Below are 144,179 nucleotides of genomic sequence, written 5' to 3' on the forward strand. Positions count from 1 at the left end.
AGCAAAGAAAGTGCAAAAATGCAAGCTAGCAGTAGCAACTGCTAGCCCTTCTTCCCTTCTGTAGTCACACAGGCTGAAGCGAACCGAGGCGAGCTCCCTACAGAATTGTATTTGGGAAGCACTAATGGCTAACAGTAAAATTCATCTCCAGAATGGCGGATTTAACCATCAGAGAATATTAACTCAGCGGGACTTGAGGGAAGTATGGGATGGCACAAGTGACAGTGCTTTTAAGATCACAGCCAAAAAGCAGCTGTAATGTCCGGATGTATGACGTTAGAACGCATACTTTTACCACGCATACCATTACAACGCGGTATTTACAACGAATACCGTTACAACGCATAGCGCTTAGAGGTGCTGGATAGTGGTAAGTATAATTTTCTATTCCAACTCCAGTCCCCGTGGACACTAGAGAAGGTGTTGGATAGAAAATTAAACGTATTCCCTATCCTAGAGCGCCCCCCAGCGCAATGCGTTGTAATGGCATGCGTGGTAATGCCTGTGTTGTAATGGTAGTGCGTTGTAAAAACTTCGTTCTAAACGTTGTATACCGTAATGTCCTCATATTCAATAAAGATAGAGTTTAGCATGCTCTCACGTGGGGATTTACATATACCATCCATCTCGCCACCTGGTCTCCAGAGGTATATGTCCATAAAGCTGAAACACACAATTCGAGCCAAGTATATGGGAGTGAGGTTTCTATTGGTCCCACTTACATCATTAAAGTTTGGGCAAAGTATGACAACTACCAGGAACTGCAAATGTTGGAGAGGCTGCTTCATTACAACGAGTCACTACAACACATAATATGTCTATGTCCCTATTTGCGTGACCTGCGCAGAAAATATTTACATATATGGGAAAGAGGATTTTTTTGGTCCAGCTTACATCATTGAAGCATGGCCAAAGTTTGATAAGTCCAAGTTATGATGGGTTGTTGGGCCCACCAAATCGGGCACTGTGCACTTAGCGCTCCGCGCCTTAATTATATTTTACACACTTTTTGAAATTAGTTACTTATTTTATTCTTGTTTTACTTTTTGGTTTGTTTCAATTTATCATGTATTATTACCCTTTTTCATAATACGATCATGTAATACAATTCATCAATTTTGCAAACGTTAACTCATATAAACATATTAAATACTTTGGCTTCAGTTATATTTCCACAATGAAACATATACAAAAATTAAACTCGTGAGCCCAATGCATTTCGGCGCCGTGATGGTGCCTTCATCAGGGGCGTGTCTGATATGTGAAATAATTATTATTCGCCTCACTTGCTGAGTTGAGTGTTCAATCACTGTATGAAATGTGTGTACTCGCTGAAAAGAGAAGATAATATTTGCTTGTCTTCACCAAGATTATAACTCAATCTGATACGCCAAAGGTTTTCTCCATGTAAAGGGTTCCGTTTCTCGATCGAGAATCGGAACCCTTTACATGGAGAAAACCTTTGGCGTATCAGATTGAGTTATAATCTTGGTGAAGACAAGCAAATATTATCTTCTCTTTTCAGCGAGTACACACATTTCATACAGTGATTGAACACTCAACTCAGCAAGTGAGGCGAATAATAATTATTTCACATATCAGACACGCCCCTGATGAAGGCACCATCACGGCGCCGAAATGCATTGGGCTCACGAGTTTAATTTTTGTATATGTTTCATTGTGGAAATATAACTGAAGCCAAAGTATTTAATATGTTTATATGAGTTAACGTTTGCAAAATTGATGAATTGTATTACATGATCGTATTATGACAAAGGGTAATAATACATGATAAATTGAAACAAACCAAAAAGTAAAACAAGAATAAAATAAGTAACTAATTTCAAAAAGAGTGTAAAATATAATTAAGGCGCGGAGCGCTAAGTGCACAGTGCCCGATTTGGTGGGCCCAACAACCCATCATAACTTGGACTGATAACACAGGACTGACTACCCTGACAAATCGGAGCACCATTAGAAAGGATACATAAAATATTTTGAACAAAAGGGAGTGCTCCTTACGCCCACCATTTATTCAAAGTTTGATAAGGCATAAGATTTTTACATCCCTTGTCTCTTAGACTAGGTGTTCGCGGAAATAAATCTCTACTCTTTGATTGGCGGCAGAGTTCAGATTGGCAATTGATTTGCCAGTGATCAAATAGCTAGATCTGGAACTTAGAATGCTGCATACAATTGAAAGATGGTTTCACGCTAAGAACTGCCAGGAAGAAATAATACAGATGCTGAAAGCAGTGGACATTGTGCTAATTGAGAGCTGCACTTGCTCTTTAATCCGTCTGTTCGGAATTCTGTGATTACATGTTTTAACCAAATCAATCGTTGTTAAGGAATATATGTCTTAACTATGGGTCAGATGTATCAAGGCTTTAGCGAATCGCAAAGGCCGAAATTCGCTGAATTTCGGCCGTTGCGACTCGCAAACAGCCTTTGGTATTTTTTCATATGTATGAAAAACATCACAATTTAAGGAATCGCAATAATTTGCGATTACTTATTTTGCCATAGCATTTAAGGAATCGCAAATTTTGCGATTCCTTAAATGATATGTATGTAACATTTTGAAATTGCGATTCTGTGTTAAGAAATCGCAAATTACCACCAACTTGTAGTTGGTGGTAATTTGCGATTTCTTTTAAAAATGCCCTATTTGGCATTTGTAAGGGTGGCATGTGAGGCACATACATGCCCATAGGGCATGGATGTGCGCCACATGCACACACATGTAAATTTCAGGGGTGCAGCAGGGTGTCTTTGAGACACCCCTGCACCCTTGAAATAATTCTCAAATTGCGATTAGCTAATTGCGAAATCGCAATTTGAGAATTATTGCACTATCATTCCTATGGGCCTCCTGGCCCATAGGAATGCATTGGAAATTATTCTTTATTTGCGAATTTGCAAAATGCGAATAAGCAAATAAAGAATAATAAGGAATCGCTAAAAAATAGCGATTTTGTACTTACACTCCATTTCGCGATTTCTAATTAGCGATTCGCAAAAAATCGCTATTTAGGAATCGCAAATCGGAATCTTGATACATCTGGCCCTATATGTTTTTTCGTAGGCATTAAGGAGCAGTAGGTGTTTTAATTCGCACATAGGTATGCATGCTTTAAGATAACATTGAAAAGTTTGTTTTTAAGGTTACTTTCATGCATTTGAAATGACCATTTTAGTTCCCCGCCTGCAAGTGCGTAGATGGATAGTTTTTTTAAACTGTAGAATCAATTGCTGTATTTTACACGGGCTAATAACTCGAGTGATTCATCCTATTCTAGTTTTGTGTATATTTATCAATTGAACGTAGTATGTTATTAGGATTGCCTAAAATGCTTGTGAGACTGTCATGATTGTGTATTGATTTTAATAATCTAACATAATAGAGTACAGATTGATTGAAAAGACATTCTTAGCCCGTCCTCTCTCTCCAATTTGACTATAAAACGGCTGGCATTGCTAGATCCCTGTATTAAGGTCCGCCCTCCAAGAGTTACCAATGCATGGGGTACCAGTAACTCCAGGCGTGGAGCATTCAATGGGGATTACCGGAGGACCCCTGAAGTTCCCCTGGGAAATGAGGAATTACTGGAGGATTCAGTAATTTCTGGTGTGATTCCTATGGTAAATCCTCATATTTCCCCAGACATTCACCTTAAGATTTCATCTGCGTTTAAAAACAGAAATATCAGAGTGACAGTAAACAGGTCGCTGGTGTTCCCCCTGATTTCATCATTCCTGCGACCTGGTAATTGATGTCAGGGGCAGCAAAGAAAGTGCATACGTGCAAGCTAGCCCTTCTTCCCTTCTGTAGTCACACAGTTATTTCTTCACTCTAGTCCGGTATGCCTACGATTCAGTTGTTCATCAAAGGGCAAGATGCACTTTGAAAACAAGGCCCGATGGCCTCCTGACTCTCATAAGGTAACTCTATGTAGTTCAAAGCCAAAAGATACTTTCAGATCATTTGGAAAGGAATTGTAATGATAGGTTTTTGAGAACACTTTAATAAAGCCAGGAGAACTATAATAACCTCTGTGAAGTTGCCATTGTACATTGATTCAGCCCCAGCTCCAGTAATTCTGTGCGACATACTTTAAAGCATTTTTTCTTGGTCGAAACCGAAACAGAAAACGAAACAAAAATAAAACAGGAATATTAGAACGAAAATGGAAAATCGTCTGTGAGGAAGGGAGCAAGGGACATCATGAAACTCTAATTTCATGAAGAGAATACAGATGCAAAGAACTTTTAATTGGAAAATAAGGAAGCATTCACGTTTTAGGGCAGGCAAAATTACGTTTAAGATTTTAACAAAGATATCTGAAGGTCATGCCTTGACCAGCACTCTTAACAAAGAACACCAAATATAAACACAGACTTGCAAACCTACTGATTGAAAGAGAGGTTGTGATGTGTTGGAGGAGGAGCGAGCTGCGAGCAAGTTGCAGGCTCAGGAAAGCTCCCGGGGCCTCATTTATGAGGCCCCTTGCGCCATCGGAACTTCACTTTTCATGAAGTTCCGTGGCGCAGAAGCCTGCGTGGTATTTATCAGGCAGCAGTACGCCAGTTTTTGTGGCGTACTGCTGCCTGATAAATATCAGTCCCTTTAACGCAGTGTTCTGCGTTAAAGGGGCGTGCAATGGGTGTTGCTGGTGGGCGTTCCCAGCAACATCCATGGACTTTTGACACTGCCCCAGATTTACGAGAAATCGTAACTCTGAAGCAGTGCCAAAAGCTTACGCCTCCCCAGGGGAGGCGTAAGGGAGGCGCAACAGGGAGAAATGTCTTTATTTCTCCTCGTATTTCCTTTTTCTATGTGTGCTGCATTCTTCAGCACACATAGAAAGAGGAAAAGCCTCTTGTCATTATTTTTGTACAGAAAGGTTTCCCTTCCTGTACAAAAATAATCTTCCCCGCAACGCAGGCAGCCCATTGTGCGCCGGCGGAGGGGAAAAGGAGAGGAATGCGCCGTATCTTATAGATACGGCGCATTTCTGCACTTTTCTTTTGCCGTAGGAAAGCGCAGCAGGAAGGCCTGCTGCGCTTCCCTACGGCAAAAAGTCATAAATGAGGCCCCGGGTTGCCACCAGGAGAGACCTCCATCGCCACAGGGGGAAACCATATTTCAGCGCTGGCATCACGAGTCCGCCCCCCCCCCCCCAGGAGGGAGCCAAAAGTGGGCACACGGTCATGGTGCACTGAGGTGTGACAGGGCAAGGAAGTCACCTAGCCCAGAATGCTTTGGTGTAGCTTGGTGTGGCGTTCGGGTGATCAGGTGACTGGACAGCCAGAGCAGCCTGCCTCTCGCTGCCCTCTGCTGCTCTTCGTTGATGCCTGGCTGCCATTGGCTGCTAATCCACTGCCAATGAATGAAGTTGTCAAAAGCGCCTCGAACCACAAGACTTACATAAACTTTTGTACTTTTATTGTCTAGTCTCTTTTGGCGTTTTCCTTTGGTAGATTGGATTTGAGCTCCCCTTGTGCTGGGGGAAGGAGTACCTTCTGTACAGGGAGTTAGGCCACGCCTCACTACCTTGTCCGGTTCTTGTTGTGCCCTGCCATCCGGCGGGGGCTGGGCTGCGAGTGCTTTCTCTGTTTCTGCTACCCTCCCTCCCCCTTCTTCGGTAAGCCGCCTCACCCAGCCATGAGGCTTCTGAAGGTGAGTGGTCTTACCATCTGCCCTTAGGCCAGCTCTCCCAGCCTTGAGGCATCCCAAGGTTAGTGGTCCTATCCTGGCACACTGCCCTCCAGTGTGCCTCGTTACCAAACATTCTCCGTGTAGTTCTCTGCCCTGCCCGCAGCTACCTCAGCCTGCGACATTGCTGTTTCCTTGGTGTGAGGGGGTGGGAAAATGATTCTGGTCAAGGTGCTGCTCCCCCGTTCCAGCCGTGAACAGGGCACTCACCTGGGGGAGCAGGCCTTATATCCCTCCCTTCCTATGTTTGCTCCCTGCCTACCTTTTTGAGCTGCCACTCATTGGGGGTTTGTAAATTGCGTAGCCCCCCTATTGGCCGTGCCGGGCAGCGCGGGGGGAGCAAGGCCGGGCTAATTTTGCACCCTTGGCTCCCTGCGTGCCAAAAACCGGTGCGGACTTGCTCATTGCAGGGGAGGGCACGACGATCGTTATGCCGCCAGCTCTCAAGCCCCCTTCGTGTGCAGCCTCTACAATAACCCATGCACTCTTCCCCACCTCCACATCTGTACATTTCCACCACTGCATTCCTCACTCTGCAAAATAAACCAAAGTTGACTTCTGGCTTGTGGTGGGCATTTCTTTTCCACAGTTTATTAGGAATACAGTGACAACATACATAAACTTTTGTACTTTCGCTGTCTAGTCTCTTTTGGCGTTTTCCTTTGGCAGATTGGATTTGGGCTCCCCTTATGCGGGGGGAAAGAGTAGCTTCTGTACCAGGAGTTAGGCCATGACTCGCTACCTTGTCCGGTTCTGGATGTGCCATGCCATCCAGCGGGGGCTGGGCTGCGAGCACCGTCTCCGTTTCTGCTACCCCCTTCTTCGGTAAGCCGCCTCACCCAGCTGTGAGGCATCTGAAGGTGAGTGGTCCTACCCTCTTCCCTTAGGCCAGCTCTCCCAGCCATGAGGCATTCCAAGGTTAGTGGTCCAATCCTGACACATCACCCTCTGGTGTGCCTCGTTACCAAACATTCTCCGCGTAGTTCTCCGCCACACCGTCCAGGAGGCTTTTGTTTCCCGACAGCTCCCTTCCGACTACCCCCTGTGTCCGGTTACTTGCATCCTGCCGATGCCATGGCACCCCAGAGTTTGCTCCAGAACAAGCCCATGCCGACATCTGTCAGGTTCACGCTGTCTCTGGTGTATAACTCCGGGCAGCTAGGAATTCTCGACTCTTTCTGTGATTCCGCACGCGTAATTCGTGCTGGCTGCTTACTTCTGACCATATTACCGCCGAGCCCCTAAATACCCTGGCAATTTCCGTTAGCTCCCTCTGTATGTTGTTCAGGAGAGTTCTCCTTCCAAGCCTTGACAGGTTGTTGCCCGCCTGGTGTATTATAAGTACATCTGGGTACCATGCCGGGTCTGCCCTCAGTTCCTTGAGGGTTGCCGGCAGCTGTTCCCATCACATTCCCGGCCGTTCGAACCACCAAATGTAAATGTCAGCTGGTCCCCTAGGCATCTTATTGGGATGTACGACATTACAACGCATGCTTTTACATCGCATGCTTTTACAACGCGGGTTTTACAACGCATACCATTACAACTCATAGTGCTTTGGGACACTGGATAGTGAATAGTTTAATTTACTATTCCAACTCTAGTCCCCGTGGATAGTAGGGAAGGTGTTGGACAGTAAATTAAACCGATTCCCTATCCCAGAGCACCCCCCAGAACAATGCGTTGTAATGGTTTGCGTTGTAAAAGGTGCGTCGTAAAGGCACTGCGTGGTAAAAGTTGCGTTGTAAGTGATGTTTCCCATCTTATTGCCCCATTACCACCACCAGGTCTGCATATGGGCTATGAATGAGTGCCCCGCCACCCATCCCAGCCGTGGTCTCTTTCCTATTAAAGCAAGGAAAAATGAGTCACTCCTGGCTCAGCCCGCTCTGGGGGGACCGCGCACTCCCTGCTGAGCCAGTACTGCGGTTTAGAGCAGCTGGGGTCTCAAATATGTACTGTAGGCCATGATTTCCATCTCCCTATTGCCTAAATCCCTGACTCTGTCATCCTGTGTATTGCTGCCGTTGTGACTGCTCCTATCCTGAAAGAGTCGGACCCAAAGGTTGTTGGGCACACACCCGCTTTGCCTAGTGCCGGCGCATAACTGTCATGAATTGAAACCTGCCTAACTGTGTTCAGTCCCCGTGTTTGAACAGGGGTCCCTCGCCAGCTGGTCGTACTGCCATGAAGGCGAGCAGGCAGCACACAGCTCAACACCTCTGCTCTTTGATGCAACGCAGTCTTATCCTCGTTTCCTTCCCCGCTTGATCGGTCTTTGACTATCTCAGCATGATCTCTACTGGTGCTGCTGTGGGTGTTACATGACATGCCTGTATGCATTTCTCTGCCACTCCCCATTTTGTTGGTGCCGCTAGCTCGCTGAGGCAGAATGCCCCAAAAAATGCGGTGGAGAAAGCTGCCCTAAACAGCACTAGCTCGAAATCGCCTGGGATCATGCCCCGAGTGTGCCAAGTAATACCCGATGCCTTGTGAAATCTATGGGGCATCTGGCATCCTTCCTTGGACCCTCCTTCCGCCTCCACCGCTTCATTGCTGCCTTGATATAGTGTGACGCCACCAGGTCCTGCCCCGCTTCTAGCCTTGAGAAATGGGTCACCGTGGCTAAATGGGCCTGTGTCCATGACCTGGACTTCCCTGCTTCAAATGCCCACTGGATGAACCAATCGGCTGCCCTGGGTGTAGCTCCCATGTTGCCCAGGGATCTGATCCTGCCTACCTTCATTACCGTCTCTGTGTATTTTTTGTACCTTTCGGCTGCTTCGAGTGCGAGCGCATAGCTTACCAGTTCTGTCAAGTCTATCCTGCTAGTTCCCACAGCTGCTCTCGGAATGAGGTCATGTTATGGTCTGCCCTGGGTGCCAGCCTCCTGAACCTGTCTGTCTGATGCCTGGACAGGGTGTCTGCCACCTCGTTCTCCACCCCTAGGACGTGGCGTGCTCGCAGGTCCAAGTTGCTGTTCAACTGTAATGCAACCAACCTACGCATTAGTCGCAGCTTGTCCGGGCATCTAGCTGATCCCCTGTTGATTGTCTGCACCACCCCCTTGTTGTCTGACCAGAGTGCTAGTTTCATGTTCTGGAATTGTCCACCCCATATCGTCAGTGCTACTATAATGAGAAATAGTTCTAGAAAGGTGATATTCTTAGTGACGCTTTGTCTGTGCCATTTGGTGCGCCACTGTACTGCACACCATCTATCCCCCATGATTGCCCCAAAGCCTGTGCTTCCTGATGCGTCTGTGTATACTTCGATCTGTTGATTAGTTAGACAGCCTTCCCTCCAAATTAATGTGTTGTTAAATTCCTTCAGAAATGAATCCCACATTGCCAAGTCCTTCTTTACTTTGGCCCCCAACCTGACGTGGTGGTCTTTCTATGTGAGGCCGCGTGTCAGTTGCGTTAGTTTCCTGGCAAATACCCTGCCCCCCGGAATTACTCTGGTTGCGAAATTCAACTTGCCTTTCAGCCTCTGCTGTTCCTGAAATGCTGCCTTCTCCTTCCCAACAGGCCCTTAATTTCCATCCTGAAATCTTGCACCTTTTCAGGCGGGAGTCTGGAGGTACCTGCTACGGAGTCCAGCTCTATCCCCAGGTAGGTGATCCTGGTGGCCGGCCCCTCCATCTTCTCCTGCAAAAGGGGGATCCCTAGCACTCCAGCCAGAGTCTTGAATGCCGCCAGAGTGCTTCCACACTCGGCAGATTCTGCTGGGCCCGTGAACAACAAGTCGTCCAGGTAATGGAGCTTTCCTCCTGCTGGGTTTTTGCCATGCAATGGCCATTCTATGAAGGCGCTAAAGATCTCAAAGTAGGCAAATGATACTGAGCATCCCATTGGCATAGACTTGTCTATGTATAGACTCCCTTCCCACTGGAAACCTAGCAATTAAAAGCTCTCTGGGTGCACCGGAAGTAGGGGAAAAGCGGACTCAATGTCCGCCTTTGCCATCAGGTCCCTCGACCTGTTGCCCTCACCAGGTCAATGGCATAGTTAATTGTGACGTAGCTTACTGAGCATATCTCTGAGCTAATCCCGTTGTTTACCAATGTTCCCTCCGGAAATGATAAGTGATGGATTAGGCGGTACTACCCCTTTTCCTTCCTGGGAACTACTTCTAGTGGAGAGATCACAAGACCCTTGCTCATTCTAGCGGGTAGGGGACTCTCGATTCTTCCCAGCTTCCTCTCTTTCTCAATTTTCTTGGTTACCACACCAGGGTATTGCAGGGTGGGTTTTAGGTTTGTTTTGCTGCCCGGGGTGAGTGTGCCTTTGAAAGGGATAGGAAAGCCTTCCTTGAAACCATGTACTAGTATAGCTGCGTCAGTCTTATTGTGATACATGTTGGCCAGCCTGTTCAGTGCTTGTGTCTTGATGGGGGACCATGCTAACTTGAATTCTTGATGCCCCGCTGTGTTCCCTGGGTCCCCCCTGCCTACCTCCTCATTTCTTCTTCTCTTTCCTGTCTCCTTTGTGATCCTTCCTGCGCTGGCATCCTGCCGCTGGGTGCCCACCCCCACATGTGGTGCATATGTGTTGAAACTTACATGCTGTCCCGTATGTACATTCATTGGTTTCGATCTTCCAGCATTTCGCTGGTAGACCACCCTGTGTGATTCTTTCCCTGCTCCAAATTGCCTGTGCCTCTGAAATGATTTCCCCCTTCCCCTGTGGGTGTGCCTGCGTAAGGGTTGCTCATTCCTGCCATACCATGTCTTAGCTTCCTTCGCTACCTTCATTTTGTGGATGAAGCCGGATATGTCTTCTTCATTCAACTCCATTTCTGAGTGGGTCTGCATCTTCAGCCTAAACCCCTTATCGTACTCGAGCCACACTTTGCCTGGGAATTGCCTCTGTGCATTATGGATACTGGCTTTATACAGCCAGAGATCTGCTGCGTATCACGGGAACATTTCCACGATTATGCATGCCATAATCCTAAAAGCGTCTAGCTAATTGTCAAAGTTCCGTTCTTTGCACTCTTTCCTCCTTTCCTTTTTTTCCTCAACTTTTTTATCGCAAGTTGTTAGGTCCAGACCCTCCAGCTGTATCTCTAGTAGCGAGAAGATATCTATGAATTCCTTCCACCAAATCCTTTCTTTAACTGCCAGTGGCATTAAGCTTGTGAGCCCTGTGGCCCTGGTGGTCAATGACGCCGGCCCCAGGGAAAGCCCTGCATAAGGTTCTGGCGTTGGTGCTGCCTGACTCTGTTGTTGCCTGCCACCCATGCTGCTACTGGTGACCTGTCCCCTGTCCTAATGTGCGCCATGCTTTGACCCTCCAATGCTGCCCAGCGCGCTGACCCTGTGTCCTCTACCACCATGTCCATATGCCTCCCCCCTACTGGGTGAACTGTGCCCTGCAAACCCCCGTTTAGTAACATTGGTGCCATTGCTCTAATACATTCAGCCACTATTGTACTTATATGCTCTCCCGCTGCCGGTGTGTCCAAGTCCCCCCTGCTTGGTCCAGCCGCCGCCGTGGCAGGTCTAGGTGGCCGGGCCATATTCGGAATTGCTTTCTTGTGTGTTGCTGCCTCCGCAAATTTGGCTGGCACCTTCCTTTGTCTCTTGCCCGGCGGTGCGCTGGCCTCCTCTTGTCTTTGGTTGCTTGGCCCTTCTCTGCCATTCTCCCAAAGGTGGGGCTGTAGCCAGTCCCTACCATGTATGTCTGCTGCTGCCCCTGATCGTTCGGAGCAGGTCATTCAGCTCCTCCTGCTGTTTCTTGCCTCTTCCCCTCTTTGCCATCTCAACCCCCGGCCCTTTGTCTCACTTGCCCTCTGGTACCTGTCGCTTTTGAGGGGGGGGATGGCTAGGGAGGGAAGGTCTCCTGGCGATGTGCTGCTGCCGGCTATGCACCAAATGGGTCCTGCTGTGCTTCCCACGTGATGTCCCCTTTTTTCCTTGGGCTGGCGGGGTGCTGCTGCCTCTTATTTGCTACAAAAGAAGTTCTCCTGGCGGGGTGCTGCCGCCATGTATGCACCAAAATGGGCCCTTGCTGTGCTCAACACGTGATGTCCAAAACGTCCTTACAAATTTCTTTTTATTTTCCTTTTTTTTATCTGGCGGGGAGCTGCCGCCGAGTCTCTGCACCAACAAAATAATTCAGCCCCTTAATACCTCTGGGGCAGTTGGACTGCTGGATAAGGTTCTCCTGCCCCCTGCGGCCTCGTACGAGCTATCACACCGGCCTGGGGACTGGAGCCTCTAAGTCACGGGTGTTTGTCTTTCCCTTTAATCAATTCCATTTTGACTCCCTTGCTGGCGCTCAGGCTGCTGCTCTGCTCCTTGGGTGGCCCGCTTCGCCGTGCACCTTTTTCCCACGCCCCCTTGTTGCAAGGGACCTGTCCTGCGGTGCACACAGGAGAGGCGTGTGCTGCCGGGTGGTCCTCGTTATTCTGCTTTTCCCCGTGGCCCTGTCCCCCCGCTGTCCGTCTGTGTGTTCACCTCCAATCCGGCAAGGGCGGGCAAGCTGCCGCGGTTTCCAACGTTTCCTTGCCGCTGATCTGCCTCTCCGACTTCCCTCGCAGTTGCCGGGTGGGCTCCGGTCCGCGAGCGGTGTTCCTCGGCTGCCAGGTGGGCTCCGGTCAGCGAGCGATGTTCTTCGGCTGCCGGGTGGGCTCCAGTCAGCGAGCGATGGTCTTCGGCTGCCGGGTGGGCTCTGGCCAGTGAGGTTGCCTATTTGCTGCTGCCTCGACCCCGACATCCGCAGGATCCGGGTGGGCTCCAGACCGCTTGAGAATGTCCGCAGTCACCGAGTGGGCTCCAGTCCGCTTGCGATGTCTGCAGTTACCAAGTGGGCTCCGGTACGCTTGCGACGTCCCAAGTTGCTGGGTGTAGCCGGTGCCACGGGGGTTCAGAGTTCCGCCCCTGGAAGCATCCTCTGGGAGACAGCCCTACCGTCCATGGCGTTGATGCTTCCAATGTCCCTCCGCTCACAAGACTCCAGGTAAATTAGGATTTTTGCATGTAAAACGATTCCGGGCAAGGTGCTGCTCCCCCGCTCCAGCCGTGAACATGACGCTCACCTGGGGGAGGAGGCCTTATATCCCCCCTTCCTATGTTTGCTCCCTGCCAACCTTGCTGAGCTGCCCCTCATTGGGGGGTTTGTAAATTGTGTAGCCCCCATTTTGGCCGTGCTGGGCAGTGCGGGGGGCAAGGCCGGTCAGACTTTGCGCACTCTGCTCCCTGCGTGCCAAAAACAGACAAGATCCATGATAGCTAATCTACTTGAGGACTGTCCTGCAATTTTGATGGGGGAAAGAAGACCCACACTCCGGATTCACAAGATATGTCAGCGGCCATCTACATTTTGTGCCAGTTGCAAACTTTTCCAATGAGTGTTTGAGGCTCGTGGGCACAACACCAAAATAAGAAGAGTTCAGAGAACAGCAGTCTTGAGGTCCACAGCAAAGATGGATAACACAGCTGAGGTTCTGAAATATCATCAAGTCCATAAATTGACCTGTGCATCCTGTAATCAATCTGAGGCCGAGCCTGGCAGTGCACCTTCGATAGGACAGCCACTGGGTGGGGGCTATGGCAGGCATCAGCCAAGCAAAGAGAAAGCTTGCCCAGACTGTCATTAAGAACACTATCCACAAGTATCTCACAAGGACATGCATTGTGTATAACACTCGGCATCTAGAATCAGAGCCACCAAAACAAAATAAGGACTCACTCTTCACATTAATCAGCTCCGTCCTCGAGGAGTCATTCATATCGGAGATAGTGGAGATGGCAGAGCTGGAGGGTGAAAGGAGTAAATGAGCTGAAATCCTCCCTGACCTAAGTACACCTCCTCTGGAGGACTACAGGTTATAGAGATCTCCTCAACTATGGCGGCAAGGGATACAAGTCCAAAGGATCCTAATCAGGTTTGGGTCCAGACCAGACTAGTAACTGGATTGAATGGACCAAGCGATACACCGACCACCCAGTGGGATTACCCTGATGGGGCTTCTTCTGCAAAGACTCTAAACAGGTAGGAAATTTCAACTGAGGCGAAGATCAATCAATCAACCAACTATCTGTTCGACAACTCATATTGCACAGAATTTGAGACAGACAACCATGATTGTTACAACCCTTAAAAAATTCCAATAGTCTGTGCATAATCCCTAGAACTCCCAACAACAAGGTTCTGCCAACCCCTTGGGGGTCCCACAGTTTGTTCATCCTGGAACCTTGGTAACACATGTGCCGTGTTCGACTAGAATGGAGTTCTCAGCAAGCAGTGCAGGGGCAGAGCAGGGGGAGCATTGGGGTTCATACCCTCAGTGGACTACTTCCCATTTTTTATCCCAAACAGCGATGATGTTCCTATCTCCATTAGGAACACCATCAACTTCTCTCTTCTAGCTGCGGTCACGGCTCTTTCTTGAAAGTCACATAAACTAGAAATCCAAGTAGAGCGTGCACAAATGCTTGCCCACAGCATATTGACACTTGCAAAGAAGCTGGGCATGCTTAATCAGATCAAAAGATGGATCTGTGGGTAAAGAAGCACAAGGGAGAAGATGAAGCGGCTGGTGATGCTATAATTGACAAGTTATCTACACTGCCAGAGCTACTGACCACATTAGTATGTCACTTAAAAACTACACAGATGGTTATTTCACATGGCAACCCTACCCCTACCCAAGCCAACCTTGTGCAGAAGGGGGTCATGGAACATGCTGGTAAAGATGGAACAAGAAGCTTGGTTGTGAGCCTTGACATTATAGACGTAAACCTGTAAAATGAGCCTAAAGATAAAGGGTCCATAAGCCACGGAGTGCAAAATGGACCTAGTGAGAAGGTACAACATGCCCACACAGCTTCTTCCAGACACTCAGGCATCCTCTGTATAAACATTGAGGGCATTAAGCAGCTACAACATGAGGAGCTCAAACAGAACAGAACAAAGCAGGCCCCATTGTGGGCACAGCTGATATGCCATTGACTAGTGATTATTCAAGGCAGAATCCACCAAAAGCCATGAATGTAGATTGTTCCCCAGTGTTGGAAAGCACCCAACAAAACCATCTCACGATGACAAAAGAAAATATTACAAAAATCTTTGAAGAACAGCCAAAGATAAAAAAACTTCTATTGCCCAAAATGCAACACCGACTCAACTTTAAACCCTAAATATCTCAACAAATGAGAGTGTGCAAGGTAACGTCAGTAGGGCAGAGGAACTTGATATTTACCTAATCTTGGGGCATGTTTACAAGCCCCTATCGCCACCGGAATGTCACTTTTTATGAAGTTCCTTTTGCGATAGGGGCTTAGCTTTATTTACAAGGCAGCGTTAAGCCATTTAAGGTGGCTTAACGCTGCCTTGTAAATAAGACCCTCTTTCACTCTATGCTTCACATGAAAGGGGAGGGCAATAGGTGTTGCTGTGGGCGTTCCATCACAACACCCATTGATTCTGACGCTGCCCCCTATTTACAAGGGAGGCATAAATAGGAGGCAACGCCAGAATTAAGACCTGGGAAAAACCTGGTCTTACCCTGGCGCAACAAATAATTCCATGTGTCATGCTTTGTATAGCACACATGAAAACAGCAAACGGCCAATGAATGTTTATGTACAGGAAGGTCCCCTTTCCTGCACATAAACAATCATTTATTTAAAATGCGGTTTTGCAACTTTTATGGGGCATATTCTCAAGGACTTATCGCCGAGTTATCAGCACTTTAGCGCAGCAAAAGTGGCAAAAGAATTATCGCCTCATTCTCAAGCTGGTGCAAACTGCCGATATCGCCAGTTTTCCAGCGATAGATGCCGCAAAAACATCACCACGGATGAGAGCGACAAATAAGGCTAATGATATGCAGAGTAGGCGTTCCCGTGCAAAAACACACGAAAACACCACTTTGCGATGTTCTCAACGACCAGCCAGATCTGCGATGCAATCCGAAAACAGGCGATAAGGCGTGTTAGCAGCAGGGATTTAACACCTGCCTTTTACTGGTGTAATATTTACAACAAGGGGTGGTGAGGGACAGAGTCTCTGAATTAAGCAGAAAACTCTCACCCAGTCAAGAGATCAGGGCTAGATCCAACACCGTTTTTTAGCTCACTGCACCATCCCAGTTTCAGAACCTGGCTGTACGCAAATTAGTCTGTTCCTGTCCCAGTGCATGATGGGAACAGGGCAAACCAAACTACAAAAGCCAATTCTTACACTGGGAAGGAAACAAGCTCCCGGGGACCGGTTTCTGGCATTACAGCCGTCTTCGGCCCGGTTTGCTTGAATCCTGATGGTGCAATGAGCAAGGGACTCATCTCCGAGTATACCCTACCACGCTTAGGGTGGACAAAAATATTTACAACAAGGGGTGGTGAGGGACAGAGTCTCTGAATTAAGCAGAAAACTCTCACCCAGTCAAGAGATCAGGGCTAGATCCAACACCGTTTTTTAGCTCACTGCACCATCCCAGTTTCAGAACCTGGCTGTACGCAAATTAGTCTGTTCCTGTCCCAGTGCATGATGGGAACAGGGCAAACCAAACTACAAAAGCCAATTCTTACACTGGGAAGGAAACAAGCTCCCGGGGACCGGTTTCTGGCATTACAGCCGTCTTCGGCCCGGTTTGCTTGAATCCTGATGGTGCAATGAGCAAGGGACTCATTTCTGAGTATACCCTTCCACGCTTAGGGTGGACAAAAATATTTACAACAAGGGGTGGTGAGGGACAGAGTCTCTGAATTAAGCAGAAAACTCTCACCCAGTCAAGAGATCAGGGCTAGATCCAACACCGTTTTTTAGCTCACTGCACCATCCCAGTTTCAGAACCTGGCTGTACGCAAATTAGTCTGTTCCTGTCCCAGTGCATGATGGGAACAGGGCAAACCAAACTACAAAAGCCAATTCTTACACTGGGAAGGAAACAAGCTCCCGGGGACCGGTTTCTGGCATTACAGCCGTCTTCGGCCCGGTTTGCTTGAATCCTGATGGTGCAATGAGCAAGGGACTCATGTCTGAGTATACCCTTCCACGCTTAGGGTGGACAAAAATATTTACAACAAGGGGTGGTGAGGGACAGAGTCTCTGAATTAAGCAGAAAACTCTCACCCAGTCAAGAGATCAGGGCTAGATCCAACACCGTTTTTTAGCTCACTGCACCATCCCAGTTTCAGAACCTGGCTGTACGCAAATTAGTCTGTTCCTGTCCCTGTGCATGATGGGAACAGGGCAAACCAAACTACAAAAGCCAATTCTTACACTGGGAAGGAAACAAGCTCCCGGGGACCGGTTTCTGGCATTACAGCCGTCTTCGGCCCGGTTTGCTTGAATCCTGATGGTGCAATGAGCAAGGGACTCATGTCTAAGTATACCCTTCCACGCTTAGGGTGGACAAAAATATTTACAACAAGGGGTGGTGAGGGACAGAGTCTCTGAATTAAGCAGAGAACTCTCACCCAGTCAAGAGATCAGGGCTAGATCCAACACCGTTTTTTTAGCTCACTGCACCATCCCAGTTTCAGAACCTGGCTGTACGCAAATTAGTCTGTTCCTGTCCCAGTGCATGATGGGAACAGGGCAAACCAAACTATAAAAGCCAATTCTTACACTGGGAAGGAAACAAGCTCCCGGGGACCGGTTTCTGGCATTACAGCCGTCTTCGGCCCGGTTTGCTTGAATCCTGATGGTGCAATGAGCAAGGGACTCATGTCTGAGTATACCCTTCCACGCTTAGGGTGGACAAAAATATTTACAACAAAGGGTGGTGAGGGACAGAGTCTCTGAATTAAGCAGAAAACTCTCACCCAGTCAAGAGATCAGGGCTAGATCCAACCCCATTTTTTAGCTCACTGCACCATCCCAGTTTCAGAACCTGGCTGTACGCAAATTAGTCTGTTCCTGTCCCAGTGCATGATGGGAACAGGGCAAACCAAACTACAAAAGCCAATTCTTACACTGGGAAGGAAACAAGCTCCCGGGGACCGGTTTCTGGCATTACAGCCGTCTTCGGCCCGGTTTGCTTGGGTTTGCTTGAATCCTGATGGTGCAATGAGCAAGGGACTCATGTCTGAGTATACCCTTCCACGCTTAGGGTGGACAAAAATATTTACAACAACGGGTGGTGAGGGAAAGAGTCTCTGAATTAAGCAGAAAACTCTCACCCAGTCAAGAGATCAGGGCTAGATCTAACACCGTTTTTTAGCTCACTGCACCATCCCAGTTTCAGAACCTGGCTGTACGCAAATTAGTCTGTTCCTGTCCCAGTGCATGATGGGAACAGGGCAAACCAAACTACAAAAGCCAATTCTTACACTGGGAAGGAAACAAGCTCCCGGGGACCGGTTTCTGGCATTACAGCCATCTTCGGCCCGGTTTGCTTGAATCCTGATGGTGCAATGAGCAAGGGACTCATGTCTGAGTATACCCTTCCACGCTTAGGGTGGACAAAAATATTTACAACAAGGGGTGGTGAGGGACAGAGTCTCTGAATTAAGCAGAAAACTCTCACCCAGTCAAGAGATCAGGGCTAGATCCAACACCGTTTTTTAGCTCACTGCACCATCCCAGTTTCAGAACCTGGCTGTACGCAAATTAGTCTGTTCCTGTCCCAGTGCATGATGGGAACAGGGCAAACCAAACTACAAAAGCCAATTCTTACACTGGGAAGGAAACAAGCTCCCGGGGACTGGTTTCTGGCATTACAGCCGTCTTCGGCCCGGTTTGCTCGAATCCTGATGGTGCAATGAGCAAGGGACTCATGTCTGAGTATACCCTTCCACGCTTAGGGTGGACAAAAATATTTACAACAAGGGGTGGTGAGGGACAGAGTCTCTGAAGTAAGCAGAAAACTCTCACCCAGTCAAGAGATCAGGGCTAGATCCAACACCGTTTTTTAGCTCACTGCACCATCCCAGTTTCAGAACCTGGCTGTACGCAAATAAGTCTGTTCCTGTCCCCTTTTCTGAATCATTTTTGTCCACCATAAGCGTAGATGGGTATCCTCAGATGTGAGTCCCTAGCTCATTGCACCATCAGGATTCAAGCAAGCCGGGCCGAAGACGGCTGAAATGCCAGAAACCGGTCCCCGGTAGCTTGTTTCCTTCCCAGTATAAGAATTGGCTTGGTAGTTTGGTCTGCCCTGTTCCCATGATGCACTGGGCCAGGGTCAGACTAATTTGCATATAGCCAAGTTCTGAGCTGGGATGGTGCAGTGAGCTAAAAAACGGTGATGGATAAAGCCCTGATCTTTGGACTGGGTAAGAGTGGTCTGCTTAATTCAGACACTCTGTTCATCACCACCCCCTTTTCTGAATCATTTTTGTCCACCATAAGCGTGGAAGGGTATACTCAGATGTGAGTCCCTAGCTCATTGCACCATCAGGATTCAAGGAAGCCGGTCCGAAGACGGCTGAAATGCCAGAAACCGGTCCCCGGTAGCTTGTTTCCTTCCCAGTATAAGAATTGGCTTGGTAGTTTGGTCTGCCCTGTTCCCATGACGCACTGGGCCAGGGTCAGACTAATTTGCATATAGCCAAGTTCTGAGCTGGGATGGTGCAGTGAGCTAAAAAACGGTGATGGATAAAGCCCTGATCTTTGGACTGGGTAAGGGTGGTCTGCTTAATTCAGACACTCTGTTCATCACCACCCCCTTTTCTGAATCATTTTTGACCACCATAAGCGTGGAAGGGTATACTCAGATGTGAGTCCCTAGCTCATTGCACCATCAGGATTCAAGCAAGCCGGGCCGAAGACGGCTGAAATGCCAGAAACCGGTCCCCGGTAGCTTGTTTCCTTCCCAGTATAAGAATTGGCTTGGTAGTTTGGTCTGCCCTGTTCCCATGACGCACTGGGCCAGGGTCAGACTAATTTGCATATAGCCAAGTTCTGAGCTGGGATGGTGCAGTGAGCTAAAAAACGGTGATGGATAAAGCCCTGATCTTTGGACTGGGTAAGAGTGGTCTGCTTAATTCAGACACTCTGTTCATCACCACCCCCTTTTCTGAATCATTTTTACTGGTGTAAAGCAGGACGACTACCTGCAGTATGAAAGGGACCCCAGCCCAGAGCCACATCTGAAGATCAACTCATGTCATGGAGACACTGATCATGCAGCTCGGAGACCCAAGTGGGCCACAAAACCCAACGCCACCACTCCCAGGACCACCACCCCCCCAGGACCACCCACGGACTATCACTGAGGCAGCGCAGAACTAGACCTTCTGAAAATTCACCAGCCTCAGAGACTTAACGGCAGAGGATGTCATTGCCCACTACAGGCAAAAGGACAACCATCCTTCACAGCCTTACCCACATTACCCACAGGCTGACGGTACCAACACAGCGTACAAACAACACCCCTCTGCAGACAAAGCTGCTGGCTGAGCTGCACTTGTTGGCCTCTGGTACATTCCAATCAACAATTGCCTGAGTCAGAGTAGTCTCACAGTCAGCCCTAACAAACTTCTCACACATGTCTTGGATGCATGTCTACAAAAGAGATGGTGGGCCCCTGTATCCGCACCACAAGCTTGCCTCTGTTCTCCAGGTCCAAAATTGTAGTTTCTGAAATGGGTGTGCGCCATATCATGAAGTCCAGTAGTCAACAGTAGTGTAAAAACAGTTATTTATTGAAAAACATAAATTAACAACACGAAAACATCAGCCAACGCATTCCATTCCCAAAGGGGAACATCATCAGGGCAACTTGTGCATCCAATTAACTGCATATGGTCTGGGAACTCCCCAATACAATGCCATATTCTGAAAGTCCTTATTCAGAAACCTGTTGGATAAATGGTGACAATGGTCAAGCGTCCGTATGGTCACAAACAAAATCTTGTACAGTGCATTGCACTTGGACAAATAGGAATGCTTACAGGTATGATCAATCCTGCACAAAAAGACCGTAACAGAAGTTTGCATGGTTGTAACCTTCGTAGGAAAGAAAAGGAAGGGTATGACCACACAAACTTCTGTTATGGTCTCATTAGGTGAGATTTATCATACCTGTAAGCATCACGGTTAGTATCAGCTTGATACCCCTGCACCTTCACTTCCCTCAACTGTGTAGGAACAGCTGGAGACCAAGCAAGGGAATTACCCCATAGCAGGCTTCACGCACGTGTTGGGGGCAATTGACTGCACACATGTACTACTTGTGCCGTCTGCAGACACTATACGTAATCATCTCAACAGAAACAACATGCATTCCATCAATGTGAAAGCAAAAGTGGACCATTGGTGCCTGTTCACCAATGTCGCCGCAAACTTCCCAGGCAGTGTGCATGATTTGTACGTCTTCCGCAAGCAGCCCAGCCCTAGTCCCAGGGCCGGTCTGCCACCCACCGATGACTGCCCAACCCTGCGCACCCAGGCCTCAATGCTCACCTGCCACCACCATTGTGTCTCCAAGAGGGCCCACCACGTGCCGGTGCAACCTCCTCAGCCGATCGCTGGATTCTGCACCACAGGCCCCCAGTGCACCCTGCTGCTCCGCAGAGTCATGTATGTGCAGCCTGCTGCCTTCGGCGTACACCCGGTCCAGCTGAGCTCGCAATTAAAATTGGGTCTTGATTGGCAGGACAGCGTATCGAGGCCTACGCATCATCACAGGCTGCACACCGCTCAGCTCTGGAGCCACTAACTCTGTGCACCGCAAGTCACTGTCTCATGGCGGTAGGCCTGTGCCGGCCAAAGTGCCTCGACTGCCACCAACTCTGTGCACCACAAGTCACCATCTCGTGGTGGTAGGCCAGTGCCGGCCAAAGTGCCTCCGCTGCCACCTACTCTGTGCACCACAAGCCATGGGCCCTTTATGACTGAGTCACATGGTGCGGATCCCATCATGTCACCTCCGGCTTTGGGGAATGTGATGTGGTAGGGCCCTAGGCCCTCATGCATAAATAATGACCACACAGAAACTCTTCAATAGATAGTGGAAATGGCCTCGGGCACGTGCGCCTGGCCCGTTTTATTGGCAGGGTCACATGTCCTGTGATGCCTGTGCTGGATGGGTGTGGTTTGGGTGTAAACCAGCCCTCATGGAGTGGCTGTGGCATGCTGACAACTAGACCTGTGATCAGCAGATCACTACATGGAAGATCTGTGAAATGTAGCGTTGTCAACCCTGCTGTAAGCGTAAGCTGAGTATGTTGGTCTGGCGTATGCCAGTCCAGCGTACGGGTGTGCACAATGACCCCGGGGCTCTAGGCGTGGTTCCGTTCTGGCCTGGACAAGGAAGTAACTAATGCGTGTGTCTCTGTTGTAGTGTCGGCGCCACTCTGACCGCAATCAGCAATGTTGCACCCTGTGACTCATGTCCCACAACATGAGCAACATGGACGTAAAGGGGAATCACTGACCCTTCATTCATCCATACTTTCACACTTGAATGATTATAGGCATCACACATCTCTGTGAATTTGAATGTTTAATGCACATTCAGTGGAGTGTTATGGCTGGAGTAGTTAAGGGCCATGCAAACCCCACTTTACATTGTTGGCCCATGGAGGGCCAGCCAGAGTCCTTCAGGGAATGACAAGTACATTGGATGAGGAAGAGTTCAGTCCGCAGCCTGATAGCTGTGTCATTGGTGACCAAATAGAATATGTCAATCCATGTCCAGGTCCAAGGTGAGTGTCAGGGAGTGCATCAGGAACAGTGGAAGGTGATGATGCAGAAGGCAGAAACAGGCCATATGGCAGAGATGAATGATACTGCTTCCTTCTTACCAGTACAACAGGATCATCCACGTCTTCAACCTCTCATGTTTCATGTGATTCACATGTGGGTGGTGGTGTTCTGTCTCCAGCACTGTGTGGCACTGACACATCTGGGAGTGGAGATGTGGATGTCGAAGCAGCAGCAGCATTCATCTGCGCCAGGCCTTGTGGCAGCAATGCCATGGTGAGGGTCTGCAGGGCATGGTAGATCCCAGCAACATCAGGCTAGTGTGCAGCTGTGGCAGCCATTCTTTCTGCCTGCACCCGCTCCATGTTCTCCATGGTCCTCCGCATGTGTACCAACTCCCGGATGACACCGCTGGAGCCACTCTAACTAGACAGTTGTCCTTGTCTCTGAGTCAGGACTCCAGCGATGTTATCTATGGATCATTGGAGAACATGGAGTGGACTATGGATGTTCGTTAGGGACTATAAGTGGTCCCTGATGGGACTTAGATACCCACGTATGGCATCTAGTTTGGCTGCCATGTGGTTGAACCCCACCTGCACCTGTTCAGCCATCTTCTCCTGGCACCCTAACACACGTCATTGGAAGACCATGTGTTGTTCATGTGGGTCCTGGGAGACAGCCTGGGTGGTTGGTGCTTCCTGCTGTGGGGTCTATGCAGGGGGTGAGGTCTCCTGGATGCAGCTGGGCTGCCCTGCTCCTGGGGGTGGGGTGCTGAGGGTGTCCATGAACTGTTGGAGGGTGTTTGTGTCGAAGGTGGGGACGTCCTCTTCGTAAACAGTGCAGAGTTGTTGGGTCTGCTCTGCAGGAGGTGTTGATTCTCCCTCTGCAATGTGAAGGGGAGATGCAGTTTAACATTGGGTTCACATATATGTGGATGCATTGTACAAGTTTACATACAGACTGCATGACAATGTACATTGTGACTGTTTGAGAGGAGCTGCCTATTTTATGCAGGACAGTGGACATTTCGACAACATCACAGATGTGTGTTTGTCCTTGTACATCATCACCTCACATTTCCCTGCTATGCCAGATGTGATTGGCCAGTTTCTACACACAAGCAGAAGCAGTTGTGTCCTCGGTTCTGTCGTGAACGTTTTGCAGTGTGTACCACATTGTTGTCAATGTTGATGCGTTCTGCTCTTATGTGTGGGCTGCATTGTGGGAGATTCGCCCCTGCAGCTCTGATTTTGCTGGCCTTTATCCCTTTCAGGCGGGGTGCCTTTCAATTCTGTGCTTATACAGTGCTGAGATGTTGCAGACTTGGGTAATTTGGGCTCTTGGTGGGAGTTGGGAGTCTTGGGCATGGTTTGTCCGCAGATGTCTTGTTGACGTCAGGGGTTCTTTGTGCACATGGTTGTGTCAGAGTGTGAACTGCTCCTTCATGGGTGTGGTCCACACTGAGCCACCTCAGTGTTGTGGCGTGCACCATGTCATGATAATGAGACTGCAGCCATGCTAATCGTCATGCAGTGTCACTTGCATTGCCAGTTTGGGTCACAGACCTGCAGCTTCGCTGGGTTCAGCACATGTGCTTGGGTTTGTTGTGAGATTAGTAATGTATGGGGAGGCCCCCTCCGGGCACATAGTCGACGGGGGCCTACTTGCAGTTTCTAGGTGTGCTGCAGTGTGCCAAGGGAATCGGGACATAATCCAGACTAATTGTGGGTGTGCACTGTGCTATGGTTAATTGTGTATGTGTACCATTGTGACCATCTCCCCCCATCCCCCGGTCCCTGGTCGTTACTCGCCCTGTTGTTGTTGGGTCAGTTAATATCGAGCAGTGTTCGGTCCCCCAACTCCTTCCACCGTCTCCGCAATTATGACTGTGGACACCATTTCCTCCATCTCCTCTAGCTCCTCCTGTGGTGCTGGACTCCCACCTGAAGTTTGCATTGCTGCCTTCTGGTCTTCTGGTTGTTGCTGTGTTTATGGTTGGTTTTGCGCTTCACATAATTCCAGCGCCACTTGACCTCTTCCATTGTCCTCATCAGCACTCCGATTTAATTCACCTTGTCGACGATGGACTGCCATATTCCATTTATTTTCGCCAATGACACATTAGAGGTGACAAACAGTTGTTGACGGTATTTTATCACCTCCATTATCAGGATCCTGTTTACCTGAGGATTGAACAGCGTCTTCCTCTTCTTCTTGTCCCTGCCCTTCCCCTGAGCCCGAGGTCCCGACCAGAGCCTCCAGGGGGGGGCTTTTGGGGTTTTGGTGTCCTCTGTTACTGCTATGGCTACCTCCATTGTGCTTCGCAGTTGTTATGTTTTTGTTTGTGGTTTTTTTCTGCTTTTATAGTGATTTTTCCCACCTGACATGTGTGAATTGCAGACCTAGCACAGCTTATCGCTGATTTTGTCATCGTGGTTGGGCCCAATGCAGGTTTTTTCACGCTCAGGTTTGGATTTGTATCGCCGTCCTGGTAATGTTATCGCAGACATTTGACGCGTTATGGGGGAACTATCGCATGTTACCGCTGTGTTGTGAATAGGACGTTAACACAGAGATATTTTCCCACGATAGACATTGATATGAAAGATTGCGTTAACCTATTTTGGCGATGATTATTGCACATTCTTGAGAATATTCCCCTATGTCTGCTGCATTAAGCAGCATACATAGAAGTTACAAAACTGCATTTAAAGATTGTTTATGTGCAGAAAGAGGATCTTCCTGTATATAAGCAACCTTTTCCTGCATGCAGACACCCTTGCACCATAAGGGTGCCTCGGTTGGCACTAGGCTGCTAAGTGTAGCACCAGAGCGGGGCAACACAGGGCTACACCATATTCTTGTAAATATGGTGCATCGCTGCTTTTCTGAAGTGGTGGAATGAGGTGTTAAGCTGGGAAGGCTCACGCCTCACTCTGCCAATTCCCTTGTAAATATGCCCCCTTCTGTCTAAAGACAGTGCCAAAAAAGCCTTCAAAACAGATTCTACAAGAAAATCAAGTTATAAATACTGCAAAAACTACATCCGCACCTTCAATCACTGAATCGTCAATGCTTACAGAGGCTTACAAAAACGAGAAATCCACCCAGTCTATGCATAACATGGTGCATAATGTTCTGCCAAATACTTACTCAAAGGCTGTGATCCCCACCATCCAAGGCAGTGTCCAGGCACAGCTGAGTTTCTCTCAAACCGAACCTCTCAACGACCAGTATGAGAAATCCTACACAAATGACTCACAGTCAATAATGATCAGTGTGGCAGAACCAGAATCTCAAATCAACAAGCAAGGCAGCAGTCTAACTAGGATAGGGAAGAATCAACAGGGATTTAGACCCCACCGCTTAGGCCCCAATGCTAATAAAGATAAAGATCAATATGCATCAACCTCACAGCTCACTACCGACAAAGAAGCAGACAAATATCTATCTGCATCAGCATTACTTATTTTTACTCTGGAATTCAAGTCGAGAGGGCCTTCAGACTCTTAAACAGGACCAATATTTTACACCTTCTAATTAATATATACTCTCTTTCATACCTCACATCAGCGTATTTTAAATCAGTAACATTCAAAAACTATCACAGTACATGTGACAAATAACATTGGGGACAGGCCTTCTACTGATGATGCTTTACTTTAAAAGCCCTTACCAACACCCTCCTTTATGAACAATCTGGTTGGGGCTGGCTACCGATCACCCTCATAATCAAGGGTCCAAGAAAATTCTGAAACAGCAATTACAACCACCATTAAAATAATAAGCTGGAATATGGCAGCACTAAACCCTCTGATGGACAATACAAATATATTGTGTTAGACTTGGCTGTCTCTAGTTAGGGCAAGGGGATCACACACTTAGATAACCCCTGCTCACCCCCTTGGTAGCTTGGCAAAGCAGACAGGCTTATCTCAGAGGCAGTGCGTTAAGCATTTATGACCACATACAGTAATAAGGTGAATACACTACAAATGGACACAACACAGTAGTATCATAAAAATAAGGATTTTTATATAAGGCTTAGCACAAGACCAAATAACGACAAAAATATACCACAATCTTAATAAATACTCTTGGAAGGAAAAATAATAGTTCAAGTGTAGTTTCTTCTTAGCACGAAGTCTTTAGTAACAAAAGCAACTCTTCTTCTTTAAATCACAGTTCTTGGCAACAATGTAACCCACACGGGAGTCACACGACGTTGAGGCAAAGTTAATCCAAAGGTTCGGCGTCGACCGCGAGGAGTGCTACGTCGAGCCCGGAGTCGCACAGACCCCCACAACACAGTACCTTGGAAAAGCGAAGCACACGATGATCAGCGGCGTCGTGATGTCCGGCGTCGCGTTTTCGGCGTCGATCGGGCCTCGGAGTTGGGGTGATCTGCAGCGGTGTCGACAGATGTCAGGCAGGAGCAGCGCTCCCGAGGCGAAGCAGGAGTCGGCGTCGTCGTCGATGTCGATGAGGATGTTGCAAGAGTGAGCAGCGCTCACGGCAACGAGAGTGCTCGGGGTCGATGCGATCAGCGGCGGCGTAGACACAGGGTCACTTGGAGCTGGAGCCGAACTCACTACTCACTGGCGTCGCTACTGGCGTCGATCGGGCCCGGCGGCCGGCGTCGAGGAAGCGGGACACTGGAGCCGTTACTCACTATATCGAGCTGGATTCGGCGGCGTCGAGATTGCTGGATTCTTTCAGAGGTGCTGGATTCTCAGGTTCCAGCAACAAGCACTTTTAGCAAATAAATGAAGTCCTTTGGCACTGTGACTTAAACAGGAGGCTGGCACTCTTCCAGCCCTTGGAGATTTTCTTTAGCAAAGTTTGAGAGTACACACTCAGTTCCTCTATCCTGGTTCATTGGCAAAAATGAAGAAGCAACTGCAGGATTCCCCCCAGCAAACAGCACTCTGGCAGAAGGGGTAGGCAGTCCTTGGATCAGCAGGCTTCTTGTCCTTGGTTCAGGGTTCCTTGTCAGAAGTGATCTAAAGTCTTGGTTCAGGGGCCCTTCTCTTATACCCCTTTTTGGCTTTGATCCCTTTGGCCATTCCGGGGAATTCCCCTCATCCTGGGTTTGTTGTGGGTGTAGCCAGGCAGAGGCACCTGGCCTATTCACTGTGCAGGGCTGGGTCCTCAGACTCCCAGCAGGAGGTGGAGCCAGTATTGTCACTGGCAGGAGCAGAGCTATCAGTCGCCCGGCAGGAGCTGGAGCCAGCATTGTATCAGGCAGGGCAGGCTATCAGGAACTACTCTCCCCCTACTCTCAATGCAAATGCACCACTCACCCCACACTGACTCATTCAGAACTCTGGAGCCACCCAGCCCCTGTCACACACACACCAAACCAGCAGAAACCAGAAATAGTTAGACAAGAAAATAGCCACTTTCTAAAAGTGCTATTTTCAAATCCAGAGTCCAACAACCATCCACACAAACGGATGTGTTATTAAACCCCGAGTTCAGGGATACCAAACTCGACCTTGCACCATGCTCCCCGAGCCAGCTAGGATTATAGCATTAATAATCCTGGCAGCCCATTCTAACTAATGGAGAGCAGGTAACCTCACAATAGTGAAAAACGAATATGGCTGTAATTCACTATTAGGACATGCCAACTTGGTCAGGCTTGTCCTACCTTATACTTACAATGCACCCTGCCCTCGGGCCTACTATAGGGGTGACTAATATGAAGTTAAGGGAAGGATTTAGGGACGGGCAAGTAGGTGTACTTACGCAGTCTGTGTGACAGTACCAGACTGCACGTAGGTCTAGCAATGGCAGACCTTAAGACATACTTTTACTAGGCCGCTCTTGTGGGAGGCACAACATGTGCTGCAAGCCCAAGAGCAGCATTTGTAGTTACAATCCCTGGCACTCCTGGTGCACTAGACTAGGGACTGACAGTAAACCAAATAGGCCAAACATGGAATTCAATCAATACAGTAATTTAACATAGGGAGCACTATGTCAGGTCTAACATATTGGAATACTCGAACACAGGGGACATCCTATGCTTTCAAGAAACGTGGTCTACTGCATCCACCTCAATCCCTGTTACCACGCAAACCACACAGCAGCCCAGACAAAGAATCTGTTCGGGAGGCCAATTAGGGGCCTCTCCATCTCTATGAAACTTGACTTGCAGCTAAAAGTGAAGGCATTGAGGAATTACTTTCTGCTACGTACAAGCCCTCAAACTCGAAGGCCTGGTAATGGATGGAAAAATCATCCATATCATGGTGCTAAATCTGTTCATCAACCTACGCGGGGATGTAAAAAGTAAGATCACCAGGAGTATCACTGACCAGGTAAAAACTCTTCTCTATGAACACTCAGGACATGAGTGTATAGTGACTGGCGACTTAAACACTCAAAACATGTGTCATCCTGGATGAGATCCCAAGGATGCATCTCAAAAAACAGTAGAGGATTGTATAAGAGAATTCAACCTGGGCTTGGTGTACCAGAAGGGCCCCCTAGAGGATAAATTAAACACCACATTTAGAAATATATCTAAATTGAATTATATCTTTTAGGCAAACTTTTGCTGAGCAAATGTGAGGGGTTCCCAGTCCAAAACAGAACTGAAAGCAACCACCATCCAATATCAATTTTGGTCAACGTATGCTTGAATATTCATATGAGCCTTAATCCAGCTGGCCTACCTCTTCCAACTCGGCCCATTATTAAAAAGAATTAAATGCGGCCGGATTAGTAAAGCCCTGTACCAAAAATTTTAATCAACATTTACTCCACCAGCCACGGATCAAAAAACATTTCTAGTAGAAAAGCATTGAGGGGAAACAATAAAAATACTACACTCAGCTCTAACATCCAACAAGGCCCAAACCAAACTTTGGGTCCTCATTAGGGGAGGGCACTCTCCATATCCAGCAAACAAAGAGCAAAAGGATGTGTCATCTTGCAGAACTAGAATAGAGAAGAAGGAAGGACCCAAACAAAGAGAGCATGCTAAAAGAAGCAAGGAAAAAACATAAAAGTTTGTTTGGGTTCTAAAGTAAAAGCACATGGAGGAGGAGTGGGAACGTATTTTCTCTGCTGTCACCAAGCAAGTCACAGGAATTCTGGGGATTCGTTAATGTCCTGGCAAGTAAAGCTGCAGGTAAGGAGAACGCTGTCCCCATCGAAAAATGGGTTGACCATGTATAAAACCTCTACATAGATACTACAAAATCAAGGGCCACAAAAGAAAACTCACTTGCTGGTGCCCTAGAGGGTCTTCAGGAACACCCAATGGTAGACAACAAAAAATGGAGACCAAAAACATCTTGAAGTCAATTTGGAAAGACGGAGCCTCAGGGTCAAATAGCCTACCTTTTAGCATCCTCAAGGAGAACCTGGACACTTTATATGTATAATCTTTTTAATGAATGTATTTTGCTGTCTGCCATCCCGGAGTCATGGAAAGGCTCCTTTTTGCTCCCAATTAATAAAAAAGGGTCTAATTCATCATGAGAAAACTATAGGCTAATAGCATTATTAGATGTAGATGGCAACGTCTTTGCGAAGGCACTCTTGAATGAGCTGGAGAACTGGATCAGGGTTAATAACATCAACGGGGTTCAGACCATATACCTCAACAATGGACAATGTGATAGCTCACTTCTACCTGGGCGCCAAGGTCATTACAAAATCTACGAGCGCACTTTATGCCTGTTTCATTGATTACGCTGCTACGTTCAATGGAATTGATCGAAATATACTCTAGGCTAAACTTGCTGATTATGGAATCTGAAAGTAACTCATGGGTGCGATTACAGCACTTTACACAGACACCTGGGTTTGGATTAAGATAAGCCAAGCCACGTCACTGCAAAAATACATACAAACAAAGGTTTGAAGCAGAGATAAGTTATTGCCCCTACTTTGTTCATTCAATACACAGATGACTTTAGGTTTGGAACTGTTTAAATGAAATACCTTTCCACACCAAATAAACCAATCATACAGTATGCATATGACTTGGTGTTATTGGATCATACACGCATTGGCGAGAAGAGGGCTTTGGGTATATTACATATGTATAACACCAAAAACCTCCTGCTTGCAAACACCTCAAAAAACTAAAATCCTGGTCTTCGGCCAAAGAGTAAAAAAAAATCAGTTCATATGGCAGCTGGGCCCCTTAAATATAACCATGATGTGCAAATAAAAAAGCAGGGCAAGCTTCTAGTAAAGTAACAGGATTGAAATGAAAACAAAGTCAAAAGGGCAAAGGCAGCGCAAGTTGTGCCCATACATCTCAGAATTTGTAGAGCACTGAATATGTTGCTGTCCAGCGTTGTTTGATCAAAGTCAATCTTTTCTGAGGCCAAGAACATACATCCTGGAGGAGTTGCTAACTGCCTCAGGGTCGGCCTTGTCTGCAGACGTGAACATAGCTACCACCGAGTATACGGAGTGGATTGACAGGGCCTGCTATAAGTTAGCCCCTCCTAAGCGATGTCGGCCCACGAGGTCGGTTCCATCAGCTCCATGGTATTCGGATGCGCTCAGAGAAGCTAAAGCAGAATGCAAAAAATTAGAACGGATCTGGCGAGTTAACTACAACGAGCCAGATAAAGAGAGACTAAAAGTCAGTCAGAGGGTTTATAAAGATAGCATTAGAGAGGCTAAGAGTGTCTACTACACGAACCGCATCGAGAAGGCCAAGAATTCAGCAAAGGAACTTTTTGAGACTGTGGCCTGTCTGACCTCTCCTAAATCTGTGACTGTGCCACCTAATATTGAACTGTGTGAATCATTAGCAAATTTCTTTCTGAACAAAGTTCAATACATTTTTACCTCTCTTCAACCGCAGGTGGCCCACAGCTTTACAGTCCCATGGGAATGTTGGACCCTCAGGGGCTAAATTTTTGACCTTCGAGCCAGTTAATGGGACAGAGGTGGGGGTGGCAGCGAGGTTCCAGGACTGTATGGCAGCAGTCAGTTCCTGGATGGGAAAAAGCTGCTTAAAATTGAACTCCTCCAAGACTGAGGTGCTCTTCTTTGGGTCCAACACCAACCTTTGGAGCCCCAACTGGTGGCCTATTGATATGGGACCTCCTCCTTCTCCGGCTTCAAAGGTGAAGAATCTTGGTGTCATTATTGACAACCAACTCTCTTTTTTTTTGTTAAAGATATTTTTATTGAGAGAATAGAAAGATAGAAACAACAGAAGAGAAAGGGGGATGAAAGCACATGAATCGCAATTCAAAGAAGTACCCACGCAGGGGCCAATGCAAAAGGCCAAGCAGCAGCCTCCATAACCTAGCAAACCAAAGGGAAAGAGCTGGGGCCTCCCTCTTTTTCCATGCAGCAGCCAGAGTCAGTTTGGCCGCTCCCAGACAGAGCCAAAGGATGTGCTTGTCAGCCCTGGTTTGGTGCTCCAGAAGCGGGTCCCGAAGGCCCAGGAGCAGGAAGCCAATGGAATCTGGAATCGGGTAGCCCAGGATCTCCCTAATATGAGACAGAATCTCCTCCCAATAAGGGCGTATGACGGGGCAATCCCACCAGATATGGCGAAAGTCCCCTAGGAGACCACAGCCCCGCCAACATCTGTCAGAAGCTGAGGGAAAAATCTTTTTCAACCGGGTCGGATACAGATACCAATCTAGCATGGTCTTCATATGTGCTTCTCTCAGATCGATCGAATGATTGAATGTGTGTAGATCTCACCAAAGATGGGACCACTCTTCGTCGGAGATGTCTCGCCCCAGGTGTTCCTCCCACAAACCCATGTATCTAGGGCGAGGTGAGATAGCCATGGTTAACAGTAAATCATAGAGAAAGGAAATCACCCCCTTCATAGATGATGTGCGAGTAATGTAAGATTCGAAATTCGTGGGAGGCCTCGTCGCAGCATCCCGCACCTCAGGAGACAATGCCCAATGTAGCAGCTGGGCGTGCCGGTAGCGCTCAGTAGGTGGCACACCATAGTCACGCATGGAATTTTGGAAGGTGAGCGGCTCATAGCCATGAAACAAATGTGTAAGTGCGTGGCAGCCCCCCGCCTTCCACCCATCAAAGGGCCCCTCAACAAGAGCCGGCGGGAACGCTGGATTAAAGTGAATAGGTGTGAAGGGGGAAGGAAAGGAGGTCCATCGTTCATCATTAGAGACCGAGTCCCAGACCTTCAGAGTGGTGCTCGTAGGGGTGCTAATGTATGCGTTGCGAGGCCGATCCCCCTTCGCCTTCCAAACCAGGTCCCAAATAGAGCGCCCCACCACACTCCTGTCCATATGCAGCCAATGCTTCTCTGACTCCATTTGGGTCCATTCAGCCAACACCCGGAGTTGTGCCGCCTTGTAGTAAAGAAGCATGTCTGGAAGGCCAGCCCCACCCTTCCTCATGGGCCGGCGAAGCGTAAGAAAGGAGAGTCTAGCACGGCCCCCCTGCCAGATGTAACGCAGAACCATAGTCTTCAGACGTCGAAAAAAAAACCCGTCCAAGGGAATGGGGAGGGCTTGGAACAGATATAGAAGCTTGGGGAGCAGCGTCATCTTGACAGCATGCACACGTCCAAGCCAAGAGATAAACATAGGCTTCCAGCGATTCAGCTCAGCCTGTATCTGAGTCAGCAGAGGAGGGAAGTTAGCTGCATACAGGGTGGCGATGGAGGAGGTCAGCTTGACCCCGAGATATTGAATGGAGGAGCCAGACCAGGCCAGGGGCGTAAGCGGTCGAATGCGCTCTACCTCAGAGGGCAAAAGCGTGAGATTGAGTATGTATGATTTGCCGGGGTTCACCCGGAACCCCGCCACTGCTTCGAACTGGGACAGCACGTCCTGCACCCGCGGAAGGGAAGTCCCGGGGTCAGCTAGCGACAAAAGGACATCATCAGCAAACAAAGATATTTTATGCTGTTCTCCCGAAAAGGGGAGGCCCACTATATCCGGGTCCTCTCGAACCCTAATGGCAAGAGGCTCTATGCTAAGCGCCAAAAGTAAGGGAGATAGGGGGCAGCCCTGCCTTGTGCCTCGGGAATGAGCAAAAAATGGTGAGACATGACCATTCACCATGACTCTCGAACGCGGGCCATGATAGTTGGCCCGAAGCATATCTATAAATTTGGGAGAAAAGCCAAAAGCATGAAGAGTACTAAAGAGGAAGTAACGGTCCACCTGATCAAACGCCTTTTCAGCGACAAGGCCTAGCAGGACAGCTGGAATCCTAAAGCGTTCAGCTTTCTCAATCAGATGAATCAGCCGTCTGGTGTTATCATGGGTCTGACGACCCTTTATAAAGCCCGATTGATCCGGATGGATGAGAGCAGGCATAAGGTTCTTGAGCCGGGTGGCTAGGATAGAGGAAAACAATTTGGCATCAACATTCAGGAGGGCTATGGGCCGGTAGGATTCACATTTGGAGGGGTCTTTTCCCGCCTTGGGAATAATCGAAATCATAGCCTCCGCCATAGTGCCCGAAGTGTGGCCCGCCTCCCTCATGTTGTTGAAAAGGAGCACCAAGTGGTCTCCCAACTCGGACGCGAACGTCTGATAAAAGGAGGCCGTATATCCGTCCGGGCCCGGGGCTTTTTGCGGTTTGATGGACCGAATGGCTGAAAGCACCTCCTCCCTAGTAAACGGGGCCTCCAAGAGCTCATTCCATTCCCTGGAGACCTGCGGTAGCGACAGGGCCTCCAAGTATGCTTGTTGAGCGGCCGGCACCAGGCGGTCCGCCGAGTATAGTGCAGCATAGAAGTCACCGAAGAGCTCTGCCTTAACCGCATCCCTGTGTTCCACTACCCCGGAGGGGGTCCGAATGCCACCCACATATTCTCTCTCACGTTTATCACGGAGCTGCCGTGCTAAGTGCTTCCCCACTTTGGTGCCCTGAGCGTAGGAGCAGGAGGGTATATTCAGCTCGATTATTATAGTGCGCCCTGAGCTTCCCTCGCACCGCAGCAAGAGGGCAAAGTGTCTTTCTGGAAGGATTCTGCTTATGCGCAGTTTCCAACGTAGTCAGTTCCGCCTCCAGCGCCTCCCTCTCCTCACGACGAAGCCTGTTCAGGGCAGAGTTCAATGCAATGCACGTGCCCCGTGTCGTCACCTTGAAGGCGTCCCATTGGGTAAAGATTGAGGTGTCACCAATCTTATTCAGCTCAAAGAACTCACCAATGGCCGCCCTAAGCTTCTTGCAGGATTCCTCATCTCGCGTAAGGGATGCCGGGAAATACCATTTGCGATGAGGGGACGACTCTGGGGCCCAGATCAAGCACGTCGCCAAAAGGCTGTGATCCGAAACTGAAAGTGGAAAAATGTTGCTATCGCGCAGGTCGCCCTGTAAAGATTGATGCACAAAAATATGGTCGAGACGGGAATATGTGTGGTGAACATGTGAATAGAACGTGTAGTCCCTAGTGCGGGGGTGTAGGGAGCGCCAGCTATCAATAAGGCCCAGACTTAACAAGTTATCGTGCAGCTCCGGGGAAAAGAGACCCGTCTCCGTCCTCTGTTGATGTGAACAGTCAAGACTTTTATCCCAAACCAAATTGAAATCTCCCATCACAATCAACGCTCCCTCCCCAAAGTCCCCAATCACACTCAGAAGAGTCTCAAGGAACCCATGCTGCCCTGTATTTGGAGCATAAACCACCACCCAGGTGCAAAGCTTACCCATGAGCATTCCCTTCACCAGCAACCACCTCCCCTCCTTGTCCCCCCGCACCCCCACAGGCTGAAATTGAAGGGCAGATCGGAACATAAGCGCAACCCCACGGTGCTTAGTAGTGGCCGAGGATTTATAAATCAGGGGATACTGCCTGTGCTTAAGCCTGGATTCATCTTTGCGGGCCAAATGAGTCTCCTGCAGGCCCACCATATCTAGCTGATGATCTAAAATATACTTCCAAACTTTCTGGCGCTTTTGAGGAGAATTAAGGCCTTTAACGTTCCAGGAGCCTATCGTAGCAGGCAACATCGAGACCAACTCCCCCCCCCCAGCGCTCCAATCAATGTAGCCCAACTCTAAGTACAAACCAGACACACCACTGCCATACCAGGTCCCCATCCACCACCACCGGGATCCATCCCCAACAAGCCTACCGAAACCCACAGGAGCCTCAGAAACAAACCATAAAAAAGGGAAAGCAAAAAGTAGAAAAAGAACAATGAAAGCCGGACATGACCGTAAGGGTCGGGGGTAGAAGACCCAGCTAATGCCCCCCCCCGAATCCAGGGTCGGGGTAACCCTCCATCGGAGAACTGTCCCACAGAGTGCCTGAGGTGGTAGAGCCCCCCGGCTCCCACGGGCCGCTGTTGAGGGGGCCTAAGCCGCCGAGGAGCTGTCCACTCGGCTTGATTCAGTCACCTGGGCCACCGAGGCCAAAGCATCTCCCCTTTCACTCTGGCTCGCTGACGGGGATGGCCCCTCTGCTGCGCCATGTCGGACCACTCTCTGCCAAGCTGGGGATCGGGAACGGCGACGTCTTCTTGGTGAGGCGCTGGCGTCCGCCGACGCAGATGTTTCCTCCATTCCGAGCAAGTCCCTGGCGGCTGCTACTGTTCGCACTTGCACCAATCTATTTTGCCACCGGAAGATAAGCCGAAAGGGGTGACCCCATGAGTAGGACACCCCGTGCTCCCTCAGGAAGGCCGTGACTGGGCGAAAGTCCCGTCGCTTTTGCAGGGTGGAGGCCGCCAGGTCTTGGAAAAGTTGAGGGCTGTGCCCACGAAAAAGCAAATTGTTAGTGTCTCTCGCCTTCCGCAGGATCGTCTCCTTCAGCTGAAAGTCGTGGACACAAACTAAGATGTCGGGAGGCGCCGAGCGCGCGCCACGCGGCAGGCCTACCCGATGTACTCTGCCCATCTTGATTTCATAGCGATCGTCCTCTGCCAAAATGTGCAAAAAGAGAGCCTCCACATATTCCCGCAGGTTTCCACCGTCTCCATCCCACGGCACCGCGCTTATTCGGATGTTATTGCGACGGGACCTGTTTTCCAAGTCCTCGCAGTGGGTCTGGAGGTCCAGATTCTGCTCGCGAAGCTGGAGCAAGTCTTGCTGTAGCTGATGGACATCCCCACTGAGGCCCAAGTCGTGGTCCTCCAGGGTCGCTACATGCTCGCCGATGCCGTCTACATCACGGCGGACTTCACGGAGGTCGGAGGCCAGTTGTGCTTTCAGCTCCGTGATATCCTTCTTGATGGAGGAAGGCCTTCGTGACCGGGCCATCAGCGTCGTCTTTGGTCGGTGACTTGCTGGGACCGGGGGGCGATCCAGATGCCCCCTTACCGGGACCATCCTTCCCCGATTTATTCAGGCGATTCCTCGTTGACATGATGCGATGCCTCAGCGCAGATGGTGAGAGGCAAGATGGCACCACCTCTCCGCCCGTTCGACGCTGTCCAGCAAAGCTCCAGACAGGCCGGCGCCTCCTCGTCACCTCTGCTCGGCGACAACTGCCAGCTCAGACACCGGAATCACAGGCAGGCTCGTCACAATTCCAGTGTGGGGGACTCGCACAGAAGCGCTTCACTCGATCACTTGCCAGAGTCCCGAGTCCCCTCTTGCGAAGAGTCGATGCCGCCCAGACAAAGCCCCGTAGGCCACTCCGGTGCAAGTGCGTCACCAAAGTAACACCCCGGCTAAGTCCGCCGTCCTGTGTCGTAGCTCGACGGGAGAACAGACAAACCGATGCAGGACGCCTCAGCGAACCCAGGAAAGTCAAAAAGCCGGGGCTGAAATCGCCCCAATACCGCTAAACAAAGCTCTGAAGGGCTCGGGGTGCCGGAGGAGCTCGCAGGCACGTCTTACTCCGTCGCCATCTTGGCCACGCCCCCCAACCAACTCTCTTTTAAACCCCAAGATAAAGCGTTGACCTCCTCCATTCATTGGACCTTGAGAATTATTAGGAAGGTTCTCCCCTTCCTACTAGAGGGAAGTAGAAAGACGGTGGTGACGGCCCTTGTACTTTCACGCCTCGATTATTGTAATAGCCTCTTTTTGGAGGCCCAACAGGGGGTGCTCAATAAACTTCAGGTCATACAAAACGTGGCTGCCCGCCTTATTGGGGGCTTGCCCAAGTTTTCTTCAGTAACTAGGGAACTGGAGAAGCCGCACTGGCTTCCGGTGCGGAAGCGGATTTTGTTTAAGGCCCTCTGTATCGTCTTTAAGGCGCTACTTGGTCTTGGCCCCTTGTTCCTGCAGGATCACTTTCAATGGTACAGACCAGGGAGACAACTACGGTCGGCCAGCCTGGGGCTGATTAAAAAAACCCGCATCAGGAAGGCACGCTGGGGCGGCAGGAGTTTTGTTAAGGGAGCAGCAATGGCATGGAATTCCCTTCCTCTTAGCCTTAAACAAAACGAGAATCTGCTGGCATTCAGGAAAGATCTAAAAACATGGCTCTTTACCCTCTAGTTTCTGGGGGCCCATTCTTAGGGAGTTACCACTTCAGCGCCAGGACACCGACTGGTATTAGTGCGCTTTATAAGTGTTAAAATAAATAAATACAACGAGGCAGTGTCATAAACATTTTTGTCCAATGTCCTGATGGAACTAAGATGGACTGGCAAGTTTTTTGTTACAACTGGAAGGTTATTAAGAGACAGTAACCCACTCCCGTGAACATCCTATCAGGCAGCATCAAGCACAAACTTGCTCAAACTCAATCAATGAACCATTAGGCCATAGCTTAAGTAATTTCTACATGGACCATCCATTTGCTGGCGGCCCCTACAGGCCTTACTGTCCCCTTATGATACTGTTATTCATCTAGTTGTTTGAGATATCGGGTATAGCTTGATTATTTGGCACTTTACACTTTGAAAGAAATGCCAGATTGCCACCTTGCCCAAATTTTTTTGACATATGTTGGACTTTAAATCTCCTATGTTGCACGGCATGTAGCACTTTGGAACACTTGTACTTTTGTTTCTCATGCTGCTTCCTTTCTTCTGGAAACCCTACATACTATGGGGCAGATTTACAAGCCCCTTGCACCACTTTTCACATGGGAAAAGTGACGCAAAAGTGGCGCCAGGGGCTTGTAAATCTGCCCCTATGTTGTTAAGGATTGTACCTGAATGTAAATACTGCATTGATTTTACTCCACTAGTATACTTCAGTGCAGCTTTTATCTGTTTGTTAGCACTTTACAAACACTTTTCTGCTTCCTCTTCCCTTAATGATTTTACTTTAACATTAATACTTCAATGTGTCTTTTATTCATCTGTTTGTTCACACTTTGCAAACACTTCCCTATCTTCACATAAAGTATCTGTATGGACTTGGCATATGGCATGTGGCACTTTGGATGCTATTTGCACTTGATGCTTTCCATGAGACACTCCCTTCTTTGATGACTATATGTTTCTCACTTTTAGTGATTTTACATTTATGTGTTAATGTGTTTTTATTCATCCGTTGTATGTTTGCGTTTTGATAGCATTCTAAAGATTTTAATTAATCATGCAATAAACTCACTCACAAATTTAAACATAGGGAGGCAAATACATTGCTTATGTTCCTTTAATGTGACATATGTGGGAATATCACACCAGAGGTGCACAGTGGACATTTCACATTGGGGATGCCATAAACATTTTAGGAGTACAAAAGTTTGTGAGTATTTCCAATTTTTCTATCAACCCAACAACTTCATCCAAATGGTTAGAAATGTACGGCCTAATATACAGGATGTTGAGTTCGTAAAGTCTGCAATCCGCAGAAACACAGTGATTTCGACAACAACATATTTATTTTTGTGCAATACAGAAAAGTCATTTTGCAAGTTTAAAAAGCCTTTCCGGCTCACAAAAAGTGTTTTGCGGCCGGCCAATTATGAATCGCAGATAGGAGCAGCCTGTTGGTGAGTTGCAGAGGATTGTAACTGCAATTGCTCTCTGAAACCATTAATAAATTACCGGCCCTTAAGTTGATGTGATAACTGATTTGCAAAAGGGAAGCTGTTTCAGTGGGAATGATTTGGGGTGGTCATTGGGGAGCAGGACAACTGCATGTAACCACAAGCATCTTTACTTCAATGAGAATTTTTTTTAAAAAACAATACATTTCCTTTTTTTAAATTTTGACATTTTTTAATTTTTATTGAGAATTATTTGACACAATATAAAACATTACATTCATTCGATTCATTATACAACAAAACAAGTATCCTATATCATCCGGTATTAAAAGAGATAAAAAAAACATTAAGATCCTATAAAAACTGAAAACATAGAAAGAGACAATTTATACAATTATATATACAAGTATTATATGATATATATAAATATACAGAGAGAGAGACGGGTATAGGAGAAAGCAGACATTTTATACACCTCTATACCGTTCCGCACCTTATAATTGATTACTGCTGCAACCTATAGGTCCTCCAAAGCTCTACAGGTGCCCACATCTTTAGATCCATCTCCCGTGTTCTTCTGCCCTTTAGCTCATAAAGGGTGACCTCTATATTATGCATTTCTAATAGTCTCATCAACCACATCTGGAACGATGGTGCATCTGTGTCCTTCCATGCAGCTGAGATCAGGATACGGAGTACTGCGTCTGAGATAAAAACCAAAGCCTCTGTCTCTGCATTTAAGACCAACTTACTATCGCAGCCTAAGATCATCAATGTTGGGGATAGGCTTATCTTAATGCCTAGTAGCCCCTCCAAGAATGCCTCAATCTCTTTTTTAATCATTTCAAGTTTATCACACTGATAGAACATATGTAAGAGGACCCCCGGGCCCTCTGAACACCTGGGACATCTGTTATCCTCCCTCTTCCCCCAATCAAGTAACTTAGAGGGTGTATATTAAAGAATAAAAAATGTTTTAAAATGTTGTGCTTTCAGGTTAGAGAAGCGCAGAAGTCTTTTATCCAGAAGTAGTGCTCTATCCAAGTCGACATCAGGGTTCTCTTTGTGGACCAGGAAACCTCAGTTTTTTCTATATCATCCTGTATTTCTTCTAGTAATATCCGGTAGATACCTTTAACTCTGCGCCCTCCCCCTAACAGATAATCCAATATACTACATCTTTTGCCTAGAGTGATACGTGGCCTCTTAGATTTGATTGTGTGAGTGACTTGTGCATATTTAAACTCTTGATTCCCCAGCAGGGGATACCTCTGCTGAAGATGATCCAGGGATCTAATCTCATCCCTGACTATTATATCCCCCAATGTCAAGATGCCTTGTCGCTCCCAGTGTTACCACATACCATCCCTAGATTGATTAGGAAACAGCCCAGGGATGATTAAATCTTGGAATTTTCAAGCATTTCTGAACCAGCGACCAGATCCCCCATATAGCTTCCATTGTCTTATATCCCATTTTCTTATGGTATTGTTTCTCTGTTTTCCTCAGTAAAACACCAATTGCCTCTCTACCTAATATCAATTCATATATTGTAGGGGAGTTATAATTTCTATAGGAGCTATTTGGTTAATTCACCCCAGCATCAAACAGGATTGCCATTTGGGTAAGTAAGCAGGACCAGTGATAATATCTTATATTGGGTACCCCTAGACCTCCCCTTTCCTGTGGCAGTGACATACATTTTAAAGATCTTCTAATCTTGCCGTACTGCCAGAGGAGGTTCATAAAAAGAGCTTCTATTGATCCAGTACGTTTTTTATCAATTAAAAAAGGGGATGACTCGGAACAAATATAGTATCTTTGGCAACATAGTCATTTTGAGGACGTTCGCTCGCCCTACTATTGACAAGTATAATGTATCCATTCTTCTCAAATCTGTTTCCATTGATTTCAGTACTGGAGTAAAGTTATCCCTGATGATATGAGCGGGTATACCGTTAATCGTGATCCCTAGGTATACTGCGGAATCAACATATCTCGGATCTGTTTTAACTATGTTCTGTGAACAAAGTACATGTGTCTTCCCTTCATTTAAACGTTACCCTGAATGTCTACCAAATGCCTTAGTAGTGTCAACCACGGCCCAGAAGGCAACATCCAGTTCTACCGTGATGACCACCAGGTCATCGGCATAAGCCAAGATTTCTGTTTTAAAGCCCTTTGTATTCACAGGTTTAATGCTTGTGCTTTCCATTATCCATTGTATCAGGTGATCTATAAAGTAAGTAAATCTTTATTGCACAGTTAATGAAAACCATTGCAAGTATTGGCAATTAAAAAGAAAACTTTAGTTAAATACAATTGTTATAAAAAGAGATAAAATAAGAATAACTACATATAAAAATAGTAGATAGTACAAAAAGATTTATGCTTCTTTCGGGCTGAGCGTTGAATTAAAAAGGAGAGTGAGTAGCTTGTATGGCTCCTCGATAGGAACCAAACTGTGATAAATGCGTAAAAGCGTAAAAAATGGGTAATTTTTACTATAGAGTCTGTTAGTTCTTCTTGGGAGCCCTACTGTTTTAGTGTGATCTATATAGAGCGCAAACAGAATAGGTAAGCAGGGGCACCCCTGACGAGTACATCTTGTTATATAGATCTCATCTGAGCTCTCGCCCATCATTTAGATCCTTGCGACTGGATCCAAATACATCGCTTGTACAGCCTTCCTAAATCTTGGCCCAAACCCTCTGCCCTCCATCACCCCCCACAGGTAATCCCACCTAACATGGTCGAAGGCTTTCTTCGCGTCGAGGAGGATCATTGCCACACCCCTCCCCCCTGCAGCAGGCCAAGGATGAAACCATGCTGCCAGGGCGAGACAAGGCCCCCAATGATCCTCCCCAACCGGATTGCGAGAATTTTTGCATAGATTTTATTATCTGTGTTTATTAGAGATATTGGTCTATATGACCCTGGATTTTTTTACCTTCCCCTTTATATGAAACACCACTATATTTGTGTTTCTCCATGAATCAGGTATTTTCCCAGTATTTATGATCCCATTGAATAGATCAAGGAGCATTGGGGCGGTCTCTTCTAATACCTTTGTGTAAACTTCTAGGGGCCTGCCGCCTTGCCCGAAGCTAGATCTCGTATGGCTCCCAATAATTCTTCCATTGTGATGTCCTTATCCATAGTTTCCCTATCTCCCTAATCTAATCTAATTCCTGGCTCCCCTAGTTCTTTTAATGGTATTTCTGCGGTTAATTCTTTATGATATAATTTTTGATAGAACCTTTTAAAAACATTCAAAATTTCCAAAGGCTCAACAATATCCTGACCCTGCTCTACAATTCGAGTTATTGCATTTTTAGAAGCGACCTGTCTAATGCGAAGTGCAAGTGCTCTTCCCGCCTGTTCGCCTGTCTCATAGAGCTTGCCTCTCTGCGCTTGATACTCATGAGCTGTCTTTATTGCCATTTGTTTATGGATTTGCGCTTTAATGGAACTAACTCTTACTTGACTATCCGTTCCCTCTCTGCCCTGAGATATATCTAACCTGTGTTGTTCTTCCGCCTCCATTAACTGGTTCACTAATCGTTCTCTCTCTAGTCGGATCTTTTTCCAGGCTTGGGCAGCATAACTAACAGTCTCACCCCTTAATGCTGCTTTGTAACTGTCCCAGACTGTATTTCGTGAGGCACTAAACCTGTTCGCATCAAAATACTTCTGTGACCAAGACTTTATATGTTCTACATAGGAGTTATCTGCCAATAGCTTCCTATCAAATGTCCACGTACTATGATTTTTACAGGGCCTGGGGTAATCCAGAATTAGAGTCAGTTGATTATGGTCCGAAATTATTTTTGGTAATTTCTGGATCTTTACTTTGCTAAGTACTTGAGTGGAGATCATAAAATAGTCCAATTTGACGAACTTCTGAAATGGGCATGAGAAGTATGTAAACCCCAGGTTTCCCGGTTCCTTAACCCCCCAAACGTCGCTTAATCCATGAGATTGCATCCTGGAGCAGACAGACCGATAGACCCTGGGTTTGCGACCAATATAAGGGGTATCGCCCAAAAATTCTGCTGAAATATTAAAATCCCAACAGACCACGAAGGGGGGACTCCAACCTGTTAGTTCCTTTTCCATATACTCAAAAACCTCAGGGTCATCTTGATTTGAACACTATATCCCACATATGGTAATGCCTATATTCAGCTCACATACTGCCCATCTACCCATAGTGTCGTCCTTACAGCGTTTTGCCCCTCCAAGCCCTGTCTTTCCTATAATAGCCACCCCCCCCCTACTGATGAAGTCTGAGAGGAGCAAGAGAGGACCTCATATCCACTTAAGTGTAACTAATGTTTTTTTCCCATGGCAGATGTGTTTCTTGCAAACACAATATGTCCATCTGTTCCGTTTTAACAAATTCTGCAAGCCTTCCCCTCTTTTTCCAGTCATTCAGGCCACTAATATTCAGTGAACAGATTTTAAGTTTGGACATATTTCTGTTTACATTTTACCTTCTCTTCAACCTGTACCAGATGATTAATACAAACCAATTCAATACATAGATCTCGTTCCATATACCGGTTTATATTTGTGTCAAAAATTCTCTTTTTTGTGTTTTTTTCCCTCCACCAGCACACCACCCCCCCACCCTCTCCCCGCCCCCGTCTCCCCTCCACCCAGATTTCCCTCTCTCTGCCCCCTCAACCCCCTCACCCCTGCACCCTCCCTCGTGAAGCGCTCAGACTTAGTCTGTGCGTGTGATGATTGCAGTGAGCAAACAGTGAGGACTACCTTAAAAAAACTTACTTTCACAAAACTTAACTCCCCTCCTACCATACGAAATTTCTTTGAATACCAAGCCTTTACCCCCAGCTACAATACTACCTATACGGGGCTAAGCCCCAGACAGAATAGTTCACTAGATGACTAAAGAGTCCAGATACTCCTGCGCTTTTATTTCTGATGCGAAGTATTGTGCCCGTCCTTCATTGACTATCTTCAATTGTGCTGGGTTTATCAGGTAGGCTTGCGTTTTCTTATCCTGAAAAGGCTTTATCATTTGTCTTAACATCCAGCGCCTTTCAACTGCGGGAAAAATATGACACTCCCTCACTGGTTCTTCTTGCGTCTGGCCTTTCCTTTTCTGATATGGCCTTTCTCAGGACAAAGTTGCCAAGGAAGATTAGAATCCCCCCTGGCTTGGCTCCTTCTCTTGCATTACAGCGTACTTTAAAGGGGGTACGATGTGCCCTCTGGATTTCTCCAGACCAATTCCAACTTGAAAGCTCCGGGAATGCTAGCTCAAAGAGCTTGATGACATAGGCTCTGACATCCGTGCCTTCTGCCACTCGGGGATACCTAACACCCTCAGGTTATTTCTTCTGAGGCTATTCTCCATGTCCTCTAGTTTCCATTGAATGTCTGTAACTTGGGCATACTGAGATTCGACCTTACTAGTAGCCGCCGCGACCCATGCTTCCGCTGAAACAACCCTGTCCTCCAGATTTGAAACCCTGTCCCCAACATTCACACAGGCCTTGGACAGTTTTCTGACCACTCCCTGCATTTACTTCATCGCGGCTTGAAATTTGCATTTATCCTGCCATGTTTCTTTCCTATGAGCTATAATTTCTTGGTGAATCACCTCCAATAGAGATAGCTGGGTCTTTTCCAGAGTAGGGCTACCCTGTAGCAGCATCAAATTAATTTAATGTTTTATATTGTGTCAAATAATCCTCAATAAAAATAAAAAAAAATAAGTTTCCTTTGAAGGAATATGGTAACTTGTTGACATTGAAGTTATGCAAATGCATGTTGAGGTCTGCGGTCCCCCTCGTTGGCTTATGAAGAATTTGCCAGTGAGTAAAGTCTTGAGGTTTTATTTCTAGAGGTGGAAGATGATTGAGCATATGATTGAACCCTGGGGCACTCCGCAGGTAAGAGGTATCGTCTGTGAATTGGAGGTGGCCATGTGGACGAAATGGTGTCAGTTGGATAGGTAGGAGGAGCAGTGATGGACATTTCCAGTGCATGCCATTCAAGACTGAAGGGTTTGGAGCTTTGCCTGATTTGGTGAGTTTTATGCATCTTCCTTGGAGGGACATCAATAGTGTGAAGTTCCCAGCGAGTCTCTTTCTTCAATTTTTGATTCTGTCTGTTTATGGAGTGTATTTTTTCAACATTCTTTGGAGTAGTAATACTTCATTTTGCCCAATTTCTCATATGAACAAGGCAGCATGACAAAACGTAATTTCAGAGAAAACTGAAGTAAAGGGGTCTAGATACCTTTTCTCTTAACAGTGGAAAAGTTGCATTTTTCTTTTAAATAACAGCATAATAAAGATGTAAGCGTAGATGAGGAAGCTGGAATAGGAAGGGGTTTGATTAACAAAGAGAGAAAAGTAGAAGATGGAGTAAGGGGTTTGAAAAAGTGAGTAAAGCAGGAGGGAGAATAAGGGTTTTGTAAAAACAGAATGGAAGTAAAGCAGGAAGAGGATTACGTGGTTTTAAAAAAATGGAGTGAAGAGGGATTGGGAGTAAGGGTTTGTAATAAATAGGATTACAGTGGGAGAGAGAGTTGGGGTTTGAAAAAATGAAAAATGCATGAATTGAATTGGTTTTGTAAAAAAAAATGGGAGTAAAGTGAAGATGATGGGGCTTTTATAAAGGTGTAAGCTGAAGGAAGTAAGGGATTTGAAAAAGTAGTATAGGTGGAATGGGCGCCAGGGCGTATACAACAAAAGTAATAAATCAGTGGAAGTCTGGGGCTTGAAAATATGGAATAAAGTGAAAGTGGGAGTGGGAGTAAGGTATTTGTAAAAAATGGGGGAAAAGCAGAATGGGGGTTGAGGTTTAAAAAAGGAATAAAGTGTGTGTAAGGGGTTTGTAATAATGGAATTAAAACAAGAAAGGGAGATAGGGGTTTGAAAAAAGGAATCAAAATAGGAGTGAGATTAATGGGTTTAAAAAAAAGGAGAGTAAAGTTTGGGTTGCAAGGTGTTTGTAAAAGTAGTGAAGGAGGAGCAAGGGGTTTGTAAAACAAAGAACTAAAGTATGTGGAGAGTAAGGAGTTTAATAAAAAACAGTAAAGGAATAGTAGTAGTAAAGGGGTGTAAGGAGTTTGTTAAACATTGGAGTGAGGCAGGAGGAGGAGTAAGGTGTTTGTTAAAAGGAAGTCAAATTGGAGTGGAATGAAGGGTTTGTAATAAAAAAGAGTAAGGTGGGATATCGAGTAAAAGGTTAGGAAAAAAATGGTAGTAAGTTGGTGAAGGGAATAAAGGGTTTGAGACTTGGAATAAAGTGGGGTTCTAAAATAAATGGGAGTATAGCTGGAGGGGGAATAAGGGTTTTAAAAGGGTGAAAGAGTAAACAAGAGTGGAAGTGGGATGTTTATATAAAAAAGGAAGTAAAATGGGATGAGAAGTAAGAAGTTATAAAATGAGAGAAAGGCGTCAAAGGACATATGGGACTTGAAGAAGGAGTAAAATGGGAGAGAGGATTTGCAATAAAGGAGGAGTACAATGGGGAGTCGGGGATTTGAAAAACAGGAAGTAAACAGGGGTAGGAATAAGGGGTTTGTAAAACAGCAGGAGTGAAGTAGAAAGGGAGTACATATTTTTTCTAACACACGACTAAAGTGGTAGGACTAAAGTGGTAGGGGGATTATGATAGGGGCCAAGGAATGCAGGATAGATGTTCTTGAAAAAAGAACAGAGAGTTAAGTGGGATTCCCCCCAAATAAAAGGCACAATTTTAAAATCAAATGTGAAGAAACTAAAATTGGTTTTCAGCAGGTTGTGTCAACGTGGTAAAAGCTGCCCTAAAAGAAAAATGCATTGACAATGGTTGGATGAACAAAACTTTTTAGAACCATTTTCTTCATATTTGATTTTCATCAAAAGCACATGCAATCCTATGGAGTACCAGAGTGCAGCCAGTTTCAGCTTGCACTTATGTGTTCTTTTTTGAGGCATGGATGTTCACATATTTTTCCAGAAATACACTGAAGTCATTTAGAAGGGTGTTGACTTTGGTTGTGGTGGTGGCAAACAAGACAGCAGTTTGTGGTTTAGGTCTTCAATGAGTGGCTTCACAGCCTAGACCTCACCACTGTTTCCGTAGTTGTAGTCACCTGGAGAGGTACTCCACGACATGTGCAGAGCATCACTGGGGAAGGGCGACAGTTGGTTTGTAAAGTTGGGCATCAGGACAAAGAGGTCACATTTTGTTTATTCCATTAAATATTATTACCGTTGGACCTGACATCCTTGGAGTAGTATTCTACCAGACATTTTGCCTTCATTCAGTACTGATTGTTTCACCTACTAAAGTAGGACTGCAATACATGTCTCAGAGCTGCCACTGCATCCTGTGATGTAGTTTTAAACTGCTATTGTGACCTGGCAAAATAAGCAATTTGCCAGTCATAAACCTTTCATTTTAATACTTAAAGTCATCCCTAAGGGAGGCCCCAAAGGCTCATTGGGCAGGGTGAATGGTATTTAAAATGAAGGACATGTATTTTAGTTTTACATCTGCTGACAATGAAAACATGTCAAAAGTGAAAACAGTGAGTGCCAGCACTCCTAAAGTCGTTTTTCACTGTATGCCTGTTAGACTAAAACTTGATTACCATATTGTATTTAGTAAGTCATAACTTTCATTTGGTAACAGCTAGAGAAATGTTTCTTCCATGTATTTGATTTTAAAATCATCTTTAATGGTAAAGTCACTTTTGGATAGATGCAAAAGAAACAAATGATGGACGGAATGCTGGCTAATGCAAATGTTCACCACCAGTCACAAGGATCTGGGTTAAATCCATAACTATTTTGCTCACCACACCACCCCAGTTTGGACCCAGCCATATACAAATCAGTCTTGACCCTGTTTCTTGTGGGAACAGTCCAGCCTGAACTGCCAAGCCAGGTTCTCCTTGGACCAGAAGCAAGCATCCTGGGACTGGATTTTGGGCATCAGTCTTCATCAGCCAGGCTTGCTTGAATCGAGTGGTGAAATGAGCACGGGACCTAGGTCTGGGCATACCCTTCCTACTTAGGGCAACATATGCAAAATAAACAATTGATGGACAGAATGCTGGACAATGCAAACATTCACCCCCTGTGTATAAGGATCTGAGTTAAATCCATCATTCTTTTGATCACCACACCACCCCAGTTTGGACCCAGCCATATGCAAATCAGTCTTGACCCTGTTCCTTGTGGGAACAATCCAGCCCGAACTGCCAAGCCAGGTCCTCTCTGGACAGGAAACAAGCATCCTGGGACCGGTTTCTGGGCATCACCCTTCATTAGCCTGGCTAGCTTGAGTCCAGTGGTGTAGTGAGAATGGGACCCACGTCTGGGCATACCCTTCCCAATTAGGGGGACATATGCAAAAGAAACAATTGTGGATGGAATGCAGGACATTCACCCCCAGTCTCAAGCATCTGGGTTAAATCCATCAGTCTTTTGCTCACCACACCACCCTAGTTTGGACCCTGCCATATGCAAATCAGTCTTGACCCTGTTCCTTGTGGGAACAGTCCAGCCCCAACTGCCAAGTGGTGTGAATGTATGACATTGTTCTGCATTCTGTCCATCAATTGTTCTTTATGCACTTTTGGATAGATGTCATTTTTCTGCCTAAACCAAATCTGCCTTTCTGCCAATTTCCAGGGTCACATAACTGTGAATAGCTCTCCAGTGGTTTGTTGTGCATTCCTTCCAGAAATGGGACAAAGTGGCTTGGGTGTGGAGCAGGGTGTTCCTTTCCTGTGCAGGATGTCCTGGGGGTTGTACTTACCCCTTCCTGTGCTTCAAAGGCTAGCCTGAGGGTTATTCCCACTCCATACTGCCTTCTAAGTCTGCCTTCCCTACCACTGAAAAATACAGCTCACATTGAGGCCTGTCTACCCTTTGTTACTCTAGACAGTTTGGAACCAGACCCAGGAAAGGGGGGCATCCCTACCCACAGGCTGGCAAGGAGTATGAAAATGGCACTGTCAAAACCTCTCATCAGGACACTCCTAGACTTGTGGAAGAATCAGAAGACTACCCTGATGTCGAAAGAAAGAAAGATTGACCTGCTTGCCTTGAACCCAGGATCACCAGAGACGACTCCAAGGGTCAGTTGGCTAACCTCCTGTTTGACCAACAGGAACACAACAAGTGTCTAGATGCCTCCCCTGAAACTGATCAACTGACCAGAACCACCTGGACCTGCATAAACCCTGCTGCTGGCCTCTGCTGGAGGGCATCCCAATCCCCAACAGATGCCCGAGGTCCTGGACCCTTGCTTACATCAGAGTGTACTCTGGCTTTAAACCTACAAAATCTCCACTCCAGGTGAAAATCCAGAAGTTTTGGGCTCTTCGTGACCGCAAGTGGGCTCCTCACATCAGCAACAATCACTGTCTCTCCCACCCACCCACTGGAAGTTCCAAAGGTATGCTGCTCTTAGTGCTATACCGTGGTTGTCGCCTCTCCTGCCAAAGCAAAGCTCCAACAATGCCTGTCCTCACACCAACAATGAACTCCCTGTGGCCCCCTGCCAGATGGAAACTACAGCCCACGCCCCTTTCGTATTCATGAACTTGGGGAGAGGAGTTGGCCCAACAGCTAGGGTGTTCGACCTAGAATCTGGGGTACCGGGTTTGAGTCCCAGCAATGACGCTGAACATCCTGTTTTTCTGGGCAAATCACTTAATCACTTAATCTCCCCGTGCCTAACAAAAATGATGAATGTGCCCTCATGTAACGCACCTGGTGCTATGTAAAGCCAGAACCGGCGGAGGTGGTTAAGAGTCTGGGCATCCAGGTGGACAGTAAGCTGTCCATGAAAAAGCAAGTCACAGCCGTGGTGGGCTGTTGCGTCGGCCTCCTTCGCCAACTCAGGAAAGTTTCCCCACTGCTCTCTTTTTCCACCTTAAGGAGCGCGGTTTCTGCGATGATTTTGGCCAGGCTGGATTATGGCAATTCATTGTATATAGGACTCCCACAGGGCCTCTTGAATAGAATGCAGACGGTCATGAATGATGCTGCTAGGCTCATTTTCAAGAGACCAAGGAGTACCCAGGCATCCCCCCTCCTGCGGGAACTCCATTGGTTGCCAGTGAGGCAGAGATTAATGTTCAAGGGGCTCTGCATTGTACACAAGGCGCTTCATGGTAGAGCACCCACCTATTTGAAATCTCGTCTGTCCCTTTACAAACCAGGGAGGGCGCTTAGATCTGCTGACTCCATTTACCTGGTTCAGCCACGCTGTAGACTGACTACCGTGGGTGGACGCGCTTTTTCACATACTTTGCCAGCTATGTGGAATAAATTACCGCTGAAACTCCGCAATGAAAAGAAACTAATGCCTTTCCGCAAACAACTAAAAACTGTGCTTTTCCAGCAAGCGTGGGGTGGCCGATAAATGTAATCTGATGCATCTTTTTATTGTTTAGCTGACCCTAACAAAGCGCTTAGAGACCCCTGGGTTATAGCGCGCTATACAAGTCACAATAAATAAATAAATCAATAAATAAATAAATAAAGCACTCTGATACCCAATACCAGGTCAAGTTCGCGCTATATAAAACTCAATAATAAATAAATAAATAAAATAAGAAAGTAAACTCTTCACTGAGATGAACCGTGTCTCTGTACCTGACCAATGCTCCATTGCATTCAGCTTACCCTTGTTACTTTGAGCTCGTCAAGTGTGCCCACATGCCAGCGAATGGCGCTTTTTGGCTCAATCTTTAACTTCAAAAATTAATAGCTCCTGTTCCACTATTTGGATATTTGTTGCTTTAGTGACATTTTATTTATTAAATGTCACTCTAATTTTCTAGAGTTGTGTTGTAAATTTTCTTGCTTTGGGTATTCACCTTATTACTGTTTGAGTGCTGCATAGATACTTTACATATTGACTCTAGGTTAAGCCTGACTGCGTTTGTGCCAAGCTACCAGCTGGTTAAGCAAAGGTATATTAGGTGACTTTCTGTGGCTCACACCTTAATGAATAAATGAATTAATGAATGAATGACCAGTACTTATAGAGCAAACAGCTACTCTGTCTGGATCGTCCCGGCACTAGCAGTTCGCATGTGCCTACCCTACTAAGTTCTTACATAGCCAGGTTTTCAGCAGTTTTTTAAATGGGAGAGAACTGTTGATGCTCTCAGAGCTGTCGGCAGTTTGTTCCAAGCATGGGCTCCTAGGAAGCCGAAGGACCTACTGCCTCTGAGTACCAGACGTGTTTTGAGATTACAGGCCATGTCAGCGGAGGGCGATCTGAGTGTTCTAGTGGGTGAATATTAGCTAACTCATTTTCTAAGGTAAGCAGCACCCGTGCCATGGAAGGGTTTGAAGAAAAAAAGCATGGCCTTAAATTCTATCCGTTCCCTCACTGGGTGTCATTGTAAGGACTTAAGATGAGGAGTCATATGTGATCTGGGTTTCAGTTTGAGAATCTCCCTCTCAACTTGTATCCCAATTCAATTTCTTACAATTACATAATCTAATTATATCAATTTCTTTTTTTTAAATGCGCACCTTACCTTTAATGTTATTTCTAACAATAAACTCATACTTCCAACACTAACCTCATCAATGCTAAGTATTATTATTTTATTTCTAATTAAATACTTTATTTTAGTGAAATGGTTTTGAGACTTTAAATCATATAGGAAATCTGTACTCTATCTTTACCCTATACTTTATTTCAAATTAAATGAAATTTAATTAAATTTAAGTAAATTAATTATATTATTTATTTATGTTTGCATTCTTTTTACCAAAGTAATGGAAGGCGAGCTAATGTCAAGGTAACAATGATGTAAATAAAAGTGTATAGTGGGGTATTAATTGCACGTAAATTATATTTTAGTCTGCACATCCTTTTTTAGATGGGTGCAACACTTTAGAACCGTTCTATCTATCCACAGCATTTGCAGGACCCGTAATTTGGAAACATTTGGGAAGGAAACTACATTTAGAGTTTTGCGGGTTGGGTGTTTTCTTACTTCATCAGATCCCAAGTTGCTTTCCATAGCCTTTATGCAAGCATTGGTCATGAGAACCTGTATACTATACAGCATGCTGCTTTCAGCAGTTTTCTGACAAACCCCTTCACTAGGTGGTACACGTGATTGTGCTATACTGTATTTCTGCACCTATACACATTCTGCTGTTGAACGTTGACCATAGGCTGTTCTTTGTTCTACACTGGCATCATTTGCACTCCTTTTTTAACAGTTTATTCCTGGAAACTAGGGGTTTACTCTGCCTGAATTTTGGTTGTCTGTTATTTCCTTGGCCCCTCCTCTTGAGCTTGGTGCCTAGCGTGTACACTGATCCTTAGTGTTACTAATGTCCACTGGCCTAATTACCCCACCATAAAGATAGCATGGTGGTGTTCATTCTTTTGGCTGTTCAGGCTATTGAAGGCATGCAGTCTTTGTATTCTTCAGTGCTTGCTTTTTATTTTGTGGCGCTTCGTTGTAGCGTCCTTTACTGACAATGCTGTTGGGGGCTCATGAATCCTTTTGTTATCATAGGCTGCTGAGAGGTGTTGGTCACTCCACTTGCTAGGACTTCATAATTTAAGTAACACGTTGTGGAAGTGGTAAGGAGTATGAATGCTCTTATCCCTAACTCTTCTCATTACATTTCTGCATTTCCTTCTCCCCCCATCTTCTACGGTCTATGTGGGATATTCTCAAGAATGTGTGATAACTATTGCAAAATTAACTTAATGTAACTCTTCACATCGCAGTCCATCGCGGGAAAATGAAGCTGTGTTAACGTTGTATTCTCAACACAGCGGTACCATTCGATAGTCTCAATAACGCGTCAAATGATTACGTTAAAATCAAGGTGCCGCCGCAAAAATGCGAAACATGAATGTGAAAAAAGCAGCGATGTCCAAAACCGTGATACAAAAATCAGCGATATCCAGCGACAGGCCTGCAATTTGCACGCATCATGTGGGAAAATGCACCATAAAAGCAGAGAAAAAAAACGGTGAGATGACAATGCACGAGTACAACCCCACATCCGTGATGTAGAACAAATGTCCATTGTCTCGCATCAGATAGGCATCTCCTCACAGACAGTCACAATGTACATTGACATGCAGTCTGCATGTAAACTGTGCCAATGCAGAAACATACAAGGAACACACTGTGAAACCGCATCGTCCCATCACATTGCAGATGGACAATCAACACCTCCTACACACAGACGTGTCATGTCTATGATCAATCAAGAATGAAAACATGGACTAATGTAGGGGTAGTGACTCTCCATTACGTACATGTTGCTCATGTTGTGGGACTTGAGTCACAGGGTGCATACCTGCATCATGGTGGTACATATTTGAGCAAAGAAAAGCCCTGTTGTCACTTGTAGGTCACAAATGACAGCCTATATGTAATGATTTGGGACACATGTGAAACGCCGAAGAGTGGGATTCCGTACTATCTGTGACACACCGAACTGGCATTTCGAATACGTGACACCCTAAACAGCCTCTCTGTAAAGAAGTGACACACCCACCATCTATTATCAAAATATGAAATTGTTAGCACTACATTTCACACTTACACTTGTCTGAGTGATGTGCGTGTACAGAGGAGTGACATGCACTTAGGGAATGTGTCTTGGAATGCATTTATTTGCACATGCTGGGCCTGTGGTCATTGTGTACTGTCCCATAATTGTCCCATGATTGCTAAGGACTGTCACAATGTGACGTGCTCATGTGAAGAAATTGTCAATGATGGTGTTCATACAGGCTATTCCTGCTGCGGCTGCAGTGGGGTGTGGTCCACCTGCCTCATCTTCCTCATCATTGTCCGGTGCATCTGGCACTTGTAACCATGGGGCATTGGTGCATACACATATGTTGTTCAACACACAATATGCAACGATCATGTTGCACACAATGCCTGAGCTGTACTGGAGCCTTCCACCTGTGTTGTCCAAGCACCTGAAATGTGACATCAACACGCCAAATGTGCGTTCCACGATGCCCCTGGTTCGTTTCTGGGACGCATGGTACGGCCTCTGGGCCTGTGTGTTCGGGGCTCAGAGGGGTGTCATCATCCAAGTGCAGAGTACATAGACTTGATAACCTGTGACAGTGCAGAGAGACATCAGTCAATAGTTCGCTCTGCATGATGTGTTGGCTGGTTCACTTGTACATTGGTGTGTGATATGTGTAACTTTGTGATTCCCATTTGACATGTACTGCTTGTAGCAAATGTGCGGCATCAATGTGTATTACATAGCCTCATTGCTGCTCCTCCATCCCCCAGGGCCTATTTACAATAGTGTGTAGCATAGTTGCATCACTTGCACTCCTACGGCACACCATTGTCATGCCTGTCTGTCCATGTCCACAAGCCTGACAATGACACAGTGATGTTGTGGCTGAAGGTGGGCTGCCACGTGTGTGTAGGCCTATCTTAAGGGTAAGGCGGACACAGATGTAGAGTTCATGGCTTGCTGAACTCGCCTTGCAGTTGAGGTATACCTTCGGCTAATGCTGCGGTAATAGCGACACACACAACAGTTGGCATGTATGATCCCTTACCCGAGCGTGCTTGCGCTCCCTCATTTTCCCCTTTGGTCGAGCCCTCACTCTGGGGGCATGATACATAGCAACATTGTCCACTGCAGGATGGGTGGCACCGACACTACAACAGAGACACACCCATTATTTACTCCCTTGGCAAGGCCTAAACTTAACCACATCCAAAATACCGGGTTGATTAACGACACCCCAAAGCTGGACTGTCGTACACAAGTCCACTCCATTTACGCTCAAAGGAGTGTACGACATAGCTACATGGCTGATGATGGCATCCAAGACAGTTGTGAGGAACTTTGATAGAACTGGCTGTGAGACTCCTCCGACTGGGGCAGTTGTTGGTTGGAAGGTACCAGAGTCCAACATATGCAGCATAGCCAGCAGCTTTGTCTGCGGAGGGATGTTGGTTGTCCGCTGTGTTGGTACCGTCAGCCTGTGGGCAATGATGTTCAGGATGCGGAGGACGGTTTGTCCTTTTGAACCTGTAGTGGGCAATGATATCCTCTGGTGTGAGGCTGGTGCGTTTTCGGAAGGTCTGCTATCTTTGTCATCTCTGCCTCTGTGGTGGCCTGGGGCGGTGTGGGGAGGTCCGGGGGGTTGTAGGCTTTGGGGTGGTGGCTGTGGGTGTTGTGGCCCTCTTGGGGCTCTGAGCTGCATGATCAGTAGGTCCTTGGCATCTGGTGTGATGGTGTGGCTCTGGGCTGGGCTCCCTTTTATGGTGCAGGTTGTCCTCCGACTTTACACCAGATGAGAGCAGGTGTTAAATCCCTGCTGCTAACACGGCTTATCGCCTGTTTTGTGATCTTATCGCCAATTTGGCTGGTTGTTGAGAATGTTGCGATGTGGTATTTTCACAGCTTTTTGCACGGTAACGGATACTCTGCATCTCATTAGCATTAGTTGCCAGGGTCATCTGTGGCAATGTTTTTTGCAGCTGCTTTCGCAGGTAAACTGGTGATATTGGCTGTTAGCACCAGCTTGTGAATGGGGCGACAAATTTATCGCCACTTTGGCTGTGATAAAGTGCCGGTAACTCTGCGATAAGCCCTTGAGAATATGCCCCCATGTTTTTGATTGTGATTTCAATAGTTCAGCATTACAATCATGGCCATAAATGCAGGGATTGAATCGGGTATTTATGGCTGTTGTTTTCATAACAGATGTAATCCTTCACTATTGCAGAAAGGACTTCTGGGCAGGAATTTAAGTATGTATGTCCTTAGGGCATAGGGGTTCATACTACTTGTATATTACAAACAGGTACAGAGACTCTAAACTAACAATTGTACATGTGTACATTTGAAAGAGATTAATCCCACATAATCTCAATAATAATCATTATAAACATGGTGATAATAACAATAATAATCAAAATAGTACTCGTTATTATTATTATTATCGTCTTGTATCATTATTGTTCTTGTTATTAATAGTATTGCTGCTTTGTTGTGATAGTAGCAATAGTGACAACACTATTAATAATAATAATGTTGCATTTATAAAGTTAATATCCAGGAATGCAAAGCTGTCCCAAAATATTGTCTTTACACCAAAATGAAGTTTTATACAACTTCTCCTGCATGCTAATAAATAACAAAACAAAATACATGTCAGTGGGAGATCTTTCACGATAATTAAAAGTGTGACTTTCAATTTTAAATGTTAATTTTGGGAAAGTATATCTAAATTGAGAAATTCATACTGGAAAAGATCGGAGTTTGCATTTTTATGTCGTGTTTCCTTGTTGAAAACTCAAACAGCAATCATTCTTAGGGGCTTTGTGCCCAGGATACATGCCAGGAAGTATGACAGAGAGAGTTCATAACTCAACACTCTGCCAGGCGCTTGCGGGCAAGGCGCTTTACATGTCTGCTGTCTATGGCCTTTATTTATCCTTGCCCAATGAACGTGCATTTAGACTTTCACTTCCTCTTTTTTTTGTATTGTGGTGGATATTGTTGACAGTAATTAACCCCATAAAATGCGTTCCTAGCATTAACAAACTCCGATGCTGGAGGGGCTTGGGAACGATTTCCTGACGCCCCCCGCCCCCCAAGTCCCCATCCTATCTAAGCATTGTCAAGAAGAAGGAAGGCTCCGGCTCCCCTCCTCGCCTCAAGTCCGTCTATTTAGGTCACTCGTTCATGCGAGTCGCCGAAAGTAAAGTCACTCAAAAGAAACCGCTCGCTCTAAAGAGAACAATCATCTCAGTTTTTCTAAGCTTTTTAATCCAGGGCCACTTGCCTTTTCAGGAAGTCTATAGCGATGAAACCTGGGGGAGGGGTGTGGGAGGGGTAACACCGAGACTAGCGGGATTTATACAGCCCCTTTAGTGTTTACATCTGCAGTTTACTGTCAGAACTGGCTTTCCGTCCACTCAATATTAATGGGAGTGACTTTATTTGTCCCTGACGTGGAACCTTTGACTGGGCGAAGTATCAGACCGGAAGTAGGCATGTTGCCCCTCTGACTGAAAAGTCTGTCACTGGAACAGGTTTATCCCTCTGGCAGGTGTTTGCTGAAGCATTGCAACTGCATTCTATGGCTTCCTTGAGATGCAAATGGCCATGGGCATTCACAAGTTTAAGCCTTCCTCTTCAAGGTGAAATACCCTTTGTTGAAGTCTTCAATAAATACCTTCACTCCACAGGCTCACAGTGTGGTCAGTATGACAGGGGTACTTAATTTTTCTGCCTTCTGGAGAAACACTCAGGCAGTATTGTATTTCATTTCCTATAAGTTTGATTTACAATAATAACCCTAAATTGCATAATCCTCTTTAAAAAAAGATAAAACAGTCAAATTAATTGAAATTAAAGTGTTAACAGATCAAAATAACATGTGCATTTGTTTAGTGTTTTATTTGTAAAAAGTAAAAGTTCATACAAATGTTAAAGCTCCATTTTTTCCGGCTACTCAAATGTTTTCAAATTAAAGGTAAAAAACTTTGGTAGTCAAGAACTATTTCTCGTGAATTGTGTACGAATTACATATATTTCAAACTAAATATTGTAATACATGATGGATTTTGTGGAATGTTATTGCGCATATTTTGTTAGCTTGGAAGGAGCCTGAGTTGATCACAACATGTTACATAATTGTATATCATAAGAAGTGTGGGCTACATTGAAAAAATAGATGTTTTAAGTAAGATTTTTTTTAAAAGGGAGTAAAATGCACCATCGAACTTGTTGACATGCGATCAGAATGTACGATCAGTATTGATAGTAACACCAACAGGTTTGGTCACAGAAGCAAGGGCTAGGAGTGAGTCAAGAGTCAGTGACTACCCAATGGCGGTCCATGCATAAGGGTGTTTCCTGAGACCAATACCTTCCCGAAGTTGAAGGGGAATATCAGCTTTGTTACCTCTTTCTTGTATTTTAATTAAACAACACCATCTTAGTTAAATGAAAGGAAAGCCAAAATAACACATTAAAGCAACCAAAGGGGTTAAATAAAAAGTAACAAATTCCACAAAAGTGCACAATAATTCGTAATTAATGACCAGTGATTTTTCATTAAAAAAGAATAAAGTAATTTAGTTCACACTCAAATAAATAAAAATAAACTAAATAAAAATAAAAATATGAAATGTACGCAATGAAATCACGACCATTCTAGTGCCACCAGAACTAGAGATCAGGGTCAGGAGATATCCTAGAACTAATCAAGGTATAGTCCCTCCCTAGTTTGTTTGCCAAGGTAAGGTTTTCCCTATTGTATTTGTTGAGGGGTTAGTGTAAGACATTGGGGTTGATGGTTGACTGGGGTGTCAGCCATGATCAAGCAGCAGCCACAATCCTTGCCAGGGTGAGGCACAAGCGAACCCTAAATTAACCAGTGCCCAACCCTGTGGTAGTTTGGCACATAGCTGTCAGGCTTAACTTAGAGGGAACGTGTAAAGAATTTGTACAACACTTCAAACAGTAATGCATTGCAACAAACACATACAAATACCTTCACACATGTTAGAAAGGTAGAATGATTTTTAATAAATAAAACACGACCAATACTACAGAAATCCAATCAGTGGAACCAGAGATATGCAATTTTAAAGATTTTTGGTGAAAATAGTGCCAAAAAGCACAAAGCGCCAAATATGAATTTCTGGTCATGCTGAACTGGGGCAAAGTCACAACTTCAGGCCAAAAGCAATGGAGCATGTGTTGGCTACAGGGACCCAGGAAGGCCTGCTGAACAAAGTACCTTAAATCCTGGTTTGTGACGTGTTGCGAGGATCCACGTTATAGATGCATCGCGCAGCCAAAGCAATACCTCAGTTCCGATGTTCAGTGAGGCTGCGTTGTACGGTGTTGCGTCGTTGTTGAGGTTCCTGGCAATGAGGGCTTGCAACACGAATCCAGCATCAAGGATGTGTCGTGCAGCCAGGGTGGTGAATCGGTTCTAAGGAGCTGCAATGTGGAGTCAGGCACCGTTATTGAGGCTGCTGCCAATGAAGGACGTGAGGTCCTGCGCTGAGGATGTGTCACGAAGCAGCGTTTCTGAAGAGGCTGCGGACGCGATGTGAGTCTTTGTGACAGGTCCAATTCATGCAGGGACGGCAATGAATTGGTTGCGCTTGGGGTCCTGCTGCGCAGCAGAAGAGATTTGTTGGTTCCTCTGGATCCCCTGAAGCTGACAGGGCACCTTAGACCTACTTCCAAGGATACAGGACTGGGGTGGCACCACTTGGCAGCATAGACTCACACATGGCAGAGTCCAGGTGCTGGTGACGAGCCTTCTGCCTCTGAGGCTCAAGTTAGAAGGCCAGACAAGTAGCCCTTGGAGTAACTCTGGTGAGTCTGGGTTCAACAGATGCAAGTCCAGTTCCTCTCACCCAGTCAAGAGGGCGGCATGCAGCAGGTCAGCACAGCAAGGCACAAGTCCGTCAGAGCAACAGTCCAGCAGAGTGGCAGTCCTTACAGCAGCACATCAGTCTCCCTTTCTGGCAGAGTATTAACAACCCCAGAAGTGTACTGAAGAGTTGGGGCCTGATTCACAAAGGTACACTAAGACCAAAAATCTATGTTTATGACTTTTGGCATTCACAAAAGGCATTTCAGATTAGTATCTTTAAGTCCAGACTCGGGCAGGATATCCACCTTCGGAGTAGGTCCAATATTTATACCCAGTACCTACTTTGAAGTTGGAAAAGCTACTTGAGGTTTCCGTCCCTTGAGATGCCAGGGATCTCCTTTCTCCCTGTCCTGGCCTCAACTTGTCTGAGGTCTCAATAGATTAGTGCCAGGCCCTTTGTGAGAGTCCTCATGCAGAGCCTTTGTGATGGGCAAGTGTGGTAGGTGACAGGTCCTCCCCTCAATAACTCAGCATGGCCCATCCTACCAATGCCTTTCTCCCCTTTGCCACACTGTCTGGGAGCAATACACAAAGACCAACTGCCAGCTTCACCTAGTCATGTGACCCAGGATCATGCTGCAATCACCAAATAGTTAGGAAAACAATTTGCCAACTTTCTAAAAGTGGCATTTTCAGAATTCTGATTAAGAATCCAACTTATCAATTAAAGAGGGTTTTTAATTACAATTCTTTAGACACCAAACTCGACCTGTCTACCTGGTCCCTATTGGAAGTTACAACTTAATAAATGTAATAAGGTCAGTCATTTAGGGCATGGTTAGAGAAAAAGTCTCCAAACCTCTGACCCCACAAAAGACAATTATGGCTATGCTGGCAGTCTCCCATCGATGGTGGGCCCATCCTGCCAGCTGAAGAGCACTCTTGAGAGATATACTGGAATGTTTGACAAGGTGCTGACGGCTATCCAGGACTTCAAAAAGACTCAGCTGGGAGCCAGTCAGATGGAAACTGGGCACATGAGACTGGATCATGCCAAGCTAGTTGTACATCTCCTCAACTATAGGGGCAGGTACTACTTTTGCATCTGTTCTTTGCAAAGGACCCCTGGACTCAAGAGGGTAGTACCATCACACCACACTCTGGCAAAAAAACTAAATTGCAAACTCTGGAACTGACATATGCCTTGACCTTCCAGCGAAACACAGGGTGTTGGTTGCCAATGCGATCAACTTCTTCACTACCCTGGATGAGGCCTGGTTGGGGCTACGCACAAAGGGAGTTCAGGATCAGCCAGGAGAGCTGGGTGAAGCCCTAGGAGGTTGGTCCGATATGAGTCAAGCCACAAAGCAATGAGTGAAGATGGTGGCTGGAGTCTCGCTCCATAGTTTAAATTGTTTCCTGGTGCTGGCTCCCGACACCGAACAGGAGTCGGTTTTGTGTGCAACTGGCCCAGTGATCTTGGATGGGTACTCAACTATTGCCTTTGGTGAGGTTGCAGCTGAGAGAGATGCCTGAGCAGTGACTCATGCCGGGCCAGTAAGTGAACTGAAATGTACCTGTAATGGGAGGGGTAGATGTTGAGGTAGACACTCAATAGGCATCTGGAGGTCATGTCTGACTGCGGGACTATTCTGGGACATTTATAACCCATATGGGGGCCCCAGATATTGAGGCTCACACTGGACCTGACTTCTTAAACCTCTAGGTCGGGCCCTCAAGGTCTTCTTCAAGGACTGGTCAGCATTGCAGTCACATTTCAGTTCGAAATGCTTGTTGGAGAATTTATGACACAATGCCCATTGCTGTCTAAGCCAAGGAGGTGGGTGTTATTGTTTTGTTCTGTTTGTTAATGTTTTCAGGGACTGGGTAGGGTGGTGGGGAGACAGGAGGGGGTGATGTGCTTTTGGAGAATGGTGCGTTTGTTATTGGGCTCCTGGGTTGGGGTTTTTTACACTCACAATGAGTGCCACATATTTTAGATTAACATGGAACACTAGGGGCATGGCAACCCCATGCGCTGCCCTTGAATATATGCATAACTATGTGCAGATACATACGCATAGCCTGCTTGCAGGAGGCTAACCTTACTGCCACTAAGTTAGATAAAGTATCCTGACGCTGGAGTGTACAGGTGTTTGGTACAGGATATTCTGCATATGCCAGGAGGATGATGAATTTGATTGCTCCAGGAGTCCTGCGTGTGCAGCATAGAACAGCGATTGCCATTATTTGCCGCTAGAAAGGGCACTGGAGGCATGCCTGCGTGCCACTAAATTGAAAGCAGTGACAGTTACTGAGCTGTCTTACTTATTATTATTGACTATAAGATACCTCTGTCTCGACAACAGGCAGATGGAGATGAGTATCTGTGCTCTGCAGTTCCTCAACAGTTATTGGTGCAATTCACACTCCCACTGGTGAGGTAGTGAATTCCCAAGGAGATATATGGGAGGTCTTTGCACAATATTATGAGAAGCCATATTCACCCCCATGGACCCTCCTCTGGATCACCTCTGAAACTATATTGATTGGGCTGCTCTCCCCCACCTTGGCCCCTTGTGATTACAGAAACTTGAGCAAAGATTACAGCTCAAAGAAATACAGTGGAAATATGCAAGATGTCTCTCAATAAGGTCCTGGGTATGGATGGGTTACCAATGGAATATTATGCAATGTTTAGGGCTACACTTGCTCTGAATTTGCTTGCAAAATATCAAGAAACACACCATCGGGGGAGGCTGCCTGACTCTCTAAGAAAGGCCATTATATTGGTGATGCCCAAACCTGCCAGGGACCCCCTCGAAGTTAGATCTTATCATCCGTTATCAATGCTGAAGATTGACTAAAAATCCTGAGTAAGGTTCTGGCAATCTGCTTGTTTCCAATGCTCCTGACTCTAGTCCATTCCAACCAATGCGGGTTCATCCCCAAAAGGGTCACTTATTATAACATGTGAAGGCAGTGCTACATCATGGATGTGGTTGAGGGGTCTGCAGATTTCCCAGCAGTGTTCTCCCTGGATTTTGAAAAGGTCTTCAATACCCTTGGTTGATCGAATTTGTTGCTTGTCCTGGAAGCCCTGGGGATGGGTCCAAAGTTCCTGAAATGTGTAAAATTGCTCAACATGGCGCTTCAAGCTCAGCAGTTTGACATTGGTACACTGCAAGGCTGTTCCCTTTTCTCTGTAGTCTTCGCCCTAGTCATGGAACCCCTTGTTGCTCTGCTGTGGGTTAGTTGCCCAGAGGGAGGTGTGGCCTCATTGGCATATAGTTTCATTTTGGGCAGATCATGTCCTGATCTACCAGTGGGACACTGGGAGAGCTCTGTGGGTGAAGTGGGAGTAGCCCTGTGTATTCCTCCTACTGTGAGTGGCATGTGTAGATGCTGAGGAGATAGATCCTAACCACCTAGTTTGTCAGTTCAAAATGTTTCAGTATCACGGGGTGAATTTATAGCATATTGACAGGGACCTCCTTGATGGAAACCATCGTAGGACCATGGTGTCACTGCAGCAGTCCTAGTATTTATACATCCGATCGGTTTTGGGGAAAAAAATATTAGCAGCAATTTTTTTTAGCAGCACTTTTAATTTTTCACAGTTTATCAGCAAGTAATTTATCTACCTATCTTAACTAGTCCTAACCATAGCTCTGCTACCAGAAAATTACTGATAGAGCGCGCAGGTCACTCGACTCTTATATTTTAACAAATATGCACTCCTGGGCCCATAACGTGTTTATTACTGTATTTCATAAATCGGATAACCTACACACTACTATCAGTAATCCTTATTCTATACTATTTATTTCCGTGTACCTGACTTACCAATTCCTTGTCATAGGTACTTATGATCACGATAGATCAGGAGCTAGCAGGGGTAGGAAGGTAACACTAAACAAAATACCATATACATTTGGAAAATTTTTAGTTTTCAAAGCTTTATCTAATCATCATTTTCTTCATATGCCATGAGAATGAAATTTACACAGATCAGACTATCAATGACTAGGATCAAGAATATAGTGTAATTATGAATCAAAGTAAGAATCATCTAAAATTCGAAGAATAAAAGGGAAGGGAAATAAGGAACACGCTAATTTAGTCTATCAGATTTTCACAACGTTGCTAAAGGCGGGTAAAGAAAAGGAACATACTAATCAAGTAAGATTTCAACAATATTCTAACGGTTAAGAAGAAAAACGAAACCCATGAAAGTTTCTCTATCAACAAGTGCTTATTCTCTATAGGGAGGGTAAGAATGGAGCATACTACATATGCAAACAAATCAATATTTGGCTAAAGGTTATGGGGGAAAAGTGGAGCATGCTAATAAACCTTTGCATGAAAAGTCAAGTTTCTATAGAAAGACAGGGAAAATGACATAGGCACTTTTGCTTTATTAAAACGGGAGAGAAAAAGGTTTAGCTAGACAAACACCTACACAGATTATATTTACCTAGGACAGAAATGAAGACTAACCCTGGCCACGGGTCAGTTGGAAAGGCGGGAAAGGACCCTCAAGGACTTAGGATGCCAGTAGGCGAGCAGGTACAGCTCATGGACAGTCAGGACAGGATAACCCCAGGATTTGGATCAGGACTGGGCTCACCAAAGGCTACGACCACACCTGCAGCTTCAGATGCAACACCTGCGCTACTCCCTCTCTGCAAGGAATCTGCCAATAACCCCGATTGGGTTCTCGAATCTCCCAGCAAAGTGCTTCGCCAGCACTTAAGGTTTCCAAACTCCGACTGAGTTTGTGGAAGTTACGGACAGAGTACTTCGCAGCCCTCTGTATCAATCACCTATAGATACGTTGGGTCAGTGACAGGTCAGCTAGTCGGACAAGTCGGACAATTTCTCTAGCTAAACCTAGGCTAGTTATACTGTTTTTGGGTCAGTGTACCACCCACAAATGCTGCAAGTGAAAGGATCCCCAACTTCGGATTGGACAAGAGAGGTGTTTAGGTCATGACACCACCTATAATTTTAACTTTCCCAGACTAAATATTCAATTTTCGAGCCCTCCCCTTACATTCCAGTTCCCATGGCATAGAAATTCAGAAAACAATAGCACACACATTACAACACTACAATGTAACAAATGTAGGTATGAGTTTGAGTCTTCTTGCTGGGGTGCAGGTCAGTTTCCCAGGAGCATCTTAGCTTTGGCAGCCAGCTGGCTGAGTTCCACTGCTGCAAGACTCACTTTTCCTTCATCACGTGATTAGTACCACACAGGGTTCAAAGATGGAGTGGCGCACCTCTCCCAGGCCCACAAAGATCGATACATGAAAAGTAAGCGAAAACAATTTAGAAACACAGAACAATTGAATACACTGTATACCATGATTGGCTATACTACACCCCTTACTTTATAAAACTATAGCATTAGCAGTTAAGCAGAACAAAACAGCTGTGCTGAAGCAGCAGTGCAAGTGAAGAGCATGTGAGAAACAAAACGGCCATTTTAGCTGTACTGCGCATGAGCGTCAAGTTCCCTCCAGAACTGCGAGTGCGTCACATCACATGGGTATGACCGACGTATGCGCAGACTAGAATCCCGCAAAGCAGCGACCATTTAATATGCAAGCGTAGTTAGGATTAGTAAACACATAGGCAAGCATCACTGGGACACCCGCGTGTAGTGTAAAAGTGCAATATTAATAAGACGAACATGTTGGTTATTACGTTAAGGTTATTCGAGGTTCAATAATACAAGCAAGTCGCGTAACGTGCAAATCCTTTCTCCATCACTGTCACCTATGGGCCAGAAATTAAGAGCAAAAATGATAGTACTTTTGTGGTTCCTCTATCTCTTCACAGCAGTGCCTGCGACCTAATGAGAGTAATATCCAATCTCGTATGTGGCGGAGTTGAAGCGAGTATCAGTTGGTATTCTCCAGCATCCCCTAATGGAGGGTTGCATGGGGGTACCTGATATTGAGCTCTATTTTTCAGCGGCAAGCTACAATGGTCTATGCATTGGCTGGCATGGGACGCAATAGGGGAGCAAGCTAGTAAGAGAGGTGCTAGGCACCGGGGACTACTGGAGTGGGTGCTGATGCCAGGTCCCGCCTAGATGAATGAGTAGATTGGTGCGTATTAGAAATAATCTTTCTAGTTTGCTAATCAGGCAGAACCCATCCCTCTTGTCAGGGCAAGTCAGTTACACACCAAAGATAACCTTTGCTCACTTTCTGGTAGCTTGACGCAGAGCAGTTAGGTTTATCTTCAGAGGCAATGTGTAAAGTGTTTGTGCAACACACTTCCACAGCAACACAATGAATACAACACAAAACTCCACACAGGTGTATAGAAAAATGTGCTTCTATATTATAAATGTGTAAAGATAGCACTGGCACGGAATGTGCAAGTGTCACCTAGGGCACAGAAATCTAGGTGCTGTGAAATCCAGCTAATTTGTTCTTCAAAAATGGTTTTAGATGAAAGTTTTTCAAATAAAGCTTTGATGCGCTTTTATGTCTTCTTCAGTATTTTTATTCATACTATTACTTTGTTCAATGTGATATCTTCTTCATATACATTGATTATCCATCCATTTAATCAACTTTCTTATTTTTGCAAATAAAGAACCACACTTTTTTCCAATGCATTTCGGCCCGAAAGGCCTTCATCAGGGAAATCTGTGAAACAAAACATGTATCAATCACTCTTTCTGTATAACGCAAAATATATTCTTAACACAACACTCCATAATAATATAACATGCGAGTTCTAGATGACAAAATAATATGTTCAGCATTTCATAGTGTGACATACACTTTTAGTCAAAGGTGGTGGACCCTGGTTTGAGCATAAAGTTAAACAACCTTCCTTCAAACGGTTCGTCATGATATAATGTATTGTGCAAGACACGTGTCATAAAACATAAGTCAAGTGTATTAATAGGTAAACTAAGACAGAATTATTAGCCCACGGGAATCAGTAATTCTCATTGGTGTATTCCTTATTCAAAATGTGTCCAAGGTTGAAACGATGTTATAGCCCGCATCTGTCGGTTTGTTAAAAAATAAACGTCTCCGTTGTTAAATAACCGCTACGCGCGTGAAGTTACCACGTTAATCTATCCCTTACCGGGTTCTCGCCGTGAAGTTGTCCTAAGTCGCTGCACGGAAAGCTGTATTCAGTTTGGAGAAGTTCGCGTGTGACGCGTGGGGTGTGGCTTAATGTATGCAATTTCGCGCGTTAACTTCAAAAGCTAGGGGCATAGATTTAAAGGCACACAGCGCAATGTGGGCTAGTATGTAAAGCTAAAGGAAAGACTTAAACAATCAATGAATCACAGCAAGCATCATTAGGGTGCATATACAAAAGGCAACTACCAGGAATATCGTGTATTCGACAACAATACGTGGAATATCGATATAAAAATAAAATTCAAAATAAAAAGAAAATAAGTAAAATGAAATCGGTATTATGCTCAGCACAATAGGTAAACATATATTTACAATGTTCATAGATAGCAACTAAATTCTGTCCGTTCATTTATCCCATTGGGGGTCAAGGTCTGCAAGTGGTATATCCAATAGTTCTCTCGTTTTAATAGAGTTTTTTTATTGTCTCTTTCTTCTTGTCTTTCCACCACTTCCAATATGCAAGCTTTAATCTGATTCACTTGGTGGTTGTGTTCAGTGAAATGGGTTGCCACTGCTGATTTTAACACTTTAGTTCTGATATTGCTTTTATGCTCCGTGAGCCTTATTTTAAGTTTCCGTTCTGTTTGCCCAACATAGGCTTTACCGCAAGGACACTTTATCATGTACATGATATTTTTTGTATCGCAGGTTGCATTTACTCTTATCTTGATTTTATTCCCTCTCATAGGGTGTGAGATGATGTTGCCTTCCATTATATTATTGCAATTACTGCAATTTCTGCATGGGATTGTGCCTTTGAATTTTGTGTTGGTTTTAGTGGTAGTTGGACTCTTGATGATTTCCCCTAAATTTCTTGCTCTGGTAAAAGCAAATATCGGTTCCTCCGCAAAGATGTTGTTGAAGTCGGGTTCTGTTTGTAACATTCGCCAATGTTTTTTGATGGGTTTTTTTAACAGTGGGCTCACTGTTGAGTACTTGCTTACACATGTTATCTTGGGTTCTTTTTGGATATGGGGCGTAGATAATAGTGACCTTCTGTCTTTTAATTGGGCTCTTTCCAATGCTGAATTTAACACTGTCTCTGGATATCCTCTTTTTTTTAAACGTTGTAACATGATGTGTGTTTGCGTCTTTGATTCCTCGGGATCTGAGACAATTCTCCTAACCCGAAGGAGCTGTGAATACGGTAGGTGTTGTTTGAGTGGAGTTGGGTGGAAGCTCTGATACATTAGTAAATTATTGCTGTCTGTGGTTTTGGTATGTAAGGTAGTTTCGATTTGATGACCTGTTTTTTTAATCGTTACATCCAGGTAGTTAATTTGGTTGTCTTGGATTTAATAAGTGAATTTTATACGTTGATCTATTTCATTCAGTTGTTGGATGTTAAGAATCAAGTTATCCTTTGAACCCTTCCACAATATATATTATAAATATCACAAGACCAAAACGACATGAATCATAGATCCTTGGCACATTATGCAGTTATTGTGATAGTACTCATTCTCCTAATCATCACAAGACTTAAAGTGACATACACCAGGAATACTGCACAAGTAATGCAGCAGGTTCAGAAACAATATCCTATATGACAAGAAAAATATATGAATTACAGTAGGCAAAAATAGGGCGCAGAAAACAACTGTGCTCCTACTAGCAGGGTTACAGTAACTACTATGTACTGACACAATAGTTAGGCATAATGCAGAGGGCATAGAAGCACGTTTGCGTCTATTTTCCGCGGTGCACTAATTTTGTCTATTACCGGACTGGTCCTTTTGAACCCCACATGGCAATTGGAAAGTAACAGGTCCCAAACTGTGAAGAACGTGGAATAGTAATTCGGAGATCGCTTGTGTCCAACCCAGATAACAGTGTAAATACCCTTTCTATTTCAACCTGGCCCTCAGCATATTTGGGCAGAGCAACCGAAGACTAACTTAGGGGGGTGTTGTTGGTTACAAACTCAGAACTGAGCAACACACAAAAATAGTACACAATAAATTAATGTTCAGGTAAAATTAAAAATGGATCCCTCCTTTAGGGGCCTCACAGATTACACAGGTTGCAAATCACATACCCTGCAGAAATGTCACAAGGAGCAACAAACCCTGTGCATGTAGTCTTTTCCTATTACTTATGCTGTACTGTATGCCAATTTGTGCACCATCAGTCAATAATCTTAAAAACCAGCAATGTTCATATATGGCCAATTCAAAACAGGAGGCTTTTTCGAAATGAAAAAGAATAAACCTAGAGGCTTGGTCAAGTCTTTCAAATGTAAAATGAAATGGGTACTGAGTTTCTCACCACATTCAATAATCAATCCAAGCAAACCTTTAGGCTTTAATATGAAAATCAATTCACGATCATATGGTTTCTGCCTAGAGAGTCCAAAACTTGAGTAAGAACCAAAGTATAAATTCACATGAATCTTTAATTATCCTCTGGAAATATCAAGCATTAATAGTGCCAAACCAAGAAAAGGGACATATGTATCAAATCCCTTCTTACTGCATTTGTAAACGACTTCTCTATGCAAATTCCCTTCCTAGTTTATTTGACAGATAGTTACAAATGTGGAGCACTTTCCTATAGGGTTTGGCCTGGAGATCAAAATGTAACTCATGTTTCTATTGCATTTGATAGAGAGTTTACTATGTAAAACAACTTTATGTTGCATTTGTTCGAGTTCACAATGTAATAGGCATTCCTAGTGCATTTGTAAGATAGTTCGCAATGTAAAGTCCATTCCTTTTGCGTTTGTCATATAGCGTGCAATGTAAATGCCCTTTTTCTGAGAGTTCATAATGTAAAATTGCTTCCTATTGTAGTTGACAAAAGTTCACCTTGTAAAACTCCTTCCTATTTTATTTGCCAGAGTTGACAAACACCTTCTTATTACATTTGTCAGAATATGCAATTTAAACCCCTCACTCTATCATAGTCACAGAGTCCACAATGTAAACTCCTTCCTACGTTTGTTGCACTCGATTCAGTACAGGTGCTGAGTTATATGTTGATGGAAAGGAAGATTCGCAAGTAAAAGGAATGTGAATAGGGAACGAGCAAAGTTGCTGAGAAAAGGAAAAGTAGTGAGTGGTGTAAAAGTAGTTCAGTGCGAGTGGAACACTTGTGGGATGTGTTACGGGGAAGAAACGGATGTGAATGAGGTACATGGAATGTGGTTAAAGGCTATGGAGGTGTAGATGAATTAAATGAGGAGCGAAGGAATAAATGAGGAGCGGGAAAATGTGGGAAGGAGGAGTTATGGAGTATGCAAAAGAGCCAACCAATGCACATGAATCCTTAGCCTATGGTAACTGGTGTGTTTCTGGCCACAAGTGCTCCTCAGTCCCATGAGAGTACTCATAGAGTGAGGGACTGTGCAGAGCCCATTAACATTTCAAACCTCATTCTGAGTGCCCCCTTATAGTACCTATTAGCTGTGCCCCCTTGAGTTACTGATATCATGGTATTAGTGACACAGGGTTGTATTTGGTAGGTTTTAAAAGTGGGACTCTGAATTTCGTCTTAGAAATGAGAAATTACCAAAGTAATTGTGAATTTCAACCTCGGGGCCCCTGGAAAATCCTTAATTATTACCCAAACTTTCTCAAAACGATTTTGTCTGATTTCAACTATCGTACTCCCTGGCTGAAATGCACCTGGGCCTATATTTATCAATATTTCATGAAATCCAGCAAGCCAGCATTCTGTACTGCATGAAAGGGAGAGGGTGGAAATGTGTAATATTTTACCACACACCGCACATTTCTGCTCTCTGTCTGCACTGGTGGACAAACTGCTGCCTTGCACCAAGGCAGGTACCCTTGTACCATAGTGCAAGAGTGCCTGTGTTGTAGGAAGGATTGTTTTTGTGCCGGAGGTGACACCTTTCTCCACAAAAACTATTCTCAGAGGTATTATCCTCTTACTAAGTGTACTGCAGAATGCAGTTCACTTAGAAATTAGAAAGCGAGGAGTAATAAAGATGTTGCTCCTCATTGCACCTCTGGTGGGGAGGTGTACAATTCTAATACATTACCAGTGTTGGTAAATCTGGAAGTGTGTGAGAATGCATGGGTGGAGGTGTGGGAACACCCAGGTCTACCAATGGCACACCCCCTGGCTGCAGCATAACGCAAAGCAGTGATTTGTGGTGCCTTGAGTTACTTTATATGTATTAAGCCTCGCAGGGCCATGCAAGGTGGCCTCGCGAGACTTGATAAATCTCATTTAGGTTTTGCATTATCCTTGCATGGCGCAAGGGCAAAGCAAAACCTTAATAAATTTAGGCCTGGGGCAGTAGTGTTCCCACAAACTGTGTAATTCAAATGTAGCTGTTATCTCTGTTAACACATTCATAATCAAGGTGTTAAAGTCTATGAAACTTCAAGGAAGTAGTGAAAAAAGTACACTGAAATGGAAAAAGGGATCAGATGGGATTCTGATAAATAATAGAGGACTAGTATCTAATTATATGTTTTGATGCTAGAAAAAATGTACACCTTCTCAAAAGCCAGGATTTAAAAGCTACTGCAGACATGAGGAAGACATTAAGGGCAAATACTCAAAATGAAACAAAGCGTTTTGGGTCACAGTAGTCTTTTTTTTTTTTACATGACAATGAAAAATTAAAATAAATCATGGATAAATCACACTAAGACGATCAGACACATCGATAAAGCTGATGGTCAATCATGGCCATTTATTTTCTGAACAATTCTTTGAAGATTTATTACTAACAAATTGACTGAATTTTCAGCTGTCTGAATAGTAAAGTGAAGATTCTAGTGCTGACCAGGCAAGTCCTGGAAGGTATTGGGCTGTGCTACCATATCTAAATGATATGAATTGGCACTTGATAACATAACAAAGTGCAGAGCAGATGCCGACCAAGTGTCAAAATTCTATCTTCTCTGTCGTTTTTTTAAATACAATCACAACACACCATAACCTCACACCATTGGGCGAAGTGCTTTTATCCACACCAAGGGTGTTTGGTTAGGACACTAGCACAAGTGTGTCCTGACCGACTTTGCAGTTATCCAAGTTTGGAGTCCAAGTGAGCCTTTGCTTCCAAAGGCTGGAATCTTGTTTGAAATACACTGTGGCTTCATTGCAGCGTTTGCACTTCTAGCGTTTCTTTCCATTGTCCTGACAAGGCCCAAAGGCGACAGGGCCAAAATGCGTCGACACCTCTTTTGGAGTAGTTCTCTGAAAATTAAAAAGTATCTATGAATTAAGATAATGTTAACATTTAAAGCATGGGGACTTACTGGTCCTCAGTGAATGTTCACTTAAAAAGACTGCCTCCAAATTTCTGGACTGTAAATTGATTTGTTTGAAGACATCCACATAACCCTCAAACAAATGGAAGACTGAAATCTAATGAATAAATATGATATTTATCTGTCCATAAACACACAATGAGGGTTAATTGTTTGTGCTTATAAAACTGTACTGTCATCTACATGTTATTGTGTAATATGTGTACATGTCAATATTTCCTCCAACAACTGTTCTGCATTAGGGACGCACTCCTCGAGTTAGTGTTCAAACAAACCATTTATTTCAAGAAACTGGCATGCCAATCTGATCTTTAAGTCCTCCTGCCTTACGCGTTTCTGAGCATTCTTGCTCCTTCGTCAGAGGCAAAAGAAAACAGTTCAATCATCAGCTCCCTCAGTTCCCCACATGCTTACTCTTTTTATTGTCCTCTGGTGTGCCTCCATTCTGACTTTCATTCTGATGCATGTCGGACCTTGTGGTTCCTTTCTTGCCGTTTTCTACCCTCCAGTAGGTTGAATGTGCTTCCAAAATTTTAAGGACAAATCTTGCGCCCTCCAGTGGGCCTAAGATTTGTATTCCAGTTTACCAATTATGAAATAACTAGTGCCAATTACAGATTCCGACCCAGTTCAGAACTGACGGACCCTTTAGAAATCTTCAGGGCGGTTCAATCCTCCACGGTCGAACCCACCGTGCATTTATGTCCCCAAACACTGTTCTGTCAATATTTGTATACATTTTTAGGTATGAGTACTGAGAGTACCAGTTGTTGAGCTTGTCTTGGCTGGTAAAAAATTCATTTTGTAATAGAATTAATCCTGACCAGTGACTAATTCGTGTCTTCATTGGGGTAAACTTGGTCATCATTATCAGTTCCTACGATATACCACTTATGTTCAGTTCTACTTGCCCAGGTATAGTAGGGTCTTGTTCACAGGGGTGAACAGATCCTTTTTAACCCGATGTCACAGGAGTGAAGCCTACTGGCTCACTCATTTCTAAAGTTCTGCTGCTGTGAGCTTGATTCTCTCTTGGACTACATCAGGTTGGTGTGAAGTGCTGCGCAGAGCAAGAGTGGTGTATCTGTGACTGGGAATGGAGTATTCTGCAGTGAGTGCATGTTAAATGCATGTACTGGATGTATGTGTGCATTTGAGTGATGCAGTACCTAGAGCATGTAGTGATGAGCAGTGCCTGCAGGATAAATGCATGTGCTGGGTGTATGTGTACCTGTGACTGGTGCAATACAATACATGAAGGGTGCAATTCAGTGTGTGCATGTTAAATGCATATGCTGGAAGTATGTGTGCCTAGGAGTGGCTCACTACATGAAGGGTATAGTGCTGTGCAGTGTTTGCATGTTAAATACAGGTGGAGAAGTGTGGCTCACTGGTTAGAGGAGGCAGAGTGGAGAAGTGTGGCTCACTGGTTAGAGGAGGCAGGCCTGGAAGCAGAGGTCAACCCGGGACCAGGGTACAATTCCCGGCTCGGTGGGTTCTTGAGTCCTAAAATGTCCATGGACTCGACAATTCTCGCTCCGGTGCCTACTCGAATCACGGGTTCACACTCTGCGACTCTGGGCAATAGCTTGCTTAATCTCCACAATGGCCCCTCGCAGCGGAATGCCTGGCTTTCACCTTGCGGATACCCTGCCGGGGTTATCTCACAGGGGAATACCAGGACGGGTTCCCTAAGCAAGCGCTTAGAAACCGCTCGGTGATTTGCGCTATATAAATTCCTGTACATTTACATTTACATATGTGCTGATGAGTGGTAACGTACATGGAAGATACAGTAATGCGCAGTGTATGTACCCTGTATCCATGCTCCGGGTGTATGTGTGCCTGTGGAGGATACCGTGCATGGGGAGCCCTGGGTTCCATTGTGGGAGACACAGGCCTTTATGGTGAAACATGGAGAGGAGGTAGAGATACTCCACCAGAAAGATTTGTGTATTGCTGCATTCCTGCAAGCTGGGTGGGACTCACACTGGAGAGGGAAAAGCCATGCTTCCCCTGTACAGTTCCAGGGATACTCTTTAATTCAGTGAGAGGTCACAAGGAAGGGGCCTGGGAAAATCTCAGCAAGGAAATGGGGCTGACAAGAGAATCATGAACAGTACGGCTGGGGGCCTGAGTTAAACTATTGATGCACATATCACTGCAGCTGAGATCCAGGTGTGAACTTTTGTCCTACCCATAGCCTGTGTTATGGGACACTCCTGCTGTAACAGACTGTTTTTCAAGAGGTAGAGAATGCAGAGGAGTGGAATCTTAAAAAGAAGCAGAACTCCAGATTAAAACTTCAAAGACCAAGACCCTAAATCACATTTGATGTCCGGAAATGTTCTATAAGAAGGACAGTTTGAAACCCCACAAATTGTCACCTGCCGAGCAGCCACATGGGTTGCATGAGGAGAGGAAGAGCTACATGACCTCTGCCTGTGACTACAGCTGGGGGCCACAGACTGGTAGTCTAACCTGCTGGGTAAGGGGACATCACTATGAGAATCCAACACCACCTGCCCTGGAGCTTGGAGCACCAGTGCCTGCCTGCTTGCCAAGCCTAATATGCCCTGTGATGGTGATGGTCCAAGGTCTAGTGGGAAGTCCTGTCGAGTGGGCTTCCTGTGCAGGGTGTGCAGAAACTGCTGCTGCACCAATCAAGTCCTTTCCAATGTGAAGGACAGAGTCAGTGACCCATATACACCAGGAGAGGGACGCTTTGAATTGAGCAGTGTGTCGTGCTGCTTGACTGGGCCAGAGCCCTGTGTAGTGCTGAGTCAGAGACCCAATATACCAGGAGGGGCCACCAAGAAACAGACTGTCATGCAGTGAGGGCCCGAGCCTTGTTCATAGCCTCGCTATCTTGCTGCAAACCCTTTGTCAGGCTGGGCCGCCAGGAAAAAGACTGTCAGCAGGTGCCAGCAGGTATGCCAGCAGGTGGCGCCATGAAGAATTTTACCATAAAGGCGACTGTGGGCTGTGAGTTACGGTAACCCCAAAGGCCAGAGGAATTCACAGGGAGTATCAAGACCTGCGACCTGATCTGCCATCTCACGCCAGAGTAGTGAGGATGCCGTAGTAGCACTTGTCCACCTTCACTGAGGTGAGGGGCTCAATACAGGATCGTCACAGCTACCCCACACTGGGAGAGGAACCAGGCACTTACCCTGGAGGAGTGGAAGAGAGTCTCTCATCCCTTCTGGAACTCAGCTGCGAGGTAGAGACTCCTCACCCACTAAGTTTAGCCACCTGCACTGCGGTGTTAAACTTACTGGCAGTGTTCGAACACTATTGACTTTAAATGGGAGTCAAAGTGGATTCTAGAGAGTCAAACTACCAGTGGGGCAACCCCACTGGTAGTTATACCCCATTCTTTAATTAAAGAATGGGGTATAACTGCAAACACAAGGGGCGAGTTGGACAGGGACCTTTCATTGAAATACTAGAGACATGACCGCAAGGGGAACCTTGTGATTGCTTGTGAATGTCAGATTTGTCCTTTGTGTTGGTAGTGGTAGAAAATAAAATACTTCTCTTTTTTTATTTGAGTATTTCGCTGGACAAAGATATATTACTGCTGCATGTCTTTTCAGTTGTGAGCATGTGTTCACTATCCTGTATCCACAACTGCCCCCATTGTACCCTTCGACTGCTTTGAACCGCTATCCTGAAATTCAAGTGCAGAAGGGGTACTTGGCCCAGTTACTCAGGATCCATAGTAAGTCAGGAGTAAAAGGCCTTAAACACTATGGTTGGGCCCAGTAACCCTTGCCTACTCTGTAGCCCTCTGAAAGGGGTTTTGAAAGAGACCATCAGAAATTTACTGTTACTGCTCGGTTCTCAGGCGTCCTTATATCTCATCAAAACGGACTCTGTTTCACCTTCCTCCCTGCGCCTTCCTTAATGGACTGAATAGCATAGATTGGTTTCAGCAAGAACGACTAGTGTTATTTTTCACCCTTATATGGATTAATACGACTTAGGAGACTGATCTTCTTTAAGGAAACATTGTTTTGGGTGGAGATTCAGGCCCTGGAATGTTCACTTCGACTGCAGCCTCGGAGGAAAGAGGCGCATAAGAGAGCTCCTGTAGCTTGCCTCTCTGTGTGAACTTTGCTCCCTGCGAATGACAGTATTAGGCCTTCATTTGCTCATTTCAGATCAAGTTGTTACAAATTTATTGTGAAATACAGTACATGGAGAAAGCATTGGGTCAGCTATTGTTCACAATTGGTTGTCTTTCTCGTCTGTCACAGTGCCCTTCCCTCAAGTGGATGGCTTTCCTCCCATTCTTGTTTTCGTCCCACCCCTGGACCATAGCTTCTTTATCATCCTTTTGAATTAATGAGTTATATTCTTCCACTGATTTTAGCACTAAGGCTTTCCTTGCTCTCTCACCCATCAGCTCATTCTTCCTTAGATCCCTGCCCTCTGTACTCTCTCTCTGGAGGCTTCTCACCCTCACCAGCTTGTCCATTGCCCCCGCTCCCCTGACGCTCCTGCACCACGTGTTTTATTTTTTTATTTTTATTATTTTTTTATTTTTGCTATTGTGAGGGTCTGGAGCTAAATAGTGCTTCCAGGCCAGTTGCTTCTAATTATGTGTGAGGCAATGCTCACACACTTCTTTTGTTAATTTACCATTATAAAATGTCCAGCGGCCATCTGAAAACTGTTAATTACATATTTCAAAATTTGCATCAGAGTTGAGTTATGATACATGGGCACGCATGAGTGGATTTATTGAATAACTTTTTCTTTATGAAAAACAGCATTCCAAGATTAAAGGCTATGCATGTGCATTCAAGTCGGTGTGACGTACCAGCGGCTATCTTGGAATGATTCTTCTCACAAAGAAAAACAATAGCACGTGGCTGCCAATGTTGGGCATGTTCACTTCCGCCGTGATGCAGCAGGATCCATTTTTTTTAAATGTGCGATAGCTAGACCTATTGGCTTTGCCAATGCTTGTTTCACTCTGTAGTGAGTGTTTTCATGATAGGATTTTTTTTTAAAATAGTTATTTATTATTTTCTATTATTCACTTTTTGCAATTGAGAATTCAATGAAATTGCGCATGCATAGCACACTTCGCTCGTGTTTTTATAGCTTGTATTTTTAATAGGTCGGCTTTACAAGAGCCTAAAACACAGTTTCCAGATTTCTGAATAAGAAACTATTTCCAAAACGAATAAATCGTTTGCACACGTGATGCAGAGGAGGCCGCCAAAAGTAACCTGTGCCACTATACTGCAAGAGATAGACAGGCAATTAGAAAATGACCCTATAAATATTAAAAGTATATCATATGAAAAAAAAACAATCCTGGACAAAATGTATAATTTGTAATAATCTGTTTCATTTTTATCGCAGTTACCAGTTGACGAATCTATCAATTAAAGATTTGTCTCCGTAAAATAATTCTTTTAAATTGTCAGCAGTTATACAAAACATACTTTACACTCATTTTAAGCCTAAGTGAATTGCTGGTTTCTTTGAGTAAGCATTTTGATTACTTATTTGCAATATTCAATATGAACATAATTTACGGTTTTAGTACATGAACTATACAATTCCGTAATCTACTTTTTCGGCAACTCCTTCATTACATTTTTGGATATTCGATAGCCAGTATCATAAATTGACAGCTGTTACCTATTTCCCCCGAGAATATGGTGACTAATTACTAGGGTGTGTAGAGACTGTGGTTTTTGGTTTTCAAGCATGTTTTGTAACTACTTAACTGCGGGTTACCACAGAGCACTGGGAGTTGGATATTAAACAAAATATGTTCGACATAGGTACCAACAGGTGTTTCTTGTCTAAACCTAGGAGGAGTTTGAAAAACAAATTATTTTTCGTGGGAATTTTGAAAAGGCACCTGCTCGAATTGAAATCACAAAACTGATATGAAATATAAAGCTATATATATATATATATATATATATATATATATATATATATATATATATATATATATATATATATATATATATGCACCAAACAATTTCCACCACTTCCGACGTGCGGCGAGGAAGGAACACAGACCACCACAGCGAGTCAGGCAAGATGCAGATTTTATTTGCGTTTCTTTTCCAGCCTGCAACGACGCGTTTCGGGCTTCAAGAGCCCTTGATCACATTCAGCAATTATCGCGACCGTTTGAAGTTTTATACGTTTTTTAACACCAAATGTACACACCCCCCTGCACTGCATGGTCAGTAGGTCACATGATTACTAAACATGATAAAAAGACTATCACACGGATCTACGTCTTTCCCAGGTTATTTTACAAAAATATATAATTTTTGATTAAAAGTAATGTTTTGCTAACTGCTTAAATGCGAGTTTGAGCAATTGTTATGGCATAGTGGTTTTGTAATGTGCCATTGTAAGAACCACTGATATATATCATCAGGCTTTAATTAATAGGTTAAATCCATTTATAAAGTGTTTACCCAATATGGGTCATTTACACAGTCTCGTAAAAGATTTCTTTCTATATATTTGCTTAAACCACTGATATATGCCATATGTACATTACAACCTGTAATCATGTCTTTAGAGTCAAAGAAATGCGAATACTATTAACCCATGACAGATTTCCAACAAAATTCAACATAAAGTGCTTCCTGTGATAATAGTGCAAGAAAGACAAACTGATAAAAAATGTGTGTGGCGTGTAATAAATGTTGACTTAAACTGGTCATTTAAAAAATTCTATAGTCATACATTACTATGCATATATAGACATACAGTATTGTAGAATTCATTATTACAATCAATATTAATCAGTGTGTTTCTTACATCTGAAATGAAGTTAGGTACCGTATGCTATATTTTGTCAAGAGTAAGTATAGGCTATTCTGAGAACAGGAGGGATTCATGGGAGCTGATATGGCAGAGGGAATGAACATGGTTAGTGATTGGGCAGAAATTACACTGTAAAGATAGCTGCATCTTGAGCCAAAACTAATGGGCACTTTATTCCTCTATAGATATGTGTACATATCCTCCGAATTATTGAGGCCCCTGGGCCACTTGCTGTCTAATTCCAATATAAACTTGGTCTCCAGCTGTCTAAGCTTTCTCTCTCTGTTTCCTCCGCGTTTAGATTTTGGAACTGCAGCGATAACAAAATAAGAAAGACAGTTGATGTCTTTGTTGTGGCATTTGGCAAAATGCCTGGCCACCGGATAGGTAACATCATTGTGGAGAATGGCCCTCAGATGTTGAAGGATCCTGACATGCACCTGTAGCTTTGTGCTTCCCACGTAATTTAAACCACAGGTGCATGTCAGGATGTAGACAGCGAAGTCTGTTTTGCAGTTGAAAGTTCCCTTGATGGACACGGGGGATGTATTAAAGGGGGTCTCATATGTAGATTTGTTGCAGCCAAATTTACATGCCCGACACGTGGAACATTTTTTAAACCCATTTGTGGGTTGAAGCCATATTGTCGGTTTTCTGGTTTCTGGTGAACTTTTATCCAGATCATTGCCCATGGATCTTCCCTTTCTAAAAGTTACAGCAGGGGGAATAGATAGTCTCTCGCCCAGAATACTGTCAGTCAGGACAATCGGCCAATGTTTATGAATGATTGACCTGATTTTCCTTTCCTGATGTGAGTAGGTAAGGATTAACCTGGGATTGTCACAGATGGTGGTTACAGTGGTGGTTTGGTCCGAATCATCTTTGAACAAGCTGCTTCTAGGGCGTTCTTCTGCTCTTTTAATGGCTGTGCTGATAATTTTGTTGCTGTAGCCTCTTACCCTGAGTCTTGTGCGCATATCATCAACACACTGTTTGAAGTCGTCTTCATCGCTGCAAATACGTTTAAGTCGTAAGACTTCTCCGTATGGTATGCTTGCGATGAGGTGTTTCGGATGTGAGCTATTCGCATGCAATGTAATATTGCCCGCTGTGCTCTTCCTGTGTAAGGTGCTCTGTATGGAGTTGTTAACAATTTTTAGCTTTACATCCAGAAATTCTATTTCCGAAGTGTGAATGTGGGAAGTGAAAGTCAGGTTAAGATCATTTTTGTTGATGCTGTTGACAAAACATTGAGCGGATGCTGCATCTCCGCGCCAAACGACGAAAACATCGTCGATGTATCGAAGATACAACAACACATGTTGATCTACCACCTGCTTGTATTCATGCTTAAGGACCTGCTCCTCCCACCAGCCTACGTGTAAACACGCATAGCTGGGGGAAAAGCAGGCCCCCATAGCAACTCCCCTGCTCTGTTTATATAAGATGTTATTAAACAGGAAAAAATTGTTATGTAGGCACCAATTAATGAGCTCTACAATCACCTTGTTGTGCGCATACATTTCAATGGGTCTAGTGGCTAAGAAATGTTTTACTGCAGCTAGTCCTTGCGTGTGATTGATGCTGGTGTATAAGGATTCTATGTCTAAGGTCATTAGACATAGATCATCAGACCAATTCACATGTTTGATTTTTGTAAGGAAATCACCAGTATCTTTTACATAACTTGGGAGCAATTTCACCAAATCCTGTAAGAAGTGGTCGATGTATTGACCAATATTCTCGCTAGCACTATTAATGGCGGAAATGATAGGTCTGCCTGGTACAGGTATTACCTGTTTATGTATCTTAGGAATAAGATACAAAACAGGCAAGACCGGATGTTCTTTATACAGAAATTTACTCTCCTCATTGGAAAGCAAACCTTCCCTTCTCCATTGAGCTATCATTTTTTGTACCAATAGTCTAGCATTGTCATATTCTTTGGAGGTGGTTTTTTGGTAACATAGTGTGTTGCCCAGTTGTTTTTCAGCTTCCTCTATGTACTGTTTTTTAGGCCATAACACAAGGTTGCCTCCTTTATCGGACTTTTTTATCACGATGTTACAATTGTCACCAAGTTTTTTAACCAATTTGTTATATGCAATTCTCCTGAACCTAGCACCTCGATGGTATTTGTTGTTTTTAGTGCTAATATTTAGCTGTTTAAGATCTCTTATGACCATATCATGATAGGTGTCAATGGAGTCTTTTGGCATTAGGGGTACAAATTTAGATTTATTTCTAAAAGGACTCAAGCCCGCCCCCTGTTGGACAAAGTCAATTTTTCGCAGTCTGTCTTGGGTAGATATGTCGATAGGGTCAAGAATTTGACTATTAGACTCCTCTTCCTCTAGGAGATCGTGCATAGTTACTACCCCCCCAACATCAGCAGCCTGTAAGAATGGAGTTTCCCCACTTGCTTGCACACTATTATCAGACACATGATTTTGATTTTTGTCTGCTTTTAATGCATAGTGTTTCATAAGTTTGAGTTTTCGTATAAAACAGAAAACATCAATTCTAGTGCGTGCATAGTCAAAATTCTCTCCAGGACAAAAGTTCAAACCCAATGACAAAAGTTGTTGTTCAGCCTTGGTTAGAACTACGTCGGTTAGATTAATGACAGTGTTGTCTAGTTGCGTTTGTTCTTTTTCCAGAATGTTTTCTTTTTTGTTGCGTTTTTTGAGCCTTTTACGCTGTTCTCTCCTGCGTTTGTTTCTGAACTTGCGTCTTGCTTTTTTTGTATCCTGGGACGCAGTGTTTTCAGTCTCTCCTCGACTAAAAAATCGAGCTCCTCGCTCACGTTAAGGATTGGACGATTTTGAGAGATTATTTCCCCAGATGCACTTGAGATACTTGAGCCACTGGTCACTGACACTGTGTCATTAGATAGGTCTTCATTAGTACCATCCTCTTGTTCTACAATCCTGGTGGTCGAGGTTTTGTTACAATATTGTATGTTTGACTATATATTGCATAATCCTATATTATGTTGTGAGTAATGTCTAGTTTGAATAAGGTATTCCCAATTGTTCCAAATCTTGTCCTCCCTCTTACAGAGCTTTAAATGAAGAGTGTCCACTCTCTTTGTCCAGACTCAAGATGGCCTCATTTATTAATTCCAAGAACAATTAACAAAGTTACTATTTCTACCATCACCTCCAAAGGTTCTACCTTCTAGTGTTGCCTACAAGGGGCATACCACCTTCAATTCACATAATTTTGGCATTACAACATTGCTGCCCTTCCTCATTGATTTAGGTAAATCAGTGAAAATCAATATTTAGTCATGTGTAGACAAAGAAATATTGAAAAGAATCGCAAATATAATGTGCCCTCATAAAACAAACGAAAACCTCAAATACTGTAGACTAAATGATACACAACAATATGCATCTAAGCACAAATTTCTGCAGCATGTAAAACCAGCTGGTAGTTTTACGTGAATTTATAAGAAGATATACTTCAATTTTTCATTTGTCTAACTTAATTATAACATTATTTAGCTCAAACCACAACCTGAAAGGGATTGGACTATTTTACAGAGAAACTGAAAAATACTAATATTACTCATTACATTGTTAGATTACAGTATATGATTTTAAGGGAGAGCTACTATACTTACACACAGCTAATAGCAGTAGAGCAGCAACAAAGGACCTATTGAGAGAGGTAACTTATTTTACCTAGCTCAATGGCTGGGTATTAATCAGGCGGAGGTAGGAGTTATACCAAAAAGCAAGGCGTTTTAGGTCTTTCCTGAAGACAGTGTGGGAAGGGGCTACCCAAAGTTCAGGTGGCTGGAAGTATCAGAGCCTTGGGGCACATTTTGAGGAGGATTGTGCCGTGGTGCAGTGTTTCTTAAAACACAGAAGGGCGCATTATGATGTTGGTCTGTAAACCTCCTACTGCTCATCTGAGACTTACCGACGGACATGGTTGACAGGTATGTTTCCCCTCTGAAAATCCCTGCACCGCATGATGCCTGGCCCACAGTGCAGGGATTTCCACATACTCCCACTTTTCAATGGAAGCTTGTGCTGGGGGCTGTTTCCTCCCGCCGCAGAAGCTCCTATCGAGAAATAGTAGTTTGCGATCTCACCATGTGCGGTCGTATCCTAATCCAGGGTCCGAAACTGTCGACCTATGGTCAGGTGGTGTCCACATCGAGATGCTGTCAGTCGGAGGCAACTCCGACCAACATCTTAATAGGAGTCAGAGTCTCCTGTTGAGTCTGCATTTTGTAGAAACATAGGGCCCGATGTAGGTAGGCCGTTACCGATCGGTAACGGCCGAAAATACCAATTTACGGCCCTTACCGATCGGTATACTGCCATCGAGATGTAGGGCAAAGAAAAACGTCCTAATCGGTACAAATACCGAATCGGAATGGCTACCAAATTGAAAATAATCCGATACGTACATACCGAAAATCGGAAATGTAACGAATCGGTAACACACCGAATCGGATAAAAATACCGATTCGGTCCATGTACCGAATCGGTAGTGACACCGAATTGGAAATCATCCGATTCGGTCCATGTACCGAATCGGTAGTGACACCGAATCGGAAATTATCCGAATCGGTCCATTTACCGAATCGGTACTGACACCGAATCGGAAAATATCCGATTCGGTCCATGTACCGATTCGGCAGTGACCCCGAATCGGACATAAGCCGAATCGGATAACCTACCGATTCGGTAGAATCACCGATCGGGAAAGTTCCCGATTCGGACACATAGGGAGATGTAGGGAAGCACAGAAATACCGATTTTGGCTCTAAATCGGTATTTCTCACTCAGTATTTACCATGGATTACAATCAGGTGGTAACCAACTCCAACCCATAAAAATAGACCCAAAATGCATTGCAACTTGCAGGATGGCAGCTTTTTATGTCATTGCAAGGCGGCTACGGCTACAGCAGGAAGGACAGAGGGAATGGCAAAGAGAGGAACAGGTCTACAGACAGAGGATCACCCTGTTCATGCTCACAGAGGCAGAGATCCTCCAGAGGTACAGGCTGGATTCAGACACCATTCTGGAGCTCATCAGGGACCTCAAACCACTGTTGGACCACCCCACCCCAAGGGCACACGCCATCCCAGCGCACGTCCAGGTGCTATGCAGCTTACACCTGCTTGCGTCTGGCAGCTATCAAAGTGGAGTTGCAGCGGTAGGAGGGGTGACCCAGAGCAGCCTGTCAAGGTTCTTCCACACATTCCTTGACGCCATGATACACAGGATGGACCAATACATCTCTTTCCCTGCAACCCACGCAGAACTGCTACAAACTAAAGCTGACTTCTACCAGATGGCACAATTTCCCCAAATCATTGGCTGCATAGATGGCACGCACATTCCGATTTGCCCCCCAGCTGACACAGAATACATATACCGCAATCGGAAGTCTACGCACACCATCAACGTTCAGGTGATCTGCAATGCGAAGTGCACCATCACAGACCTGGTAGCAAAATTTCCAGGGAGTACCCATGACTCCTACATTTTTCAACAGAGCGGCATCTATGCACGGCTGATGGCTGGCGAATTTGGTGAAGGATACCTCCTAGGTGAGACACATCATCAGATCCCCATTACACAAAGTAGCAAAGTGTAAATCATGTATGCATGTGAGTAATGTTACCCCTTTTCCTTCCAGGCGACAGTGCTTATGCCCTCCGCTCTTTCATACTCACCCCCTACCTCAACCCCTCCACACCCAGCCAAAGGAGGTATAACCGGGCCCACAAAAGCACAAGGAATGTAGTTGAACGGACCTTTGGCATCTGGAAAAGTAGATTCAGATGCCTGCACAAGAGTGGAGGCGCAAGGCAGTATACCCCCATCACCTGCTGCAAGATCATAGCTGTCTGTGCAATGTTGCACAACCTTGCGGTGAAGAAGGGCACTGAGGTCGAGTTGTCTGACTACGAGGACCATGACGACGACGATGCTGTGCCACTAACACAGCCTGCTGGGGTGTCTACGCCAAGTGATGGCAGATACAGACGTGAGGAGATTACAGAAAACTATTTCTGAGTGAGTACAGATGCACAGACAGGTAAATGGTTGTGGGGAAAAGGAAATTTTAATAATGTTGCAACACCGTTACTGCAATGATGTGCAACAAAATAAAATGTAAAAGTAAAGAAAACAAATGTCTAAGGTCCGGGTTGCCTCACCCGCCCTGGCAAGCCTACTTCTTGGAGCGCTTGGCAGCCCCACTGGGGTGTGCCTCACCCCCTTCCGCATGTCCTCCGGCTTCTGCGGAGCGCCTGGTGCTCCTGCGCGGCTCCGACACAGCGCTGGCCGGGCTGCTGCGGCTGCTGCTGTCCCCAGCATCCCCCAGGTCCAGGGCTGGATTGGCGGCAGTGTTGGAGATTATCATTGCCTCCATGGCTGTTGTGACGCGGGCCATTCCCCTGGTGACCTCGGCGGTGTTTTGTGTCAAACTTGCCTCCATATTGGCACCACGTTGACACAGTTGCGCGGTTGCAGCAGCAAGGCGGCTAATGGATCGGTTTTGCACGCGGGCATCCCGCCTACGTGAGTGCTCGTGCTCCTCAAGTCTTCCGCATAACTGTGTTATGGCTGTGGTCAGCCTGCCAAGACCTGTAGCAACCTCCTTGTTTGTGTCTACAAATGCCTTGAACCCTTTCACCATCTCGCCCATCTGCAGGTTGTGCTGGCGGAGCTGGCGCTGGCAGGCCATGATGGACTTTGCCTGCTGGCGTTGTATTTTGACCATGCTGCCTTCAAGGCCCTGGAAGACACTGCCCTCCCGTGCCGGCGCTGCAGTGCTGGAAATGGCACGCCTCCGGGTACTGCTGCTGCCGCCCTGCTGTGTGGGCTGGGGTGCCACTGGTGTGGGTGTGGTGGTGGCCGGGGCCTGACCCGCAGCTCCCTGGATGGGGTTGAGTGTAGCCACAACCAGACTCCTGGCAGGAGGTGTGGTAGGTGCAGGGTGGGCCGTTGTCAGAGAGGTCTCAGGGGAGAACAGCAATGGGGGTGTGCCTGACATTTGTGGGGAGTGAAGGAAAGCGTAGTCAATTACCAGGTCTCCCTCTTCTCCCTGGCCAATGGTGTTGTTCTCCTAATCCTCCTCCTCCAGGGCAGCCTGACTTGTGCTAGGCCCTGCCACTGCACTGGTAGTTGGTGTTGGTGCTGGTGCTGGTGCATCAGTACCTTGTGGTCCTCCGCCTGATGGTGCCCCTAGGTATAAAGAAGCATTTGTAAATTGAGTGCCGATGTATTACAGTCACTACAATTAAAGCATTGCACATGTCCTTGCATATCCTTTGAATGTGTTCCACTGTTTTCTATTTTGTGGTTCTGCACTGCCATATTTTGGAAACTTCTGCTGACTACATTTACCATGATGCTTTACTCTTGTATGTTGGTTGCAGTACTGGGCTGGGGTTTGGCTGTGCATTGTGTCTAAAGGGGAGGTGTCTGGTAGGGTGTGTCATGATGCGCATGCTTCTTACCTGTAGCTGTAGCTCTGGCTGAGCTGTCCAGGGTCCCGATTCCTGTCACACACTCCCTCTCGATGGTGCTGGACACCAGTTCCTCCAGGTCCGTGAGGGGTGGCGCCGGGTTCCTGCCCCCACCAGTCGCTCCAGCTTGCCTCTGCAGCTCAGCCATCTTGCGTTTCGTCAGGCTGCAGATGTCGTAGAAACGTTTTTTAAGGTCATCTAGGGTCCTGGGGGTGACACCTACAGCGTTGACCTTCTCACCTATCTCACTCCAGAGCCTCCTCTTCGTGCTGTCCGGCACAGTGATGGACAGCCTCCCGAAGAGCTGCCTGTGCACCCTCACCACCTCCTCCACCAACACCTGCAGCTCTGTGCTACTAAACTTGGGCTTTCTCTTCTGGCCACCCTTCTGGCTCTCACTGGTGCTTGCCATCTTGCTATCCACAGTTCTCTGCCTCCTGCTCCCATTGCTGCTCACTGTGAGTGTTCAGCTCGGCTGGCTCTCCAGAAAGTTCTTAATGAGCTGCACCTGCCTGGGTTGCCACTCCCTGCTTGGGTGGGGGAGGGTGGATCCACCTCATTGGCTGTTTCGGATTTTACCGAATCGGATTTTACCGAATCGGATGTTACCGAATCGGATGTTACCGAATCGGATTTAACCGATTCGGATTGTTCAATGCATTCCTATGGGCATTTTGGCCATGGGGGTGTATTCCGACCTCCGATTCGGTAATTGCCGATTCGGTGTTAGCCGATTCGGTAATTTCCGAATCGGTGGTAGCCGATTCGGTAATTTCCGAATCGGTGGTAGCCGATTCGGTACTTTCCGATTCGGTCCGTGCCGATTCGGTACGTATCGAATCACAATACCGATGCCGACCGATTCGGTATTTCTTCGGTGTTTTTTTCCTACATCTCGTTTTCCGATTTCAGAATACCGATTCGGCCCGCCTCGCTATTTTGAAATCGGAAAAACCCATTTACCTACATCGGGCCCATAGTCATTTGAGATCTTTTGATAATGTAGCTGATGTCTAAGGTTAACAATTAAATCATTGTAACAACAGCCATACAATGATCAATGTGGTATTTGCCATATACTAGATTGATTGTAACACATAGGGTGATCATGAGAGTAGCAGAAGAGAAAGCTTCTACCGTCATAGCTCAACAGAACTGAAGATGGAAGCATTATTGTGAACAAATGTTTTATGATTTTAGCAATTTCGCAGTCCATAGTAGGAAGTGAGCATTCTTGGACATGTTATTTATTTGGATGTGGAAGCCACGAAATGTCATCAAGATTAATGACCAGGTACAGCGATTCACATATTTCTATGTTCTAGGAATGGTAGACCAGGTGAGAGGAGAACTAGTTTAAGAAGTGACCTCCCATGCCTTCAATTTCTTCAGTGTTTCAATTCAATTCTTAGTGATATGTCCTGTTATAGGTTGCAGACAGATCAACGAGGATCATCAGGTAGAAGTCACCTTATGAGTCAAAGACTTATAAGGTTTACCAAAACTAGAGAAGAGCACTATAAGTACTAAGGGCTGGTTTGAAACATGCTTGGAGGTCATCCAGGATGTTATTTTCAGGGAAGAACTACTAGTATATGACCACACTGCCCTCTGAGACCTGTGCTAGGAATGAGAGGCCCAATAAAAAATGAATGTTATATGCATTGGAGGTTTTTTCAATACGTTCTTCCATATCCAGTCTTGAGAAAGTCGTAGCACCCGCTATGAGCTAGTAATGAGTTTATCAGTTAAGTCTGCAGGTATAAAGTAAGTCAAGTGATTGGTAGGTTTACATTCACAATAGTATGGATTATGTTGGCTTGTGAGAGTGTATTAAAACCAGACAGCTAACAATTGTTGATAAGTTTCACACTCTGATGATAGATAGGCACAGCCAAAAGTATTTACATCAGTATAACCTTTTGAAATTTCTGGCATTTCGCAGTATGCTTGTTTTTTGAAAATTCACAAAATTACACCATTACGCCTGTTCGCTTAGGAAAAGATAATTAAAGCACAAAGCTTATTGTGAGAGCACAAGTAAACGATAATGGGGTAACCCTGTGTCCCTCAGAACCTGGGTAAGTATATGTACAACAACAATCGTTCTGTCAGGAATAAACTATTCCTTTGAAAACAAGAGCTCTGTCACACAGACATTTCTTTTATATATAAAGATTTAAGTCATGCCTTAAATGCAAAACGTGGAAGCAATGGAACACAAGACAGGAGAACAAAGTTAAAGTTGCTTGCAATAGATGATATTTATATGAATTCCAGCCTTCATATACATTCACAATTTGTCAACACAGCTGTCAAAAACAGTGTGCAATGGAGCAAGGTGTGTTTTTCAAGATGACATTTGGGTGCTCAGTGATAGACGTGCAGTGCATATATATATATAGTGAAACATTTTCAATTTATACAAGGAATGGAGGATGAATGAGAGTAGTCAGAGCTACAGGGATGCAATGACTCTGGTAGATAGAGCAGTTATTCATTGATTTTGAGCCATAGTCTTCGTGTGTCTGAACCATGTGGAATTGTTGACGTTTCGACCCTAACAACGCATTGTTCAGTTGTCAGACTGGTCTTCATCTGGGCATGAAAACGAGACAGCCCAATCTAGGTAGCGAAAGGCGTCCTTCACAAATGAGGTCAGCCTGGGTGTCTATAAATGATGGGAACACTGTCACAGGGCGATATGGAGTCGTCTTGAGTGGTCTGTAACAATGAGGGGAACTCAAGGAAAACCAGGCAAAGTAATCTTTGAGAATCTCATTACTGTGGTTGCGGTGCTGATCTAATCTGCTGTTTCTGCTTTTGGGAGGGAGCAGGAATACAGTGTCTGTCTTTGTGATTAAATTGTGCATTGCCAGGACTACCGCCTGGAGAGACGGACACTGTATTCCCTACCCCCTCCCAATAGTCTGTGTAACCCAAGGCTGTTGAAGAATCCCCAAACTATCCAGGTAGGAACACATCAGGCTCCCCCGTGAATGGTCCATCTAAGACTATTCTGTATAAACAACAGGGGAAAAAGGGTAGTTTGCAGAATCAAAAAGGAAAAGACAATGTACCTCGCTCAAAAAACAAATACAATGCACCACCTATAACTGAAAGGGATAAAACTGTAAACCTACTTAAAGAGCTAGCAAGTTATGCTAAACAGTCTAATCAATCAATCAGGTCACTTGTAAAGCACACTACATACCTGTGAGGGTCTCAAGGCGCTGGGGGGGGGGGGAGCTGCTACTGATCATAGAGCCAGGTCTTGAGGAGTCTTCTGAAGGCCAGTAGGTATTGGGTCTGCCGTAGGTTGGTGGGGAGGGTGTTCCAGGTCTTGGCTGCGAGGTGAGAGGAGGATCTGCCGCTGGTGGTCATTCTTCGGATGCAGGGGATTGTGGCGAGGGTGAGGTCTGCGGAGCGGAGCTGGCGGGCGGGGGTGTAGAAGCTGAATCATCTGTTGAGGTATGCTGGTCTGGTGTTATGGAGGGCTTTGTGTGCGTGGATGAGGAGCTTAAAGGTTATCCTCTTGTTGACGGGGAGCCAGTGCAGGTCTCTCAGGTGGGGTGTGCTGTGGCTTCAGTGGGGGATGTTGAGTATCGGACATGCAGAGGCATTCTGGATGCGTTGCAGCCCTCTCAGGAGCTTGGCCGACGTTTCTGCGTAGAGGGCGTTTCCGTAGTCTAGCCTGCTGGTGATGAAGGCCTGGGTGACTGTTCTTCTAGTTTCGGTGGGGATCCACTTGAAGATCCTGTGGAGCATTTGGAGGGTGTTGAAGCAGGATGAGGAGACAACTCTGACCTGCTTAGTCATGGAGAGGGTTGAATCGAGGATGACCCTTAGGTTGCGTGCGTGGTCGGTGGGTGTAGGGGCTGTTCCCAGTGTTGGTGTTATCGGCCACCAGGAGTCGTCCCAGGTTGAAGGGGTGGCGCCGAAGACGAGGACCCCGTCTTATCCAAGTTCAGCTTCAGCCGACTGTTCTTCATCCATTCGGCGACGGCCTTCATTCCTTCAGGGACCTTGGTCTTTGCGGTGTGAGGGTCTTTGGTGAGAGAGAGGATCAGCTGGGTGTCGTTGGCATAGGAGATGATGTTGAGGTCGTGCTGTCAAACGACGTGGGCGAGGGGTGCCATGTAGATGTTGAACAGCGTCGGGCTAAGAGATGAGCCCTGGGGTATGCCGCAGATGATCTCGGTGGCATTGAAGCGGAAGGGTGGGAGGCGTACACTCTGAGACCTGCCGGAAAGGAAGAATGTGGTCCAGTCCAGGGCCGCATTCTCTTGGATCCCAGCATCATATAGGCGTGTTCGTAGTGTGTGGTGGCAGTCCGCGTCGAAGGCGGCTGATAGGTCCAGGAGGATGAGGGCTGCTGTTTCTCCATTGTCTAGCAGGGTCCTGATGTCGTCGGTGGCGGCAATGAGGGCAGTTTCAGTGCTGTGGTTGCTGCGGAACCCGGACTGTGATGGGTCCAGGATGTTGTTCTCCTCGAGGTAGCGGGTCAGTTGTTTGTTGACAATTTCCTCGGCGACCTTCACCAGGAACGGGAGCAGGGAGATGGGTCGGAAGTTCTTGAAGTCCTTAGGGTCCGTCTTGGGTTTCTTGAGTAGGGCGTTGATTTCGGCGTGCTTCCAGCTTTCCGGGAAGGTTGCTGTCTCGAAGGAGATGTTGATTACTTTCCAGAGATGGGGTGTAATGGATGTGCTGGCCCTGTTGAAGATGTGGTGAGGGCAAGGGTTTAACGGTGATTCAGAGCAAATAGTGTTCATGATCTCGCTGGTTTCCTCAACGTTGATGCTGGTCCAGGAGAGCAGGCGGTTGATGCAGGTGGTGGTCATGGGGACGGTGGTTGTCGGGGCGGTTGAGGTGTTGAAGCTGTCGTGGGTGTCGGCGATGTTGCAGTGGAAGGAGGTGGCCAGTGAGTCGCACAGTTCCTGCGAAGGTGGAATGTTGTCGGTGTTGGAGGAGGGGTTGGAGAGTTCCTTCACGATGTTGAAGAGCTCTCTGCTATTGTGTGCATTGTTATCTAGGCGATCTTTGAATGATGCCCTCTTGGCAGATCAATCAATCAATCAATCATGCACATTTGTATAGCGTGCTACTTACCCGATAGGGTCTCAAGGCGCTGGGGGGGAGGGATCCGCTACTGCTCGAATAGCCAGGTCTTGAGTTGTTTCCTGATGGAGAGATGGTCCTGGGTCAGCCCTAGGTGGGTGTGGAGGGAGTTCCATGCCTTGGCCACCAGGTAGGAGAAGGATCTTCCTCCGGCGGTGGCTCTGCGAATTTGTGGGACGGTGGCGAGGGCGAGGCTGGTCGAGCAGAGCGGGTGAGAGTGTAGAATTTGAGGCGGTTGTTGAGGTACTTGGGGCCCATGTCGTGTTGAACCTTGTGTGTGTGGGTGAGGAATCTGAACGTGATCCTCTTGTTGGTGGGCAAGGGTGGTCGTTAGTCTTCGGTGACTTTGCCCCAGCAGCGGCAGGGCATCTGTTGGGTGTGGTGGTGTGTGGTGGGCTTCCTGAAGGTGAAATGGATGCAGCGATGGTCTGTCCAGTGGGGTTCGGTGGTGTGGTCGAAGGAGACGTGGGGGCTTGTGGAGAAGATGGGGTCCAGCGTGTGGCCGGCGGCATGGGTTGGTGTTGTCATCTGCTGTCTGAGTCCAAGGTTGGAGATGTTGTCGATCAGGGTGGTGGAGTTGGTGTTGTTGTTTTCAAGGTGGAAGTTCAGGTCCCCGTGGAGGATGTAGCCCATGGAGGTGAGGGCGTGTGTGCTAACGAAGTCGGTGATGGAACCGCTGAACTGTGGTTGGGGTACGGTGGGTCTGTAGATGAGGGTTCCTTTTGAGGGTGGTGTTGGGGTCGGTGTGGATCTGAAAGTGCAGGTGTTCGGCGGTGCTGAGGGTGTCGTCGGAGATGGTCAAGACTCTGAGGCTGTTCTTGTGGACGATGGCAACTCCTCCTCTGTTGGTGCGGTCCCTGTGTGTGATCTTGTCGCCTTCCAGGATGGCTATAGCAATGTCGGGTGCTGAGCGGGGGTTCAGCCAGGTCTCCGTCAGGAAGGTGACGTCTGGGGAGGTTGAGTCGATGAGGTCCCAGAGTTCGACGGCGTGTTTGCGGGCAGAGCGGTTGTTGAGGAGGATGCATCTGAGGTGGTTGGGTCCTTTGGTTGGTTGTTTGGTGGGCCGGATGCTGGTGAGGTGAAGCTGCAGTTCCGGCAGGTGAAGGGTCCTTGGGTGTGCTTCGGGGTGGCCCGGTAGCAGGTCGAGCTGAATAAGCAAATTATATTTAGGCCTATGAATTAATCTTAGTATGCTTGCAGGAAGATACCTTTCATAAAAAAACCTTGAACGCCTTCTCACAGATCACTTTGACTATTCAAAATTTGCTCAGAGTCGAAAATAAGGGCATACGTGATTGTAAAAATGGGCGGTTCAATTTAAACTGCACAAAAACATATTCTCGATTAAAAGAGAACCTTCACAGGTTAGAGAGAGACCAAGGCGAGATTAGAGAATGCAGAAAGTCATACAATTTGGTAAGAAAAACCCAAAAGAAAAAGTTAAAAAATCAAGCATGGGTTGCCCTCCATGAAGCATTACTGAGTAAGGATTGTTCCTTATTTTGGCGGGCTATGAATGCACTATTTTTTAATATAAAGGATGCTGCGACAATAGCAGTCTCAATAGATGAAAAACATGGGTAGACTTCTTTTCAAAGGTCTATAGTACTCAGGGGAATGAGGAAATCACTCCTGATTCTCTAAATCAGCAGGTGGAAAATTCTATAATTTTTTCACCCATTGACCTCCAAATCACCCATGACGAGGTAATTAGGGCAATAAATGCAAACAATCTTAAGAATGTACTGCAATCACTTGTCCTCTCTAAACCAGACTATAGCAAAGCCATCATCAGTGAAACTCCAAAAAGCACCTTGCGCTTATGAGAGTAACTCTCAATGTGGGAGCCAGGATCCTCACAGGTTTGAAGCAGTTTGATCACACCTCACCTGCCCTCAAGTGTCTAAACTGGCTTCCCAATGAAGGAAGATGCAGCTTAAAGACAACTTGCATCACCCACAAAGCCCTTCATGAAAAAAAAAAAAATACATAGAAACCAAACTTTCGAGAGCAGGTAGAGGCCAGGCACTGAGAAGCTCCTACTCACTTCACCTACGCCTAATCTCAAAAATAATTCAGGAACAGAATGCTCCAATACCTTGAATCCAGCACCTGGACTCTGCCATCTGTGAGTCATACCTTTCAATGTGGTTTCTACTCAGTCCTGGTCCCTTGGAAGTGGGCTTGAATGTGCTATGCTAGTCTATCTGTGGATCAAGCAGAACTGCCAGATTACCTCTTCTGCATGGCGAAACCCCAAGCAAAGCTGATGCATCATCTCTGCTAGGTGGATTCTCCCAGCACAATAATTCTTCATCGACCTCCAAGAATGCATTGGTACCACTGCTACCCACCCCCAACACAGATCCCCACATTTCAAATCTCTTGTTAATGGCAGTCTTGATGATGACCCAGGTTCTCACATTGTAGCCTCACAGCTCCTGGGGACTGATGCACCACCTTGGCTGTGCAACAAATCTTCAATGCCAGACTTTGCACCTCAAGCCCTCATGAACGGTATCCTTGACTGCAATGTAGGACCTCGTCTAGCAGCTTCACAGGTCCTTGGAACTGATGCATCACATCGGTTGCACAACACATTCTCAAAGCTAGACCTCGCAACAGGACGCCACCAGGATTTAAGGAACTCTTGTTCAGTGGGTCTAACTGTATCAGTGTAGCCGGCACACACTCGATTGCGGTCGGCCGGAACTTGTGACTTTGTCCTGGTCCAACATGACCAGATAACCACAGTGCCATTTTCACTTAAATCTTTAAAATTGCACATCTCTAGTTCTACTGTTTTTTTCTCTCATTTTGGTTTTGATTTATTGTTGGACATGGCTTCTTTTGCGTGGTTATCCCTGAACTTGTTGCCTTCCTCCTAGTCATTTATTCTGACCTGGTGGTGGTGGTTTTAGGACTCTGTGCACTTTAACACTGTTGTCCAGTGTAAAGTGTGTGTGCTCTCTGTGGTAAACCTGGCAAGATGGGTCTACACCTGTTTGGCGTATTTATTTTATCTACCAGTCCCTTTTAATGTGGTATCCCAGATACCCAGGGCCAGTAAATTGAATGCTACTGGTGGGCTTGCAGCGCTGCTTGTCCCACCCACCAAAGTAGCCTGTCAAACCTGTCTCAGGCCTCTGCCATCGCAGGGCCTGTGCGTTCAGTTTACTGCCACTGTGACGTGGCACATAAAGAGGGTGCCACGTCTGTGACTCCCCTTTTTACTACATATCAGTCACCCCTAAGGTAGGCCCTAGCTAGCCCTATTGGCTGGGCGCAATGTAGGTAAAAGGTAGGACATGTGCCTTAATTGTATGGAATATCCTTGTAGTGACAAACAGCCATTTTGGTTACTCACTACTGTGAGCCTGTCCACTCTTAGGAATGCATTGGGGATTCCCTGATAAGTGTGTCAGTGGTAATTCCTGATATGAGAGGATTAGCATGATCAAGTTTGGTATGTTTGGAATAGTGGTAATAAATGTTGCATAATGGTGTTCGCAGATTTATTATCACTATTTTAGAAATGCCATTTTTGGAAGTTGGTATTTCTGTGTGCTATGTGTCTTTGTGCCTGCCTGATGTGTATTGCTTGTCTGGCTCTGGAGTGACATGGGCTGGGGAGGTGCCATGGCTCCAGAGGGGCAGGGTGAGTCGGCGCTAGGCTGAATAGGCAGATCTGCATTTGGAGTATTGAGAGGAGTAGCCCATGACCCTGAATAGGTCTGTGCCTGCCTTGTACAATGCTGGCTCCCCCCTGTGGTGTGTCTGGGGGCAGAGCCTAACCTAACAATTAAGGTGTTTGAACACTGTATAGAAATCTTGGAATGCTCCTTTGAACTGTTTTGGAACAGGTGCAGAGCCCTGAGAACAAAGACATGGCTGGTATAAGTATTGGGGCTGTGACCCCATGTAAGTGTGCAAAGTGCTGACCTAGAGCTGGTGGCCGGCAGGTTGCTGGACTACCAGGAGGGACCGCCGTGGGACCCAGCTGCTGTTCCCTGGGGTCTCTGAGTGCTGGCTTGCCTGGCAGTGCCCTGCTGGGGTGTCCCCAGCACCACAGACTTTAGTTTCTGCTGTGAACTGGCCCTCTGCCCTGCGGAGTTGGCTGATCTAGAGAGGGGCGCTTGGTGCCCTGCAGTGTGGGCAGCGCCCCCTCTCCTATGTGGTCGGAGCCCCAGGTGTGGGCTCGCACCGCCAAGGCGTGAGGAACATGCCAGGAGTTTTGCGCTTAAAAGCGCTGTGCTGTGCAGCCCGCCCGATCGCGGAATTCCACTAAGGAGGAATCCCGACGTGGGGATTCCTCTGTGCTGCGGCATCCAGGAAGTCAGGCGGCATCCGGGTTGTGGGTGGGGCCACGCCTTGCACAGCAGACACATCAGGGAGGACGTGGCTGCTGAGCGTCAGGCAAGATTGTGCCTGGAGGAGGGTGGGGCCCGTGTGCTGGTGGGAGCCCCGCGTGTAACCCAGAAAGGAGAAGGGATCGACGAAGACTCCACTCCGTACTGAGGGACCCACACATGGACACAAGAGGAGACAGAGCCTCACAGGCTCCCTGCAGGAGTACGGCCCGGTTACCGGTCGAGGAAGAAGGCAGGATGTCATGGTGAGCAGGGCTCCCTGTGCTGAAGAGGGGCCAGCGTGTCAGTGTTTGTGAAACTGAGCCCCGTGGGCCCTCCTGCTGAAGTCCTTCTTGTGCTACTGATGAGACCGGATACGTCAAGAGAAGCCCCGGTGAGTAGGGCAGAGAATGCACACGGTTGGTGCCTGTTAGTTGCACAGGAAGAGCCCATGTGAGTGGGGCTCACATGGCACTGTTGGTGCCTAGTGTTTTACAAACAGCTGTACCACCAGAGAGTGGCAGCTGCATCAATGGGGTCTTTCTCCTTTTGTTGGCATGAGAGAAACAAGGGTGAGTTGCAACTCGCCCCCAGTAGAGTATGGGCTGGTGAAAGCCAAGTGCTCCTAGAGCCCTGACTTTGTGGGACAAAGGGCATTTGGGTACAGCCCAAGACGGGCCCCCCGAGGAAGGCCAGTTTGCCTGAGAGCACCTTGTGTTCTAGTAGGGCGCAAGGACCTAAGGTGATGTATGCACCTTGTGAGTGTTACTATGGTGCACTGTTGACCTAATGTTATTTCTGCATAATGTGGGTGATACCCAATGTGACTAATGCATAATGTGTTTGTGCTAAGTAATTATTGGTTGTTTTATTACTTACCAGGTTCTGATGGTTCTGACAGCGGCCCAATTGGCCCTGTCCTGTATATAATCCCCTGTAAAGCGTTACCTAGTGCCAGGTAGCACAGTGTACATATGTGAATACATTCTAATGTGTTTATGAGTAATATAAAGGCTACTTTTTTATATAACCTTGTGTGGGGTTTCACAAATCATAGATGCACAGTATCGGAGGACATATAAATCATAGCATTCTTTTGTGCTGTGCCTAGTGTGTTGCTGGTGTGTGTGTGTGTGTGTTATGCAAACGCTTTACACATTGCCTCTGGGATAAGACAGACTGCTCGTGCCAAGCTGCCAAGGGGGTGAGCAGGGGTTATCTTCAGCGTGTAACTCCCTTGCCCTGACTAGAGTGGTGGTTTCTGCCTGGCTTAGGTGCATGCCCTAGCCAACAAGAAATCCCATTTCTAACATTTATCTGTTAAATGTTGCTCTGTTTTTCTAAATTGGTGTGTGTTTTCTTGTGTGTGTTTTTACTTTATTACTGTTTGAAGTGCAGCATAAATACTTTTTTTTCTCCTTTATTTTCAGTTTTCGCATGGAGAATGAAATTAAACATTGCAGTGCAGTTCGCATGAATGATGGCAGCAGATCATGTACATTAACAAGGAGATTGCATTACATACAGTGGTCACAGATATGGTAGTGTGCAGGAAATACAGTACAGTAAGATGTTGGGGGTGTGCAGACAGTTCACAAATCATAGAAGCACAGTATCGGAGGACATATAAATCATAGCAGTAAACACATGGCACCTGTGAAAGTGATCTAGGCAATAGCAGTGGGCGTCGTGTTTAAACAGGTATGTAGCATCTTAGCAGGAGTTAGCATTTAACCAATACCCTCAGGTGTAATGCCACTAGACACTGGTGTGTCCCGCTCTGTCCGCTTCTTATTAATGTACTCTCGGTAAAGCTATCTATAGGGCGGGAGGCACTGGGAATCAAGGAGGAGTATTTTTCTCAGTTAACATTGCAGTAAACTAAGCTGCGGAGCCAAGCCTGCAGTGAAGGAGCTTTCTTGCTGTCCCATAAAAGAGCAATTTGGCGTTTAGCCAATAGCAGGCCCAAAGCTGCTAGGCTCCTGACCTTTCGGGGGAAGTTTGCCACATAGCCCAATAATGCGATTTCTGGGGTGGGTATCAGGTGCATGGATAAGATTTCCCCCAGCGTGGTGTGTATTAGAACCCAATATTGGTGTATTGTGGGGCAGGTCCAGGTGAGGTGGGCGAAGTCATCAAATGGAGCCAGGCATTTCGGGCAGTGATGGGGCCTGTTAGGGTCGATTCTATGGGAGCGGGCAGGAGTATGATATGTCCTATAAAAGGAATTTAAAATGAAGCAACTTGTGTTTACTGTTTAAGGAAATCTCCTTGGTGGCCGTGTAACACCACTCCTGTTGTTCGTCGGTGATAGGCCTTCCCAAATCCTCCTCCCAGGCAGCTCGAACCTTAACGTCAGATATGGGACTATATGTCCCACATTGTTTGTAGATTTTGGAAACTAAGTGTGCACCGGTGGGACTCTGTATTAGCAGTGTCAGCGGCGGAGCAGGGTCATGGGCGGCAGGGAACGATGATTAAGTAGCGTGGAGCATGGAATAAACTTGTTTCATCACAAAGGTGTCCATGAAGGTACGGTCTGCAAAGCGGGCCACCTCCGACACAGAGAAAGCGTGACCCTCAGGGAACAGATCACCCACTGTGTTGATGTGAAACTTTGCCAGTGTATGTTGGACTAGGACTTCACCAGTGATTTGAAACAAAGAAGGGGTGGGCAGGGGCAGCGCCGGAGAATAGAGGGTGTTGAGCCCGATTAACTTTGGCAGCTTGACCCATGCCTAGCATGTGGATGAGACTGTTTGGATGTCACGGGGGTCTCGTTTGAATCCCGTAGGTAGAATGTTAGAAAATAGACGGGGACGCACCAAGTCTGCTTCCGGTTTAGAATAGGGAATGCGTACGTCAGGATGAAACCAAACATGTGCATAACAGAATTGCGCCACAAGATAATATAAACAGAAATCAGGAACTCCAAAGCCCCCTCTTTCCTACGGCAAGGTCAAGATTTGCCAACAAACCCCAGGCGTTTTATCCGCTCAAAAAGGGCGCAATAATATTGTACGTAGTTGTGTAAAAAAGGTTTTAGTGAGGGGAGTGGGGATATTATTAAAAAGATACAAGAAACGGGGGAGGAAAACCATTTTGATAGTGGCGACTCTACCAGCCATCGATAAGGGAAGGCGCAACCATTGTGTAATTTGCGACTCTATGGAGCCGATGGCTCTGCCGTAGTTCAGACTAATGATGGTAGCAGTGTCAAGGTATACATATATTCCTAGATATTTAACTGCGTCATTGCACCATTCAAGTGGGAACTCGCAGGGCCAGGCCGATGTGCTATCCGTGAGAGGGAATATGAATGAATATGATTGATGCCAATTGATGCAAAGCCCGTAGAACTTGCCAAATCGTGCAATTTCCAAGATCAAGGGTTCCAAGTTCAAATGAGGCATTCTTACATACAAAACGATATCATCTGCAAATAGCGAAACCAGGAGTATTCCCGTTTGAAACTGGAGGCTGCAATGTAAGTGCTTTTCTTGGAAGTGGCAGACCAGTGGATCCATTGCTAGGATGAACAATAACGGGGATAGAGGGCATCCCTGTCCAGTACCACGGGACAAGGCGAAAGGTGAACAGAGGGTACCATTGAGGCTTAATCTGGCGGTAGGTAAAGTATATAAAAGCGTGACTGTGGAGACAAAACATTCTGGCATACCCATGCAACGTATCACTGAGAGGAAAAAGGGCCACTCAAGGGAGTCAAATGCTTTCTCAGCATCCAGAAGTACCGCCGCAGCTGGTGTGGCAGGTTCAATTCTGTGTAATACCGTGAATAAGGTGCGAAGATTAAGGGAGGTGGATCTTTGGGGGACAAAACCTGATTGCGCTGGAGAAAAAATGTACTCCATCAGTAACGATAATCGTATTGCAATAACTTTGGCTAAGATCTTGTCGTCGGTGTTTAGCCCCTTCGATGCTGATGACGGCTCCCAGCCGTCATACACTACGGTGGGCGTGTGCTGATGACGGCTGGGGGCCGTCATAAACCCGCCCACTTCAAAAAATGCCACGCAGAATCGCGGCCGCGCTCAAGGGGTTAATAACGATAATGGCCTATAGGAGCTGCATAGAAGGGGGTAGCGACCTGGCTTAGGGAGGAGAATAATGACTGCTTCCCTAAACGTTGGGGGGAGTATGCCTATCTTGCGCGATTCTGCATATACCTCGACCAGTTTTTGGACTAGAACATCTTTTTATGTCTTATAGAAATCGGCTGAAAAGCCATCCAGTGCAGGCGCAGAGGAACCTCAAAGGGCCTCAATGGCTTCAATGATACAGATAAGAAGTCTTGCATGTATTTTTCCAAATATACTAAAACAATTTCAGACAAATACTCCCCCTGTTCCTTCAGTTTGCCGGTGACCTTGGAGGAATACAACGTTTTATAATAGGTGAGGAAGTGTTCGCAAATCTCAGGAGTAGAGTGCAGTAAATCGTCATTCGGCCCCCTCACCGCCATTATGTAGGCGGAGTCACTGGGAGGGCTCAACATTTGCGCAAGTACCCTTCCTGATCTCTCGCTCTCACCGTAGTGCCACGCCGAACACCGCTTACTAAGGAACAGTAGCTCCCGTTCAGCCACTTATATAAATTCTAGTAGTAGGGCCAAGCATTTGGCCTCACACGAGGCAGAAGCCGAAAGCAATAATTCCCGATCCACGGCAGCAATGTCTTTTTCAATACGATCTAAGGTCGAACTGAGATCGTTCAAGACTACAGCATGTTTAGCAATACAGACTCCTCGGATGTAGGCCTTAAAGCCTTCCCAGAGGACTGCCCTGGTGTCGACTTCTCCGGTGTTAAGTTCAAAATACTCTTCAATCGCAAGACGCACCTCTTCACAAAACACTTGATCTAACAGCGCATGACTGGGGAAGCGCTATTGCCACTCGTAGTCACCTGGTCTAGGGATGTTACGTCGGAGAACAACAGGAGAGTGATCCAAAAGTGTGCGGGGAAGAGTAAATAAGGTATCCAGCCAACCCGCCACCCTGGGGGACACCAGCCAATAGTCTATCCTGGTCCATCTGTTATGAAACCCGGAGTAGTGTGTAAAGTTCGGGACAGAAGAGGGAAGTCGTCACTCCACATCAATTAAGGAAAAATGGGAACATATATCTCTAAGGGCCTGACGGGCACGGGGTTTGGTGTCAGGAGCATGAGAAGTACTATCTCTGGATGGGTCTAATAATAAATTTAAATCCCCCCCAAGTATCAAGAGCCCGGGGTCAAGGGACAGAAGTCGGATCTGAAGGTCATAAAAAAGGGTCGAGGAATCTGTATTCGGGCCGTAAATCCCCACAAACGTGACTGTGTGCCCCATTAAGGAACCCTTAACGATCAATGTGCATCCATCAGAATCAGTTACAATTTTTTGCAAAGAGAAAGGGACCCGCTTGTGTATTAATATTGCCACTCCCCTGGCATATTGGCTAAAATTTGAGAAATATCTGTGGGCGCCCCAGCTCCGAGCAATGGAGGCATGATCGGTACCGGACAGATGTGTCTCCTGAAGGAAGGAAGCATGGTGTCTAGTGACATAGTTGAGAACCTGTCTACGCTTCCTAGTATTATTCAACCCCCTGACATTCCAAGATATCAAAGAGAGCCCGGAAGGGCAGGGCTGTTGTCCTAGCTTAACCATGGGGGGGGATGGATGACCCTATTATAATGCAATGCATGTCTATCGCCTGCCGCCAATAGGCTACGCGATCAGACAAAATGGCAAAAACTAGAAAAACAAATCAAAATTCCCCCAAGCCTCCCAAGAACACAGAGGAGGCATACCGTTAGCCCAGAAGCAAAAAACTTGTGCAATGAACATAATGCATCCATTTCAGGAGTCAAACAGGCACATAGCAAATAGAATATAGTAACAAAGAACATTGTGATATACACCATAGGGCGTGACAACGCCACACCGGCCGGGCATTGGATAAAACATAATCAATTTAAGTAGGAATAAGCATGAGAAAGAAATGATCATAAATATGATACAGTAGAATAGAACCAGCCAAGCGGAGGAGTAATTAGCCAGTCCCCGGCTGGGAGAAGAGGTCAACACTGTTTTGTGATCTACTGGTGGACGGGGAGGTTGGGCGTGACACAGCTGGAGAACCAGGTAGATTTTTCTTATAGTTCTGGCAAAATTCTTGTGCGTCTTGTGGAGTGTCAAATATGCGAGGCCTACCGTCCACATCAACCCTCAATCTGGCTGGATATAACATTCCATACCGGAGGCCTACATTTTTCAAGGCAGCCTTGACACTCTGGTACTTGCGTCTCGCCTCCTGAACCATAATGGTAAAGTCTGGAAAGAAAGCTAGTTTGCTGCCCTGCCACTGAACGTCTCCCATGTCGTGAGCCGAGCGTAGAGCAGCATCTCTGTCCCTAAAGTTCATGAGCCGAGCAACAATGGGTCGCAGGGGAGGCCCGGCCGAGGACGAGGTCCCAGTGACCTGTGTGCGCTCTCAACCACAAAGCCCTGTGTGAAGGTCTCCCTGCCAAACAGATCGGTAAGCAGCTGTTCCACAAAGGTGTCCATATGCCCAGTGGCCATCGTCTCCGATACACCAATGATTTGGATATTATTTCGGCGACTGCGAGCTTCTAAATCTTCATTTTTGATAGCCACTTCCTTGAGTATTTTCTCCATTCTGTCTAGCCTTTTCAGGCAGGATGATGTACTGTCCTCAATGCCCGATACACTCGCCTCTACGACATCCAGCCGTCGGTCATGTGCCTGGATCTTAGTGCCCATGTCGGCCAGTTTCTTGTCCAGAGCATCGAAGCGGCTATCCAGCGCTTTAAATCCAGCCCGCATTTTAGTTATCATGGCCGTTGTCAGAGAGGAATGGTCATCAGAGTCCTCATGGCCCGCAGCTCCATCTGGCAGAGCCTCTGAAGCAGGTCCAGTAGTCTTATCAAACTGCAGATTACTCTGCCTGGAGTCCTTCTTCACCATGGTGCCAGAAGTAGATAGTAGCATGGTTGTGAACCTGCAGGATCCCAGGCAGGCCAAAAGGTCAGCAGGCGACAAAATGAGGGGCAAGCATGCAAGTGGTGGGTGGATCAGGTATCGAATGTAGAACGCCAGTTATGTCTCAGGTGAAAACAGCGATGGGATAATACCTGGGAACAGTAGGAGGTCAGGTAGGCCCTTTCACCGAGAGAGATAAGCAAGGGTCCCCCACAGGCAGCGGACAGGGCTGCAATGGATTGAGAAATGTCAGGTCTCCAATACGACAGAAAGATGTGCAGCGCAGCGGTGGGAAGACAGAGCAGTATGAGATGGTGTGCTTGATGGTGGGAAAATGGGGAGCAGTACACAGGGGTTCCCCGCAGACACCAGCAGAAGACGACCATCACCGGGGAGCAGCGGAACATAAAGGGCCAAAAGTCTGTCATCCTGTCCGGATCACATCGCTCGGCAGCAAACAAGGCATAGCAGTGCGCCCACGCGCCAAGACATAGGTGCTGGGATGGGCCGCCATAGGCAGGGGGCGGGGGGAGAAGGAACCGCAATGAGGAGCGTTGTAGGGAGGACTGGGTAGCGCCAGGCACCCGCCGGGGCAGTCACTCACCGCACCCACTCAGGCCAAGCTCACCGCCGGGGCACGCCGCAAGGCGGCATCGGGCCATTGTGCAGATCACTCGAGAGTTTGTTCCGGGGGTCTTAGCCGATCACATCAACCACCACAGCAGACTCCGCAGTGTCAGGGAACCATAGGAGGATGTCAGTTGGCATCTGGTCGCTCCTACATAGGGCAAATGGAATATGAAATAGCCCGGCCAGTTGAGCTTCAGTCGGTTGCGGCCATCTTGGTTGCTGCCGTAGCCACGCCCCCAGCATAAATACTTTTAACATTTTTCCTAAGTTAAGCCTTTGCTAAATTCCAATCTGCCACAGGATTGAACACAGGTTTATTTGGGGTTTGCTTGTGTCATACCCTGATAAATACTGGGGTGTTTGCTTGAGTAACGTTTCACACCCCCAACCAGTAACCACATTTCTTAAATTGAGCATTTTGTGTATGATATAAAGTAGGTAGCAGTTTCCAAGAAATATGTAATGCATTAGTTTTGATAGGCACAGTTCTATTGGGTCACTCTGTAAAAATGGCTATATATATAGGTGTGCTGTGCGTAAAGTATAACTGTAGGGAGCGGGAGTGATAAAATGGGGAGAGGCGTCAGTTTATGAATCCCCACAAAGTTAAGCAATCTCGTGCCTAGATAGGAAAGTAGAATTCTGTGAGCAATCCTGAGCTTACATCCGGTAGCTGTTACACAAGAGAAAAGCTTCTCAAAGGGGAAATGTGTGTACCGTGTTTTGACAGCAGAAAAGATCAAAGTTATGAAATAAAACTCAAGTTTCCTAATCGGTTTAGTAGAATCAGAAAAATGTAATGACCAAAACACCAATATGCAAGTGTACTGTACTTTTGAGAATTATAAATTGTGCACTGTGTTCACATTGTGCAACTATAATGATAATAACTTGGTTTGTATACAGTACCTCACACTTGACTTTTGTTATTTCTAAGCACTATAAATAGGAACTGTTGCTGATACTCAATTTAATGCACTTAATTTACGCCTACCCCTACGTGACAGGATGGAATGCAGAGTCAGTCTTGTTATAATAACCCTCTTTACTCCGCATACCTTTTTGCCGCATGCTGTCACAATGCGCTCGTAACAACGACCGCATTGTGACAACGCATTTCGGGGCATATTATCAGGCACGGCGTTAACATTATCGCCGCTTTAGCGGCAGAAAACTGCAGCTTAGGCAGCGATAATGGCCTTGATAATACGCGGTAGAGAATTCCCATAGAAGCCCATGTACACACCAGAATATGGGCTTCTATGGGAATTCACAAGGGCGTATTATCAAGCCCATTATCGCCGCTTTAGTGGCAGTTTGCTGCCACTAAAGTGGCGATAATGTTAACGCCGTTTCTTGATAATATGCCCCACCATTACTCCGCAAGTCGTTACAACAACTTGCGGAGGGGGGCGCTGGACGTTGAAATAGTAAAATGTACTATTCCAACTCCAGACTGTGTGGACTTTAGGGAAGGTGTTGGGTTTTAAATCCAACACCTTCTCTCCCGCTCCGCAAGTAGGTGTAACAACTTGCAGAGTAATGGTATGCGTTGTCACAACGTGGTCGTTATAACAACCGCGTTGTGACAGCTTGCGGTGTCACGGTTGGGAGTGAAGGTGCGTTTCCGTCTTGTTATGATTCGAACAATGGCCTACAGATCACCCCAATGAAAGGCATTTTTATCATGAAGAAAGAATTACAACAGTTTAAATCAGTGGCGATGAATTGCTTTGGGCCTTTGCTTTTAAGGTAAATAAAAGGTGTAATGAAAGCACAACATGATTTACATTATTAGAAGCAAACTGAACTATATACTACATGGGTGGCAAACCTGCAAACCTCTCCGCCATATGAACCATAATGAAAGGCCATGCATACCCACAGTTATGACGGGAGAATGTCTACGGCCATTTTAATTTCTTATTTATGAAATGGACTAACTTCACTCTGATTCAGGATAGCCGCCTCAAGTATGAGGGTCTGTGTGTCCTGGCGAGTGGAAAATATCTCTTGTTTTACAGAGGGAACACCAATGTTGTCTATTCGATTCCATTTTGGATGGCGCACAGCATTCTCCCCCTGGGCCCCATTTATCACCGGGTTTTACCTATTCCGTGTCTACAGAGGGGATGAAGGAACCACTTGACAAATCAGCTTCCTTTGTGAGCGGAGCTGTTGTTTGCCAGCCGCGCTGTTTTCGTTCCGACAGCATCTCCCATTCTCTGCCGCCTTCAATCTGTGAGCTCGGGATTTTGATACCGGATCCGCTGGGAGCTTCGAGCAGAGGTTCAGTGTTTGCGAGTCCGTCTGCGACGCTTTTTGTTTGTTCCATTTTCTGATCGTATTATTTTCCCGATGATAGCCATATTATGTTCATCATGACGTGTTTCTCTGCTGATGCATTCCCCCTGGACCACAGGCATAGAACTGGCTTCGAAATGGCCTCCGATGTTTAAATGCTGTAATTGCAGCAGGTAGACAAAAGCTGTCTATCCTCTAGGCACTAGAGGTCTGGTTCTCTCCCAAAGCAGGCGGCATTTCAGGCAAACGATTTATTGCAAAGGCTCTACCTTGCATTCAGAGAGTACAAAAGTGTTTTTAAGTACACAAACTGCACGTGTATAGGCGCAAAGGCTTTATGTTATACTATGCCGTTATTGTAATCAATTCAATAAATTGCCATAACAAATTGAAATGAATTGATGTGATTGTCACAGATTTATATTAGTATTCTTTTGTAGTGAGAGCCCAAATATGTCGACAAACGCTGCAAGAATCAAAATCCTTATTCAACGAGTTAACTCGTGAAGAGGGATCTTTTCTTTACAACATGAGCAACAGTTAAATATGTGCAAAATCTGCTCACGCAACTGAAACCTGTAAGAGGTGCATTGAGAAACAAAACACATATGCGCTGCCAAAGCCAACAGGTCTGAGCATGGCCAGTATGCAATTTTTTAAAACTGTTTTGGTTTTGAAGGGGATGCGATAGATATTTGTAAACTGGATGGCAAAAAAAAGACAAAAATACCACGTTCAAAGATGGCATGAGTAGGCTTGAAAAAATAAATAGCACACACACAATGTCAGTCACACACATGCCCACACCACCCTTTCTCTTACACACAGACACAACACTGTCAAACACACACAATATTCTTACACAAACGTATGAAGTTGGTGGTGGTGGCAGTGGTAGTAGTGGAGATGGTAGTAGAAGTAGTAGTAGTGATGATGGTGATAGTAGTGGCGGTAATGGTGGTGGCAAAGTATATGTTAATGTGAATGTTAATGAGTCTTATGAAGCGCACGAATACCCACAGGTGTCTTGGAGCTGGTTTAGAGTGACGAAGAAATACAGGTGTATCTTTATTAGCCGGTGTTAATAAACCAAGTTTTTAGCTATTTCCTCAAATTCAGCAGATTAGGGGCATTTTGGATCGCAGATGGTAGGGCATTCCAGGCTTTTGTCAAGTGGACAGTCGGAATCTAGGAACAATAATAAGTTTAGCCGAAGCTGATCGCAAGGTTCTAACTGGGCTATACCACTTGAAGCTATACTGCAAATAGGCCGGGCCTAAGCCATGAAGTGCTTTGCAAGCGATGCAGAGAGCCTTGAAAGTGCATCTCTGTCTAATTGGGAGCCAATGAAAATTCTTGATGGCTAAAGAGGTATTTGGGTAATTTTAATAGAAGCCTGGCTGCTGCATTTTGTAAAATCTGCATCCTGTCAAGAGTGTACTGAGGGGGCTGTGAGAAATAGACCGTTGCAGTGGTCTAATTTAGAGGTGACAATTGATGCAATTAGAATTATTTGCAGATGGGACAGAGTAAAAGAGAAGACATTTTTTAGCATCCTTAAAGTATAGAACGTAGGAGAAGAGAGAGCATTGTCATGATTATTGAAGGTCAATGTATGGTCAATCAAAACTCCTAGAGTCCGAGCTTTAGTGGTGGGAGAGGGCAGGTTGCCCATATCTATTGGCCAACATGAAGGCATCCAAAAGTGGGTCAGAGCTCCAAAGAGTATGATTTCATTTTTTTCTGCATTCAATTTAAGACATTTCCTGCTCATTCAAGTGGAAATAGCTTGCTTGTAGTCGTGGAATCTGTTGCTGACTCCTTGATCTTTTTTGGCCAGGCATACGACAATCTGGGTGTTGTCTGAATAATATGTTAAAGAGAAACCGAAACTCTTGATAAGGTTAGCAAGGGGTGTGATATAAATGTTGAATAAAGTAGGGTTAATTGAAGAGCCCTGCAGAATTTCATAAGGAAAGGAGAAGGACTGAGATATGTACTCACCAAGTTTGACGGATTGTTCTCTTTCAACGAGAAAATATTTTAAAAGGGTCCAAGCAGTGCCACAAGCATTGATTTCCGATAGATGGTTCAGGAGCAGTCTATGGTCTACCATATCAAAGGCAACCGAGAGATCAAGTAGTATCAGTGCTGCACCTTGATTTTGATCGATTGACTGCCTGATCTCTTTGGTTGCCCTAATCAAGGCTGTCTCAGTGCTAAATCCGCCACAGAAACCAAACTGCGTGGCATCCAGAGGATTATTGGACTCAATATGATCCGTAAGTTGTATACTCATAACTTTTTCCGCGACCTTAGATAGAAAAGGGAGGCGGGATATGGGGCGGTAGCTACTAGAATTTTGTGGGTCCAGGTTTACTTTTTTCAGGAGCAGAAGAATTGATGCTTTCATCCAAATTGAAGGAAATTGGCCGACCTGTAACATATTTGAAAAGATGGCCAGAAGTGGATGAGCAACAGATTCCATCACTGAGTCAGCTATTTTTGGTGGTCAAGGATCATAGGGAGAACCGGATGATGTTCTTCTCACCTAATGTGGGTGGTGTGAAACTGCAAAATCTATGACTTTTTCTTGTTGTTGGTGTTAAGTCCATTATATCGTCCGAATATGGGGTTGAAGAGGAGAAGAGATTGTAAACTCCTTCTACCTTTTCCAGAAAAAAATCTGCTAATCTGCAACAGAAGGAGAGTGGACTGGATGTATCAGTTACAACTGTGGTAAGCTTTTTGCTGTCTGAAAAAGTTCTTTTGACGAGTTTTCTGCTACCTCTATTTTTGCTTGTACAGTAAGACGATTTTGTATTGAGGATAAGTGCGTTACAGGATTCTAAACAGAGCCTGTAATTAGTTTTCTCCTTCTCGTCATAATTATGTCTCCAAACCTTCTCCTGCCTGCGGCATTTTTTTTTCTTTGCTTTAAGTTTTTCTGAGAACCAAGGAGCGGACATGGTCCTTCGTTTAGCTTTGCTTAGGTGGTGCAAGCAGCTCAGTGGCTTTATCAAGCCGTGTTGTGTATTGAGGAGCCGCAGTGTCAATATTAATGGACAGCTATGGAGAGGAATTGTTAAGTTCATCCAACAGTTTGTCAGGCTGTAGGGTATGGCAGGCCCTAGAGATATATGTGCCTGAATTAGTAGAGGACCTATTAGGAGAGATATTATATGTCAGATTGAAGAAAATCGCATTGTACTCTGCTCAGTCAAGTGGATGGGTATTGACATAATTAAGTGCTACATTGTTTGTATATATCCATCCAATGTGTGTCCTGCAGAATGAGTAGGGCCATTCACCAGTTGAGATAGAACCAAGCTGGACAGAGAATGACAAATATTTGCTATCTCCATGCCTTGAGGGGCTTCTAAGTAGAAATTAAAATCCCCTAATACAGTGAAGTTAGTATGGAGAATATATTCTTCCAGAAGACTAAAAATTTCCTGCATGAACGGTAGAGTAGAGTGAGTCACTTGCGACCACTTATGTGTATGCAAAGAAGGGGGTAATTCCCCTTGTCGGAACTAGGGCTCTCACACACCCAGCAAGCTAGGTATCATGCTTCATCATAGGAGCCTACCCCTTGTCAGGTCGGCACTGCAATACCTGATGGGCACCGAGACCGGGGGTCTTTATCGGGGATCTTTTGTTCCTGCCGGAGGTGTGGTGGGGGTGAGAGGCCTAGTGTGTGTAGATGTGAGGGGTTGTGAATCTAAAATATGTCAGTTAGTCCTAACAATCAGTTTATTAAGAAGGTAAACTGCCTAATTTAAAAGAGCGAGAGGGGTAAAGGACTAGTGGCAAAGTATCTAGTTGTATGTGCCCTGCTCTCGAGTGATCAACATATTTTGTGCCATAAGTGTAAATTAGATCAGAGCACTTCTTCAGGATCAAAGTAACGCTATCTACACTGAAGGGATAAATGAATTCAACATACCAGGTTCTCTGATTGATAACCTACAATGGCACACTCTCGGCAAGTGCTAAACGGGCCTCCGGTCAAGTAAATAACGAAAGGCCTGATACCGTGCAAAACGAGGCCCTTCCTACGGGCCCCCTGTTAAAGGGTGCTCAAACATCCTATGTGGATAAAATAAAGGCCATCCCTTGGACGATCAGCACAGTACCAAAAGGGGACGCCCATTCTACTATCTTCTACCCCGAATACAAGTCTAAAGGTAGTCATGACGTCCTAAATCGGTGTAACATCCTAAAGCTGATTCAAGCGACAGGTCTGTCAAACCCAATAACTTCACAAGATATAATATCGGTCGAATTCATTGCCCCGTGTCAAGGTCAACTTAACGAATCCACAAAGGTCACCTGGAGCACTGCAGAGGCAATGAACAACATTTTAGGGGCAATCGACATCTTCAAGCAATGGGGTATACTGATTCAACCGGGCAGGGAAGCGGGTTATCCACACGTCTTACAGGCAAGCGGTGGTGAGGAACATAGTCGTGCAGGGAGGGGTTCAGTATACTCCGTCCTTAGGGGCACACACAACAAAACACCGACTCCTGTCCACTCAATGAGGAAAGTAAGAGATGACAGAATCACACCAACCAGGAAACAGGACGAGGCCGGCTCATGGTCATGGCTGGCTGGCGCCCTGAACACAACCCGCCTCTTACGTTGACAGTCCACCAGGGAAGACCGCTATGCCACGACTCCTCTAAAAATCTGTTCATGGAACATCAACGGTCTAACAAACAAACTTGAGGACGACGCCACAATTTCCCTACTTTCAAGGTTTTGATATACTGTTACTCCAAGAGACTTGGCTTACGGCACCGCTGCACCTAGAAGGCTTTAAAATTCATCACATTCCAGCTAACAAACTCAATCGTCCAGGAAGAGGGAGGGGCAGTCTATATATCAACAAAAAATGCAGTCACCTCCGGGTACCTCTCGGGCTCATCATATAGTCTCCATTGTGTGGGGATCTCACACGCTTTGAGCAATGGCCAAAGTCGGAGACTAATCCTAATGAACGCCTACGTCCGTCCAAATACAGCATCAAAGAAATCCTTCATAGAAGAAGCCACTGCGTCAGTAGTGAGATTGCAAACAGGCCCTCTAAATTCAGAAATTCTATTAACTGGTGACTTTAACATGTGGTTAATGTCAGACCTCCAAAAAAATGAGGTCACCAAATCACATGACAGCATCTGGGTGATACCACCGCAGGATCTGCCTGGACGGCACAAGATCGATCCCCATGGAAGCTCTCTACAAGGCAACCTTGAAAACCTTGGTCTTAGAGCATTAAACGGGCGTTTTTCCTCCGACAAGCCTCCTCGATTTTCCTATCTATCGAAAAAAGGCATCTCACTAATTGACTACACCTTTGTTAGCCTCTCATTGCTCCATCAAATAGCAGGTTATTGTCTTGGAAACAGAATGGAAAGTGACTACTGTCCTCAAGAAATTATGCTGAGGACCGGACTCATGCAACACGAAGAAGAAAGCGCTTTGCCATCCAAGAGTATTACAATCAACCTCAAACGAATTAAATGCTCCTTCAAGAATCTTCAACTAGTATCAACAGAGGCCAAACTAATAATTGAGCGCCAAAGCAGGAGCCCAGGAAACATAATCACCAATTGGTCAGTATTTGCAACCAAACTCATTGACAGATTTAGGAAACCAATAACGCTTACAATCCAAACCGGACAAAAACATACATCCTGCTCGAATCCAGAGTTACAATCAGCAACAAGAACCTTGAATCGGGCATGGCGGGCCTTAAAAACTGACCCAATGGATCCCATTAAATTAACAAAATTGAGAGAGGCCGGAAGCTATCATAAGAAAGGAAAACGTGAGCTACGAATACGCCAATGGAACTCTTTCTGGTCTAAATTGCAGCATGACATTAAAACACACAATTCTGCCAGGTTTTGGCGTACAATCAATAGCGTATCTGGGCGCGCATCTAAAGTTGCCTCCTCAAGCATACTCGAGACAGAGTGGGTCGACTTTCTCTATTCTCACTTTAACGATCAGGAAGCAATTACCCACCTAAGTCCCCCCTCCTCGGCCAAAGCAACACAAAAAGAGAGCGTCCGGACATCACTTCTAAACACTGAAAACTCCCCAATGAAGGAATGTCCCTATGCAGATCACAAAACGGCACTAACAAAAGAGCAAGTACCGACTAAAAGCAGGGTCAATTCCATAACAGTCCAGACGGCCGAAATAGAAAAAATGATAAAAAAGGGACGGAAGGATGGTGCTCCTGGCCCAGGCGGAATTCCTCAAGCTCTATTCAAGGAAGACACAACCTTTTGGGCTGCGAACCTAAGCACCCTTTTTAATTCAAGCCTGCAAAATAACACCATACCGCCCTCCTGGCGAGGATCAATCCTCGCACCGATCTTTAAAGGAGTAGATAAAAAATCCCCAGGGAACTACCGCCTCATCGCACATTGACATTGAAGCAAAGTACTTTGCGGGAGTGTTGCTTAACGCACTTAGGGCATGGACGGATGACAACTCGATAATTCCTCCGAACCAAACAGGCTTAAAAAAAACACTGGGACCCCCGTCAATCTTATGACCCTCTCTTGCCTGATTGACCAAGCAAAGTTCTGTTCTTGTCCACTTTACATGGGATTCATTGACTTTCAAGCGGCCTTCAACAACGTCAACAGAAGAAAACTTTGGCAGAAGTTGTCTAGACTAAACACTCCAGCGGACCTCCTGAGAGCCATCCAACTTCTACACCAGGACACATGGGTCAAGATTAAGATCGGGGATGGCTCAAGACTATCCCGCCCTATTTTGACGAAGAGAGGCCTCAAACAGGGCTGCGTCTTGGCCCCGATACTTTTTAATCTATTTCTAGCCGACCTGCCTGAAGTCCTTAATAAGGTCAATTCCCACACGCCCAAACTATCTGGTCTTTTGCTGACAAATCTACTCTACGCTGACGACGTGGTCCTGCTAACTAAAACAAAGATCGGAATGCAAAGGCTCTTGGATGCTATCTTGGAATATTCAAACAATAACGAACTTCAAATTAACAACAGGAAGACGAAAATCCTAGCAATCCATCCAAGGAAAGCTAAGAAACAGTGCTGGACATTGAATAATGAAACCATCGCCGAATCAAACAGCCAGTCACTTTTAACAATAATGAAAAATATAAATCCCACATTGAAGAACAAAAAAGGAAGGGTGCGGCACTTGCGTTTGCAATTGGATTAATTCAAAAGAAGATGCAAGGCCCAACTCTTGCACCTACACTACAGGCTGCTCAGGCTAAAATTATTCCCACCCTAACCTATGGTAGTGAAGCTCTAAAAGGATTGGACGGTTGCCAACAGGACACAATCATTTCTAAGATCTATAGATCAGTGTTTAAATTACCAACCCACACATCACTGGCACAAATTAGGTTGGAATTAGGCACCTGCAAGTAATCATTGGCTAGAGCGATGTACTTTCTAGTGTGTTGTCACAAATTGAGGCTATCAAAGGAGGGAAGTCTATGGCACCACCTGTGGGCCAGTATTGACAACAACTCATGGCGAGCAGGTCATGACTACTGGTCAAAAGGTCTAACAACCCTATGCCTAAATGACCTCTGGAACTTGCACGCTAGTCAAACGGAATTCAAAAGGCTAGCGAAAATTAGCACCAAACATCTATCATTTCTGGAAGATAAAGCTACACTTGCAAAAAGAAGTCATGGGTGGATGACACTTCAATCCTATGCCCTGCTAATCCCACAGCCGTACCTTACCATATCTTTCAGTGTATGAACCAAATTAAGTTTCTTAAAGTTGAGACTGGGAGTTATCAACTTGCTGTCTCATTGGCCAAAATGGAAAAGAGAGCTCGGACGCGACCTATGCCGACTGTGTGGGAATCATAAAGAAGACATTACACATATTGTCTGCTTGTGCCCAAAACTGCTGACCGAGAGACGGGGCCTGCTCAAGCCTCTTTGGAACATAAAAATGATCAGAAGCTGTAGAGCAACAGTCCTGGCCTGCTTCGACCCTAGGAACACTAAATTACACTGTGCCCTAGTAAAATTCATGGAGCGTGCTGCTAAAAAACTCAGTGAGGCGCCGACAGCATGCGATTCCCCATTGGCATAATGTTAGATAAGCTTTACCTGCTACTGCTACCCCTACTGGTTTTATGATATTATTGCTACCCTTACTGGTTTTTAAGAATGATGACATTTTAAATGAAATCTTGATATCTTTTTTTTTAAAGTTTTGTATTTGCAATGGTTTTTTAAATCACGCAATTAATAAATAATGGTTGATAACCTACAATGGTAGAAAAAGGGGAAACATACTGAAAATACATGATCTGTGCAATCATACAGTATCTCATCAATTCATTTTCTAAAAAATGCCACAGAGGGCAATAGTACTGGCCGACAAATAATAAACACACAATGTTATCACTGTATGATCCTGTGCAGGCCAGTGCACTAATAATTATTATTACTATCATGTGCTAAATTGTACTATAAGAGTACTTTAAAACTCAATGGCAAGAGAATCACATGGAGTCAGGACAGTGGTGGAACTCACCTATACTGTTATCATGTAACTACTTGCACCAGTAGTCAACGGTTGAAAAGGACATCGATTGGGTTCTGTGAGAAAAATAAAAGTAAAAAATGTTTTGATAATTACAGGACACTCAAATGAGCAGGTCTAGGCTGGTTGCATGGAAGGCTGCTAGACCACTAAAGGAGTGATGGGTCAGGAGTCCCGGTCATAAGACAGTGACCCAACCCTCATGGAAAAACCTGACTACGTGTACACTGTGTGGCAGCAAGGTCGTAAACCTGTGCCACATGAGCGTCAGAGGGGATATTGGTGGTACCGATAAACCTCAATGCGTCAAGCGACCAGGGCGAACGACCGGAATACCCAAAGTAAAACACAATAATAAGGCACCATAGTGGGTAGTTCTGAGGTTATGGATCCGCTCCATACAAAATGCACTCACCTCCAATAGCGGTCAAGTAAACCTCCTTGTCGGGGACTAGGAGTTATGGATAGTTACTCACTGGCGTAAAAACGCTTCTCGCGGACGACCTACCCTGCCGCCAGTACCGGGATGGTAACAGATTGCTGGCGAGCAGCGTTGATGTAGTATTGACCCCGGTGACATGGGAAGAGTCACATGGGTAATCAATTTCTCGCGTGATTACCGGTGCTGTGTGTATCATACTGGGGACAAGGTGGTGAACACAGCAGCCATATTGGAATATTACGTTGTGCTGGTAGCTATGAGATAATGCTGCTTGGCGGCAACTATGCATTTGGAGCAGTACTCTTCAAAATAGAGCATACTGTGGCCCAACATAGCTCATGGATGTGTTTTACGTGTGGGATAAAGTAAAACAGCACGTAAGAGGGTAGAGGGATCAGCTCCATATACAGTACCGTGTGTCACAATAGAAGCACAGATTTGGATCACAGGTAGGTGTGTATGTTACTGATAATCACCTATCTAAAAATATATACATCTGTACAGTGATGCATGGCGGCAACAGTACATATGAGCAGCACTTCTCAAATCGGTATAATGTTGCCCAGACAGGCTCAGTAATGTCTCCTCCATATGACTGTAATACCACTGCCCATAAGTGTATAGAGGGACTAAATGCATGAACAGTGTGGTTAAGTAGAAGTGAGGATATGCATCCCAGGGAGGTGTAGGTACTCCTGTTAACCTCACCTACAGAATCTATGGCATAGTAGTCAGTAGGGCTCATGACGTGTGCACATAGTGAACCTGGTAGGGTAGCTCCCAAGTCATTGTGTTCTAAGCGAGTAAACCCACTGTATGTCGTCATTGAGTCCAGCAGTATGTGTAGGAAGTCTATATGCCCATCTTTGCTCAACTTTAAATAATGCAGACTTGGTGATCTGTGGGTGGGCTTCTAAAACTATCCAGCATAGTGATTCAGGGCAGTGTTGTGCCTCCTTAAAGTGTGTATATAGTTTAGTGGTGACCTTTTGGCATCGAATGTTGCTCTTATGTTTGGTTATCCTGGCCTTAACAGACCGCATGAGCCTCCCTATATACTTCAGGCCACAAGGGCAGGTGATCATGTAAATGCATTGCTTGGTATTGCAGTTGGTATGTTTTTTCAAAATCCATCTGAAGTTGGACAGTAAAGATATTTCTTTAGATGTGATGGTAAATGGGCACACTATGCAGGACCCACAAGGGTGGTGTCCAGTTACTGGCGGGAGACCCCACAGAGTTCTCTGTGTATCAGTGTTGTTCTTCCTAGGTCTCGTGTGTATCAAGACATTTTTCAGGTTGCGTGTTCTCTTGTATGCAAACCTGGGTTTAGGTAGTTGTAGATTCCCTTTACCCAATATATTCCAGTGTTTAAAAATGATTTTCTTAATTCTTGCAGAATCTGGGGTGAAGGATGTAACGCAAGTGAGAGTGGCAGTGATCGGTTTCTGATGTACCTTGAGGAGTGTCTCTCTTGGGTTATTCCTTGCTCTTTTCAAAGAATCCCTCACTTGTTTCTCTGGGTAGCCTCTCGCCTTGAGGTTGGATGCCAGAGTATTGGCTTCTGTTTTGTAGTCAGTGACAAATTTACAGTTACGTCTGATTCATTAAAATTGCCCAAAAGGCAAGTTGTCTCTTAGAGCTTTGGGGTGGTGGCTTTAGTATAGGAGTAAGCTGTTGCGATCAGTGAGTTTTTTATACAAAGTTGTGTTAAGAGAACCTGCAATAAGTGTGATATTCAAATCAAGGAATGGTACAGTTTTGTCTGAGATGGTGTGGGAAAAGTTAAAGTAGTCATTTTGATCATTGATCCACCTCACAAATTCCTCACAGGTAGACCGTTTCACATTCCAGAATATCAGGATATTTTCAATAAAGTGTTTCCATAGTTTCAGATTGTTGTGGTATGGATTAGTGGTACTCTGGACAATGTCCTTTTCAAACGCCGCCATATAGAGGCGAGCTAGGCTTGGAGCAAAAGTAATCTCCATAGATGTACCCTGGATTTGATGATAGAGCTGTTGTTTAAATTCAAAGAAGTTCTCAGTCAAAGCCAGGGTAGCACACTCCCTTACAAAGGAGACATGGGTGGGTGATGACCACTCCAGAGCGTTCAAAGTGGTTTCAATAACTGATAAGGTAGCTCTCTGGGGAGTATTCGTGTAGAGAGCCTCCACGTCAAGAGTGATGAGGAAGTCTATCCCTCCTGTATTAGATGTTTCTTTGATGATCTTAAGAATGTCAGTGATGTCTCTCACAAAAGAGGGTGCATCTTTCACTATCAGTTGTAGGAAGTGATCACAGAAAATGGAGAGTGGTTCAAGTATAGAGCCAATCCCAGAAACGATCGGTCAGCCAGGAACCGGGGTAGTGCCTTTATGTATTTTTGGCAGGGTGTAGAAATATGGTACCCTTGGCGATAAAAAAATCAGCTTCCTTGCGGCTTATCCAACCATTGGACTCAGCCTTGTAGACCAATGTGGAGATTATGTTTCTCAGGCATGCGGTGGGGTCGGTCATAATGGGGGTGTAATATCTCGCATTGGTGAGTTGACGGTTACATTCTGCATCATGGTCAACTGTGGATTGCACTACAGTAGACCCACCTTTGTCCGCTTGTTTTATCGTAATGGACACATCTTCTGCAAGGTTCCTTACTGCAGTCTCCTCTATGTTAGAGAGATTGTGGAAAGGTGCCTGTCAGTGCGGTAGGTCTAACTCCTTAAGAACAGCCTGTTCAAAGGCTAGTACTTCTACCGGAACCATATTATTGTGTGGTGCAAAAGAAGAAGGATTTCTCAATCCTGAGTCATCCTGTTCCATGGGAGGTTTGTCCTTAAAAATGGATTTAAGTCGTATTGTGCGAAACAAGTTGTGTATCTCGGAGTGGTCTCTGAATTTATCTACTTTGGGTATAGGGACAATGCCTAAGACCATTTGTAGTACCGCTCTCTCAGATTCAGTAGAATGCGATGAGAGAGGTTAAACAGCAAATCCTCTTGTCTTGTGTTTCCATCTGAGTGTTCATGCCACTGGTCGGTAGGTCTTGCCAATGGACTTCTTTTTGTGTTCCTCTTCTGTTGCGCCCTCTTCCTCTGCCCCAACCTCTGTCTAAAAAAGGTGGGTTACTGTTGTTAAAGAATTGAGGTGGGCCAGGTTGGTATTGGGGGAACTGCCAGAAAGGAGGCCGTGGCCCCTGATAGCTAGGGGGGGCCCTGGTATGCTGGTACATCATAGTACTGGTTAGGACGTTGATTTCTCCTGGAGTTATTACTCCCCCAACTTCCCGTGCTGGCATTACTGTCACTTGAGTCTCTCCTATCTGAGTTGTCATCCGAAGAGTAACTCGTTTTAGCCGATGCAAGATCATGTTTAAGGTAGGGATACACTTTTTCTTTTGAGAATTTCTGAATATCTTGAATTATTTTTTGCTTCATCAGATAATCTTTATTGTCAGAAATTTCAGTGTTAATTTCCGCGAGTCTACTTTTGTAGGTTGTGATTTGGATGGTAGTTTTGAGTGCTCCTTTAGCGATTTGGATCCTCACCAGGAGGGCATCTGCCAATCTTCTTGCCGTGTTCATAATTAATACCAACCAGTCCCTAGTGCATTTCCAGGCAACTGGGACCATTCTTTTTTGAAGATGGTATCATCCAGGAACAATCTGGGGAAGTTATTGACAAGCAAACCTGATGGAGCGATGTTGGCTCGCAGGTATTCTGTCACCCTCTTTTGTCTCTCACAAAAGAGGGTGTATCTTTCACTATCGGTTGTAGGAAGTGATCACAGAAAATGGAGAGTGGCTCAAGTATACAGTCAATCCCAGAAACGATTGGTCGGCCAGGAACCGGGGTAGTGCCTTTGTTTTTTTTGGCAGGGTGTAGAAATATAGTACCCTGGGTTCCTTAGTGATCAAAGAATCAGCTTCCTTGCGGCTAATCCAACCATTGGACTCAGCCTCGTAGACCAATGTGGATATTATGGTTGTCAGGCATGTGGTGGGGTCAGTCGTAATGGGGGTGTAATATCTCTCATTGAAGAGTTGACGGTTGCATTCTGCATCATAGTCAACGGTAGATTGCACTACAGTAGACCCACCTTTGTCCACTTTTGACGCTCATGTGGCACAGGTTTACGACTCTGCTGCCCCATAGTGTACACAAAGTCAGGTTTTTCCATGAGGATTGGGTCACCGTCTTATGACCGGGACTCCTACCAAAATATTTTTAACTTTTATTTTTCTCACAGGACTCAATCGGTGTCCTTTTCAACCGCTGGTTACTGTTGCAAGTAGTTGCTTGACGACAGTATAGGTGAGTTCAACCACTGTCCTGACTCCATGTGATTCTCTTGCCATTGAGTTTTAAAGTATTCTTATAGTACAATTAAGCACACTATAGTGATAATCATTACTAGCTCACTGGCCTGCACAGTATGATACAGTGATAACATTGTGTGTTTATTATTTGTCCGCCAGCACTACTGCCCTCTGTGGCATTTTTTAGAAAATGAATTGATGAGATACTGTATGATTGCACAGATCACGTATTTTCAATATGTTTCCCCTTTTTCTACTATTATAGGTAATCAACCAGAGAACGAGGTATGTAGAATTCACTTACCTTTTTAGTGTAAATAGCGTTACTTTGATCCTGAGGAAGTGCCCTGATCTAATTGACACTTATGGCACAAAACATGTTGATCACCGGAGAGCAGGGCACATACAACTAGATACTTTGTCACTAGTCTTTGCCCCTCTCGCTCTTTTAAATTAGGCAATTTACATTCCTAATAAACTGAGAAGGACTAACTGACCTACTTTAGATTCACAACCCCTCACATCTACACACACTCGGCCCCCACCGCACCCACCAGCAGGAATAAAAGATCCCTGATAAAGAGCCTTGGTCTGGGTGCCCGTCAGTTATTGCAGCGCTGACTTGACGAGGGGCAGGCTCATATGATGAAGCATGACACCTAGCTTGCTGGGTGTGTGAGAGCATTAGTTTCGACAAGGGGAATTCCCCTTTCTTTGCATACACATAAGTGGTCATAAGTGACTCACTCTACTCTACAGTATCTCCCCATCTTTATCTTGAATCATAGAGGAACTTCGTACTCTTGTTGTACACAGCCAGGCACCTCGCCACATACAAGGATATTAAAAGTTGCTGTTTACCGAGCATTTCATCTTGAGAACCTGGCCCCTCCCGAAATACAAGGAAATAAAAATTTGAGTGAATTTTTTGTCCTTAAAGTTGTGTGGAGACGTTTTGTAAATGATTAAATAGCCCGCCTTATTGAGGGGTGGTGACGGGCGTGGCTATCGCGCTGAATAGCTCTACTTGCGAATAGACAGAAATGGGCTGAAAAACGGTTGCCAGTTTAAAAACATAAACCAGGGTCCAACAACCCCTGTGATTTGCTGAAAGCTTCCTTCAACCAGTCACTACTGGTTAATTAAAGTTAACTAAAATAATAGTGAGATTTTCTCTTACTATTATTTTAGTTAAACCTAAAACCTAAAATAACGAAGTGAATCACCCTTTCAACGTGGTGAGGGGGCGTGACGGGACGTGGCTATTGCGCTGAGCAGCCCTAGTTGAGAATAGACTGAAATGGGCTGAAAAATGGTTGGCAGTTTAAAAAACATAAACCAAGGTCCAGATACCCTTCTGATTGGCTGAAGGCTTCCCTTCAGTCACTCACTACTGGTAAAGTAAAGTTGACTACAATAATAGTGGGGATAAAAAGCATAAACCTAAAATAACTGAGGGAATCACTCTTCCAATATGGTGGCACCTTTTCTGGGAGCCATGCACCTCCCCACATACAAGGAAATGAAAAGTATTAGTCAAGTCAAGTCAGTCAAGTCAAATGATTTATATAGCGGGCTACATACCCAGAGGGTCTCAAGGCGCTTGAAGAAGGGTGGGGAAATTACTTGTCGAATATCAAAGTTTTAAGTTGCTTTCTGAATGCTAGGTGGTTCTGAGTGAGGCGAAGGTGAGTGGGGAGAGAGTTCCACGTTTTAGCTGCCAGGTAGGAGAAGGATCTACCTCCCATGGTGGTTTTGTTGATGCGAGGTACAGAAGCAAGGGCTTGGTTGGAGGATCGTAGCTGATGGGATGGGGTGTAGAAGGAAAGTCGTGTTTTGAGGCATTCGGGTCCAAGTTCGTAAAGTGCTTTGTGTGCGTGGGTTAGGAGGCGGAAAGTAATCCTCTTATTGACGGGGAGCCAGTGGAGGTTTTTCAGGTGACCAGAGATGTGGTCTTTACGCGGGATGTCTAGTATGAGTCTGACTGAAGCGTTCTGGATGCGTTGGAGTTTTTTCTGGAGTTTTGCGGTGGTACCCGCGTATAGGGTGTTTCCGTAGTCCAGGCGGCTCGTGACCAGTGCGTGGGTGACCGTTTTTCTGGTTTCGGTGGGGATCCAGCTAAATGTTTTTTTGAGCATGCGAAGAATATTGAAGCGAGATGATGGAACGGCGTTGACTTGTCTGTTCATGGAGAGTGAGGAGTCCAGGATGACGCCCAGGTTCCGTGCGTGGTCCGTCGGGATGGGTGCTTTTCCAAGGGCCTCTGGCCACCAAGAGTCATCCCAGGCGGAGGGGGAGGTGCCTAGGATAAGGACTTCTGTTTTGTCTGAGTTCAGTTTTAGACGGCTGTGCTTCATCCACTCGGCTACTTCTTTCATTCCTTCATGTAGGTTGGTTTTGGCAGTGTTAGGGTCTTTGGTGAGTGATAGGATCAGTTGAGTGTCATCAGCGTAGGAGATGATGTTGAGGTTGTGTTGGCGTGCGATGACCGCGAGGGGGCTCATGTAAACATTGAAGAGGGTGGGGCTGAGTGAAGATCCTTGCGGCACGCCGCAGATGACTTCAGTGGCCTCTGACTTGAATGGTGGGAGGCGGACTCTTTGGGTTCTTCCGGTGAGGAACGAGGTGATCCATTCCAGTGCTTTTCCTTGGATACCGATGTTTCTGAGGCGCTGTAATAGGGTGCTATGACAGACTGTGTCGAAGGCTGAGGAGAGGTCGAGGAGGATGAGGGCGACTGTGTCTCCGTTGTCCAGTAGAGTTCGAATGTCGTCTGTTGCTGCGATGAGTGCAGTCTCAGTGCTGTGTTTGGCTCGGAAGCCGGACTGTGAGGAGTCGAGGGATTTGTTGGTTTCGAGGAAGGCGGCGAGCTGGTTGTTGACAGCTTTCTCGATGACTTTGGCCGGGAAAGGAAGGAGCGAGATGGGGCGGTAGTTTTTGAGTTCGGTGGGGTCAGCTGTGGGTTTTTTCAGAAGGGCGCTGAGTTCGGCGTGTTTCCAGCTTTCCGGGAAGGTGGCGGAGTTGAGGGAGCAGTTGATGACGTCTCGGAGGTGTGGTGCTATGATGGAGTCTGCTTTGTTGAAGATGTGGTGAGGGCAGGGGTCTGTGGGGGATCCTGAGTGGATGGATTTCATCAGGCGGATGGTGTCCTCAGTGGAGATTGGGTTCCAGTCATTAAGGATGTTCGAGGGGTGTGAAGGTGCGGCAGAAGGTTGGGTGGGTTGGTCTCCCGGTTGGTTGTCGAAGCTGTTGTGGATGTCAGCGATTTTGTCGTGGAAGAATGAGGCTAGGGAGTCGCATAGGGTTTGAGAGGGAGTGATGTCGTTGGAGTTGGCAGTGGGGTTAGTAAACTCTTTGACGATGTTGAATAATTCCTTGCTGTTGTGGGCGTTGTTGTCTAGTCGATCTTTGAATGCGGCTTTAAAAGGTGAGTGAATTATTCATCCCCCAAGCTGAGCGTACGCGCTTTGTAAATGTTTAAATAGCCTGTTGTGGGGGCCATGGCTTTCGCACTGAACAGCGCTAGTTGAGAATAAACTGAAATGGGCTGAAAAATGGTTGGCAGCGTAAAAACAAAAAACAGGGTCCAGCAACCCCTGTGATGGGCTGAAGGCTTTCCTTCAGCCAGTCACTACTGGTAAGGTAAAGTTAACAAAAAATAATAGTGAGAGATAAAAAACATAAACCTAAAATAACCCAGGGACTCACCCTTCCAATATGGTGGCACCTTTTCTGGGAGCCAGGCACCTCCCCAAATACAAGGAAATTAATAGTTGCTGTGTGCCGAGCATTCCATCTAGGGAACCAAGCACCTCACAAAAGACAAGGAAATAAAAAGGTAAGTGAATTTTTCATCCTCCAAGCTGTGCGGAGGCGCTTTTATATGTTTAAATAGCCCGTTGTGGCGAGGGGGTGTGACGGGCATGGGTAGCAAGCTGAAGATCGTTAGTTGAGAATAGACTGAAATGGGCTGAAAAATAGTTGGCAGTTTAAAAACATAGACCAGGGTCTAGCATCCCCTTTGATTGGCTGAAAGCTTTCCTTCAGCCAGTCACTACTGTCAGTCAGTCAAATACACTTTACTCGATTTATAAAATTATAAAAGGCATAAAACATTTACTTACATACATAAAAACATAAAATACATTTTCCGGGTTCAATATGAGCTCATTGTAAAACATGTGCAAAACAATTCATCAGATAGTTATTCGCTCAAATTATACACTTAATTAAAAATATTTTATACTACGTTCAGTGGCAAACTATGTGACTTAATTCTAGTTGCTGCCACTAGAAAATTGGCCACGCAGAATATAGTGCGGGTGCTGCTCAAGGACTGAGGATAAATTAGAGCCGGCCTCACATGAATGAAGCCCGCCTCTCTCAAAATAGGCAACAACATTTTTTTCCTGATGTCCGTGAAGAACCCGCATAACATGATAAAGTGCATGGTGTCTTCCTATGAGAATTTATCACAGTTACACGGGGGGCCCCCTTCTGGTTTAGCCCATGATTGATAACTACCCAAATAAAAGTGAATCAGGTTAAATCTGAACTTTGTTAATAAAAATCTGTGAAATGGTCTGGAAACGATCTTAAGGTATGGCTCGAGTGAGGGGGAATATAATAACAGGTAATGCGCTCTCACTGTAGTTTTCATCAGTTCGTGTTTCTCCCGGGCCAATCTGGCCCTATCCATAAAGTGCTTTTTAATCAAATTAATGTCCTCTCTCCTAATGCTGGATGGTAAAGAAAAGAGTTCCGGGCGTCCCAGCTGTTCAAAGGTATTTCTCACGACTTCCAACCAGGGCACTTTTTTAGCGTGATCTAATGACATAACATCAGTCAAAATTGCATGGTTGAGGGTTAGTTCCTTGTTAAGCCATGTCTTTAACCAGAATGTTAGCGGGGCCAGCCTATCGGTAACATAGTCCAAACCCACCTCTGAGTGGATTGAGAAGGTCGGAGTGGACTGGAGAACAGACAGTAGTGATCGCAAAAACCTGTTTTCCGCCCTCTGGATCAAGTCAGTTTTTACATACCCCCATAAGGGTGAACCATACAAGGCAATTGGGATGCATTTGGTGTTATACATTTTTAAAAGAGCCTCCATGGGCCTTGCCCCCAGCCTTTTAGAAAACCCCACAAGGGCGGAGGTCGATCTAGCCATAGAAATGCTCTTTGCCTTGATTTGGGGGCACCACGATCCCCTATCATCAAAAAGAACCCCCAAGTAAGGGAAGGTAGCTACCCTAGAAACCACCTCACCCTTACACATAAAAGTTTTAGATTTACCCTTGTTTCTGTGTTGGCCGACCACCATCGTGAGTGACGTTTTAGCATTTATTTTTAAGTCCAACCGGTCCATAAACACTCCAAATCCATCCAACAGACTCTGGAGGGTAATGCCAGTGCAGGCGATTAGGACTGCATCATCCGTGTATAGGAGAGCCGGAATCCTTGCATCTCCTACACGCGGAACGTCCCCCTCCACTGCCTCCAAATAATTTCCCAGACCATTGATGTAGATGGTAAAAAGGAGGGGCGCCAGGATGCAGCCCTGGCGCACACCTCGCTCTGATTTAAAACGGCTCGTGCACCTTCTCTGCTTGGTGACCCTAACTGTGGCAAATAGCTCCTGGTGGAGAGACGCTATAAAGTTTACCAAGGCAACATCAATCCCCATCTCCAATAAGATAGTCCACAATTTGGCCCTGTTCACTAAGTCGAAGGCTGAGGAGAGGTCCATAAAGGCCAAAAATAAAGACCCCTCCTTGGCTACCGTGTATTTGGAGATTAACAAATGCAAGTTAGAACTTTGCTCCAAAGTGCCTCTCTTCTCTCGAAACCCATACTGGATGTTTGAAAGGCCCCCACAACTCTCAATGCTGTCCCTTAGCTTAACCAATAAAACACTGCCTAAAATCTTGACCGCGGAGTCCAGGAGGGAAATGGGTCTATAGCACCCCGGGTCACCCAGCTGTCCTTTTTTGAAAATTGGGACAATGATTGAGGTAGCCCAAGAGGAGGGGAGGAGTTTGCCATTTACAGCAGAAAAGACATTTGTTAGTACCCTGGCCCAGAGTTTTGGTGAGTGTCTATAGAGGGCGGCCGGAACTCCGTCCGGCCCAGGAGCCTTATTCTTTGAAGTCTCTAAAATAGCTCTCTCTACCTCAGCTGAATTAAAAAGTAGGGAGGCGGACTCAGGTGCTGCCAGGGGAGAACCTTGAGGGCCCGAGTCTGAGGTTCCATACACCTCTCTAAAGTGGCCCAGCCATTCTCATCAGGTATAACACAATCCATGACCGTATTATCTAGATCAGAGAAAAAAGGCTGGTTGATTATGGCCCAAAATTGGCTACTGTTGCGTAAAACGTCAGTTGAGAGTAGTTTATCCCAAGCCTCCTGATTTATATCATTTTTCCGACCCTCAATGGTTGACTTATATGCCTTCCTTAGGGAGGCGATAACAGCCTTATCTCTCGGGTTATGTTTTAGGGCTTGGATAAGCGCTCTATGAGCTTTCGAGCAGTTTGAGTCAAACCATCTGTGCTGGTTATTCCCTCCTTGCCCTACTTTGGCCGTTAGATCTTTAGAGATTTGTGCGCATATAGATTCAAAAGCCCCCATGATTTCATGGTTTGCCGCATTAGAATCCTGGCAAATCGCCATATTACCCTCTATTTTAGGAAGTAATTCTTCAAAAAAATTATCTGGGACTAAGTTTGACCATTTTAGCCTTCTCCCTTGGGCCACAGGACGTAATGCTGGCCTTGATTGGGCAGGGCAAAACTTACATCCCATAGAATCACCCCAAGACACCTCAAGCGATACAGGGTTATGATCACTATACATGAAAACAATCACTTTATAAGAAACGGCCCTGTGTAAAATGCCTGGGGACATGAAAATGTAATCTATTAATTAACCGGGGTCAGGACCTTTATAGGTAATTGTTCTGACCCGCCCCTCAGAGTTAGTTAGTTCAAATAGATTATAATTTGCCCAGGGGCGTAACAACCCCCCCCCCCCGCAGCCCCCGCAGTGCGGGGGGCCTCACTCTCTACAGTTAATGAAGGGGGCCCCCAGGGGGGCCGGCCCCCTCAGCTCTTCTGAGGGCTGTAAGAGAGGCCTGCGCTGAAGCAAGCCTCTCTCCCTCTGTGTCTGAAGCAGGTGCAGCCTGCTCCGTTCCCCTCACCCCCTCCCTCTTACTAAAGAGAAACAAAGTATCAACATTGTTTCTCTTCAGTCAGAGCCGGAGGCAGGCCCGGGACAAGGACGGGGCCCCAGAGACAGCAGTCCACTGCTCCTCTGAGGCAGCACAGAGCCTGGCCCCCCACTCTCTCCTCTCGATAAGCAAAGCCCACCCCACAAGAGAAGAGACAGGGACACGGAGGGGGTGGGGGCCCCACCCCACAAGAGAAGAGAAGAGACAAGGACAAGGATTGGGTGGGGGCCCGGCCCACCCCATTAGAGAAGAGAAGAGACAGGGACAAGATGGGGTGGGTGCCCCATCCCACAAGAGAAGAGACAGGGACAGGCCCCCACCGAGAAGAGACAGGGACAAGGATTGGGGGGGGGCCCACCCCACAAGAGAAGAGAAGAGACAGGGACAAGGATGGGGTGGGGGCCCCATCCCACAAGAGAAGAGACAGAGACAGGCCCCCACCGAGAAGAGACAGGGACAAGGATTGGGTGGGGGCCCCACCCCACAAGAGAAGAGAAGAGACAGGGACAAGGATGGGGTGGGGGCCCCATCCCACAAGAGAAGAGACAGGGCAGGCCGTACCTGAGAAGAGACAGGGACAAGGATGGGCTGGGGGTCCCATCCCACAAGAGAAGAGAAGAGACAGGGACAAGGATGGGGTGGGGTGGGGGCCCCAGAGACAGCACTCTCCACTTTCCCTCTGAGGCAGCTCAGAGCCCGGCCCCAACGCTCTCCTCTCCATCAGCAAAGCCCACCCCACAAAAGAAGAGAAGAGACAGGGACAAGGATGGGGTGGGGGCCTCAGAGAGCAAGAGCAAGAGACAGCACAGAGCAGTGCTCGGGACCCTGACAAGGGTGGGAGTGGGGGCCCCCAGAGAGAGCATTCTCCAGGGCAAAGCTCACATGAGAAGGGATGAGGCAGCAAAATGGTGCCCTCAGGTAAGCCCTCTTGTTAGAACACACCATGGGCATCCGCAGGAGGGGAGGAGGGGGGCCGAGAAGGGTGCAAGGCAGAGGGGGAAAAGGGTGCAAGGCAGAGGGGGAGAAGGATGCAAGGTAGAGAAGGGTGCAAGGCGGAGGGGAGAAGGGTGTAAGGCAGAGGGGAGAAGGGTGTAAGGCAGAGGGGAGAAGGGTGCAAGGCAGAGGGGTGAAGTGTGCAAGGCAGAGAAGAGAAGGGTGCAAGGCAAAGAGGAGAAGGGTGCAAGGAAGAGAGGAGAAGGGTGCAAGGTAGAGAAGGGTGCAAGGCGGAGGGGGAGAAGGGTGCAGGGTAGAGGGGAGAAGGGTGCAAGGCAGAGAAGAGAAGGGTGCAAGGCGGAGGGGAGAAGGGTGCTAGGCGGAGGGGAGAAGGGTGCAAGGCAGAGGGGAGAAGGGTGCAAGGCAGAGAGGAGAAGGGTGCAAGGAAGAGAGGAGAAGGGTGCAAGGTAGAGAAGGGTGTGAGGCGGAGGGGGAGAAGGGTGCAAGGTGGAGGGGGAGAAGGGTGCAAGGCAGAGGGGAGAAGGGTGCAAGGCAGAGGGGAGAAGGGTGCAAGGCAGAGAGGAGAAGGGTGCAAGGAAGAGAGGAGAAGGGTGCAAGGTAGAGAAGGGTGCAAGGCGGAGGGGGAGAAGAGTGCATGGCAGAGGGGAGAAGGGTGCAAGGCAGAGGGGAGAAGGGTGCAAGGAAGAGAGGAGAAGGGTGCAAGGTAGAGAAGGGTGCAAGGCGGAGGGGGAGACGGGTGCAAGGCAGAGGGGAGACGGGTGCAAGGCAGAGGGGAGAAGGGTGCAAGGCAAAGGGGAGAAGGGTGCAAGGCAAAGGGGAGAAGGGTGCAAGGCGGAGGGGAGAAGGGTGCAAGGCGGAGGGGAGAAGGGTGCAAGGCAGAGGGGAGAAGGGTGCAAGGTGGAGGGGAGAATGGTGCAAGGCAGAGGGGAGAAGGGTGCAAGGCAGAGGGGAGAAGGGTGCAAGGCAGAGAGGAGAAGGGTGCAAGGAAGAGAGGAGAAGGGTGCAAGGTAGAGAAGGGTGCAAGGTAGAGGGGGAGAAGGGTGCATGGCAGAGGGGAGAAGGGTGCAAGGAAGAGAGGAGAAGGGTGCAAGGAAAAGAGGAGAAGGGTGCAAGGCGGAGGGGGAGAAGGGTGCAAGGCAGAGGGGAGAAGGGTGCAAGACAGAGGGGAGAAGGGTGCAAGGCAGAGAGGAGAAGGGTGCAAGGCGGAGGGGGAGAAGGGTGCAAGGCAGAGAGGAAAAGGATGCAAGGTAGAGAAGGGTGCAAGGCGGAGGGGGAGAAGGGTGCAAGGTGGAGGGGGAGAAGGGTGCAAGGCAGAGGGGAGAAGGGTGCAAGGCAGATGGAGAATGGTGCAAGGTAGAAAAGGGTTCAAGGTGGAGGTGGACTAGGGTACAAGGGGAGGGGGAGAAGGGTGCAAGAGGGAGGGCAAGAAGGGTGCAAGGCAGAGGAGAGAAGGGTGCAAGGGGGATGGTGATGAAGTTAAAAATGTGCCCCCCCTGGAAACATTTCTGCGGACACCCATGGAACGCACACTACTTTGTGAGGGAGAGTGGGAGAGAGTGGAGAGAGAGAGAGTGGAGAGAAACAGTGGAGAGAAACAGTGGAGAGAGAGAGTGGCTAGAGAGAGAGAGAGAGAGAGTGGAGAGAGACAGTGGAGAGAGAGTAGACAGTGGAGAGAGAGTGGAGATAGACAGTGGAGAGAAACAGAGTGGAGAGAGAGTGGAGAGAGCATGGAGAGACACTGGAGAGAGTGGAGAAAGAGAGAGTGGAGAGAGAGAGAGAGTGGAGAGAGAGAGAGAGAGTGGAGAGCGAGAGAGAGAGTGGAGAGAGAGAGTGGAGAGAGAGAGAGTGGAGAGAAAGATAGAGTGGAGAGAAAGATAGAGTGGAGAGAGAGAGAGTGGAGAGAGAGTGGAGAGAGAGACAGTGGAGAGAGACAGTGGAGAGAGCGAGTGGAGAGAGTGAGTGGAGAGAGCGAGTGGAGAGAGCGAGTGGAGAGAGAGAGAGAGGGGAGAGAGAGAGTGGAGAGAGATAGAGTGGAGAGTGGAGAGAGAGAGAGAGAGAGTGGAGAGAGAGAGTGTGGAGAGAGAGAGAGAGTGTGGAGAGAGAGAGAGTGGAGAGAGAGAGAGAGAGTGGAGAGAGAGAGAGAGAGTGGGGAGAGAGAGAGAGAGAGAGTGGAGAGAGAGTGGAGAGTAGAGAGAGACAGTGGAGAGAGAGAGACAGTGGAGAGAGAGACAGTGGAGAGAGAGACAGTGGAGGGAGAGACAGTGGAGGGAGACAGAAGAGAGAGAGTGGGTGGAGAGAGAGTGAGTGGAGAGAGAGTGAGTGGAGAGAGAGTGAGTGGAGAGAGAGTGAGTGGAGAGAGTGAGTGGAGAGAGTGAGTGGAGAGAGAGAGTGGAGAGAGAGTGGAGAGAGAGAGTGGAGAGAGATTGGAGAGAGAGTGGAGAGAAAGTAGAGAGAGAGAAGGGGGAGAGGGTGGAGAGAGAGGGAGTAGAGGGAGACAGTGGAAGGAGACATTGGAAGGAGACAGTGGAGGGAGACAGTGGAGGGAGACAGTGGAGAGAGAGATAGTGAGAGAGTGGAGAGAGAAAGTGGAGAGAGAGACAGAGGAGAGACCGTGGAGAGAGAGATAGTAGAGATAGAGTGGACAGAGTTGAGAGAGAGAATGGAGAGAGAGTAGAGACTGACTGACTGAGAAACTGACTGAGAGAGAGAGTGACTGACTGACAGAGAGAGAGAGACTGATTGAGAGTGAGACTGACTGACTGACAGAGACTGACTAAGGTAGAGAGAAACTGACTGAGAACGAGAGACTGAGAGAGAGAGAGGCAGAGACTGACTGACAGAGAGATAGACTGATTGACTGTGAGAGAGACTGACTGACAGAGAGACTGACAGAGAGAGACTGACTTGGAGAGAGACTGACTTGGAGAGAGACTGACTGAGAGAGAGACTGACTGAGAGAGAGACTGACTGAGTGAGAGAGTCTGACTGACAGAGACTGACTGACAGAGCGAGAGAGAGACTGACTGACTGGGGTAAAGAGAGAATGACTGACTGAGAGAGACTGACTGACTGGGGTAAAGAGAGAGACTGACTGGGAGAGAGAGAGACTGGCTGACTGAGAGAGAGATTGACTGACAGAGAGGGAGACTGACTGACAAAGACTGACAGAGAGAGAAAGAGACTGAGAGACTGACAGAGAAAGAGAGACTGACTAACAGAGAGAGAGAGAGACTGACTGACAGAGAGAGACTGACTGACAGAGAGAGAGACTGACTAAGAGAGAGAAACTGACAGACTGAGAGAGACTGACTGAGAGAGAGAGACTGACTGACAGAGAAAGAGACTGACTGAGAGAGAGAGAGACTGAGACTGACAGAGAGAGACTGACTGACAGAGAGAGACTGACTGACAGAGACTGACTGAGAGAGACTGACTGAGAGAGACTGACAGAGAGAGACTGACTGACAGACAGATAGAGAGCGAGAGACTGACTGACTGACTGAGAGAGACTGACTGAGAGAGACTGAATGACAGAGAGTGATAGACTGACTGACAGAGAGAGAGACTGACTGACAGAGAGGGACTGACTGACAGACTGACAGAGAGAGACAGAGAGAGAGAGAGAGAGAGAGACTGACTGACTGAGAGTGACTGACTAAGAGAGACTGAATGACAGAGAGAGATAGACTGACTGACTGAAAGAGAGATACTGACTGACAGAGAGAGAGAGACTGTGATGGAATTGGGGTCAAAGTGTGTATGAAGCTATGCAATGCCTCTTAAGATTGCTATTGTCTAATAAAAATAAAAATGTATTATCAAAATGTGCTCTTTGTAGTTATATCTGCTTTTGAAATACTGCATTGTCGCTTTGTCCAATGTTTTAAAACGGAAACGGGAAGGAGCAGTGAATGCACTTTTGTCAAAACTAAACGATGAGTGGGCCCGATGTTGTATATCATGACAGGAGTCTGCATCAGGAAACCCACCTAAAATTGGGCAAACTTCCCCGGCCTACTGATCGCAGGGACCCTGTAATGAATGGACCACCACCTATGACAGCCTGCTGGCAGACTAAGCCCAACCTTTAACTCCACCATCCAGTGTTACTATTAACGGCTGCATTGGTGACAGTGGCGTAACAATCGCCCGCATCCCCTGCAGTATGGCGGGTCGCTGGCCTGAGAGCTCTAGACAGGCATGGAGGATGGGAGGGGGGCCCCCTCCATGTAGTTTACAGGGGGGCCCCCTCATGTTTCGTTACGCCACTGAATTTGCCAGCAGTACATCCAAAGCCTCTCCGGATTTGGTATGCTCGAAATGGGGGGCCTCAGAGCCAGATGGGGTCTTATAATCTCCTATGCGGCAGGGGTCGCTACATGGATGAATATTGAAATCGCCCATTAAGATAAGCTCGAAATTAGTGTGGTTGTTTTGACTGACAGTAAGTAAAAAGTTTTCCAAGGTGACAATATGATCCTCTTCATTATCCCTTGTCCAAGAATTATAAAAGTTAATAAAAATAATTTTACGTGTAGGGGATATCACCCATTCCATAATTAGTAGGTTCGGAGAGGCTACTTTAACCAATTTTAGGACCCCTTAAGTTTTAGGGAAAAAAAAAGATAAGGCCTCCCTTTGCTCTGCCAGCGGAACTGGGGACGGTCGGGGTAGCAAAGCTAGTTTATCCGTCCATCCAGAAGCTGGAAGAGGTATCCCAAGATTCCTGGAATGCTATGATATCGTAGCTGGTAATAAGATTAACCCAGGCCTCGTCTGCCCTTTTAGCTCTAGTTCCAGCTACATTCCAGCTGATGATTTTCCATGCTGCTAATAAGTCAGAGGTGGGCATCCTAGCCAGGGCCGGCAACAATGGGGCTGGTTGTCATCAGTTTCCTCGATATCTGACAGAGGGGCGAAGCGGTTACTCAGGACTGGCCCGCAACCCTCCTCAGGTCTGTAAGCTACCTGGAGATGGGATGCATTCTGGGGTACTGGCTCCCCCCTTAAGAGGTGTGGGCGTGTATACCCGCCTGGTCTTTCCCCTCTTGGTACAGGGCCCATCCCCCTCCTTACCATGGGAAGGCATTGTACACCACGTTTCTCAGCTGGAGGTGGGTAAAAAAAGCCCAAGGGAATTGGTCGCAATTGGGCTGTTTCCGATATTTCTGAACCATCCCAAAACAGTCTATCGGCCAGGTCACAAGCATCAAAATGTATTATTACACAGTCTCCCTGAACAATTTTCACACGTTTCCCAATCCACCCCACCCTCCTAGCCATGATGATCCTATTGGAAATGTTTGCCCCACCACTGCAAGCATCGGCACACCAGGATCTAGCCTTTACCATTAAATCTGAGGTAGATTCAAACTCTCCCTCTTTGAGTGGGGCGGGGGGGTGCCGGTAAAAATTGCAACTAAAGGGGCAGCTTCTGGGGGTAAATCTATTTTCACTTGACTGCCCCTCAACCTCTTAGTAGGAACTAAGCCGGAGGGCTCTGCCGGCCTAACAAACCTCTCAGGATTTAGTGGGGTTATCTCCAGGTTAGTAGATTTTGTTTTTGGGGCCCGAAGCATATCATCATTCACTTTCTCCGCCCCACTACCAGCCTGCACGATGTCAGCTGATCTGGGGGCATTATGATTACCAATCCCCGGCATAGCTATACCCACTTTAAGAGGTTCGGGGATGGGATACGTTCACTAACAAGTCTGTCAATAAGGGCGCATTTCTTAAGAAGACCAGCAAGGCAGGTGTTCATGGTATCCACGATATCTTTTGCAATCCCCAGTAGCAGAGGCTCAATTTGCGCCACAAATAGGGCCTCTAGCTGTTTAACCAGAAGATCGTTTGTCCCAGGAGCTGCAGAAGCAACATCTTTTCCACTGTCCCGTTTTTTTTGTTCCTTTTTGAAACTTGGCCAATCAACTGTGTTCTCACTGGTAGAGTAGGTCCTAGGGGAGGGCCAGAGGTGGATTGCGCCGAGGATGTGGGGTTTACAATAGTCACCACAGGGTCTAATGGTATACGAGGCGCAGGAGCAATATCAAAGTGTCCTGGGAATTGGAGGAAGTGGAGAGGGGAGGGGGAACCAAGCCCAACTCTAGTTCAGCGGTTGCGATTTCTTTAGTGAGAGCCCCCACAGCAGATGAAAGGTAAGATATAATTGACTCAGCTTGTCTAGGCACCTTAGCCTTCTTCCCCCCCTCCTCAGAGTTAGTAGCTTTCTTGCGCTTACCCATGAGTAAATGTCAGAGGGCTGGCCCAGCCCTGTCTCCTCCTGCCCCGGACGGCCACAGACCGCCCGCCCTTTGACCGGGTTTTGCCTGGCTCGTCCCGCGCGCGTCCCGCGCCGCGGGATTGCGGTGGAGGTTATGTACACCTGGGCTGTGCAGGGCGTGGCGGTATGGTGTATTACAGCCCCGCTGGCTGCTGGGCGATGTGGTTCCTTCCTTTGACAGAGCAGGTCAGGTCGGCAATCTGTGAGCGTTTCCCGCGAAGCGGGAAACGCGAGAAGTGTCCTGGTGGTTTCGGGGGTGGGATAGTGCCTCTTCTCCAGTCGTGGCCCCCTCCGTCACTCCCACAGTCTCCTCGCGCTTGTTAGGTGTTTCCCGCAGTGCGTGCTTGCCCTGGAAGTTATGTACACCTGGGCTGTGCCGGGCGTGGCAGTATGTTGTATTACAGCCCCGCTGGCTGCTGGGCAATGTGGTTCCTTCCTTTGACAGAGCAGCTCAGGTCGGCAATCTGCGAGCGTTTCCCACGAAGCGGGAAACGCGAGAAGTGTCCTGGTGGTTTCGGTGGTGGGAGAGTGCCTCTTCTCCAGTCGTGGCCCCCTCCGTCACTCCCACGGTCTCCTTGCGCTTGTTAGGTGTTTCCCCAGTCACTACTGGTAAAATAAAGTTAACTAAAATAATAGTGAGATAAAAAGTATAAACCTGAAATAATGCAGGGAATCACCCTTCCAATACGGCGGCACCTTTTCTGGGAGCCAGGTACCTCACCACATACAAGAAAATTAAAAGTTGCTGTGTGCCGAGCGTTCCATCTTGAGAGCCAGGCACCTCCAGAAATACAAGGAAATATAAAAGTGAGTGGATTCTTTGTCCACCATAGTGGCAGTTGGAGTTGGGATAGTGTTAGTAATGCTGGTCATAGTGGTGATGTTGGTAGTTGTGGTGCTATTAGCAGTGATGTTGGGATTCTTGATGGTGTTAGAAATTGGAGTGATAGTGGTGATTTTGAGCAGTGTGAAGCTAGTGATAGAGGGGGCGATGTTACTGATGATAGTGATAATAGCAAAGGTGGTAGTAGTGGTGGTGATAGTTTTATTAGTAGTAATGATGGTGGTGACATTGATAGAAGTGGTGCTGGTGTTCACACATTGGCAATAGTGGGGGTGGCTAGTACTAATTGTTGGAGTGGCAGTCATTGTAGTGGTTATGATGAAAGTAGGGCTGACGTGGTTGTTGGTGATGGTGCTAAACAATAAAATGACTGCTGCATGTCTATTGTCCTAAAGTAATTTTTCACTGTTGTAAGGCCTTTCTCTTCCATTGACTAACACTGGTTTACCATATTACATGTAACAAGTGCTAACGTTGGATTGAGAGCAGGTAGAGATATAGGATTTACATTTAAATTTTTTTAATTTAAAGTCCTCATTAATAATGCAGTCGGATTTTAAGTCGCAATTCTGAAAATGCCACTTTGGGAATTTGGCATTTTCTTGTCAAAAATATTTGTGTTTTCTTCCAATGTCCAGGGTCACATGACTGTGAATGGCTCTGCTGTTGGGATTTCTGCGTTCCTTCAAGTCAGTAACAACAAGAGGACTTAGGTGTGGACAGGACGGGCCATCCTGGTAGGATTACTGGTGAAGGGCTGTACCCAACCTCACTTACACTTCAAAGGGCTTTGTCTCCTGCAGACAAAAAAGAACCTGATGCCGGGCCTTCTCTGACTGTTGTCACCTCCAGATAGTTTGAAGTTCTGACAGGGGAAGGAGAAGAACTTTCCAGAACCAGATGAGGTGGTAGGTCAGGGAGGTATCACACATAAAAGACTGGCACCAGGTATAAATACTGGACCTCCAAAGTCACTCCTCAGAACACTCCTGGACCTGTGGAAGTTACAGAACAAGGACTGCCATGCTGCCAGAAGATAGCCCTGCTGCTTGAAGGAGTGCGTTGCTGTCTCAGAAGGAAGACTGGACCTTCTTGTCTTCATCCAAACCTACATAAAGTGACTCCGGGAGTCAGTTGGCAGAGCTCCTGTCTGAGCTGCATGAATAAAATATTCTTCAGAGGCCTCCCTACAAATGCCCAGTTGAAGTGCTGCAACTGGACCTGCCTGGACCTGCAACTGGATTTGTATATGCCCTGTTGGCCTCTGCTGGAGTGAGTCCCTGATCCCCAGATGTGCCATCCCAGGTCCTGGACCCTTGGCTGCCACGAGAGTGTACTTCTTCTCAGGAAATGGGAAAATCCTGAAGTTTTGGCTACGCACAGGGGCGGATTGGCAAGGCGCCGGCGGGCATTCGGGAATGGGCCGAAGGGCCGGTGCCTCAGTGCCCTCTGTGGGCCGTTTTTTTTCTCCCCTGTCCCAGTCCACACAGAGTGGACTAGGAAAGGGGAGAAAAAAAACGGCCCACAGAGTGAACAGAGACAGAGAAAATGAAAGCAGCCTTGCTGTGCGGCCAGACAGCGATTGTCAGCTGTGGGCTCTCCTTCACCCCTACCCTGCCAAGCAATCAAGCTGAGGCTAGGCTGGGGAGGGGTGATAGTTTGCAATAATCGGCCTCCCTGGGGGCCAGGTGTTCCTCAGGCCTTTGAGCCATTTGCACCTCGGCCCCCTGGCGCCCATGCAGCCCAGAAACGGTGTTAGTCTTAGCACCTCGCCCACAGCCCTGCACATTCAGGGCATAGTGGACGAGGAAGAATGGGTCTTGCTGTGGGGGCCTGGTGATGTTTGGAATTTTTTTGTTTTATGTATTTATTTATGCGATTTTATATAGCACGGACTTTACCCGAAGGTGTCAGAGCGCTTCACACTAGGAACAGCAATAATACATGAGGAGAAAATTATAAGTGGAAAAATTACAAAAGCAAACGTTAAGTTACATGAATCAAAAGTGACAATAGTGAGCAACCAAAATACAAGAGGAGCAAGAGATACATTACAGGAGGAAAAAGAGATATGTGTGCAGGTTACAAAAGCGTACAAAATACAAGTAGAGGTATAATACTGCAATTAATGGCAGACACTCCAGCACAAGAACAAACGTTATGTAGGCAATGGTGGCACTTGTGCAAGTATCTAAAGCAAACAAAAGTGAGAGGTAGCAAACAGTGTGTTACAAGAGAAAAGTGACTTGTGCAAGTTACAAAAGGGTACCATACACAGGTACAAGGGTAATACTACAGTAAATGGTAAATACTCAAACTGCCAGAACACACTGGGAAGGCACTTCCCATGCACCAGTTTCACCTCAGCCTCCCCCCTGGCTACCTGGCTACCTTGGATGACCCAGAAAGCTGTGTTTTGTGCTCCCCTGCCAGGACATTTTCCCAAGGCCTGGAGGGTTGATTAATTTACTAATTGCAGGGGCCTTACCTCTTTTCATGTGCTCCTGAGCTGAAGGTCTGGGGAGGGCTGAGTAGGTTAGTAATAGCAGGTGCTTTGCTGCTTTTCAGGTGCTCCTGTGCTGGAGGGCCGGAATAATTTTGTGACAAAAAGGGGCCTTGCTATTTTTTTTAGTTGCTCAGCATGTAGGCCATTGTCACCCTGGCCCTGTGTCGTGTGCAAGAACAGTATCCTCCCACTTTCATTCCTTGTCTGTGCAAATGGTGTTTCATGAAAGGGCACGCCTCTTAAATGTGGGCCACGCCCCTTAAATATGGGCCACGCCTCTTGAATGTGGGCCTCTTTTTACGTCAGTGCCCGGGCCGAATTGTGATCCCAATCCGACCCTGGCTACGCATGACCATGAACAGTCCCGTTTGTGCCAATACATTGTTGCCCCCACTGACCACCAAAGTGATGCTCTGGTCAGTCCTGCTCTTCTCATTGACAGCCACTACCAGTGACAACCTGCAGTGCTTTGTTCTTCTACGTGCTCTTTTTACCTAAACTTTTGGAATTTTATAGCTATAATTCAACTGACTAGATTTTTGTCATTCTGGTATCATTTTATTAAATAACGTTTACTCTACGTTTCTAGATTTGGTTGGTATTTTTCCTTTGCGGTGCTTTCAGCTTATCACTGCCTCTACTTTCATCCTGACTGCTGTGTGCCAAGCTACTAGTGGGTTCGGCACATGTTAATTTAGTGAATATTTTTGGTTCACCTTGACAAGGATTGTGGTTGTTGCCTGCGTGGGGCTTCTAGCCCCTTCAACCACTAGCACAATTACTAACCGCACCTTTAGTGTATTTCAAAAATCCCACTGCAATTAGATGGATTCCCTATTTAAGCAGCATTCTACAGCCTCAGTGCTATTTCGTATACCTAGCTTTTGAAATATCGGCAGCAACCAGTATTTTCCTTGTACCATCTATTTTGTTGCTGATATATCTGATGTGACTCAGAGACGGGTACTGTCCTGCACAGTGTGTGAAGTTGTTCAGGATGACTGCTTCATATACCATAATAATCTATCTTTAGAATTATAATTCCACATCTCGGTCTTATCAATTGTCTCTTCAAGTTTAAAGATCATGTTTGTTTTAGTAATGCTGGGCATTTGGAGGATCATAAAAATTTAAAGCAAATTTCATGTGTGTCTTTAAAGTCCCTTTAAATCAGGACATTATTATAATGTTTGCTTGTTTCATTAGGTCCTTTGCCAGCCGTTTATTGGGAATATTGCTCTCCCACAGGTTTCAAATCGACTCTTTTAAGATACTTGTGTCACTGGGACATCTCACTTGCTAAGAATATGTATAAGTATAAAGTCTTGCATTGGCAGGCTAAATTCATTGCAGAGTTGGGAGGGTACAATAGAGTCTGGGTGATGGAAAAGACTTCTGTACATCTACATGGGCTTTATCTGGCCAGCTGCTGAGGATGTTTCTAAATAAGAGGATTCCGTACGTTAATGATGGCATTCATTTTCCTCCAATTACTTAGCATATGGATTGTATCTGGGTCCTATAATATTTTTAACAATATTTCTAGTGCAAAGTTCACCTCCAAAGTTGTGCTCTTTAGCTAGTTAAGATGAGCTTCATTCGTCCGCTTTCATTTATCCGAACACCCTAATACTTGTGTGATGTAACCCTCTCCATTCTAATATTTTCCAGGTGCCATACTTTTTACTTTTCAACCAAAAATGATTATTTTTGATTTTAAACAGTTAATATTAATAATGTTAGAATTACATTTGACATCAAGCACATCCAATGATCTTTGAAGCTGAGAGAGCGCAATTTGAATAAAACGCATATCCGAGCCATATTTACAAGCATATCGTATAAACGTAGGAATGAAATGTATATCGTAACATGAAGTTGACACTTGTAGCATAAAGTTATCCGATGTAACCAAAGTAATATAGGAAATGTAACTGTATTTACTCTTGAACATGCGTTAGATTTAGAAGGCCCGTATACATAGTGGGCTAATGTAGAAATGTGTAGAAATGCTTACGAATTGAAGAACGTGCAAAGTAGAATTCATGTACATGTGTAACTTTAAATGGAGAAACGGCGAGAAATGTAACATGGAGAGATGTGCAGAGAATATACATAACGATGTAACGAATGAGAATGTAAACTTATATTCTAGGTAGCTTATATTCTATGTAGAATGTATTCACTTATAAGCAAACGATTTGCTAAATACGATTATATATAAATGTGTGTTAAAGGTTATACTGTGTAGAAAGCTTCTTGTAAGAATGTTAGAAGGGTTTAGGTCATGTGTGATTTTAACCTAGCTGACCAAGGGTTCACAGGAGTGTAGTCCGCTGTTTGTAATTTAGTGGGCTCACAGGAGTCGTGAATAGCCTTGATGTGAATGTGAGAGCCAAGGAGTCTAGTTCTTGTTAGATTTAAGGTGACAATGCCGGACGAAGTTTATGGCCTAAACGTGATAAGGGGCGCTTGGAATTGAGTCTTGTTTTGAAATGACCATTCACAGGACCAAGAAAGGTTATGCATATATTTGTAAAGAGTAAAGTTCCGCTGAGGTGATAGACTTTTGCTCCGAAAGGACAACTGATATGTCAATTAAGTCACCAGCAAGAAGACGAAGATGGCGCCTAAGGAGAAGGGTCAACTTAACGGACGACGGAAAGAGATGAAGCCATCGAAAGAGCAAAGAATGAGATCATGGGGGAAAGTCCGTGGTGGGTGTCGAAGGGGCGTTCCACCCACACTGTGATTGTGTATTTTAGGGACAGCACCCCGGGGAGAAGATAGCGAAGCGAACGGCGAGAGCGAAGGCGAAGGCGAACAGCTCAGAGTGAAGGGCGAAGAGTAGAGGATTTGAGCAGATGCGCTGAGAGAGATCAGAGCGCAAGAGAGCAGTAGGCCGAGGACCCTTAGAGAGCGGATGGGTAGGCAGAGAGGGTACTGCTTCTCGATAGGAATTACCTTTAGAGGCTAAGAGAGTTTGTACTTCTTTGGAAGTCAAACTGCTGACACCTTTTTTAGGTTAGGAACTTGCGAAGTAGGGATGTCACTTAGTATAGAGTAGGGACAGATTAACTTGATCATTTTTCTCTTTCTTTAGATGACGCAACGGAACCACATCATATCTATGCTTTTAATTTGTTGATTCTCGAGCTGACTAATTGTATTCGTTTGTAGATTGAGGTTCTTTAGGGAATATATGTTCCTTCTAGTTCCTGTATATTTGATGAATCTTATCCTGAGAGGATTGTACTTGCAACTTTTCTTAATTTTATATTAAAACTCTTAAACTTTATCAGTTGTAAGTGGTTCTTCAGAGTTGCGTCAGTTTATGGGGTTTATCTAACCTATGCGGGGTTTGTCTTTTACTCAACGACAGAAAACAAGCGATCCAAAATTGACGAATGAGATAAGTTATTAAATTGATCATAAAAAGATATTAAAATCTCATTCCCCGCAGTTGGTAGCAGAGAAAGATGGTTTTCTTCTTGAGGAAGACAACCTAGGTCAGGTCTAGATTACCCCAAGGTCCCTAGTCATCGACGACCAGAAGAAGAATCCCTGCCGAAGACGGTGCTGACGGTGCGTCGAGAGAAAAGCAGCAGAGTCGGTCGAGAGTGAGTATAAGGGTCATGCGTTGTAAGATTGCGGTATTTTATGTTGTACCTGTGTTGTAATGTCAAGCGGAGTTGAATGCCTGTAGTGTGATTGAGGGAAGGTTGTGAGCGCGCGCAACCAGATACAAATCTTAAGTTCAAAGAGAGCTTAAGTGGTTCGGGTGTATCGAACACCCAGAGTAATTTGTCTACCATTGAAAGGGGGTCATGAGGTACCATTGATCGCCCGACAGACCGATGATAGGGGGAGCGTAAGAGTGAGTGTATGAGTAACGGACGCTGGTCGTACGTTTACTGTGTGTAAGTAACCTATCAGTTGAGGCAAGCGTCTGACCGTCAGAGGGAAGACGTTTTGCCAGTTGAGGTGACAATTACAGTTAGACTGTGGCCGTACAGTCAGAGAAAAGTGATCGCTTGGACGGAAGTAGTCATTTTTCGGTGTATGAATGAAACGCATGCAAGATCGTGAGACGAGTTGATAACGGAAGGGAACTGCTGCGAAGAGAACGAGTGACGTCAACGTAGAGCCGCGCTGAGATTGGTCGGTCAGCGTAGAATCGCGCTGGGATAGGCCGATTAGCAAGAGCCGCGTAGGGATTGGTTGGTTTGTCACCGGGACGTAAATAAGGAAGAGAGTAGAGGAAATTTGTAGATTATCGAAAATGAGGTGTTTTAAACGTTTAAGGGCGATCTTTAAGAGAGATAGAGGAAACTTGTATGCTGGAGAAGAAGCTCCACCAGAAGGCACACCAGCTTATCATATGGCAGTGAACGTAGGCTTACACTCGATATTATGGATCTCCGAGTGGAATAAGCTAACGGAAGGGAATAAGGAACTGACGTTTCCGAGATACGGGACGTTTAAGCTAGAAGTATTGAACCAACTGAAAGCGGTAATGCTTGCAACAAGACCTCTACCGAGGCCAACACAGTTCGAAGCCCTTAGTGCATGGTTTAGAGCAGCAAACGAAAAGAGCTTAAAGAGACGCCAGGAAAGAGTGAGGCGATCGGTAAAAGCAGTGCAGGATGCTAAATGGGACGAAGAAGCCAAAAAGTGGAGGGTGCAAAAGATAGAAGCGGACAAGCTGTACCCGATGCTAGAAGTTACGGGGGAAAAGAAACCTCTAGAAGAAGATGAGGATAGCGAGACAGAAGAGGATTTGATAGAGAGGCTATTAACAGATAGACCACCTCCGTATAGCGGAGGAGCCGAAAGTCCTGTATTACAACAAGAGGACGGAGCTAGATGGGGGGAATATAAATCGCTTCCAGTAACAGAGTGGGATGCCCAGAAGGGTGAGGAAGTACCTCAATCTAGTTCCGAACAGAGAGTAGTAGGAAGATTCGTGGTCCAGAAGACGCCAGAAACGCAGTATGCAAGGTCTTATCAAATGCCAGATGCTCTACAAGTACCTGTTACCATAGGGCCTATAGTGTCAATCTACAACCCAGAAGGGGTCCAGCAGGAGGAACAGGCACGATGGGACAGAGAAAGGGCAGAGACAGGGGGAAGGAATAACACGACCAATTCCCAAAGGCAGTTGTCAGGACCAATGAGTCGGAGTACCCCATTAAATTCTGCAACGGGTCCCTGGGTAGAACAGGGGAGCCAAAGAGGACAGATGGATTTAAGGGGACCGAAACCGAAATCCTATAAGGAACTAAGGGAATATTTGAGAGAATGGGATACTGCCGAAGAAACTGAGAATAAGAAATTAGAAACAGGAGCAGAATGGAGTGCTCAGGATAACAGGATCCTCTCTCATTGTGGAGCTGGCGAAAGCAGCCCAGAGTGGGAGAGAGGGAGTCAAGGAAGCAGAGGAGATACTTGCCCTACTACCAGTGGCAATAGGCAAATGTGCGACGACAGAAGTGCAGGGTGTGGGGAAGTGCCTCGCGTCACCTTTAGTGAGGGAGAACGAAGGACGCAGGAGTACCGAAATACTTTCAGATGCACTCACCATACCCCGGACTCAAATGCGCAACATTGGAATCACGGGAACATGGAGAGTCGCGAAACGTCTCGCCATGCGTCCGGTGATCAAGAACGAAGTCATGAGAATATAGGGAGTCGCGAAACGTCTCGCCATGCATCCGGTGATCACGAACGAGATCGCGGGAGCATGGAGGGCCATGAAGGATCTTATCGGTTGTTGAGCGACACCAGACAGCAAGCGAGTTACAATGGTTTAGAACAGCACGGTGGATCCTATATCGTATCTGGAGACACCGAGCCGAAAAGACGGAATGTAGTGATGGGGAATGGAGCAATGTTCCACCACACCCCAAGGGAAGATGGAAAGGCTTGGGATCTAGAGAGGTGGGAACAAAGAGATGGAAGAAAAACTCCTCATAACTCACCTGTGCTTAGGCGTAGGGCGCATAGTGGAGGTGAGAGGGATGTAAGAGAACAACCTAGGACTGACGTACTAAGAGCTGAAATCAAAGCAAGACGGATTGATGTAATGAGTCTAAAATCAGACTTGGATGAGATAATTGATGGCACAGTGGCAATAGAAAGATTAGAGCTGTACGACCCAGATGAAATACTGTTTTTATCTAAGGATGTGACTCGGAAAGCAAGGGCAGCTCATGAAAAATTATCTGAATTGGCAGATAAGTATATGATAGACATGTCACGGACTAAAGCCTTACAGGCCAACCATAAGCTGAATTGCACAGATCGGGATCTAGATGAGCGGAGGACGATTGGGCTAAGAGTACACATAAGGGAACTGATCATGTGTATCAGGATATGGAGAGATCTGGATAGATGGGAGGAAAAATGGTCCAAGAGGGGATCTGTCAGAAGGAGTACACTTGTGAAGTCCCAGGATGGAGACCTAATGCGAATGGAAGCTTTCCCTTTGCGAGAAATCGCGAACGGAAACTACGTTCATGTACCTTGGAGTAGGGGGGATTTAGCGGCATTCACTAATTCTTTCCCCAAGTTAAGAGAGAACCCCGTAGAGTGGTACAAGCAGGTAGAGAGGTTCGTGAAGATCTCTAAGGTGCTGTGGATCGATTTGAACACTTTGTTCGATATCGTAGTACCCGGAGATTTATGGACGGCATGCAAACTTAGTATCGAATGGCCCACTTGTGAGCCTCCGAGAGATGCCCAGACAAACGGCCCATCCGATAGAGTCATGGAAAAGTATGAAAGAGTAATTGCATGGTTAAAGGAGAAAGTGCCAGTGCAAGACATAGACTGGGTTAACCCCTTCGATGCTGATGACGAGCTCAGCTCGTCATCACCCACAGGTGTCGTGTGCTGATGACGAGCTGAGCTCGTCATGGTGCCACTAAAATGGCATTTTCCAGCACTGGGGGGGGGAAACGCCTAGCATTCAAGTGGTTAAGATAGATCGAACAACTCAGGAACCTAAAGCGACAGTTCACGAGTTTTACGAGAGATTGCTGAAAGCATTTAAACAGTATAGCGGGTTGGATGTCATGGATCCCAAAGACATAGGACAGTTTGTGTCGAAGTTTGTTTTAGGATTGAGACCAGACATAAGCCTAATGATACAACAGCATTTGATTTGTTGGCAGAACAAACCTTTAGACGAGATCTTGAGGTATGCGAGGTACTGTAGCGACGAAATAGACTCAAAAGCAAAGAAACTTAAAGAAAAGCTGATGTTGGTCCAGATGCAATCAGCTGGAAAGGGTGGACAGCGGCAACAGGGAACCGGAACACCAGCAAAGAAACAGAATAATCAG

The sequence above is a fragment of the Lissotriton vulgaris genome, chromosome 10 (assembly GCF_964263255.1).
Source record: "Lissotriton vulgaris chromosome 10, aLisVul1.2, whole genome shotgun sequence".
Classification (NCBI taxonomy): Eukaryota; Metazoa; Chordata; class Amphibia; order Caudata; family Salamandridae; genus Lissotriton; species Lissotriton vulgaris.